This window comes from Sarcophilus harrisii, chromosome 2 (genome assembly GCF_902635505.1).
Source record: "Sarcophilus harrisii chromosome 2, mSarHar1.11, whole genome shotgun sequence".
Taxonomy (NCBI): domain Eukaryota; kingdom Metazoa; phylum Chordata; class Mammalia; order Dasyuromorphia; family Dasyuridae; genus Sarcophilus; species Sarcophilus harrisii.
The window spans coordinates 551,605,391-551,727,286 of NC_045427.1; the positions used below are offsets into that span (position 1 = coordinate 551,605,391).

General features: G+C 35.3%; 1 protein-coding gene and 2 long non-coding RNA genes across 4 annotated transcripts in view; 2 read left to right on the forward strand and 1 right to left on the reverse strand.

Moving 5' to 3' along the window:
• Nucleotides 1–5,820, forward strand: part of LOC116421872 — a 7,561-nt gene extending 1,741 nt beyond the window's left edge. Inside the window, exons 2-4 of the long non-coding RNA XR_004232456.1 lie at nt 2,486–2,551; nt 3,804–3,905; nt 4,939–5,820. This is a non-coding gene — a long non-coding RNA (uncharacterized LOC116421872). The remainder of the gene's footprint in view (nt 1–2,485; nt 2,552–3,803; nt 3,906–4,938) is intronic.
• A 65,479-nt stretch (nt 5,821–71,299) lies between these two features.
• LOC111719178 lies at nt 71,300–86,044 on the reverse strand. The gene is made up of 3 exons (XR_002769432.2): nt 85,733–86,044; nt 79,197–79,260; nt 71,300–71,564 (listed from the first exon to the last, which is right to left on the reverse strand). It is a non-coding gene; the product is annotated as an uncharacterized LOC111719178 (long non-coding RNA).
• CFAP161 (cilia and flagella associated protein 161) lies at nt 85,610–106,297 on the forward strand. 2 transcript variants are annotated; one of them, XM_023496752.2, is made up of 7 exons: nt 85,612–85,778; nt 86,496–86,585; nt 91,394–91,626; nt 97,552–97,636; nt 98,587–98,745; nt 104,532–104,605; nt 105,777–106,287. In XM_023496752.2, exons 1-7 carry the CDS (start codon nt 85,710–85,712, stop codon nt 106,039–106,041), a joined length of 975 nt encoding a protein of 324 aa, XP_023352520.2. In that variant the 5' UTR covers nt 85,612–85,709; the 3' UTR covers nt 106,042–106,287. The 2 variants fall into 2 exon arrangements, with proteins under 2 accessions (XP_031811510.1, XP_023352520.2); XM_031955650.1 differs by lacking the exon at nt 98,587–98,745 and having other exon boundaries at nt 85,610–85,778; nt 105,777–106,297.
• Nucleotides 106,298–121,896: the final 15,599 nt, after the last annotated feature.

Consider the following 121,896-nt stretch of genomic DNA (forward strand, 5'->3'; position numbering starts at 1 on the left):
CCAAGAAAACCCTCAATGGATTCATGAAGAGTTCTACAACACTGAAACGACTAAACAACAGTCATGACTTCCCTGATTTAAAGTAAACTGAAGAGGGATAGGGACTAGACCTGTGATTTCATTGATAAAAATAATTCTCAGATGAGGAGACTTCCTCTATCTGTAGAGGTTGACACCTTCTCTGCACTTTAGTCTTTGGAGTTGTCTAGAGCACTGAGTGTGGCTTGCCCAGGGTCAGTCAGAAAATATGTGTTAGAGGTGGAATTTCCTGGCTCTAAGGCCTACTCTCTCTCTAGGGAGGAGGATTTCTTCATTATCATAGAAATAACACAGAAAAAGAAAAACTACAACATCTATGACTACATGATTCTAATGTCTGTCTTAAAGTCAAATAATATTATGAGAAATATAACTACAACAAAAGTCTGTAACAAGATACGTAACTATAACAGATAGAAATTCTCATTTTAGTAAAATTTCAGTGCTACACTTGATTAAATTGCAAAATCTATGAGGATAAGAATGTGTTGTCTTTATATATCACTCAGTGGTTGGTAAATTTTATTGAATTGAATTTGAATATTCCATTAGAATTCATTACAATGAGATTTTCAAGGTGCTAATTTTTCAAAAGTTCTATATATCACCCAAAATGCTATTGTATTTTTAGTATAGTAGAAAGACCACTATAAATTTTAAGGAATTAGAAGACTTGGATTCAGTTTAACTTCATGTTGAGCTAAATTCTTGGAATTCAAACCTGAAAGATTATGCAGATCCTATCCTCAAGGAGTTTAGATTATAATGTGTATGTGGAGGTGTGTAGAGATTGAGAAATGTATGTAAATCCAAGTTAGAATATGGTTAAGTACATAAGAGAGAGCAAATGGAATGTGAAATAGTAGAGAGACTTAAATTTTTGCTCTAACCATAAGTTAGATATAAAATTCAAAAGTCTCTTCTGCCATGTAAATGTCATAGAAGATTTTCTGGAGAAGATGCCTTTTGACCTATGCTTGAAGGATTTTAACAGGTAAAAATACTGGATCAGGGAATAGAGTAATCATAGAGATTTGAATGGACATTATTCAGTCTAATCTAACAGGAATTCCTTTTATAACATCTCACTGGTCCCATGACTACTAATAGTCATCTATACTTTGCTTGGATACTTCTAGTGGTGGAGAACTCATTATCTTCAGGTAGTTTCTTCCATTTTTGGACAGATGGTTAACATAATCCTTATATTGAACTAAAATATATTTATTTATGACTCTTTCTTTCCCTTATTGCTTATTATTTTTCCATCTATAGCCAATTTGAATACTCCCATTTCAATAGGATATCTTTCTAGAAGTTTGGTAATGAAAAAGAGTGGAAAAGATTGAGCAGATACTTAAGATATAGCAATGTCAAGGGAAGGTTTGTTTTATTTGGTATAGGGGAGACCTAAGATTGTTTATGAATGGAGGGGAAAGAGCTAGTAGAAACAGAGAGCCTGAAAATAAGAAGAGAGAGTAAAATTCTAAAAGGACATTATAGGATTGAGGGAATTGAGGAAAGTTGACTTTGGAAAGGAAGAGGGCCATCTTATTTATAAAACAGAAAAGAAAAAGGAGACAGAGAGAGTTCTAATCCCAGCTTCATCACTACTTACAATGTGATCTTACATAAATCTCTTAAATCATTTTGAGCTTGAGTTTCTCCATCAGTAAATTAAGAATCAGCAGTTAGGTGGTGCAATGACCTAGAAAGAGGAAGACCCATCTTCATTTAAATATGGTGTCATTCACTAGCTGTATGACCCTCAGTAGGAAACTGTTCCCTTCAGTTTCCTAATTTGTAAAATGAGTTAGGAGAAGCAAATGTTAAACTGTCCTGGTATCTTTGCCAAGAAAACCCTAAACAGAATAATGGAGAGTCAAAAATAATTGAAATAACTGAACAACAACAAAATTAAGGATACAGATTGTTGTGAATATTAAATGAGATGGTATATGAAAGTGATTTATAATGTTCAAAGGCATGAATAAATGTAAAATGCTATTATTAAAAGTACTTCTTAATGTAGGTCTCTTTGCTTTAATACCATCTCTTTTTTGGCATTTTCCAAAGCATCCTCTCTGACTCAGCATTTACACCTACTCCTTCCTAAGTTAGAACGAAATCTGTTTCTGCAATGGCCTGTAACAGAATTAATTTTAAACATTTATTTTGGCAGAAAATGCAAGAACTAGTATTCACAACACCAGGTAAATACCTTAGTTTAAGCTAGCTTCCCAAAAGACCCTGGAGTTTGTCATTGTCTTATCTATGGAAGAGAAAAATGGGAAACCAGCACCCCAAATGTGCAACTCAGCAGTTAATGTTGGAAGTTGGCAGTTACTGCTGAATACCACTTTTTAAAAAAAGGATATAGTTCTCCAAAAGGCCACCAATATCAGAAAAAGAGGAGAAAGATTTTTAACTTGTGCCTTTCCTTTAGTTTCAGATGGCTCTCAGGAATAAAGAAAGCTGTAAAGAAAAATTTAGTTATATTTTTCTTCTGAATGTGAGTATGAAGTATGGTGATATTTTCTTTTCTAGATATATATCAATAGTGGTTAAAGGCCAACGACATCACACACTAAAGTATTTGAAAATTCTATACTTGTATATTGTCACAACAGCCAGAGAAGTAATTAATCAATCAACAAGTATTTATTAAGTAGAGCAAACATATTACTAAATATAATTTTGGGTAGAAAGAGAAATTTGAATGTAATTTGTTTTATAGTATATATACTATACTATATCCTCATAGTATGATCCAGAGCTTATTTTTATAGAACCTTCATTTTCTGAATGTATCCTTCTTATTTGCCAGGCTATAGGCTAGATAGAAGGGATGCATATATTTAAAAAAAAGAAATGAGAGAGACCTTGCCTTCTAAGTGTTAACATTTTACTAAAGGAGAGAACACGTTCACACAAGCACAAATATAATATATATAGAAAGTTAATATAGAGGAATACTTTAAGGGTTGGTCATTAGTACCTAGGGATAACAGGAACGACCTCATAGAGGAGTTGGCTCATTCTATCTAATTGGTGAGCCAAATTGGCTTTCTCTTGGTTTCTTACATGCAATGAACACTCCACTCTCCATCCTTAACTCTGTTCCTTTGCATTGCTTATGCCCCACCCCTGGAATGCAGTTCCTCTACACCTCTCCTCAAACTCTTTTTTCCTTCAAGTTAAAATTAAAAAGCACCATTTATATAAGTTTTTTCTGATCCCTACCTCAACTGCCTTTCCTGCTTTGTATTTATTCTATACAAACCTTATCTATCTATCTATCTATTTATCATCTCTGCTGATAGAATACAAGCTCCTTGAGAATAGATATTGTTGACTTTTTTCCTGGTATTTGTATTGTCAGAGCCTGCTGCACAGTAGATGTTTAATAAATAATAATAAGTAAAATACTTGATGATTACTATGTTAGGATAATGCCTGAAAAAGGTCCATGAATCATCTGTCACAGTTGGCTAGTATTATACTGAAATCAAAATGGTGAATTAAAGTGAGTTTTTTTTTCAAAATATTTATGGGATTTGAAAACAAGGTTTTATAAGGGTGAATGATGAAAACAATCTAAGCATATGTATTGGGAAAAAAAAGCTTTAATAAAAAACAAATAAAAATAAAGATGATAAAATTGAAAAAAACCCAAGGAGATAAATTCTTGCTGTACTGAATAATTGGGATTACAGTGATATATTTAGGATTAACCAATCAAACATTTATTCACTATGTCCCAGGTACTGTGCTAAGTGGTAGGGACACAGATAAGAAAATGATATTCTCTGCTCTCAGGCTGATTGTTTGAGTTGGAGTGAGGTGGAGCAAAAGCATGTATTCAGGTAAGTGTTATTTAAGGTAGATGGTAGTAGCATAGGAGAAGTGAAGAAAAGTACTCTGAAAATATTTGAGGAGGGAGAGAACATGTTTTAATTGGGAGATCAAAGCAGACTTTGAAGAGTAGAATGAGTCTTGAAGGAAATAGATTATGAAAGGCAGGAATAAAGAAAGAGGGGATTTCTGTTGCGGGAGTGGGGAAGGGAGTTGGTTTGTGAGAATTCGTGGAATTGGGAGTGTATATATCAAGAGTGGGGAGTAGCTAATAGTAGAGTTTGTATGGAAGGACTAATGGAAAATAAAACTAGAAAACTGAGGTAGATCCAGACTATATTGGGCTTTAAATGGATAAATAAATGAATTCTAAAGCATTTATTAATCACTCATATGGTGCTAAGCACTATGCAGATTTCTAGGGATACAAACTCATGTAATAATTGTTTTTGTTTAGCTATGTCTGACTTTTGGGTGCCTCTTGGACCATAGCATGCCAGTAGTGGTCATGGGGTTTTCTTAGCAAAGATAATGGAGTGGTTTCCAATTTCCTTCTCCAATTAGTCTGAGGCTAACTAACTTGTTCAGAGTTACACAGCTAGTGAATATCTAAGGACAATTTAAACTCAGATCTTCCTCACTCTAGGTCCAGTGCTCGATAGAGCACTGAGTGGCACTGAGCCACTCATGTGCCTCATGTCTGTCTATGGCTTTAATTTTCAAAGTCCTTTTTACATTCCTTGTCCATCCTTAAGACAATCCTAGGAGGCAGGACAGGATGAGTGTTATTTCACTCATTTTCTGGATAACAAAGTTGAAAGTTAAAGTCCTTGGCCAAGATCATGTGGCTGATTTGTGGTAGAGCCAGGCCTAGAAGTCAGGTATTCTGCCTTCTGATACTTTCCTGAAGCCCTGCTTGCTTTGCTTCCTTGTATGGGTTACAAAATGATTTGATGAGATGGACAGGACAGCTCTGGGTGTTTCTTTCAGAACAGCTGTCAAAAAGCTCTGGGGTAATAACAAGTGCTTTTCTTAATTTCCAAGGTGGAAATGTTTTCATTTCCTGGCCACACCAAATGAACAAATTCCAACTCTTTAAAAGAAGAAAATAAAAGTTATCTTGCCAGGTGATCTCACTCTGGGAAAAGTGAGACCTGGGTCACATGGGGCTGCAAGATGCATCTTCTGGCCAATGCTGTATGTTTCTAAATTGGACTAAAATGATTCCAGGTAAGCCCATGTGGTTTCCTACCTAAAATTCTTAATTGCAGTAAATTCCAGGTCTATTTGTTCTTTGACTTCTCCAGGGAGTTTTTTTTTTTCCTTTAGTGGAATCTGCTTACTTTCTCCCTTTGACCTACCCACATTCTAGGCTAGGACTTAGGACCCAAACTAACTATTAAGTAGGACAGAGGGAGTGTCAGAAGGGGAATAGAAGCCTGGTATTCATTTAAACTGTTGCCTTACTTATTATACAGCTGGTTGGTCAGGGAAATAGATTTTAAACAAGAGTCTCTCTAGCTCCATTTTATAGTAGCAACTTCCACTGAAATTTGGTATTGGGACACTTAATATTTCTTAGATAGTAGCCAGCTGCCTCAAATATTAATTTACAGCTACCGTGACTTCATACAGATGAAAACTGATTTCAAAGGCTCCCCCTTCTATTTCCAGAAACTATCAATGAACTCCAAGAGTCACCTGCTTCTTTATAGTGGCTGAAGCCTCTCACTTTTAAGCCTCATCAATCCACAGCCACTTATGATTGGGACTTGAACTGTTTTTAATTTGTTCAGGAATTCAGCAAGTTTTTTGAATGTCTACCATATACATAGAAGGTTGGGTAAGCCAAAGTTAGTCAGTCAATAAACATTTATTAGGCACTGATTATGTGACAAAAACCTTTGACTTGGAGCCAAAGAACAATAAGGCAATTTACATCAGGGACTCATATTTTTATGTGTCATGAACTCCTTTAATAGATTGGTGAAGGCTATGGACCCCTTCTCAGAATCATATTTTTTTAATTATTGAAGAAAATGCTAAATTCCAATTAAAGGTTAGATAAAATAAAGATGTAAATGGTTTCCTCTCAAAATTCACAAAATCCCCTGAAAGCTATCCATGGATGTCTTATGGATTTATGGATCCTAAATTAAATGAACAGATTAGATATATTTTATGAAAGTTAAATAACAAAATCATACAACTCTATATGTGATATTTTATGCTATCACTTTAGGTTTTCTTAAAACCAATTTTCCATGTTAAATCTTAATATTATCTCTTAAATTCATCTTCTCCCCACTGCTGAAGCTTTAGACAGTCATAACCACCTATCTGGATTATTAAAATAACCTAATAGGAATTTCTACCTCTATTCTTCCTTTTTCAATCCTTCCTTAATTTCACTGGGTGATAGCTCTTTATTGTCTGTCAGGGAAAATATGAACTCTTTTGCCCATTCAAAGCTTTCTCCAGTCTGATAGTACCCTAATTTTCCAAACTTATTCCATACATTTCTTTCTATGAACTCTACATCCTGGCGAAAGTACTCTTCTCCACACTGGCCAAAGTACTCTTCAAATGTATCTTGAACATCTATTTCTGTGCCTTTGCTTGTGTTGCTTGCTGTTCCTTGAATGTTTTCCATCTCTCTCTTTGCCTGTTGTATTTTAAACCATCCTTTAAAACCCAGATCAGAAGTTACTTCCATCAAATAGCCTTTGCTGCTTTTTCTCTTAATAACCTTTTCCTTTGCCTCAGATTTCATATAACTCTTTATTTGCACCTTTCCTTCGCTTACTCAATTACATATTATTTTGCATTATAGTCATGTGTATATATGTCATATCTCACATTTAAGTTTGGGAGGGCTGGGGTTCTGTCCTAACTGAATTTCAGAACTCCCCCAGTGCTTAGTGTCTGGTATACTTTAGATGTTTAATAAATACTTATTGATTTAAAATTATCTTTTACTAAGTGTGTTTTGTAAACTTTACAGTCTTTCATTGTTTTCAGGATTCTATGACTAGAAGAGAGAAAGACAAAGACATATGGAGAGAGAGAAACAGAGGTGACAATATGATACTGATTGCTGCTAGAAAGGATTTCATAAAGGGATTTGAACTGGGTTTCAAAAGATAGAACTTATGTTTTGGAGGGGGACTAATTCCAAGGGTTAAAAAGAACTGTGCTTCTGACAATCACTGACACCCTGATACAACTAGCATCTTAGTGAGTGCAATTGAAACTGGATTTTTATTGCTTATAAATAAATTGTTCTGCTTTTAATGTAAAAATAAAGTAAGTGAAGTAAAAGTCTTGTCTCATGATAGATTTTGAAGATTTGAGCTCACTAATTGGCCAAAGTACTAAATTCAAAGACAATGTTTTCTGAACTCAAGAAATTAACTTGAGGTACTTTCAAAATCCTTGGTGGCCCCAGAAACAAATGGCTATTCCGTAGGAGGAGGCCTATAACTGGGCAGTTTCTCATAATTAGTACATATCCAGTAACCTTGGAATGAGGTTAAGAGTAGATAATTTGCCCAGATTAGTTACTAAAAATTATTTTGGAATAACTTTGTAAGAAGCCATTGTTTAGAGTTGTGAGTGGGGGAAGCCCATCCAGCTTCTTGCAAAAGTTGCAAAAAAGAACATTTAGTATGCAAACTATGATATTATAAGTTACTATGCTTCAAAAAGTATTAATCCTTAAAAATTTCAAAAAAGGATTATAAAAATGTTTCTTTTACTTGAGAAGGAAGTCTCTTAAAATGATGATTGAATTTGGAATTTATTTACACCCTAACAATATTTCAGGGAATCAGTCAATCATTTAGACTTGTAGAATTTTATTAGTTAGGAGCATCTTGACCCTTGAGATAGACTGTTACAGTCAAAACCAAGTCATTGGTTAGATGAAAAGGCCACCTGGGATAGATGGGTGAAATCTGGGTAGTTATAGTAGGGGAGAACATTTAAGATGGTGACTCAGAATGGGGAAAGGTTCAGAGGCAAGAGTAAGGAAGCTAGTTAGGGGAAAATTGATAGATTGGAGTAGAGGGATTTTATTGGAGGAGAAGGAGAGAAGATTGGAAAAGTAGGTTGGAGTAAGAGTATTGAAGGCCTTGAATGCTAATGTCAGGAAAGCCTGGCTTCATCCTTTCTAGAGCATTGAATTTGGATTTAGGAAGACCTGATTTCAAATTCCACTTCAAGCACTTAGTATATATGTGACCCTGGGCATATCACTTAAATTCTATTTACCTGTTTTCTCAGTTGTAAAATGGTGATGATAACACCACTTACCTCAAAAGGTTGTAATGAAAATTAAATGAAATAATATTTATCAAGCTTTTAGCATGGGATCTGGCACATACTAGGCATTATATCAATGTTTATTCTTTTTTCTTCTCCTTTTTTGCAATATTTCCTACTCTTCTCTACCTATAGAATAAGTTGCACCTATTTTCCAAGACCATTTCTGGCCCCGTGCAAGAAATACATAAATAACCTAAGAAGGGGCTGGTTTGTAATTCTTCCAGTTTCTTTCTTAGACACTTTCCTAGATCCTGATGTCTTATTGTTCAGACTCTTGTCTGGGTTTTGTGTTCTTTGCTCTAATTAACCCATTTAGATCTAATTCCATTACATTTAATAAATTCGTACAACATGAGGACCCATACATTAGGTGATGATGAGAGAAATCTAATCTAGATTCCTCATCTTTGACTTAACTGATCTTAGATTTTACTTCTTGTTTGATCTGACCTGTGATAATAGCTTATTTCTTTTTACTTGAGCAGAACCAAGAGAATGTTGTACAAAGTGAAAGCAATATTGTTGAACAACTTTGAATATCTTTTTGAATTACATAGTATGTTAACTATCATAAATTTGCAAGTCAACTATAAAGGATCTATGATGGAAACTATTCTTTATATCTACAGAAGTATGTATAGTATGGTTTCACATACACACATTTGTATATAATAGCCTTCTATATGATTAGGGAAGGAAGAAGGGAAGGAGGGAAGATAGAAATTGATTTTAAAACAATTGTTTGACATATATAACTTTACCATTTATTAAAGATGAAAGAAAATTTGCATACTAATGAGATGGATGTGCTTGCTTATTTTTGCATAAAGAGTTATGTTAAATCTTGATGGAATATTCAATGCTGCAGGATATAGAGCATTCAGAAATTTTTTACTATTGTCATATTTTCATGACTCCCCACATTCAGTTACATGATCCCATAATGGGTTGTGATCTATAGTTTAAGAAGCTTTGATCTAGTTAACCCTTTCATTTTAAAGAAGAAGAAATGAGGCCTAAATTCCAATAGACTTGGGATGGAAGGAGCCATCTGCATCCAGAGAGAACTATGGAGACTGAATGTTGATCAAAGCATAGTGTTTTCATCTTTTTTGTTGTCATTGTTGTTTGTTTTCTTGTTTTTTCTCATTTTTTTCCTTTTTGATCTGATTTTTCTCATCCAGCATGACATGTATGGAAATGTGTTTAGAAGAACTGCATATGTTTAAACTATATTGTATTGCTTGCTATCTTGGGGAGGGGTGGGGGAGCGGGAGAAAAATTTGGGAAACAAGGTTTTACAAAGGTGAATGTTGAAATCTATTTTTGCATGTATTTAGAAAAATAAAATACGATTGAGATAAAAAAGGCTTAAAGAGATGTTATAACTTGCCCCCAAAGAGTCAGAATTTGAACCCAGACCCTTAAGCATCTACTCTTTGCTAGGCACTTTGTTTCCCTCTGGAATACAAGGACAAGAACAAACAATTCCTGTCTTAAATCACTGCTTTCTCTGAACTATGTTTATAATGCCATCTTACATGTATAGAGTATGTTATCATTTTCAAAGTTTGATGCTTTCAATATCCATCATTTCATTTGATTATCGTGTAGCCCTATATGGTGGAGAGGTCAAAGGGAACTAAGGAATTACTTAAGCAAAGTCTTTCATTTTATAGACCAAAAACCCCCTAATATTTAGTCAGACAAATAAATGACTTGCCTAAGATCACTATGATGGTAAACATAAAAACTAAGATTTGACTCTGGGTCTCTTGATGCCTCCACAAATTTTTTTTTCTGATATGGTAAAATAATTATAATTGCAGAACAAAGAAAGTGAATAAGCAATCTCCAATTTTTCTTTTTCGTTTTGGAGTTTATTTTGGAGTTTATTTTTGCTACATTTTTCTTTCTTTTAGTGACAAAGTGAGCCAAAAAACAGCATAAAGAAAACACTTGTAACATAAAATAATTAAAGAACTCTGATGAATATTATCTCTGTGACTTTGGGCAAATCAATTAAATTACCTGTTTTCTCATTTGTTAAATTTGTTAAACTTTATATCTGAACTTTTGTTCAGATTATATAGGTTGAGAGTTCCTTTTAAACTTGGATCTTGATCGAGTATCTTAGGGCCTTAACCCTTACTCAACAGCCAGCATTGGGCTTATTTAAGTTCCAGCTTGTACTAGTTTTTAGCTGAGTGACTCTGAATATGTCAAAATTTCTTTGACCCTTTCTGATCTGTAAAATGGGAATAATACTCTGAGCTTCAAAAAGTTATTGTGAGGAAAATGATTGTAATGTGAAGTAAAAGTGAATTGCAACAAATACCTACCAAGTAGCTATGGTGTAGCTCATTTTCAATCCATCCTCAACTCAGTTGCCAAAGGGATTTTTCTAAAGGGCAGGTCTGACTATGTCATTGACTGCTCCTTTCCTCAAAAAAAAAAAAAAACTCCACCTTTTCTATTCTTCCAAAATCAAACTTAAAATCCTCTGACTTTAAAAATCCTTGTTACCTGGCCCTTTTCACCTTCCTGTTTTTTTTAAATTTGTTTTTCTTTCCACATTCTCTAGACGCAGTGGTTCTCAAAGTATGGTCTAGAGAATCCTGGGGATCTCTGAAATCCTTTTAGAGGGTCTACAAATTCAAAAATAGTTTTTATTTCCAACATGGTAAATGTCTATAAATATAATCCAGATAAACAAAAACGCTTTAGAGAGATTCTCAATAATTTTTAATAGGATAAAGATACTGAAAACAAAAGTTTGAGAACCACTGCAGGAATCCTGGACTTGTCCTTCAAATAAAACACTGCCTCTCCAAACTGTGTTTATTCCCTAGCTGCCTTCTACTCTCTCTGTCTCTGTCTCTTTGTCTTTGTCTCTCTGTCTCTATTTTTCTGTCTGTTTCTGTCTCTGTCTCTCTCACTGTCTGTCTCTCTGTATCTCTGTGGCTCTCAATTTCTCTTTCTCTACGCCATCTCAGCCTCTTGACTTCCTTCAAGAATCATCTCAAACCCATCTTCTATAAGACTCCTTTCCCAGTATCTTCATCCATCTGCTTTCTTCCTTCCCAGTGCCTTTCCCCTCTGAGATCGCTTTCTACTCATGCTGTATATAACTTGTACCTGCATTTTTTGGCATATTGTTTCTTCCTGTTAAAATGTGAACCTTTTGAGAATAGACACTATGTTTTTGCCTTTTTAAAAAAATCCCTAGCACTTAGCACTTCTGTATTCTGAACCATGAACGATCATCTTGACCTTTGTCTTGCCATTGGACTCTGATGACTGGAAAGGGAAGAAAAAGGCTGGGGACTTTGCACAGTTCTGCCTCACTCATATCCAATTTATGTGCAAGTCAATACATCAGGCTTGTGATGTTATTGGTCCATTTTGAGAACAAAAGATCATCATCATCATCATCACCACCACTACCATCATCATCATCATCAACAACAACAACAACAACAGCAATAACGTTTAGCATAGTTCCTGGCACATAATAAGCTCATCCTAAACGTTTACAAGGCTGCTAGGTGGTGCAATGATTAGAGCACTGAGCCTGAAGTCAGGAAGGCCTGAATTCAAAACTATCCTCAAGACATTGTGTAAATCACTTAATCTCTGTTTGTGTCTGTTTTTCTATCTGTAAAAAAAAAAAAAAAAAAAAAAAAAAAAGGAATCATGATAGCACTTATCCCCTTTAGATCAAATGAGATAATAATTGTAAAGTGCTTAGCACAGTGCCTGGCACCTAGTTAGCAGTATATAAATGTTGTTTATTATTGCTGTTGACTGATAGTCAGAGCCCTGTGGGAATATAAGAAGAATAGAAAAATCCCTTTCCTTAATATGATTCTCTCACTGCTTTCCTTTTACACTTACTTTGTAGGGTTGTTAAGAAAATAAAATGAGATAATATTTGTAAAATGCTTAGTACAGTGCCTGGTACATAGTAGGTTCTTTAAAAATGCTTGCTCTTTCCCCCCTATAGCTGAAGTAATTGTGGCAATTTTCATTTCTAGTTTTCTGGTACATTTTTGTCTCTATTGGAAATGCTTGGATTTTGAGTTGCATAGGGGTTTTCAGTGCCTTCTCATCAATGATGGCTATCTTTTCTTTGAAGTCTGTCTTTTCCTAACTACATGGTACAGATGCTGTACATTCTGAAAAGGAGTTCAATCAGTTGGCTTTGGGAAGAAGAATCTTCCTTTAATAGCAAAGCAAATTCCCTGACAATTAGCTCTTTTGTCTCAGTTTTGTAGCCAAATATCAGAGTCTTGGCTGTTCTTGAAGGGCAAATTCCTGTTCTCACAGAAAATGTCCTTGCCTGTCTCTTGAAATATACAGAGTCCAGGAATCTGAGGCTTTTAAGAGATTCCCTTGCTGCAGGGCTTCTTAACTTTACCTCACTTGGTTAAAAAATATAGTAATCTACTGGGGACCAAATATGGCTCCAAAGAACTCAGCTGATAGCTGCAATTTTATTCATCTTCCCAAGATATTAAGCAAAGAAATTTAGGGTCTATGCCAATTACCCTTCACAACAGTGCCTTGAAAGGAATAGGTTCTTTCTAATGATAGAAAAAAAATATTGGATGAACATACTTTCTTTTCCAATTCTAATTATCTTCGAGAGTTGCCTAGAGTACTAAGAAGTCACTTGCTCAGAATCACAAAGCTGGTAATAATCAGAAGCCAGATTTGATTTAATATTTTATTTTTACTCATGTTTTACATGTAAAACAATTTTTTTACATTAAAAAAAGAACTTTGAGGTCTAGATTTTCTCCCTTCCTTCCCCCCTTCCCCATCATTGGAAAGGCACGTGTGAAGTTATACAGAACATTTCCATAAAAGTCATGTTGCTAAAGAAAACATAGATACCCCCTCTCTCCCCCCCGCAAAAAAAAAAAAAAACTCAAACCAATTATCCTGAGGTAAGATTTGAACTCAGGAGGATGAGACTTCCTAACCCTAGGATCAGAAGTCTGTCCACTGTACCATTTAGCTTACCCAATTTAAATCTTAAGAATGGATTTTTTTTTAGACTTTGTGTATGATGTGAGACCCTTAAGTACTATGAGAATTCAAAAAACTTAACACAATACTACAAATTGTACAAATGACTCAGAAATCAGTAGTAGCTATAAAAGTATGTTTAATGTTTATTGTTTGTCGAATTATCACAGTGGATATAACATTGGATCTGGGGGAAGGAAGACTGATAAATTCAAAGAATTAATTCAAATTTAGCCTCAAATTCTTACTATGTGACCTTAGGAAAATCACTTACATTCTGAATTCCTCTGTATCCTCATCTGTAAAATGGGAATAACAACTCCTATCTTACATGATTTTTATGATTATTTGATGAAAATTTTGCAAACTTTATGACTTTATATAAATGTTATCACTATCATTATCATTTTTATAGTCCTTTCAAATAGGATTATGTTAATTGATTATAGGATTATAGTGCTTAAACTGGTTGGGACCTCTTGACTGAAACATTTTCATATTAATTTGAAATTAACAGATAGAGTTCTGATAACCTAAATCTTAGATATGGATTTTTAGGCTTTGGGTATAGTACGTGAGACCATAAAGTAATGAAATACATTTAATTTTTTTTCAAACATAACACCTGATTTTTTTTTACAAGTGACACAGAAACCAAAGATAAAATATATGTATATGTATATGTATAAAATACATGTACATATATATGCACATATATATATAAGCAGTTCATCTTTTATTGAATCACCAGTAATGAGTTGCATAGAAGGATGAGCTTAAAAAATATCAAAGTCATATCTGACTAGAGGTTGGTCAGTTCATATATCAAGTAGATCACCCTTAGATAGCCTGAGTGCTTTGTTAACATTCAGAGAAGATTATAAGAGCACTTCTGGTAATTCCTCTAAGAATTTATGAAAAAAATGCAGACAAGAGTTGTACAGAATAGATGTACACAGATTATGATCTACACTATTAGAGAGAGTATCCAAATAATTGAGATCATGAATCTAATCAGGTAGCAAAACAAATGACTACTTTTTGGTTACATTATAGAGGAGATTTATGTCCTTGGCTAAGTAAGATACTTGAACTCAGAAGTCCTCTCTAAGATCAGCACTTAGCACAGTCCCTGGAATGTAGTACATGCTTAATAGAAGTCTATTCATTGATTCTAAGACATTATGTGATTTTGGGACTAGATGCCCTCTAAGGTCCCATAGACTTAGTAGTAGACACTTAATTTGTCGATACAACGATTGATTTTCATATTTTCCTTTTTGTTCACTTACTTTTAAATAGAAGATATCATGAAAGCACTCTTCAAGTCTTTACTTTCTTCCCAAAATATTACAACCCCTAGAGAGGAATTCTAATTTTCTTCTTGTGGTTTCTTAACCTCAACATGAATTATCAGGAATTGATAATCATAGTCAGAATTGACAAGTTTAAGGGGGGCTAGTTACCATGCTCTTGATCAGCGGTTCTCAATCTGGATATCAAACCTTTTTTTTTTAAAGATTACTTTAATAATTATATTTCAATTTATTTGGTTACCTTTGTAATCTTATATATTTTATTTTATGCATTTAAAAACATTATTCTAAGAGGAGTCCAAGGCTTTCACTAAACTTCCAAGAAGGGCCCATGATTTAAAAAAAAAAAAAAAAGTTAAGAATTTTTGTTTTAAATGTATTCCACAGGAAGACAGCCTATCTTCTGATAGTTTAGGGCAGGATGACCTTTCTTCTTTACTGGTAGTTGCCAAACACAACAATTCATCTTGCCTCCCCTTTACCATTACTGGTTGTCTTGTCTCCTGTCCTTACTTATGTATGTCTGTGATTATTCCATAGAATATAGAAAGCTGCCTCCTTTTCCTCTTCCTTTTTCTGTTTCTCCTTGTCTTCTTCCCATTCCTCTTCTTCCTCCTCCTTCTCCTTTTTTCCCCCTCCTCAGAAAATCCAGTTCTTTATTTATAGGAAAATCCCTGAACTTATTGTCTGGCTTCAGTGATTCATGGGTTCCTCTTCCCTTCCTTATCTCTAGGACATTTGGATTTGTCTCTGACTTCTTAGATTCTTTTTCTTCTTTCTCTTCCTCTTGAAGCAGTTCTTTAATTCTTTCAAGGATAACCTTCTTCTCTCTGATAAACTAATGGAGGGCTTATCTGGAGCCCTTTCACTTTGTTCTCTGGCAGTGAAACAAACAAGCATTTTATATATATTAATTGGATTTGAAAGAATTTTTAATACCACACTGTATTCTCAGGACACTGGACTCTTCCCCTTCCTCACTATATCTATGAAACTGAGCTCCTCAATTCTCTTTGGGGATTTCTGTTAACTCTCATTGCTAAGAATCAGAGGCCCATTTTTAAAAACAATAGCTCTTCCTAAGTAGAGTTTTTTAGAACACTGGTCCTGCCTTTCTTGAGTTTACCCAGGTGCATCTCACTTGTAATTAGTAGATTCATACAGAGGTTCTTAATATTTTTTAAATGACACATACCCCTTTGACAGTCTGGTGAATCCCAGAGACCCCTTCTTAGAATAATATTTTAAATAATTGAAGGGCATGCTAAATTTCCTATCGTTGTTGTTGAGTTGTTTTAGTCATGACCAACTCATCATGACCCTATTTGAGGTTTCTTGGCAAAGAAACTGGGATAGTTGCAATTTCCATCTTTAGTTCATTTTACAGCTGAGGAAACTGAGGCAAACAGGGTTAAATGACTGGCCCAGGGTCACCTACTTGTTCAGATAGTAAGTGTCTGAGGCCAATTTGAACTCATGAAGATGAATCTTCCTGACTCGAGTCCCTGCCCTCTATTTATCATACCATCTAGCTGTCCTAAATTTTATAAAGTGGTTAGTAAAAATAAAGACATAGGTTTTTCTCAAAGTTCATGGATTTCCTGAAATGGAACTCTTAGGAATAGGGATAAGGTCTGTGAATATCAGGTTAAGAAATCTGTCCTTGGTGGCTCTTTTCAACAATGAGATGATTCAGGCCAATTCCAATGATTTTGTGATGATGAGAACCATCTATACCCAGAGAGAGGATTGTGGGAACTGAGTGTGGATCACCATATAACATTTTTACTTCTGTTGTTATTTGTTTGAATTTTATTTTCTTTCTCATTTTTCTTCCTTTTTGATCAAATTTTTCTTGTGCAGCAAGATAATTATATAAATATGTATGTCTATATTTGATTTATATATTTTTTACCATGTTTAACATATATTAGATTACTTGCCATCTAGGGGAGAGGGTGCAGGAGAAGAGGAAAAAATTGCAACATAAGGTTTTTCAAGGGTCACTGTTGAAAAATTATCCTTGCATATGCTTTGAAAATAAAAAGCTTCAAGAAAAAAAAATCTGTGCTCATGCAAACAGGATCTATGTTCATCTTTAACTTTCAAAATCATTTAAAGAAATTAAATTTCTACTCATTTTTAACTTCTTAACTGTTTTCATCTCTTGTCTCCTCCATCTTACCTTCTGCCAATACTATTATCTTCTACCTATATGTGAAAAATGTGAATTGAGGGAATAAGTAGTGAATCAATAGTCAGTTAGTCAGCAAGCATTTATTAAACACCTGCGATGTGCCAACACTGTGCTAAGTGCTGGAGAGATAAAATAAATGGGGAAAAACAACTAAACAAACCCCCCAAAATCAGTTCTCTCAAAGACTTTGAAGTTTAATCAAGGGGACAACATACAAAAAGCTAAGTACAAACAAGTTGCATACAGGATAGATTGGAGATAATTAACAGATGGGATTTTAGTTGGGACTTAGAAGAATTCATGGAGGGAATGAGGTAAAAATTCATGGATTCTTGCATCTTTTTTGTTTTAACAAAACTTATAGAATTGATAGGTGGTGCAATGGATAAAGAGCTAAGCCTGGAATCAGGAAATCCTGTCTTTAAATCTGGCCTCAGACACTTACTAGCTGTGTGACCTTGAACAAGTCACTTTATCCTGTTTCCCTCAGTTTTCTCATCTATATAATGAGATGGAGAAAGAAATGGTAAATTACTCCAATATTTTTGCTGAGAAAACCCCAAATAGGGCCATGAAAAGTCAATCTGTATTAAAAAAAATTGGACAACAACAAATAAGTTATATTTAAATAATTTTTGTGACTGTATCTTTTCTTTTACATCTAGAATTTGAAAATCAAAGATTTGGAACTGAAAGGGACTTCAAAAGCCATGTAGGCTAGGGATTTCTTACCCTTTTTTTGTGTGTGACTTTGTCTAAAATCTGGTGAAGCCTATAATCCTTTTCTCAAAGTCATTTTGTTTAAAGGCATAAAATAAAATACATCAGATTACAAAGAAAGCCAATACTATTATCAAAATATTTTTAAAAATATATTCACAGAAGGGCAACTAGATGGCACAGTGGATAGAGCACCAGGTATGGAATCAGGAGGATTTGAGTTCCAATCTGCCTTCATACACTAGCTGTGTGGACCTGGGCAAGTCACTTAATCCTAATAGTCTCACAAAAACAAACAAAAATATTCACAGATTTTAGGTTAAGAATTTCTGTTCTAGTTCAATCTCTTTATCTTGCAGAGAAGGAAACTGAAGTTCAGAGAGGTAAGTAGCTCAAGAATGCACATATGAGGATGAACATAGAATTCAAAGCCAGTTCTGCTAATTCTTAATCCATTTTAATGCTACTACTTATTCATCCATATTGTTTATTAAGGTTGACAGTATGGTTTCTATATATTCTCTTTCTTGATTCTCACAACTACCCTATTAGGAAAGTACTTTCCATTTATGATGAGAAAACTAGTCAAAAAGGCTGAGTTGTACAGTCACAAGTTAGCAAGTATCTGAGACAGGGTTTAAACTCATGTTTTCTTGGCTCTAAGAGCATTGCTCTACTATATCATACTATCAGGATTTAAATTCAGAACTGCACTAATTTGTAAACCCATTTTTTTCTTGTTAACTTTGGCCTTAGGAATAACCATTTATTTTCTAATTTGGCCATTTTAGTGAATCCCACATTTACATGGCTTCTTCATTATTTCCTTTTCTAACTTAGCTCAGTTTGGTCCTGTGAAATATTAAAAAAACAAACAAACAAACAGACCTAATGAGACCTCATTTGGATTTAGATAAATAATGAAGTTTTATCTCCTTGAAAGAGTAACAAATATTATTTTGAGTGGCATGCTGTGGCAATAGGCTTTGAATCTCAGCTTTTTTGAACCAAATTATACTCTAGGAGTGAATTATTTGGCTAGCATAAAGCCATGTGTCTTCTCAGAAGTTACCCATATGACAAATGCACTATGGCTCAATTACCTCATACAAGAGAAATAAATTGGTAGTGATAATTATGATACATGCTAATTCATGATTATAAAGTTCATAGTTCAACTCTTTAGCTAAATAATAAGAATTGCTTCAAATATTTTAATATTTTAAAATACTCAAGCTTTTATTGGTTATATGTCCTGAACCCTTTATTTTTCTTACTCTAACCCTTGAAAAGCTATTGATATGAATTTATTTATTATCTTTATAATATGACCCATAAATCTATATATCTAGCCTTAAGTTCTCTTATTAACTCTAGTCTTAACATTTCCAACTTCTTGCTGGACAACTCTTCTTGGAAGTACTATTGGCAACCAAAGCTCAAAATGTTTCCAAAAACTTGTCATCTTCACTAATAAACCATAATGTCCTCCAAACTTCTCTGTTCTTGTTGATGACAACACCACTCTTCCAAATATCCAACTGTGAAATTTCAACATCATCCTCAACACTTCCTTCTCCCCTTAGATCCTTAAAAATCTAAGTAGTTGTCAAGACCTCAGTCAATTTGACCTCTATTATCTTTCATATTCTGCCCCTCATCTCTAGATTATTAGTCTTTTGACCTCAAATTTCTCCTCTGAATAATTCATCTTTTACAAAGCTATCCAAATAATATTACTAAATTGCAAGGCTGACTAGGTTACTTTACTGCTTAAAAGTCTTCATGCCTCCTTATTGCCTTTAGAATAAAAGTCATATTTCTTATCCTGGTATTTAAACCCTCCATCATCAAGCTTCTGTCTTTCAGTCTAATTTCATAATACTTCTCTTCTCAAAGTTTATGCCCCACTCAAATTCAACATTTGAGCATTTGTTTGACATTTTCAGAGCAGATCATGCCCTGAACCTCGTGCTGCTCTCTGATCTAGTAGCCAATGTAATTATGACAATAGTTGAGGCTTACATAGGACTTTGTTCTTTTAAAGGACTTTCACATGGATTATTTCATTTGTGCCTTAAATTAATCCTGTGTAGATGTTCCAAACATTTCTCTATGTCAGTGAAAGCTGAGATGTAAAAACATGAAGTGACGTTTCCAGTTAGAAAATATCAGAATAAGGGTTAAAACCCAGGTCACTTGACTTTTATTGTTATTGTTGAGTCATTTAAAACTCTTTGTGACTCTTTTGGGGTTTTCTTGGCTGTAATGGGCTGAGGTTTGAGCTGATGCACTGAGGTCCCAAGTACATGAGGCTAGATAGTAATTGGGCTATACTCTATTAATATACATGATTGGATAAAGAATGGTCCCTGCCACTCTCTGTGCAAGTCCTGATGTGTTGTATAGGAAATGACGATTTTGGTGGGTGGAGGAAGAGAGAGAGGAAGGAAGAGAAGCGGGGGGAGATTGGGCTGGGTTCGAGACTCCGGGCTGCTGGTTGTGTGGCTGCTGGTCGAGCTAGCTTCTTGACTCAGCTGCACACATTGCTATCGCTGATTCTCTTCCACCTCCGATCCTTCTTCACTGAGAATAAAGACTGACGATTTTCCCCTAACCTGAATTCCTGTCTCATGCTGATCTTAAAATACACGATCTTCACATTTGGCCCAACGGTGGGAACCAAGGACTGAAGAAGTCTCCGGTGACCAGGAACTTGGGTGAGTATTGTTAATAGACAAATAAGGAACTTATTTTCTTAAAAACTAAACCAGTAATCTTTTTTTTTTTTGAGCAGTACAATTATCTGGGACAAGACCTGATAAGATATACACCTTTTATACCAATATACAAATTAATGTGTGTTGTGAGACCATCCCAGAGTGGCAAATTTTATTAGCCATGGCTCCAAATTTTTTACATGGGTCTCCATTAAAGATAACTAGACTATTACATAATTGGCGATGGACTCTTGAAGAAAAAGTTTCTAAAGTTCCTCTTCAAGGACCAACAATCTTCACGGATGCATCCAAACATAATATTTGTGCTGTGTACTCTCATGATCTAACTATAAAGAGAGTAGTCAGAACTCCTTTTCAGTCCACTCAGCAGAATGAATTGTACGCGATCATTCTAGCTCTTACTTATTATCCAGAAGACATAAATATAATATCTGATTCGGCCTATTCAGTAGGTGTGGTACAAAGAATTGCCACAGCCCAAATAAAATTTGCAGCCTCTAATATATATCAGCTCTTTAAGAAACTTCAAGAGCAAGTGAGAAAGCCTCCAGGTAAGATCTATATATTACATGTCCATTCTCATAGTGGACTTCCAGGTCCCATATTTGATGGCAATTCAAAGGCAGATAGCCTTCTAACTATGTTGGTCAATACCCCTTTGTTCCAAGAAGCCCAGGCATCTCATTCTAAATATCATCAGGCTGCTCGAGCTTTACGTTTATAATTTGGAATAACAAAAGAGGAAGCTAGGAGCATAGTAAAAGCCTGTATGGCTTGCCTTCCTTTCCACGCTCCCACACTGCCTCCAGGGAAGAACCCTCGTGGTTTGAGACCCAATGAAATCTGGCAAATGGATGTGACCCATTATAAATCTTTTGGTCGTCTGTCTTTCATCCATGTTGTGGTAGACACCTTTTCAGGATTCACTTTTGCAATGCCAGCAGCAAAAGAGACAGCCAGTGGTCACTGAATTCCTCATACAAGCATTTGCCATTATGGTGTGCCACAAGCAATAAAACAGACAATGGTCCTGCTTATACTTCAAAACATTTTGCACACTTTTGTGTACAGTATAAGATTTTACACACCACGGGCATACCTTTTAATCCTCAAGGACAGGCAATAGTGGAGAGGAGAAACAGAGATATTAAGACACTACTCCAAAAACAAAAGAAAGGGGAGCCACAGGTAACCCTAGAGAACTTCTAAATCTAGCTCTTTATACTATTAACTTCTTGATTTTTGACAAAGATGCACTGGCTCCGGCTGACAGGTTTTATAACCCACCGGAAGGTCAGTGTCCAGTGCGAGCAGCTCCACTATCTTTAGATAATCTCCAGGTGATGTGGAGAGACCCAGAAAGTGGTGAATGGAAAGGACCAGATAGACTAACTGCTTTGGGGAGAGGGTTTGCTTGTATCTCTGCAGGTGGAGAAGGAATCAGATGGGTGCCAACGAGCCATATTCGCTTGTCCATCACAGAGAGAGACAGACCTTTGAAACAAAGGAGAAGACCAAGAAATATCGGGTGGTGCTGTTGCTGATTGTGCTCACCATTGAAAGAGCGTGGCAGTTATGGCGTTTGACTCATGGACATCAAAGATTGTTGGACTTCAAAACCCTCAGGAATCATTGGATTCTCTGAGCCATAGGACTTGAAAACCCTCAGGAATCATTGAATTCTCTGAGACATAGGACTTGAAAACTCTCAGGAATCATTGGATTCTCTGAGAAATGATAAGACTGTTACAACACTTCAAAATCTGCTGGAATCATTGGATTCTCTAACACATAAAAAGACTTTTTCAGGACTTCAAAAACTCAGGGGGATCATTGGATTCCCTGACATGTGAAGCAATGGACAATAGATTGGTTTTGGACTATCTCTTGGCTGCTGAAGAAGGTGTATGTGTGACTGTTGTTTACATACCCACCTTCTAAGGACTTCTGGTGATCTTTTCCAACACCATGTTGATTTATATTGTTTGCTATTCTGCTACTTGCGTGTACAATTCATGTTTGTTACACCACATCGAGCCTGCACTGACTGAGGGAAGGGTCATCCCTAATAGCCTCTGCATTATTGCTATGTGCTTGTGTAATACCTCCCATGCTGATGGGTTTGTGCATAATGAGACCCTTCAGCCCAGAAACCCGCTAGCAACCCCATTTCCCTTTGGTGCTTTTCATCTCCTTCCTGAGATGTCAGGTAGGGGCGTGATCATCTCCTTTTAGTGCTTTCACCGCCTTTTCTGAGAAGTCAGGAGGCTGTGATCACCTCCTTTTCGGTGCTTTCACCTCCTTCCTGAGAAGTTAGGGAGGCTGTGATCCTCCCTTGGAGGCTCTGACTCCCTGAGGAGTCAGGGATGGCATGACCACGTGTTCTAAAATAAAAGAAAGCGGGAAATGTAATGGGCTGAGGTTTGAGCTGATGCACTGAGGTCCCAAGTACATGAGGCTAGATAGTAATTGGGCTATACTCTATTAATATACATGATTGGATAAAGAATGGTCCCTGCCCACTCTCTGTGCAAGTCCTGATGTGTTGTATAGGAAATGACGATTTTGGTGGGTGGAGGCAGAGATAGAGGGAGGAAGAGAAGCTGGGGGGGGGGGGAGATTGGGCTGGGTTCGAGACTCCGGGCTGCTGGTTGTGTGGCTGCTGGTTGTGTGGCTGCTGGTCGAGCTAGCTTCTTGACTCAGCTGCACACATTGCTATCGCCGATTCTCTTCCACCTCCGATCCTTCTTCACTGAGAATAAAGACTGACGATTTTCCCTAACCTGAATTCCTGACTCGTGCTGATCTTAAAATACACGATCTTCACACTTGGCAATGAGACTGGAGTGGTTTGCCATTACTTCTCCAGCTCATTTTACAGATGAGGAAACTGAAGTAAACAGGGTTAAGTGAATTGGTCAGGGTCACACAACTAAAAAGTTGTCTGAGGCGAGGTTTGAACTCACAAAGAAGTCTTCTTGACTACAGGTCCAGCCCTCTATCCACTGTTACCTATTTGCTTTCTGCATAGTACTTTTCTCTATGTCTGATGGCCTCTTAGAAGGCTGGAAAGAATCTAACAAGAACCTGTCATCAAACCAAAAATGCTATCTTTATCAACTATACTTTGCAAATAATAGATACATAATCATTTCTTGCTGTATAGAACCCAAATAGCCAAAAGTGTTAAAAGTGAAAATGTCACTGACTCCATTCTATTTTGTTTCACTATTTTTTTTAGTTAAAAAACAAAACAAAACAACCCAACATGAAATGCTAAGGGAAAATAAGTGGTTTTTTTAAACATAATTTGAAAATGGGAAAAATAATCCGTTCCATTTATAGAATATGCTATAGTTTCCAGAATATTTTCATATCCATTTTTAGAAACACAAAGGAAAAATATTTCATGAGTATGTATACACATATATATTACACTTTCTCCTTCATGATGTTTCCCAAGGGATCAAGAAATGTTTCCTGCTTCATAAGCAGGAAAAGGCTATAAATGTGAAATATCATATATGAGCATTAGGCAAACTTCCAAATGAGGGGTTTTTTTGGGTGGGAAAATATTGGTACTGATTTCATCATAACCAAATTTCTCTGAAGATGCCGACATGTTGATATATACGTTTTATTTTATAGATGCTAATTTTCATTACTCGGTCACAAACATTTCTTGATTTGGGGAAGGCACCATATTTGGGGCTTTGCTCTACCCTTTCTCTAGAATATCTTTATCATTTTTATCGCTTTAACTATCATGTCATTTGCAAAGAATTCCTCAAATTATATCTCCAGTCCTCACCTCTCACTTAGTTGTCTGATTCATGTCTGAATGTTTCTCTATGGATGACCATCTATCACTTTAGCACAAAATTAGCTCCTTGTGGACTTCTATAAGACAATTCCATGTGCAACACAATTCTTTGGTAACATAATTCCTCTGTCCCCCCAAAAATCACGTGTGAAATCTTACTCATCTTTGACTTTTCCTTCTCTTCCATGTCTAGTCAGTTACATCTAGCTTGTCTTTCCTTCTCAGTCTTTATGATATTTGTCTCTTTGCTTTCATTCTCATTCCTATTACTACTCCCTCTTGTAGGGGAGAGTGGATGGCATGGGGAATTATTTTAAGTCAGGAGATTAACACTGGAAAGAACACTGACTTTGAAATCAGAGGGCCTGGATTCAAATCCTACTTCGGATGTTTCTTCCTACCTGTGTAATTTTGAGCAACTCACTGAATCTCCCTAGGGCTCAATTTCTTAAGATGGAAAATAAAAAGTTGGATTAAATGGCTTTTGAAGTTCCTTCCAACTTTTAAAAATATAAGTGGACTCAGTCTCATTCTTTGCTTCCCGATTCAGCTTCTTCCTCTACAATGTCAATATATTTCCATTAACTGCCTGTCCTTAAAGATTTTGAACATCCACCTAGATGTTCTTTTCTAAAGTAGTTTCAGCTTTGGAGTCAAAGGTGGAGCAAATGCTTCATGTTTTGTTTTTTTTTTCATCCTGACATTAGCTAATGCTACCCAGAGTACTTCTGATCTGATAAGCTAACATAGCCCAGCAGGACAACTGTGGCACAGTATACATTCTCACTCTTTGATGTCATTCCCATTGCTGATGAGAAAGGAAATTTTTCTTATGACTTGCTTTTTTCTAAAACATAAAAAATACACACTCAAAGGAAAGGAACCCTATGGAAGCTGTGAATTTTAGCAATATTTTGTTGCAACAGTTGTTGCAGGGAAAACTTTTTTTTTTTTACATTCCCCACCCCCTATAACTCATTCTTTGTTAACAATTCCAGATGAAAGTAGAACTAAATGAAAGGTATCACAAATATTTGGAATTATTACAGCATTTGTGAATAGAGGCAAATGGTCTGTGGAGAGAGAAAATTGTCTTTGGAATCAGGGATATTTGGGTTCAAGTCTTGTCTTAGATACATACTACTCACATAACTGTAGGCGGCTCACTTAACATGGTCCAGGTCATGCTTTTAGGTAGTCTGTTGTGCATCTGTAAAAGGAATTTTCATGCAAGGAGTTCCTTGCACTGATAAAATCACATAAATGAACAGGCACAAAAATAAATTAACAAGCAAAAAAATAAATAAAGTGTTTGGTGGGGCAATAATCCTAGCCTTGGAGTCTGAAGGTCTAAATTTGTGTCCCAGCTCTGATTCATTATGTGTCCTTGAGTAAGGAATTGAATCTGTCTAAACCTTAATTTCCTCACTTTTAATTTGGGAATAATTGTTAGCTGTCCCGTAGCCATGGTGGAAAAAAATGCATCATAACTTGCAAATTGATCTGTCACTTTGTTGTTTTTACCATTTCATTTTCTTTTAAAATATAGTTTTATGACTAGAAAATTATTTAGAGATTATCCAGTATCCATCATTTTACAGAGGCTGACATTGATGCCCAGTAAATTTAGACAATCCTAATTTATTAAGGCCCAAAGAAATCTCAGAGATCATTTAGTCCAGGACTCTTAAACTTTTTCTACCTTTGATCCTTTTTGCCCAAGAAATTTCTATGTGAACGCAGGTATATAGATATGTAAAATAGGTTTACAAATCAAATATTTACTGATAATAAATCATAATTTCATGACCCCCACATTCAGTTATGAGATTCCATAAGGGGTAGAGAACCACAGTTTAAGAAGCTAGGAAGGCCGATCCTCTCATTTTCAAATTGGGCTATAGAGACTTTCAGTGTGGCAACAATATATAGAATGCTGAGCCTAGAGACATGGGTTCAAATATAGTGTCAGGTACTCTTTATGTAAGCCTTAATTTTGGGAACACTTCCTCCCAGGGTTGTTGTGAGAATCAAATGAGATAATAATTACAAAATGTTTAGCACAGTGTCTGGTACCAAAATATGCTATATGAATATTGGTTTATTATTTTTATTTAAAGGACTCGCCCAAAATAAAACAGCAAATTTATGGCAGATGAAGTTTTAGAATATAGGCCTTTTCATTCCCAGGACAGCTCTCTTTACATGATTCTTGCTGCTTTGCAATTAAAGCTAAAGGTTGCTCTGCTACTATCCGGAGAATGACCTTGAGTGACCTTCAGCAAATTCTTCAGTCCCCCTGCTCACCTATAAAATGGTGAGGGAGGTTACTCCTTTCCATGTCTTAAATTCAGTGTTCTCTGAATGCCTCTTATATACTTATGCAGTATTTCCCCCATGTCTCAGAGAAGAGCAGCTCAGTTCTGCTTTCTGACTGTTGGATGGGGAGAATCCTAAGGGAGGTACATCATGTAATTAAAGTGAAATCCCAAGAAATGTTCAAATGTCATCTTTGCCTTTGCTCTCAGATGGGTGGAAAGTACAAGAGTAAGTTATTCTTTCATAAGGAATTTGAGCTTTGGGTCAGCTGGAGTCATCTTGTCAAAGAAATGAGTGTTTTTCATTATGGTTTTTGAGTTCCAAAGCAAATCCACAAGGTTGGGGCTCTGCTGGTGGAAAAGAATCACACTCTTGTACCACATATGGGGATGTTGTAATCCACCAGCAGCCTTGACAGCAAGTTGCTGGAGAGAGTTCAGATGAGGACAAGGAGACCAGGAGAGGAGACTTTCTTTTCAGGAAACCCAGAAGTGCTATCAGAACATTTATGAGCCCAAGTTCAAGGATGCTAGAGGATAACTCGAGGAAGGCAGTTAAAGATATTTAGATAGAATTCTGATAGGTTTAATATCAGTGTGTTCTGTTGGATAGGATTTTGAAATTATCTTATAAAGGTTAAAGAAAATATGAAACTAATTCCATTAGAAATTTTGTATTAGGAGACATGGGTTAGTCATAGAATTTTGGAATTAGGAATGAGAGATCATTTAATCCAACCAATAACTGAGAAAGAATCCTCATTACATCATTCATTACTATGCTGGTAAATGTCTAATAACTGGATCTCTGAAAAAATATATCATGTCAGTTCCAATGGTCCAATGGAAAGAGAGTCATCTACACCCAGAGAGATGACTGTGGGAACTGAATGTGGACCACAACATAGCATTTTCACTTTTTTTGTTGTTGTTTACTTGCATTTTGTTTTCTTTCTCAGTTTTTTTCCTTTCTTGATCCGATTTTTCTTGTGCAGAAAGATAACTGTATATTGGCTTTAACATATATTTTAACATATTTAACACGTATTGGATTACCTGCATCTAGGAGAAAGAGTAAGGGAAAGGAGGGGAAAATTTGGAACACAAGGTTTTGAAAGGGTCAGTGTTGAAAAATTACCCATGCATATGTTTTGTAAATAAAAAGCTTTAATAAAAATTACAAAATTAAAAAATATATATCATGAAAATCAATCAACACTGATTAAATGCCTACCATGTACCAGGCACTATATTATGCTTTGGGGATAAAAAGAGGGGCAAAAAAAGAGTCCCTATACTGAAGGAACTGACAATAATTGAAGGAGAAAATATGCAAATAAAGTATTTATATAGGATAAATGGGAAATAATTAATGGAGGCAAGACAATCAATAAATATTTATTAGGTGTCTACTATGTGTCAGACACTGTGCTAAGCACTGGGGATACAAAAAGAGGCAAAAAAGTCCCCTTCCCTGAAGATGTTTAATGGTTTAAGCGGGGAGACAATATACAAACAAATATATGCAAAACAAATTATATATGAGATAAATAGAAAATAAAGAAAACATTGAAAGTAAGAGGGATTAGGGAAGACTTCCTGTAGAACAAAACTTCTTAAACTTTGAATCAAGACTGCAACTGAATATAAGAATTGTAAAAAATTTGGCAGCAGTGAAAGGTATCAAATATTCTGCTAAAATTTAATAATTTATGTAAAAAACCCAAGCACATTTATCCTATCAATATACAAATTTGCTTTCATCTTTAATAAATGGTAAAATTATATGTATATCAAAATTGTTTTTAGAATATCTTTATGATTTATTATTAGCAAATGTCTTATTTGTATACCTATTTTATGTATCTATGTACTCTAAGTCACATAAAAATTTCTTGGGTCAAAAGGGGGTTGGGAATGGAAAACATTTAAGAAGCCTTGCTGGGGCAATTGGATGATACAGGGGATAGAGTATCGGCCCTAAAACCAGCAAAACCTGAGTTCAAATGGAGCCTCAGATACTTAACGCTTACTAACTGTGTTTTTCGTCGTCACTGAGTCCCAATTGCTTCACCCTCTCTCTCCTCCCCCCCAATAAAATAAATAAAAAAATAAACTACTTAAGAAGTCCTGCTGTGGAATGGCAGGATTTTAGTGGGGACTTAAAAGAAGCAAGACTTAAATTTAATTTTCACTATTAATATTTTCTCCATCACTTTCTTAAATCTAAAAAACCCCAAATAAACTAAGCTTTGATTTGTATTGCTTGCTAATTTCTGAGGTAGGACCTCCATGTTCCTCCTTCTCTGTGATTATTCTTTCCTTTTCTAATCTTACTAACCATCTCTTTTTAAAAGTTTTTTTTTTAATCCAATATGTGTAAATATATTTATACAATTACACACAAGAAAAATCAGATCAAAAAGGAAAGAAAATGAGTAAGAAAACAAAGTGTAAGTGAATAACAAAAAGAATGAGAATGTTATGTTGTGATCCACACTCAGTTCCCACAGTCCTCTCTCTTGGTGTAAATAACTCTCTTCATTATTGGACAATTGGAACTGGTTTGAATCATTTCATTGTTGGAAAGAGCCACATCTATCAGAACTTATCATCGTACAATCTTGTTGTTGCCTTGTACAATGATGTCCTGGTTTTGCTCACTTCACTCAGCATCAGTTCATGTAAGTCTCTCCAAGCCTCTCTGTATTCATCCTGCTGGTCATTTCTTCAAAACAATAATATTCCATAACATTCATATACTAATTTATTCAGCCATTCTCCAACTGATGGGCATCCACTCAGTTTCCAGTTTCTTGACACTACAAAAAGGGCTGCCATAAACATTTTTGCACATGAGTCTCTTTCCTTCTTTAACATCTTTTTGGTAGATAAGCCCAGTAGAGACACTGCTGGATCAAAGGGTATGCACAGTGTGATAACCTTTTGAGCATAGTTCCAAACTGCTCTCCAGAATGGTTGGATCCATTCACAATTCCACCAACAATGTATTAGTGTCCCAGTTTTCCCACATCCCCTCCTTCATTCATCATTATCTTTTCCTGTCATCTTAGCCAATCTGAGAGGTATGTAGTGGTATCTCAGAGCTGTTTTAACTTGAATTTCTTTGATTAATAGTGATTTAGAGTACTTTTTCATATGATTAGAAGTATTAAACATCTCTTTAACAATATGTCCTTAGAATTTTGCTAGAAATTGAAATCTAGATCACTAGACTGTAATTTATAGACATTTCCCTCCTTTTTTTGTGGAAACTCAGGATATTTATGCTTCTGTAATCTTATGGTATTTCTTCAATCTTTTTGATTGTAAATAAGTGACTCCTCAAATCTGTCAGTTCTTTGAGCGTCTGAGGATTTAGTTAATTTTGTTCTAGTAATTAGAACTCAAGGGTATCTAAATACTTCTCTATTTGACTTTTTTGTTAGCATCTGTGATTTTATTAGTTTATTAGAAAACTTCCAGTGTGGTAACTTGGCTATTTACTACCTATGGAAGCTTGGATCAATAATTTTGCCTGCCTGATCTAATTTCTTCATAAGCAAAACCAGAGGGAAAGGTTCCTTCCAGAACTAAATTCTATGGTTTTAGAATAAAATGTTATTTTATTCTATAGTAGCACCAAACAACAGTTGATTAATCAGAGAGAAAATATCTTTGTATCATGCAGTGTAGTGTCCTTCTGGAGGTTTCTGTTTGGGCACCAAAATGTAGTCTGGACTAGTTCTCTAGAGGATCTCGGGACCAGCCTTGATCTTGGTGGAGGAGTGAAGGAGTTAGGAAAGCCACCAGGATGGTCAGAGAGAAGAACCAACAGCGTTTGAGAGCTTTTTGCAAGTAGTTTGCAGAGTTCCTTTGGTAACCCACAAGGAAGGAAAGGGAGAAGAGACCCAGTAAGACTTTTTTAGTAAGGGTAATTAAATGGGGCCAACACATCAAAGGACCAAGCCAGGAGACTAATGAGAGATTTAAATGTCTATTCTGACTATAGTCCTCTTCACTGTTTGAAAGTTTGCCTCCATAACATCTCACAAGATCAACACCTGCTATAGTATTCCATCCTACAACCATTCAGAGGTGATAGTGCTGCGTGCATTCCTCAATGTGCAGACCATGCTATGGGGGGAAATAACAGCAAAAAACAAAAAAATAGGAAATTGTTAAGGGACAGGTCAATTCTCTGAGAGCCTCCACAACTCTGGATCATAGCATCTGGAGGAGTTGCAGGGCAGCCTTTGCTGGCACAGGTGTTGGTTGTGGACTAGGAATGAGATAAATTGGAGGCAGAGGGAAGAGGAGAGAGGTCAGACAATGCAATGGCCTCTCAATCAGAGAGGTCAGAGAACAGCAACTGCCTCTCATCTCCTTGTATCATCATCATCCTCTCACATGAAGAGATCCATTCTACAGGTCTGAGTTAGACCTCCAGCAGCCACGGCAGGTGGCTCCTGTATCACAACAATGCAGGTCTAGGTGAACCTTTGCCTGAGATAAACAAAAGCATAAAATAATTAAATTTTATATAATTTTATGTATTCTTTATATAACTGCAAAGAGCAGGTAACATGAGGCAGAGCACAGCCAAACATGTTGAAAAGCTGAATACTAACAGGACAAGCTGAAGAAGAATCTGGGACATTCAGTGGAAGCAAGAGCTAGCATCAGTAAATGTAATAGATGAAATGTGGTCTCCAAAGTCCTTGTCCCGTGCTTCTTTGTGGTACAGAGGTGATGCCAGATTTTAAAAGTCTATGACAGAGCACAAACTCTGGCCTATCATGCCAAACTGTAAAATCTTCCAAGTGGCGGCATTAATGATGGATAATATATTCTCTTCTTGTGTAGATGATTCATTTGTTGAAAGAAGTATAAAAAGGACACCCATCTGAGCAGTCTGAGAAAGTTTGGAGGACCTGAAAGAAATATAGCCCCTCAGATGAAGTTCCCTTAGGGAAATTGTTTGAAAGCAGTTCAGAAGCAAGACTACTTACTCATGGAAATATGACTTCAGTGCACTGTTTCCCAGAAGCTAATTTGAATATGACTGCTTTCAGGACTTTGGAATTTATTGCTATGACACTTCATCAAAGAAATATTTTGGGATTATGGGACTATTGCATAACAACTATGTATGTTCCATCTGATACAAATATGGATTTAGGGTTTCTCATCATATGGTAGAGGTGAGTGACTTCACACCAGGAGAAATGACTTTGGAGTTGAGATTGCCAGAGAATATATGCTGAAAGAAAAACTGATTGAACACTTTGATCTTGTAGTCCCCCTGTTAAATTGGGAGTGGGGGAGAAGATAGATTTTGCTGCTAAAAGCTGATTAGAGGAAAGCTGGAAGGATGTTAAGGATTGATTGAAGGAAAGGAGAATCCTTTTTTGTGTGGGAGAAGCATGCATTCATTAGCTAGTTAGCACTATCACCAATTTGAAAGAGAAGAAAATAGTAGGCAAGCTGAGGCACTGACAGAAACTCAATTGTGTTTATCTTGGCATTGCCATTATAAATAAAATTAGAAAGCAAAAAAGAATTTGAAACTAAATGGAAGTTTAGCTCACAGATTTATCTAGCCACAAGCCCAAGTATGTAATTCCCTACTTTGCATCCCTAAAGGTGGCAATGATTGATAGGAAGGAGAGCTTCCTACATTATGTATTTTATCTACTGTTAGGAGAGAAACCACTGGAAGTAAGATCAGTTGTAATTGCTTGTTTGGATAATACCCAGTCCAGAGGTAAAATATAAACTGGTTTATTGGCAGAATCCCAAATTGTATTATGCCTTGATAAGATTTAATTAACAATTTCCAGAAGGTTGAAATAGCAGTTATTAGTAACTTGTTAATTTCTATTCCAATCATCCTATAGTGCGGATCATAATTCTTTTATTTTTAGCAGACTTTTTATTTTTTGGTGTGGAAATAAATGGCCTATTCCATTCCTGATTCATGTATGAATACCTTTTGTACTTCTCTCTTTCTTGAAAAGCTCTTAGATTTTGATCCCTAGCCTTTACTATAATTGGCAATTTTACCGAGAGGCACTGATAAGCCCATGTATATAAGAATTAGGAACTTACTTTCCTTATAGAGAAGATAGGTTTCTCCAGAACTGAACTGAGGCAAATTTCACTGCTTAAAGTTTAGGGACTGCTGGTATGGATCATCAGCCCTGAGGCTCAGCTAAGCTGTTGCCTATAAGCTACTATAGAAGATAATTTCTTTATTTCATTATTCTTGGTAACAAAATGTTAGTGCATAAGCTGAATTTATTTTTATGATATTTTTGCAAATGCCTATCATAAACATTACACTATGAGATGACCAAATGCTGATGAAATGATTTTTTGTTCCCTTTGAATGCATAATAAAATCATTGCTTCCAACCTTTTTATTTGCCTCTTCAAAGAGAATTGGAAACCATTTTTCCATTTAATTGCAAATTCATTTTGCCTTCTGGTCTTATTTATAATGAGAATGTCAAACTAATACATTTCTGTTTCTTCAGTAGAATGTCCACTTGTTGGTCACTAGATAAGGATCTCCCAAATAGAACATTTACAGTTAAGTCTCTGCTTACAGATGGTAAAAATCTAATTTAAAAAATGGTGTGATTCTTCGTGAACTGCCCTTAGTACTCTTCCCTGTGTTCTATTTTGCCACCATTACCATAAAAGCATTAGTAGGCTACATGGAATGAAGGTCATTTTCTATTTTTCCTTGTTTCATGGATTACATCCACACACTGAAATCACAGATTCTTGACCTATTGAAGTAAAGTTCAGAATGCTGGTGATTGATTAATTTCTGTTTGGTTGCTTAAAAATAAATTGCTATTTTTTAAAAGAAAGGATAGTTAAAAGTATTATTCAAAATATCCCAGAATTTCCAACATATTCAATTTAACTCAACAAACACTTGCTTATTGTTTAATATTTGCAAGGCTCAATTTGTCTCTGGATTTGACCACTAAGCCTTCGTTTCTAATATCAGGCACTGACACTCATTATGGGGCAGAGGCCTGAGTTAATGAGGAAAGAACAATGAATCTATGTACACACAGAGAATGACTGAACCTCTTTAAAACTAGTTCACACCATCACAAGGGAAAGCAAGAAGGGGATGGACGACTATGAATGGTGCTCAAACAAATTCTTAGGATATGGTATATATGGGTGACCTTCATTGTCAGCAAGACAGCTAAAACTAGCTCAAATTGCTCACCAAAGTATAGAAATGCTCTTATTGGGAAAGTGACGGAATAAGAGAATGGTGAAACTGCAGGTACCTAAAAATAGATGGTTCAGTAGAGAAATGGACTAAATAGAAAACCTGAATCCTGCTCTTTCCCTCTTGACCTTAGTTTTCTCATCTTTAGGATAGAAGGGGACACATGACTGGAAGAGATGATGTCTGAGTTCATATCCATTTCTAAAATGCTCTTAGCACTTTCTCATATTCTTAGCTATGCTCTACCTATATTAGAAAGATAGAGGATTTACCAATATTTTAGAATATTATAACATTTAAAACATATTATTTGAAGTGAGTTTTCTGGAATCATTGAGGTTGTGATTTATCCAGTGTCACAGTATCCTATGCATGCAAATTTGCATACACATCTATGTATACACATACATTTACATATATGTGACTATATGTACACGTGCATATATAGACATATTTGTGTTTGTATATGTACATATATATATATATACATATATATGGAGCACTTTGTTCTACTCAAAAATAGTATAAAATAATAGTAATAATAATTGACCATTCAGTAATATTGCTATTTCTTAATTAAGTAGCTGTAAAGTTAGACACTGTTCCTGCACAGGGAGTTACAAAATGAAATATATGATTTGCTTTGGCAATAACAATATCCCTGATAAGATGTTTTCTGCTTTCATTGTAGGCCATCACGTCATAGGGTGTTATGGGCCAGAACTCTGAACTTGAAACAAAGGATTCTTGCAAGGTACTAAGTCAGTGGAATAGAAAGAGACAATAGTTATCTAATTTAGCATGGTTCAGTATGATCGATTTAATCCTACAAGGAGATGTTATGGGCCAGAACTTGAAACAAGGTACTAAGTGGAATTGAGGAGACAATGGTGAAATCTAATTTAGCATTGATTTAATCCTAAAACAAATAATGGTTTCCTAGTGATATGATGATTGGTTTGTACTCAGTGTGGAGCTTATAAGCTAGAAGCCTCAGCCAAGAAGATTCAGAGACATTTGGAGAGACAGGAGGCTGAAGGCTGGAGCACAATTGGACTCAGACAGATTCATCCCATCTCACACCAGCTTGGTGGCAGGCTCTCCTCCTTTGTTTCTCCACTGAAACCAAGACTCCACAAGGCTTTCAGAAAACTAGTCGAGCCCCAAGTGAAAGAGATAAGACTTTGAAGGAGACAATAAAAGATTTGGACTTTAACCTCTGGCTACTTGTGTGGTGATTACTGAACTGAAATGAAGGCTGCTCCAGAGACCCCCAAGAAAACCTCAACAGAGAATATTACATTTTAGAGAGAACATTACAATAGGGAATAGAGTTCTAGATTTGGAAAGTGGAAGACCTTAGTTCATAATCTTGCCTCAGACATTTACAAATTGTGATCCTGGGCAAATGATTTAATTTCTTAGATTCCAAATTTCTCATCTGGCTCAAATGGGAATAATAACACTGATTTTTGTAGGATTTTTGTAGGTATTAAATAAAATAACATCTCTAAATAGCCAAATAAATGTGAGCTATTTTTGAAGAGCTGCTCAAGAGGAAATGAAATGAAATTTCAACAAAAGACTTCCTTTATATGTGGGAAGGTATTCCCCAGAAATAATGCTTAAGTTACCTAGTAAATTTCCTTTACATAGCTAAGAATAAAATAAACAATTGTTTCTTTTGAATGACAATTCATTTTCATAGGAGTATAAATTTTGAAAATGACCTCAGAGGTGATGTTGTTCTATCCTTTCATTTTATAGATGAGGAAATTAAGGCCCTGATTTGCCAAAGGTTACACAGATAGTAACTTAATTCAATTAAATTCAACAAGAATTTAAATATTTATTTTGTGCCAAGAACCATGCCAGGTGCTAGGGTTATAGTACAAAGACCAAAAGAAGAATAGTTCTTGCCTTCATAAAGCATATACTTTATGGGAATGGGGAGGGGGGTAATATTTACATAGAAAGCCCATATAAAGTGTTTTCAAAGTTAATTTAAAATAATTTTAGGAATTTAGTGAACATTAACAACTTAAACACACTAACAGTATGAGAGAGACAGACAGACAGAGAGGGAGAGACAGAGACAGAGATAGAGACAGAGACAGAGAGAAGAAGAGAAGAGAAAAGGGAGGGCAGGAAAGAAAAGACAAAGTCAGACAAACAAAGAGAAAGACAGACAGAAAGCAAGAAAGAGGGACAGAGGGGAAGAAAAGAGAGAGCAGAAGAGAGAAAGAGAGGGAGAGGGAGGGAGAGAGAGAGACAGAGACATAAAGGTGGAGACAAATAGAGACAGAGAGAGGCAGAGAGAGAGACAGAGAGAAGAAGAGAAGAGAAGAGAAAAAGGAGGGCAGGGAAGAAAAGGCAAAGACAGAGATAGAAACAGAGAGGGGGAGAGAGACAAAGACACACACAGAGAGACAATGACAGAGACAGAGAGAAATAAAGAGGAAGAGAGAGGAGAGAGAAAAGAAGATAAGAGAAGAGAAAAAGGAAGACAAAAGAAAAGACAGACAAACAAAGAGAGAAAGAGAGAAAAAAGAGAAATAGAGAGAGAAAGAGGAGAGAGAGACAGAAAGAGATTGAGAGACAGAGAGAGACACATACAACACAGAGACAGAATGAGACACACAGAGAGAAGAGAGAGAGAAAGAGAAAGTTCAAGAGAGAGAAAGAGAAAGTGCGAGAGAGGAGAGAGAGAAAGAGAGAGAGAGAGAGAGAGAGAGAGAGAGAGAGAGAGAGAGAGAGAGAGAGAGAGAGAGAGTGATTGTTTAGGGGACGGGAAGTGAGGATTCAGGAAAGAACTTCTGTAGGAGATGACATTGACCTGAGACTTGAAAGGAATTGGAGATATGTCCATTAAAGTCTTCTTGAGGGTTAGCTTGTACAAAGCCATAGAAGGGTCAGTTGAAATCTTTAATATAGCCAATTCTTACTTTAAGTGGGCCATTCTATAGACCTCCCCTTTCCTTCACCAGGCTCCACATCTGGAATTCTGGAGCCCCCTAAGTCAGAATGGCTTCAGTGTCTGGAGCTGACAATCCCTGACCTGGGTGGAAAAAAGGGGTGCAGCAGCCTTCCTGTCTCCCCTGCCTCTGCCTGCCAGGATTGAAGCAGGAGTTCATGTTGGCCAACCAGGTAGCCAAATTTATATAATATTATCATATAAAGCACGAACTATTTAAACTTCCTTATGTTATCCTCTTTTCCTGCTCTGTATCCAACCCTCCTCATTTTCTTCCTATATTTTTCAGCCCAATATTTTCTAGTCCTATCTATATCTCTGATAATTTCTTTTATACTCTTCATGTTTATGACTTAATATTCACTAGACTATACTTTATTTACTTCTCCCCATACATCTTTCCATATTAGTCCTTGATTAGGTATAACAATGAAAACAGAATCCTAAAGTACTTTTCAAGGCTTACTTTGCATCTTTCTTGCTATTATGTAGACCTGTTATGTCAGCCTTGTGAGATGCAATGACTATTAATTACCCTTGAATCAGAAAACTTAATCTTACCTGTCTTGATTCTTTGTGACCCCATTGGGGTTTTTGTGGCAGAGATATTGGAGTGGCTTGCCATTTTCTACCGTGCTTCATTTTGCAGATGAGGAAACTGAGGCAAATAGATTAAGTGACTTGCCCAGAGTGATACATTATCTGAGCTCTAGTAAGTAAGTTCTAACTCTAGTAAGCCCTTAATTAATAGCTTTGACTTTGGCTGAAATAAACATTCTTGGTCTCTGAGCCCGAGTTTGTTCTTCTGTAAAACAGGAAAAATGCTTCGTCTTCTCCCCCTCACAGTTAGAAAAGCTTTGCAAACTGTAAGGTACCACCTAAAACTTGTCCTCAGCTAGAGGAAATAGAGAGTATTATAGGGAGTAATTCAAATGTAGGGCTCAAGATTGACATCATTTAAGGACAACTGAGACTCCTAGTTATCCTTTAATTTCTGCATCTGAAAGCACATGACTAAATTGCTGCAAGAATCAGTCATCTCTCCTCTGTCAGGATGAGTGTTGCTAAAGGGTATCAATGGGTATTAATGTATCAAATAAAAATAGTTTCTCAACAAAGCCGTGTGGGAGGAGGAGGCGGAGGAGGAGGAGGATTCAGTTTCAGTTTTGGGCTCCGGCCAACCAGCACTGCACAGAGTAGCAGCTAATTGTGCAAAGCTCTGCCCAGCAGCCTGTTTACCAAGGGTGTTTGGCCTGCGTTTGCAGAGGTGGGGCTCACTTCCTTAACAGACACTGAACTGAACCGCATTCAGCTCCAGTATCCTGCCTCCACTGAGCATGCTCCCATCCCAAGAAATTACAAACAGATAGAGTAACGCTCTGGCTGCTTTGCATCCTCCTGAGAGTTGGGATGGAGCTGACTTTGAGGAATGATCTTCCTTTAGAGATGTGTTACTTGAAAGGATCACAGATGCAGAACTAAAGGGACTCACACACAGACCAAATAGGCCAGTGCTTTTTTATTTTTTTAATAATTATAGCTTTTTATTTTCAAAATAGATAATTTTTGACATTCACCCCTACAAAACCCTGTGTTCTAATTTTTTCCTTCCCTTCGCCCACCCCTCTCCCAGTTGGCAAGTGATCCAATATATGTTAAACATGTGCAGTTCTTCTATACATATTTCCACAATTATCATGCTACACAAGAAAAATCAGATCCAAAAGGGAAAAAAATTGAGAAAGAAAACAAAATGCATGCAAACAAACAACAAAAAAGTGAAAATATTATGTTGTGGTCCACATTCAGTTTCTACTGTCTTCTCTCTGGGTATAGATGGCTTTCTTCATCACAAGGCCATTGGAACTGGTCTGAATCACCTCATTGTTGACAAGATCCATGTCCATCAGAAGTGATCATTGTATAATCTTACTGTTGCCATATATTATGATTTCCTGGCTCTGCTCGTTTCACTTAGCATCAGTTCATGTAAGTCTCTCCAGACCTCTCTGAAAACATCCTGCTTATCATTTCTTATAGAAAATAATATTCCAAAATATTCATATACCATAACTTGCTCAGCAATTCTCCAATTGATGGGCATCCACTCAGTTTCCAGTTTCTTGCCACTACAAAAAGGGCTTAGGCCAGTACTTCTTAATCCAGAGTTTGTGAACCTATTTCCAGGCTCCCCCCAATATTTTGATAACTGCATTTTAATATGGTTGATATCCTTTATAGTTATATATTTATTTAATACATTTAAAAACACTCATAGACTTCAGCAAAGATGTTATTGCACAAAAAAGATTAAGAATCCCTGGATTTAGCCGATCATTCTGATTTTATCAAGGAAGAAACTGAGTTCCAGGGACAAAAAGTGGCTTGTCCAAGATTATGCAAATAATAAGTAGTATTTGAGACAAGGATTCCCAATTCTAAAACTGACACTTTTCACAGTGCTATGGTACAATGTTTTCCACTTACCAGCTGACTTCAGCTGACTTCTATGTGGGATGGTCAATTAAAAAAGTTGAATTGCAACAAGACAGACAAGTATTGAATGAGAGTAGGCATCTCTTCTTTATATCTCAATAGCTTAGCTGTAGAAGCAATTTCTAGGGTCATTTTGAGGTTCATTGCAAACTTTCACTCTGTTGGGATTAATTTTAATCTTAATTTACAAATAGTTGAAGAATAAGAGTTGAATATGTAAATTGAATATATAATAGCTCTATTAAAGAAGTATGTCCTCTCTTGATGACCTCATCAGCTCATAGGGATTTAATTATTTTTCTATCCTAATGACTCCCAGTTCTATAGATACATTTCTTGTCTCTTTTCTGAACCTCACTCCTTCATCGTGAACTTTGTATTGGACATTCTAAGCTCAACGTCCTATAAGTATCTCAAACTCAAAATTTCCTCATTTTTTTCCCTTCTAACCCACCTCTTTTGGAATTTCCATTTCTGTTGAGGCTACTACTATCTTTTAGTCATTAATATTTTCAATGTTGGTGTTGTCTTCAATTTGTCATTCTCATTCAGCTTTTATGTTCAGTAAGTTGCCATATTTTATCATTTTTCACTCTACAGCATCTCTTGTATGTCTTCTCTTCTCTTCATTCACATAACTGCTACCTTGGTACAGGTTTGCATCCCTTTTTGCCTGAATTATTATGGAAATTTCCTATTTGATCTCCCTGTCCTTTTCTTTCTTGATTCTAAACCATCATCTACACATCTGCCAAAGTGATTTTCCTAAAGTACATGCCTGACTATCTCACTTTCCAGCTCAATAAGCTGCAATGAATCCTTTGTTCTTCTAATATCAATTATAACTGCTTCTTTGGCCACTTATAGTCCAGCTAATTTGCTTTCCTATTGTTCGTCATATATAACACTTCATCTCCCATCTTGGTGTCTATGTATTGGCTGTTCCCTTATTAGAATGTACTCTCTCTTAATTTATACCCCTCTTTACCCCAGTGCTCCACACCTTTCCATTTATCTTGTATGTATTATCTATCTATCTATCTATAATATGTACATATATATTCTGTCTCTATTGATTGTACTGTAGGATATTGAAAAGCACGGACTCTTTCACCTTTTTTCTTTGTATTCTTGGGATCTGATACAGAGTAGGTACTTAGAAACTATTGATTGACTGATATCAGAACCAGGCAATCCTGATCCATGGTCATCAGGTGGCTAATTATTATTTCATGGATAATGGGGAACAGAGATTCTTTCATCCCCATTATGGTCTTGGAAACCTTTTAATCTGCTGTTTTCCAATCTGGTTTTGATTAATTCTGAGTTTGCAGTTCTGGAAAGGATAACCCTAGCAAGGACCTACAGTCTAGGAGGATTGATTGCTATAGGAAACAAGTCACTGGAAGCTGGATTCTAGGGAGGAACCCCTGGGGGTATGATGAGGTGACTCTAAAGTTAAAAACTGCTGAAGCTTATATGGGGGAACTGATTATGAAGGCAATGATGAAGATAAAAAACATAGGGTCATTATGTTCTCCTATGACTTGGAGAACATAATTCTGAGGAAACTATAGATTTCATCAGACTACTTTGGCATAAAAAAAGGTTAAGAATCAAACCTAAGGAGCTCTTAATGCCCTCATTTCACAGAAAACTGAGGTGTATCCCTCTACAAATGACTTTTAATCCCTTCCTATCAGTTAATGTGGGTCAAAAAGCACTGGCATGGGAACAGGAATACTGTATTTGCTCAGTTGTCTAATTTCTTTGGCAAAGTATTTCTTTTCATCCTTTATCACTAAAGTTTATCTACTAGTTTATCTGCAAAATGATGCTGCCCTACATGTCCAACTACCATGAAGAATAACTTCAAAACAAGTAGAATATGAAGTGTTTCAAAGACATGTGAATGATATTCAAACAGTGTTGTATATGATTTAAAAAAAAAACAAGCTCTGGAATTCAGGTTTGCTGCTTTTTGTCATTCAGTTATTTCAATCCTTCAAGACCCCATTTAGTATTTTTTTTTTTTTTTGGCAAAATGACTATTTCCCATCGCAGCTCATTTTATAAATGAGGAAAAGGAAGCAAATAGGTTAAGTGACTTGCCCCAGTCATATAGCTAATAAATGTCTGAGGCCATATTTGAACTCAGGAAGATGAATCTTCCTGACTAGAGGCCCAGCAATGCTGTCTACTGTACCAACTAGCTGCTCCCCCCCTGCTCTCATGATTTCTATGTTTGAATTATTCCATTTTCCTGTTGTGAGACTTTGGCCAACTTTACCTCTATGGGTCTCAGTTTCCTAATCTGCAGAATGAAGGGGATTTGTTAGATAATTTTGATTACTAATATGGCCAATGAAAAATGAATGAAAAGGCACTCAGTATATGCCAGTACTGGGGATACAAATAAAATAGCAAGATCTTACATTTTATTAGATGAGAGAAAACATATAGAAGAGTAGGGACCAGGGAAGGGAGTTTTGTTCTAGGGGATCAGGGGGATGGTGAATTGATCCGGTTAGTTTTTGTGTTTTTTTCATAACCAATAATACTATAATAAAGCGGGCAGAGCAAAGGGTAGAATATGTGTTAAGTGCTATGTTATGGGGCAGGGCAGATTAAATATGGCTAGCTGGATGTGAAACGTGGTTTGGTCTGGGGACAGTTAGATATAGAAAGCCAGAAAAGTTAGCCTTCATTCAGTCACTGGTCAGTGGCAAATAGAAGGTGTAGTGGATAAAATAGTATATTTGGAGTCAGGAAGACTTCACTTTAAAACCTGCTTCTGAGATTTACCAGTTGTGGGACCCTGGCCAAACTACTTGACCTCTTTCAATTTCAGTTTCTTCATCTGTAATATCAGGATATTAGCCCCTTGCTTGCTGGGTTATTGTGATGATCAGATGATATAATGTCAGATCATAAAAGATGTAAAACTGTTAGATATTTTTCTGGAGGTCTCGTGGGAAGAGTGCTGGTCCAGATGGAAACCTGTGGGAATGAGTCTTGCTCACATGCCATCTCTAGATTAGGTTTTGGCCATCTCTTGAGTTCTCCAGGTCTAAATATGGTCTAGGTCTTGCTTCAGCAAAGTTTAGTGTATAGTATGCATATAAAGTATATGACTGGGTTCCTGGGGCGAGGCAGCTTAGAGTAGTAACTCTTAGCTTTTACTGCCTTCTTATGCTTATGAATTAAATGTAGACTTTTAGGGGATGTAGCCTGTCAGTATGGAGAACACTGAGCAGATGTGGAAGTGCCCTGTGACTTAACTTCACAAAGAAACCTTTCTCTTTAATCTCAGCATGTCCATTTTTTGCTTTTTAATGGGTATAGGGCATAGCATTTGCTTTAATGAAGGGGGAGGGGAGAAGAAAGCTTTGTTTAATTATGGAGTCAAATCAGATATATATATATATACATACATATATATATGTATATATATATATATATATCTGATTTGACTCCATAATTAAACAAAGCTTTCTTCTCCCCTCCCCCTTCATTAAAGCAAATGCTATGCCCTATACCCATTAAAAAGCAAAAAATAACCAGAAAAAGCTAAATATAAAAGTAAGAAATATATATTTAGAATTTTAGTCTAAAAATTGAATGTGGAAGCAGCATTTATTCAGGGTGAATTTTTTTTTTACATTTTTGGTTTAATTGTTTATGATGGCTTGGAAGGAACTCAGGATTGAGATGCAAAAATTCTGAGTTTGAATTCACAATTTGCCATTCACTTGTTGTGTGATCTTGATCTCGAGTTAAAGTATGTCCCATCTTTTGGCTTCTGAGAGCCTGTACTAATTAATCTCCAAGGGGATTTACAGATCCAATAGTCTATACTTATAGATACAGCTTATTTTTTTTTAACCATGCAACTAAGAAGCTGCAAAAATGAATAGTATTACAAACATAAGATCATATGATTTTAGAACCAGAAGTACTTTAAAAGTCTTTGACCCCAGTTCTTTCCAAACCAAATTAAAACTGCAGTCTGATAAGATACTGAAATTCTTCATAAGGAAGACTACCATACCCTTTGAAACCCTCATATGATGGTTATCAGCAGGACTGAGAAATAAAAAGGAGACAGCAGGGGTAGAAGGAGCAAGATGGAGGAAGAAGGAAGAGGAAAAAGGAGCCAAATGTTAAATTTTACAGCCCTTAAAAAATAAGGACTTTTTGTAGTAAAAATATTGCTTATGAGTACAATTTTGCAGTGGACTGGTGCTATCATTTAAGAAGCCCTGATTTTATCCTGTCAGAGAATGAACTGAAAGGCTGTTGGGAGCTGATTTAGTCTAATCCTTTCCTTTAGCTTCAGAAACTGAGATCCTGAGAAGTAAAGTCTGAATGAATAATCAACTCTTTCAAATACTCTTCATCCTTTTAACAATTCATCGAACTTTTATTAAATGTTTCACTTAATTATATTGAGAAAAAATGCACAAAAATGAAAAATGATAGTCCCTCCCTTTAAGGAGTCTATAAGGAGTGGGTGAAATAAATAAACAAATAAATAAATGTGTGTGTGTGTGTGTGTGTGTGTGTGTGTGTTAAGTATAATAGAATACTGGTTATAATAAAGGGAAAAGAAAGCATCAGAAAAGTGTTCTAATCAGAGTTGGGGAGGGAGCTTTTTTATATTTTATATATATTTTTTTTTATCTTAAGGGTCCAACATGACTTCATGAATAATATGATACATGAAAGGAGCTTTTAAGGAAGAGATAGATCTTATCTGGTTGAGGTAGAAATAGAGTGCTTTCTCAGCTTGGAGAATGATTTACAAGAATGCTCTGAAGAAAGAAAGTACTGATGAAAGCTGTAGTCCAGTTTAGCTACTGAAGTATGAAGAAAAGTAACATGAAACATCTAGAAAGATAGGTTGAAGTCAAATTTTGGAGGACATGATGGCAGTTTAAGAAGTATGCATTTTATCTTTAAGCATAAAGGAGCAGTTGATTTTTGAGTAAGAAGGTGACATGGTCAGGACTGTGGAAGATTATTCTGGCAGAGATGTGAAGCAATGAATTGTACTGAATGTTTAAGAAACATGGTAGGCAAGTAGTTTCTAAAACTCAATGTTTTCCATTAGAGTTAACCACTAGTCAAGATACCTTAGTCATTTTTTCTCAATTTATTCATTAAAGGGGATTAGTAGGAATATATAGGAGTAAATATATAGATTTTTTTTTTTTTTTTGGTGAGGCAATTGGGGTTAAGTGACTTGCCTAGGGTCACACAGCTAGGACACGTTAAGTCTGAGGCCAGATTTGAATTCAGGTCCTCCTGACTTCAGGGCTGGTGCTCTATGCACTGTGACATTTGGATTTTTTTTTTAAAAAAAAAAAGCTTTTGCTCAATTATCAAATAATTATTGAATGCCTGCTATATATAACCCAAATCATTAAGTTAACAAGCAGACTCTAGCATCAAATATAAAACCTTCTGTTTGTCATTCAAAATCCTTCTTATCCTAGCCATCTTCTACTTTTTACACTATACTTCTCACTAAGTAGTTATCAATTCTTCATTTTGGGGCATTTTCTCTGACTGTCCCTATGTCATAACTGACTCTTTGGGACACCATTTGGAATTTTCTTGGCAAAGATACTGAAGAGGTTTGCCATTTCTTTCTTCAGCTCATTTTACAGATGAGAAAACTGAGGCAAATGGGTAAGTGACTTGTCCAGGAGCACATAGCTAGCTAATGTCTGAGGCTAGCTTTGATGACTACCCTTAATTCCCTTCTTAATCTACTGGTTTCCTTTAATTCCCAACTAAAGTCCCATCTTCTACAGGAAAGACTTTTCCCACTTTTCTTTCCAACTTCTCCAACTCTTCTTAACTGTAGTGGCTTCCTTCTCTTATTTATTTCTTATTTATCTTGAATATATCTTTTCTATACATATTTATTTGCTTTTGTCTCCCATTAGACCATGAGTTTCTCAAGGAGACTATTTTTTGCCTCTTGTTATATTACTAGTAATTAATATAGTGCCTGGAACATAATAGACATTTAATAAATATTTATGGACTGACCGACATGAATGGAAAGTAGGAGAACTAGCGATCAAATCCAGATCCACAGACTTCTAAAAGTTACTTCTTTTCCCATATTTCACTATAACTGCCTTAATGAAACTCATAACCAAAAGGTTAGACAAATTCTCTCTTTGGAGAGAGTGGTATCCAGTTCCAGTAGTATAGTGCTAGGGATTAATTAATTACCTTCTCTCTTTTTCTGTTGATCCATTAGGATGTTATAGAGGAGTCCTCATCTCAATGGGCATCATAAAGAAAAAACAACCTCTTTTAATTTCCCAGAAATCTACAGTTTGACCTTTCCCTAGTGAAATGGGGGTTCCTGTACACCCCATGATTCTACTGAGACCCTAACACAAATAAGATTTCTTACTCAAGCTCCTCATCAGCTAAAATCATGAGAGTTTCTACTTCCTAAAAAGAGATTTTGAAAGATTTAGGGAAAAAAATCCATGATTGATAGCTCCTCAATAAAGGAAAATATATGTTTATTTGGGGCACATCCCTAAGCTTCTGAGGTTGACATCATGGATAAGTCATGATTTCTCTCGGTGCCACTGGCAGAGACAGAATCCTGGGCTAGATAAACCATGGGTGTGACTCCGTTTGGCAATTCTTATGCCTTTAATTTTTCCCACATGTCTGATATCAGCCCAGTGAAGCAAGGAGGAGAGCACCAGCAATCGGATACCTCCAGGAAGTGAAATGCTCTGTTGGTGCTAAAATTAGAACCAGGCTGAAGCCGTACATCAGGGACATTCCTTTCCCAGCCCCCAAATGCTCTTAACTCTACAACCACCCCGGGACAATGCAAATGTGAGTCCTGGCAAGAGATTTGGTTATAGTATCTGTCATATGAGTGCCAAATGACCCTGACATTCTGAGAAATAAAGCAGAAATGTAACTAATATTTCACTCTGAGACCAAAGCTTTAAAGAAAAGAAAAAAAAAGAAGCAAAAAAGGGAAAAGATTTTTTAAAAAAGGAAAAAAGTTCAAGACAAAGAAGGAAACTAGCAGATAAATCATTTTGTAGTTTTTAAAACACTTTGCATATATTATTTTATTTGATGGCTGTGACCCAGGTAGTGAGCATTATCTTTCCCATTTTATGGAAGGAAAAACTGAGCACCAGGTCTAAAGCAATATAGTTAGCAAATAGTCAATTATACAGCTGGAAAGTAGCTGTCTTATCCTTTCCAATCCAGGATTAATTTCCCTTTCTAGAAAGCAATGCATAAACTAAGACTTCATCTCTTTACTTCTGGACAAGACAGAACTTAAGACTATTCTTCAAAATATCTTCCCCCTCTCCCCCCCCTCCCCCCCTCGCCCAAGATGTCAGGAAAATGAGATCCCATAGCTCCCTTGGGTAAAGAAGCTCAGTGCCTCATGAGTACATATGGTGTTCCTGATGCTCATAGACTAGTTAAAAATACTTGCAGAGAGATTTTCCATTGCAGATAAAACCTATTCTTTTGCTTTAGTAGATCACATGTCTCCTGGAGTCCTCACGTAGTTGGTGAGATTTAAAGGTCATGATTTTTTTTTCCTTTCCCTGATTTCTCAATATTCTGCTGCTGAAGTCAGAACTGAAGTTGGACCTGGTTTACAGCTTTGCTTCCTGTTTGGAGGTAGTGAAAACCCAAATTGTAACAAGACAATGTTTTCAACCGCTCTGCCTTCGCATTTCATGGGGGCAGGAGAAGGGAGCTCTCTTGGAGAAGAGCCCTTTCAGCAGCAGAGTCAGAGAGAGAGAGAGAGAGAGAGAGAGAGAGAGAGAGAGAGAGAGAGAGAGAGAGAGAGAGAGAGAGAGAGAGAGGAAGAGAAAGATACAGAAGAGAGATAGAAAGAGACAGAGACAGAGTGACAGAGACAGAGTGACAGAGACAGAGAGAGACACAAAGAGAGACACGGAGAGACGGAAAGAGAGAGAGACAGAGACAGAGAGACCAGCGGGGTCTGGCTCTCATTAGGAGGCCGTCAATGGCCCAGATGCCAGCTGTCTTCTAGCAGGCCAGCTCAGCAGCGAGCTCTTTGATCTCACCACATTGAGATCTATGCAGCAAAGGTCAAAACCCGTGTTCAGCTGAGGGAGTAGCCATGATGAAGAGGCAGCAGAAACACTGAAGGGGAGGAGGGGCACAGAAAATAAAATAACCCAATTTACATGGACAAATAAATAGCGAATTTCCGCCTTGCTTTTTTCAACTGTGAGGTATCAGCCTTCCTTGTTCCTTTTCAGCACACTGTGGGTGACCTTTCATTTCCCCGCAGCAAAGCCAGATGCGGACAATGGGCAGAATTGTTCCGTGCTGAACTCCCATCTTGGGTTTCACCTGAAGTGACCAAGAGCCCGGTATTTCTGACTCCTGTGTCCCCGAAGTCACTGCCAGGAGTCTTCTAGTTCACAGTTCCCCATTTGAGAGAGAAAGAAACTGAGGGAGGACCAAGGGAATCATCCTCCATTAGAAGGAAGGTTTTTGAAGTTCTAGTCTTTTTTTTTAAGCCATGTTACCTTGTGTGTGTGTGTGTGTGTGTGTGTGTGTGAGAGAGAGAGAGAGAGAGAGACAGAGAGACAGAGAGAGACAGAGACAGAAAAAGAGAGAGACAGAGAGACAGAGAGTCAGAGAGAGAGAGAGACCGAGAGACCGAAAAAGACAGAGAAATAGGAAGAGACACAGAGAGAGACAGAGAGAAAGAGAGAGACAGAGAGACAGAGACAGAGAGAGACAGAGAGAAAGAGAGAGAGAGAGAGACAGACAGACAGAGAGAGAGACAGAGGCAGAGAAGAGGGAGAAGAAGAAAGAGGGAGGGAGGGACAGAGGAAGGGAAGGAGAGAGAAAGAGGGAGGGAGGAAAGGAGAGAGAAAGATGGGAGGAGGAAGGGAGGGAAGGAGAGACAAATAGAGAAAGGAATAGAGAGACAGACACACAAACACATAGAAACACACATAGAGAGAGAAGCAAAGACAGAGAAACACACAGAAAGAGAAGAAGAAAGAGAAAGATAATCAGAGGCAGAAAGAAATGGAAACAGAGACAGAAACAAAGAGAGAGACAGAATGAAAGATACAGAGACAGAGACAGAGAAAGCGATTAACACATGTATGGAGACCATTTATTAACACTTATAATTTAATTACCACATGTCAGGCACTATACCAAACATTGGAAATACCAATATAATGAAGCCAGGCAGTCCTTCTTCTCAAGGAGTTTACATTTCACTGCAGGAAAACCACTAAAAAAAGAGCAAGGGGAAGCAGGGAGCATATTCCAGAAAACTGGACTATCCAGAAGGTAGAGGAAGTCTGGAGATTCTGAAACAAGCATTGCTGGAACTCCTGAAACAGTACTCAGTGCAGCAGGCAGGCAGGAGAATGCCGTCTTCCTAGAGCCACTGGGAAAAACCAGCCCGGTTTGACTCCAGCAATATATTTATTTAGCAGCAAGAGGCTGTAAATTACTAGAGAAAGAGCTATCCTGTAAGTGTTGATGCTATAGAAGGAGTCACCTGAACTGGGTGAGTGTGAGAGCCTCTAGGGAAAGAATAAGTTTTTAAATCGAGAAGGTACGTTGGGAAAGAACTATCTGGGAACCAAGAAGTATTAAATTTAAAAATCAAAAACAAGTACTTTGGAAGCTGACACTTCTTGGGTCAGTACTACTCCTTGGCTTGGAAACTGCATTATGCAGCTTTCTTCTATTCCCCTTAGAATCATAGAGTAGTCCAGGAACACTGGGGTTCAACAGCCCATTGTGTAATCAAGGAGTTACCTTCACTAAAGACCGTAAAAGTGATTACAGTAAAAAACACCTAAATGACACCCAAGTTTCAGTTGGCAAATCCAAGTAACTATCGTGGATCTTTGGAATCCAGTCTATTTTTGATAGCAGTATTGATTTTCTGCAAGTCATTTAATCTCTGGATCTCAGCATTCTAGAGTTAAAACTGTGATTTTATTTTATTTCTTTTAGGGGGAAAAATCTTAGGTTTTAAAACTCTGGATGAGCTTTCATTTTTGTATTCTCTGAGCTTATTTTGGCTCTTAGGCTTCTTCAAGGGGAATGGTATGTGAATTGTTTGGACCACACTGTCTTTTTCAGTTTTGGATCCAAGGTTAGCTTGTTCAGACTCATCTCACTATGAAGTACAAGATGAGTTCAATTTTCTTTGTAGTAAGACTTTTCTCTCAGAAACACAAAACTGCAGAATTAGAAGGAAGTACAGGGGCCATCTAGGTGAATTTGTACCTGAACAGGAATCTTTTACAGGAATCCAGACAAGTGACTGTCCAATCTCTGCTTAGATTTTCAGTGAGGAGCAAGTCTCTGCCCTTCAAGACAGTTCTATAAACTTTTGGATGATTCTAAGTATTAGAAGGGGCAGCTAAGCAGCACAGTGGATAGAAATTCATCTTCCTGAGTTCAAATCTGGCCTCAGATAGTTACTAGCTGTTTGATACTAGACAAGTCACTTTTGCTTTAGCTCCTCCTCATCTGTAAAATGAGCTGGAGAAAGAAATAGCAAACTTCCAGTATCTTTAACTCCAAAGGACATTAAGGAAGAGTGGGGCATGACTGAACCACAAAAGTTTCTCCTTACATTAAATCTAAATCTGTTTTTCTACTGGACCTTCCGTCTTATGCTCTGGTTTTAAACCATATAAGTCTAAAAGTTTCTTCCATATGCCATATTCCAGCTTTCACTTTATAACCATACGATTGAACACAGCAAGAAGGGCTTTGAATCTGGGCAGGATAGGAAGAAGTGAATTAGAAAGAAAGGAGGGTTGAATATTGAACTCAAGATCAAAAGGAGAGGGCATAACAACCAGATGCCATGGGGGCAGGCTTCTCCTCACCAGGGTATGCCATTAAGTCTAACCTGCTTTGAGATGGGCTAGCACTGGCCAGACAATATGGAAACTCCTGCCAAACTGAGACAGGCCACGATTGGGAAGATTGCTTGCTCCTGAGAGTTTTAGTCTCTTTTCAATTTCTTCTGGATTTATCTTCCATGGTACACCTATCCTTCCTTCAGAGTTTTGTTATCTTTATCTAAAGCAACCTTTTAAAATTTTAATATCCCCTTTAGTGGTCTGGTAAAAGCCTATTGACTCTTAGGATATTTTTAAATGCATAAAATAAAATACTAAGATTACAGAGGAAACCAATTATATTGAAATAATTATCAAAATATTTTTAAAAGTGCATGGGTTAAAAACACCGTTGGGGAAGAGAACAAAAAATTATTGAGCACCTGTTCTATCCCAGGAACTGTGCTAAATGCTTTACAGATATTATCTCATTTGATCGTCACAAAATCCCCATGAAATAGGTGCTATTATTATTTCTGTTTGATGTTTGGAGGAAACTGGGGTAGATGCCCAGGATCTTGTATTTAGTAAGGGCATTTGACCAGGCCCAATACTCTAACCATTGTATTACCTAACTGCCTTTTGACTTGCCCTGATGGATGTGTAAATTGAATAGTATAGAGGCACTTCTCCAGCTCACAGAGCATGGGGATAAGCAAACTCATACTGCCTATAACTTCTGTGCTGAAGTAATTTTTGTAGCATCTGGGAGACTTCCAGGGTTTGGGAGAGCAGCTGGTTCTCAGTGTTGCTTGGAAGATGTTTGATTGTTTTATAATGTCTTGTGTACTTGTTATCATATACTGTTTATTTGTTTATCCTTTTTATGTCAAGAGTAAACACAGCATACAGATTCTAAGCATGACTGCTGCTTCTGGGGAGAGCCAGCTGTATTTTGTGGAGGTCTTATGATGAGGGCTTAGTGAAATAGAGCAGAAACAAAAAAGGTAGAGGCAGAGTTTGCCAGTAGGTGGGGGCTTAGAGCTACCTTCTGGATGGATAAATTTACAAATCCATATACTCCATGGTAGTAAATTGGGATGGCCTCAGAGGAAAAAAAAAATAGTTTGAGCTGAGGGATAGCAGGTTGCTGATTCTCTGAGAACCACAAAGAGTTTGGCAAGTTTTCAACACTTCCACCCATAAGGGCATGTGAAAAGGTAACCATGGGGCCTCTCAGCTTCTCAAACATCCTGTTGAATAACATTAGAACAATAGCTACCAATATCACATGATGGTTAAAATAGATTTAGAGTTGAAGGGATCTTAGAATTCACCTAGTCTAATTCTCCCATTTTACAGATAGGAAATATGACCATCATAGCTCCCATCTTTGTCTTTTCCAGACTCAACATGTCCAGTATCTCTTTCATTAATCTGAATATGTCATGATCTTTAGACCCCTTCCCTTAACCCTTCTCCTTCCCCTTTCCCTTCCTTCCTTTTTCTTCCATTCCTTTCCCTTCCTTTCTTTTTCTTTCCCTTCCCTTCCCTTTCCTTTTTTTCCTCTTCCCCCTGCTCTTCCCTTTCCCCTTTCCCCCTTCCCTTTTTTTCCTTTCCTTTCCCTTCCATTTCCTTCCCTTCCCTGTTTTGTCTATTGTGTACAATTAAGGAAGTAATAAAGAAAATCTTAATAACATAAACTAATTCTAAAAGTGTGCTGCTCAAACATTTTTTCATGTTCTGGAGAGTTATTTTTTAAAAATAATAGTAGCTTTTCATTTTTCAAAATGCACGCAAAGAAAGTTTTCAACATTCACCCCTGCAAAATCTTGTGTTCCAAATTTTCTCCCTCCCTCTTCCTCTTCACCTCACCCCCTCCCCTAGACAGCAAGTAATCTAATATAGGTTAAACATGTGCAATTCTTCTAAATTTATTTCTGCATTTACCATGCTGCATAAGAAACATCAGAAAGAAAAAAATCAGACTTTTCAAAAAAAAATGAGAGAAAAAACCTCAGTAAGCAAACAACAACACAAAAGGTGAAAATGCTATGTTGTGCTCTACATTCAGTCCCCACAATTTTCTCTTTGGGTGCAGTTGGCTCTTAATATCACAAGTCTATTGGAATTGGCCCGAATCACCTCAATGTTGAGAGCTGCATCCATCAGAACTGATCATCATATAATCCTTGTTATTGCCATGTACCATGAACTCCTGGTTTTACTCACTTCACTTTGCATCAGTTCATATAAGTTTCTCCAGGCTTCTCTGAAATCATCCTGCTGATCGTTTCTTATAGAACAATAATATTCAATAACATTCATATACCATAACTTATTCAGCTATTCCTCAATTGCTGAGCATCCATTCAGTTTCCAGTTTTTTGACACTGCTACAAACATTTTTGCACATGTGCATCTTTTCCCCTTTTTTATGATATCTTTGGGATACAGACCCAGTAGAAACTCTGTTGGATCAAAGGGTATACACAGTTTTATAGCCCTTTGGGAATAATTCAAATTGCTGAGGAATTGATTGTTAAACTTTTATCAATACTTTGCTGCTTATATGACTGTCCCTCCATTACACTTGCAATGGGTGATTTTTCTTCAAAATCCTTCCACCTTCTCTTGCTTGATACCTCTGCCCTGCCTTTTTTTTCTGGAAATTTTTTATTTTAGGAAAGCATTTATTTTTACTAAACTGAGGGAAAGGGAACAAAAGTGAAAGGAGAAATCAGGTTTTTTTTTTTTTTGGAATGTTTTATTTCTCACCCAGCTATACTTTGGGCTTCTTTGAGCTCTCCATCAAGCCTCCTCTTTTGAATACTGTTTTCTCCCATTAGACTATATGCTCTTTGAAAGCAGAGAATGTCTTTTTAAAATGTACTCCTATGAATATAAACTGCTTGCATTGTTGTTTTTCTTCCCGGGTTATTTTTACCTTTGAAATCCAATTCTTCCTGTGCAACAAGAGAACTGTTCGGTTCTGCACACATATATTGTATCTAGGATATACTGTGACATATTTAACATGTATAGGACTGCTTGCCATCTTGGGGAGGGGATGGAGGGAGGGAGGGGAAAAGTCGGAACAGAAGTGAGTGCAAGGGATAATGTTGTAAAAAATTACCCTGGCATGGGTTCTGTCAATAAAAAGTTATAATTATTTAAAAAAAATTAAAAAAATAAAATGTGTTCCTAAGGCTTTGTACAGTGCCTGGTATAGTATGTGCTTAATGAATATTTACTGAAAATAAATTGTTGACCTATGTCTTACAGCTCTACATATAAACATCATATAAGCATCATTTGTTTCTTTACTCATACTAAAACTGAGTTCTTAAGTTTTACTAGGTACTTACCCAAAAAGACTGAAAAAATTAAAGAAACATATAATACAGTTTGGAAAGTGCCCATGAAGGCTTGATAGAACAAGTAGAAGATTGTTTTAACACCAGGCTTCCCAAGTGATTCGCCATTTCAGTTTTTCCCAAGAGGGTTACATATATGGGTGATTAGGAAGGTGTGCAGCCCCCTAGTTTTCTGCTTCTAGACTAGTTGTCTAGTAGTTGTAGGAGAGGAATGGAAATTTTATGCCAGTATCTTAGGCTATTTTCAGGATCTTCACAGACTTGGATATTTTGAAAATATATTTCATATACAGCTGGGACCTGGTCTCCTTCCTGTAGTCCTGCCAGATGTGCATCTGAATTAGGAAATGCCTTAGAGATGAAATACCCAGCTGGGAGGCCTTTCCCCCACAGATGTTAAATCCCACATGGGCTCCCACAGCCCTCTTCAATGTGATTATTTGGGGCAGGATCCGGATCAGTTCATTGTTATATTCCACATGACATACCCTCTCATGAAGAAGAATACAAGTTATTCTTATAGGCTGGCAGGAAGACCAATGAACAGTCAACATAAGGAATCTAGCCTTCTGTTTCTAAAAGGGATTCCTGGGCTGAGGCTCCAGTGCCAACATCACCTTTGAGCTTTAAGCAGATGGGTTAGTGACTGTGTACTTTGTTTTGAAATTTTATATTGTTATGTTTTATGATATCATTATTTATTTCATTAAATGTTTCCAAATTATATTTAATCTGGTTCAGGGTAGGGCTGCATGCAGCATGTTTGATACTTCCAATGTAGACCCACAGCTCTCTTTTAGAAATAGGTCCATGTCATCATACTGGAGTTTGCAAAATGCCCTTTTGTGAAAGAGATAGGACTTTATATGTCTCCCCAGCTGATCAGGAGGAGTGATTATATTGCAAAAGCTTAGTCTGAGTTGAAGATCAGCTTCTTTGAATGATTTTTTTTCAGTTATTTTCCTATTCCTTTTCTAATTATACCTTATATAGCACACTCATATGTTATATTATACTAACATTATATTTTATATGCTATATATAAAAGTATGTATTACATACTATGCATGTGCATACTATATATTATGTATATATGCATATACCTATGCTACGTATGTATTATGTGTGTATATATATATATATGTATGTATGTGTGTGTATATATATATGTACATAAATATATATATATATACACACACATACATACATGCACACATAATTTATATGGCTTACTATATGCCAGGCTCTTGCTAAGTACTTCACACTTATTATCTCATTTGAGCTTCTGACAATTTGGGAAAGCATATGCTATTATTATCTTCATTTTATAGATGGGAGAACTGAGGTAGAGGTGAAATGACTTGCTTAGTAAGATCATATATCATAAGTATTTAAGATCAAATCTGAACTGTGATCTTTCTGAATCCAGGTCTTTCTTTATTCACTGAACTACTTAGCTGCCTCAAGCCCCCCAAACTGATTGCATATAAGGTCTTACAGATGCTTTGGTTGTGTTCTCCTCTTCCCCTTTTCCAACATGTTCCAACCCCACAGGGTCATAGATGTTCCTTTATATGAAGTGAAATATATCAGATAAAGCTCTAAAATCTTGATCTAATCTTCATGTAACATTCCCTGACTGATCTATCTCTTTTGGAAGACCACTTTTAAGTCCTAAAGCTTATGAAGCTACTCCCACAGCCTGGGACAGGTATCATATCACAGAGTGGACTTATATTGCCTCAGATATTTTCCTGGATCAAATTGTCTAGCCAACTGTTGGCTCTAGTCTTGAACTTGTGAAGTTGATCTTTAGAACTAGATACCCAAGGATATGTAGGTTATAAAGCCAGTGATAGACCTACAACTAACATCCAGATTACTAGACTCTGGTTAAGTCTAGTGATCCTTCCATTATGTCATCCTTTAATAGAAAGATGATTTTTCATAGATTTTTCATAAATCATCACAGATGATTTTCCTCTTCTTTCTAATCCTCTGGTCCTCTTAATCCTGCTCCAAATTTTGGCTACTCAACCTTCATGCTGTCAATTAATGAACAGTATTTTTGCTTAGCCCTTGCATACATATTTTGTCTTATTCCTCATAGGCAGAATCACATATGCCTCATTCCAGTTTAAAATGAACATTTGGTTTGGTAATTTCCTCAGTCAAATTTGGCTCTATTTGAGTGACATCCCAGGCACTGCTGCTTGACATTTATTATCCCCTCACAAAGAATTGAATATTTCTGTGAGTCAAGGAAACAACAGAGGTCTTTAGAGACTAGAATTTACTGTCAGATTTGTTGCTTACTTCTAGAGTAGCCTGAGAAAGATTCTTTACTAATATATTGACTTAATTTCCTGATCTGTAGAACATGAGGGTAAAAAAAAAAGATTTTCTTTCCTACTTTCTACTTCATAACTTCTTTTTTAAGTCATGAAGATAGTCCCCATAAGAAAAATGAAATAGGCATAGTAGGCAGAGAGAAAAAAGAAGAGTGAAAATAGAAGAAGAAAGAATGGGGGGGGGGAAAGAAAGGAAAAAGGAAGGATGAGAGCAGGAAGGCAAATGTAAACCAAGCTCTAGAGCAAAGATATCAAACATATTGCTGCAAGACTCCTGAGTGAGGTGGAAATCAGATTAAAATGTAACAGGGAAATATTTAACAAAATAAAAATATGATTGTTGTTCTTTGTTTTTGAAGAAGATCAAAATGACATTACTATGTTGGGTGGGGTCAAGGTACAATGTGTCCGACTGTGGGTGATCAGATCCATAAGAGATAGGAAGGATCAAATAGTCCACAAATATAGTAAAACATAATTAATAGAACATTTAAAAACTAAAGTCAGTATGTGGCCTGGCAGGGATACTTATGTATAGATTAGCGGCAGTTCTGTTTGAATTTGATAGCACTATTCTAGAGGGGCTTAACTGCTCAGAAGTAGGGAAATAGCAACTACCAAAGCAATATCAGGACTGAGTCCCTTCAACTTTATAATTTTGCCACACTCCTACTCCTTTAATCACTGCTTTACACATACATTTTTGTACAACTATTTTCAAACATAAAATTTCCACTACAGATTTAACAGTAACATATTCATAATTTTTTTTTGCTCAAAAGGAGTAGTAATGAATATTTCCTAGAGAAAAACAAAGAATGCAGAATGATTTGAGAGACTTTATATGGGGGGTGGTGTTAAAAGAACTGGAACTATTTGACTTGAAGAGTAGGTTGAAGGTCAATGTGAGGGGCAAATTCATAACTGCATTACAAGTATATTTCATTTTTTCCTCTTTCTTCCCATAGCCACCTCCATACTTCATGCCTTGATTATTGTAACAATCTATTAGTTGGCTTCCCGAGTCTTAGGTTCTTTCCACTCAAATCCACTCTGAATTCTGCTGCTGATTAAATCTTCCTAAATCACAAATTTTATAAAAATTGATATGAATTTCATTTGTATAACTTCCCTGTTCAGAAGTGTTTTAGTGACTTTTTATTTTGGGGCCCTCCACAAAACATCTGGCTTCACCCTACCTATCCAACCTTTTATTGATCTTGCTCCTCCCCAGCAAGTTTGCTTTATGTTGGTGAGGTTTGTCTCTTTATTTTCTCATTACTGTAGCATGCTTATTTATTCCTCATCTTGATGTTTTTATTATGTTGTTTCTCTCTTCTGTCTAAATCCTACTTATTATTTGTCAAAGCCCAGTTCAAGACAACTTCCTGCATGGACCCTTCCCTGATGATTCTATTCCTCATCAGCCCAATTTCCATCTTTTGAATACCATCACACAATCCAGTACATCCTTATGCTCATCATAGCATTATTCATTATTGTTTTATGTTTTACCCTTTTCTTCCTAGAGATTTGGGAGGTAGAAACTGTTTTCTATTTCTTTATTATACATAGCAAGCCACTTTCTTTTCTTTTTATTAAAGCTGTTCATTTTCAAAACATATGCATAGATAATTTTCAACATTCACCTTTGCAAAACCTTGTGTTCCATTTTTTTCCCTTTCCTTTCTCCTACCCCCTCCTCTAGATGGCAAGTAATCTGTTAATCATGTGTAATTCTTTTATACATATTTTCATAATTTTCATGCTGCACAAGAAAAATAAGAACAAAAAGGAAAAAAATGAAAGAAAACAAAATACAAGCAAACAACAACAAAAAAGTGAAAATACAATGTTGTGATACACAGTCAATCCCTACAGTTCTCTCTCTGGGTGTAGATGGCTTTCTCCATCACAAGACTATTGGAACTGGCCTCAATCATTTTGCTGTTGAAAAGAGGCATGTCCATCAGAATTGATTATTGTATAATTTTGCTGTTGCTGTGTACAATGTTCTCCCAGCTCTATTCACTTCACTTAGCATCAGTTCAAGTAAGTCTCTCCAAGTCTCTCTGAAATTATCATTATGATTGTTTCTTATAGAATAATACTATTCCTTCACATTCATATACCATAACTTATTCAGTAATTCTCCAACTGATGGGCAGCCACTCAGTTTCCAGTTTCTTGCCAACAAGCCACTTTCTAAGCATATAATCCGTAACTTGCTGCTGGATTGCTTTTGTCAAAAGTAGTGATTAGTTCCCAAATCCACTGAATACAGAATAGCAGATAAAGCATTTCAATGGCAGGAGAACCAGATTTTAGTGAACTATAAAGAAATACTTCTTGAGAGGGTCAAAGACCCAATTATTTTACTGTGATGAGTGATACAATATCCTCCCCTACATAGGATACCTATCTATTGTTAGGTATACTCTTCATAGCTCTTTGCATGATTTTTCTTTTGTATTATATTCCATCTGGCAGCAGAACTATTTATATACCTGTCTTCTACTCTGTTAAACTAGAAACATCCTGAGGGCATGCTTTCTGTCTTATTTTATCTTTTTATGCCCACATCCTGACAACTGCCTTGCATGTTAGAGATAATCAGCACATGTTTGTGGAACTTGAGCATAACTGAATACAATATCTAGATCAGGCTTTTTAAACTTTTTCCACTCCCTGGATATAGGTATGCAAATTAAACATTTACTGATAATAAATCATAATTTTGTGACCCTTACCTTTAGTTATACAAGCCCATGTAGGATTACAACCCACAGTTTAAGAAGCTTTGATCTAGATTAGGTAACTTCCAGTGCTTCAACAGTTAAAGTTCTCTGAGCCTGTGTCCTGAAAAGAAAATTAAAAAGAACAAAATTCATTATACAATAGTTGGAAAGTCTTTATCTTGTAGACCTGCAAGGTTTTCACTTTTAATTAGGTCTCTCATGTCTCAGCAGGGCACAGCTATTTCTAGACTACAGAAGTATGCCTTAGTGAGGTTCCAGTGTATTGTGATGAAAAAGGCTAAGGGCCACTTCTACACTGAAGACTCTTGGGATTGTTTTCATTGCTGGTGTCCCCAAGGGGATAGATTTGACTTTTCTCTAGCTCCTCTTCACTACAACATTCTCATGAAGAAGTAAAAAATAAAAACATCCCTTACCCTCTGCATCAATTTCATACTGACACAAACAGAGGAGGGACTTCTTTCCTTGCTCCCAGAGTGAGAAATAATGGATGGAGATTGCAAAGAAGGAAGTGTAGGTTTGATATAAGGAAAAACTTTAAAATTGGAGGTACTAAGCAAGGAAAGGAAACGTCTTAGGAGGTGATCTGTTCATCCTGTCCCTCTCCAACCTCTCCTTGTCTTTCTGAGCACAAACAAAACCTTAGCAACAACTTCTTGTATACTGTTGAAGAGAGTCTTATTCTCGGACTAGATGGCCCTTAAAGTTCTTTTGTACTGCAAGTGATCTGTTGACATTCTCACTATCCTCAATGATGATCCATGGGATACCACTACATATTCCATGACCATTTATCCACTCAGCTTTTAGAGTTCTTTCAATGTACATTTCATCCATTCTCACCAAACTTCACATGCTAAGTAACACACTAGCCTTCATCCTCTTAATACCTCCACTTTGCAGCCTTGCTACTTTCCTGTGTAATGTCAATGCAATCAAATATTCCTCATTATAGTTGCATATCAGGGGGAACTGATAGAAGGAACTCTTCCTTTTGTTGGTTATGGCAATACTTCTATTCATGCTCTCCAAACTACTGACAGTATTTCTGGATAATCAAGATTAAAAATAAGGAGCCTTCTGCTAGGCAGAGTGGGCTGGAAAGCTATACTCACTCCAAAGCCATTAAGGGATCTTCGCTCTGGATCCTGGTGAGCAGGGATTGTGTAATTCCTTTTTTTTGCTCTTTAAAAATTTTTTTATAAACATACGCACAGATAATTTGACATTGACTTTGCGTAGCCTTGTGTTTCAGATTTTCTCCTCCTTCCCCCCACTCCCTCTTCTAGATGGCAAGCAATTAAATTATGTTAAACATGTTAAAATATATGTTAAATCCAATATGTATAAACATATTTATACAATTCTCTTGCTACACAAGAGAAATCAGATCAAAAAAAGAAAGTAGATGATTAAGAAAACAAAATGCAAGCGAACAATAACAAAAAGAGTGAGGATGTTATGTTGTGATCCACATTCAATTTCCCCAGTCCTGTCTCTGGGTGTAGATGGTTCCCTTTATCACAAGATCATTGGAACTGGTTTGAATCATCTCATTGTTGGAGAGAGTCATGTGTATCAGAATTGATCATTGTATAATCTTGTTGCCATTTATAATGATCTCCTGGTTCTGTTCTTTTCACTTAGCATCAGTTCGTGTAAGTCTCTCCAGGCTTCTCTAAAATCATTCTGCTGATTATTTCTTACAGAACAATAATATTCCATAACATTCATATACCATAAAGTTATTCGGCCATTCTCCAATTGATGGTCATCCACTCACTTTCCAGTTTCTTATCACTACAAAGAGGGCTACCACAAACATTTTTGCACATAAGGGTTCCTTTTTCTCCTTTAATATCAATTTGGGATATAAGCCTAGTAGTAACACTGCTGTATCAAAAGGTATGCACAGTTTGACAACTTTTTGAGCATAGTTCCAAATTGCCCTCCAGAATGGTTGGATCTGTTCACAGTGCCACCACCAATGTATCAGTGTCCCAGTTTTCCCATATCTCCTCTTACATTCGTCATTATTTTTTCCTGTCATCTTAGCCAATTTGACAGGTGTGTAGTGGTATCTCAGAGTTGTCTTAATTTGCATTTCTTTGATCAGTAGCGATTTAGAGCACCTTCTCATAGGATCAGAATAGTTTTAATTTCTTCATCTGAAAATTGTCTGTTCATATCCTTTGACCATTTATCAATTGGAGAATGGTTTGTATTCTTATAAATTTGAGTCAATTCTCTCTATATTTTAGAAGCCTTTATCAGAACTCTTAAATGTAAAAATGATTTCCCAATTTATTGCTTCCCTTCTGATCTTGTCTACATTAGTTTTGTTTGGGGATTGTATAATTCTTGAGAGGAACTTCTTCACAGCTTTTTAGCCTTTCTAGGTTCTTCCACAGTAAAGTGAGAGAATTAGCCTATATGAGTTTGAAGGACTCTTTCAGATCTAAAATTTCATTATTCTAACTTGCTTCCATTCATATAAGCTGGTAGCTAGTTTAGTCTATCAGATAATGAAAATGAGCAAAAACCTTTACACAAAAATATAACATAAACTGGGGCTGGAAGGTGGTGCAGTGGATAGAAAGCCGTTCCTAGAGTCAGAAGGACTTTTCTTTATGATTTCAAGCCTAGCCTCAGATACTTATTAGTTATGTGATCCTGGTTAAATCACTTAACCCTGTTTGTCTCAGTTTCCTCATCTATAAAATGAACTGGAGAAGGAAATAGCAAACCACTCCAGTATCTTTGCCAAAAAATGGGGTCATGAGGAGATGGATATAACAAAAAAATGACTGAATATATAATATAATTATATAGGCAATTATTTATACATAGACACTTGTATGTATATATGTATATAACTTTTTTCAGTCAGAATAAATTAAGAAAACTAAGTAATTAACAGAAACAAAATAGCAGCCACTCTTCCCGGACAAACAAAAGTAAATCTGAAAGTTCAGTAGTTGAATGATACGTATCCTAGTCTGTACCTAAAAAGTATCCTCTCTTCTTTATTATAGCGACAGTAAGTATTTATTTGAACTCTTTTAAAAACTTCTGCAAAAAGGAAGTCACTTCATCATTTTGGGTCAGCTCTAATTGTTTGGAAGTTTTTTCCTCCAAATTAAGCCAGATTTTGACTTGTTTTAATTTGTACCTGTGTCCTAGATATGAGAGGCTTTTTCTAAGAATTCAAGAAATGATAGCTTCCTCCTGCCCATTTCTCACTGTTTGGAAGCAAATGCTCTCTAAATGGATAGTCCTGTTGTTAATGTAATAGCTGAGCCACTAAAAAGTAACAGCAAAATTCACTTTACAACTCATGGATATCCCATTTGGATTTACTGATAAATATGGTACAGCCATCTGGATCTTTAATGGATAAAGATGAAAGGGAATGAGAATGCTTCCAGAATTCATCTGCAAGTGCCTCCAGTTGAGGACTGGATTCTTCTTGCTCTATGGAGAAAAACACTTAATTTCTTAATAGCATTTGTAAATAAAGTTTAGCTTCACGATCTAGTTTTAAAGATTGCGAAGCACTGACTTCACATGTCACACATGTGACTGTGACACATGATTGAGACACATGGATAAGACAGTGAACTTTTTTTTTCAATCATAATTGATTTTTGGACAACTTGATCTTGGTATGTATTGATGCCCAAAGTGTTCTGGGTCAAACACAAGTGATTGTTATCTGCTGTAAGGACATGTAATAGACTTTTTTTTTCACAATTAGCTTAAGGTTGATATGCATTTAATAACATTTAAAGGTGGCTACTATCTCAAGATGGGCAGAGTGAGAAGTGCAAGAACTAATTACTATCTTATAAAGACTTTTAACAAAGCTACCATCATACCATGCATAGTCTTGTTGTTGCTGTGTATAATGATCTCCTAGTTCTACTCATTTCACTTAGCATCAGTTCAATTAAGTCTCTCCAGGCCTCTCTGAAATCATTCTGCTGGTTGTTTCTTACAGAACAGTAATGTTCCATAGCATTCATATACCATAATTTATTCAGCCATTTTCCAACTAATGGGCATCCATTCACTTTCCAGTTTCTAGCCACTACAAAAAGGGCTACCACAAATATTTTTGCACATGTGGGTCCCTTTCCCTCCTTTAAGATCTCTTTGAGATATAGGCCCAGTAGAAACACTGATGAGTCAAAGGGTATGCAAAATTTGACAACTTTTTGAGCATAGTTCCAAATTGCTCTCCAGAATGGTTGGATCTGTTCACAACTCCAACAACAATGCATCACTGTCCCAGTTTTCCCATATCCCCTCCAACATTCATCATTATCTTTTCCTGTCATCTTAGCCAATCTAACAGGTGTATAGTGGTATCTCAGAGTTGTCTTAATTTGTATTTCTCTGATCAATAGTGATTTTGAGCATCTTTTCATATGACGAGAAATAGTTTCAATTTCTTTATCTGCAAATTTTCTGTTCATATCCTTTGACTATTTATCAATTGGAGAATGACTTGAATTCTTATAAATTTGAGTCAATTCTCTATATATTTTAGAAATGAGGCCTTTCTCAGAACTTTTGAATGTAAAAATGTTTTCCCAGTTCATTGCTTTCCTTCTAATCTTGTCTGCATTAGATTTGTTTGTACAAAAACTTTTAATTTAATATAATCAAAATTATCTATTTTGTGATCAAATAATGATCTCTAGTTCTTCTTTGGTCAATAAATTCCTTCTTCTTCCACAGATATGAGAAGTAAACTATCCTATGTTCTTCTAATTTGTTTATAATATCATTCTTTATGTCTAGATCATGAATCCATTTCGACCTTATCTTGGCATACAGTATTAGGTGTGGATCAATGCCTAGTTTCTGCCATACTAGTTTCCAATTTTCCCAGCAGTTTTTGTCAAATAGTGAGTTCTTATTCCAAAAGTTGGGGTCTTTGGGTTTGTCAAATACTAGTTACTACAGTCACTGACTGTTTTGTCCTGTGAACCTAACCTATTCCACTGATCAACTACTCTGTTTCTTAGCCAGTACCAAATGGTTTTGATGACCTCTGTTTTATAACATAGTTTTAGATCTGTTACAGCTAGGCCACCTTCATTTGCTTTTTTAAAATCAATTCCCTTTAAATTCTTGACTTTTTGTTCTTCCAGATGAATTTTGTTATTTTTTCTAAGTCAGTACAATAGTTTCTTGGGAGTTTGATTGGTATAGCACTAAATAATTCGTTTAGGTAATTGTCATCTTTATTATATTCGCTCGACCTCTCCAAGAGCACTTGATATTTTTCCAATTGTTTAGATCTGACTTTTTTGTGTGGAAAGTGTTTTGTAGTTTTGCTCATATAGTTCCTGACTTTCCCTTGGCAGATAGATTCTCAAATATTTTATACTATCACCAGTTATTTTAAATGGAATTTCTCTTTGTATCTCTTGCTGTTGGATTTTGTTGGTGATGTATAAAAATGCTGATGATTTATGTGGATTTATTTTGTATCCTGCAACTTTGCTAAAGTTGTGGATTACTTCTAATAGTTTTTTAGTTGATTCTCTAGGATTCTCTAAGTATACCATCATATCATCTGCAAAGAGTGATAATTTGGTTTCCTCATTACCTATTTTAATTCCTTTAATCTCTTTTTCTTCTCTTATTGCCAAAGCTAGCATTTCTAATACAATATTGAATAGTAATGGTGATAGTGAGCAACATTGTTTCACCCTGATCTTATTGGTTCCAATCAACTGAATTTTATACACTTTTCTTCTACCTAGGAAATGTCTTTTAAGATGAGAAATTTGTTTTTAGTTTCAGTATACAATTTGTGACAATGAATACAATGCTACATAAAAGCTTACTGCTTTCTTAGCCTTACTACTACAGGAAGAAATCCATACTTTAAAATACTCAGATATTCAAAATATCTCAAATTTTGAAGCGTTCTAGGTTGTTCAGAAATTCAGTCATAACTGACTCTTTTTGATCTCATGGATCATATCACATCAATACTGTCCAGGGGTCCTTTTGGCAAAGATAATGGAATGGTTTGCTATTTCTTTCTCCAATGGATTAAGGCAAACAGAAATTAAGTGACTTGACTGGTATCACATAGCTAGGAAGTGTCTGAGACTGATTTTTAATTCAGGTTTTCTTCACTCCAAGCCCAGTTCTCTATCCATTGAATCACCTAGCTGTCTCTAGACAGTTTGTAGCATTCGGTAAAAATGCCACTCATGACAATCCATTATTCCTAGGCCTACCCTTTGGGGCAAAGCAGAAGACCAAATCTCTTTCCACTTGATGATACTTCAACTGCTTGAAAAATAGCCATAGATTTTTCTTCTCTAGCTTAAACATCTTTATTTCTGAAACTTGATTTTTCAAGGGTTGGTTTTCCAGTTTCTGTACCATCCTGGATCGCTTTTTCTGGTCATTCTGGTTTTGGCAATATTTTTTCCTAAAATTACCACATGAGCAAAGAGCTTACACTATAGTCTGACAAGGGCAGAATTCAGGTAGACAACTATGCCTTTTGTATCATAGACCCAATTTCCCCCAAGGCAGATTGATATATCATTATCTTTTTTGGTTGCTGTGGCCACATTGTTTATTTATATTGGGCTTGTAATCTATGAAATTCTACAGAAGTTTTTAAAAAATATGTGGCATAGTCATGTCTCCTTCATCAGGCTCTTTGTTGGATTGTTGATTTTTTTTTTTTACATCCAAGTGTAAGACTTTACATTTGTCCCTAATTTTATCTAGTTGACTGGAGCCATTATTTAGATAGTTTTGGATTAGATCTATTATCTTCAAACAATAGAACTCTTAAATTCTAAGTATCACTCCAAGTTTTAAATCATCTACATATTTGATAAGCATGCCATCATCCAAGTAACTTTAAAAAATATTGAACAAAGCAACACAAAGGACATGTCTTGGAATATTTTATTAAAAATCTCCTACTATATACAGCATATTTATTTTATTTTGCTTCCTCTTACTTAACTATTTCCAAATCCACCTACTAGATCTCTCAATCTTATCCTATAGAATATTAGGAAAGACTTTGTCAAATGGTTTACTAAAATCCAATTATACTCTTTGTATTTACAGAGATCCTTAATTTTTTGATCTATCAATGACTATCTCAAAGAAGGAAATTAGGTTAATTGCGGATGTGCTATTTTTTCTGAACTCATGCTAGATCACTGAAGGGATAAATAGATAGGGTAAATAGGAAATTTATTAGCAAGTAAATTTCCAGTGAGGGTCAGAAAGATCTATTCATTTTAGATTATGCAATTGTGAAAACCAAGGACAATGTTTCAGCAATTTAAAGGGTTCAAATGACATATCTTTCCGCTCAAGGTAGAAATTGATTGATGGAGTTCCAATGATATAAGTTGATCTTACTTGAAAATGAATCAGAAGGAATTAGGGAATATAGATAGTTTGACTTTCTAGAGACCTTGAATGATTAGCTAAAGAAATAATTTATAAAGAAAACTAAGTATGAAAAATGCTAATACTAGGGGTGCAGTCAGGGAAGGGATTCAGTATCAGGGACAAAAAGTACATGGGTAGAAAATGTGATTTCAGGGAAGATAAGAGACTGAAGTCTTGTAGTAAAATAAGAAATATAACACTTCCTAGAGAAGATAAGTTCAGATCTTTTGGAGAAAAAAGTATCCTATGCAGAGTATAATATAGAGAATATAATAATGCTACTGGCTGGGAGAAAACATGCTTTTAGCCCCAATGAAAAGAGACATTAAAATGGTGGTTGAGGATATTCTGCTTAGTAGTTCTGCTTAGATAAGCTAGTTCAGCCTTCTCAGTCTACAATCTCAGAGAATACAGAGTAGAAAAATAAGTGCCAAAGAGATTAAGTGATTTATCACAAATCACATATTTAATATCAGAGTCAAAATTATATAACCCAAATCTCTTAATGCCTCATCTAGTTTTTCTGCTATCAACTATGGTCTCTCATTCCTCAACTGATTTCTATTAGATATCTTTTTTCTGTAGAAGCAAAGAGATTATTTTTATTTAAGAAGAAACTGGGATAAAAGTCAAAGATAGGTAGTGTTTCTCAAACAGATAAATTGAAATCTCAAAATTTCTTGATGCACAAGTGTTAACTTTTCAAGAGTAGGATCTTGGGACCAGACTGAACTGAGACAGAGCTTACATTGCCAACCTGTAGGAAAGCTAGATAGTCAGGCCTGGGTGAAATATCTTTGTTCCTTTCTATAATTTTTCTCTTTTATCCTCTCCACATTCCTCTCTTTCAAATATCTAGTATCTTCTCAGCTACCCAGGTACCCATCCAGATATAGTCCTTCTCTATGCCTGTTTTATTCTTTCTATTATTCTTAGATAATAAGAAATTGTCTATCCAGGGTTGTTATTCCTGAATTCCAAGACACTTACTGAAATACAAGGGCATAACAGGTACTATGGGGGATGCTTTGGCTAGAATTATTGGCTCTCATATCCTATAATTCTCTTATGACTTTTAGAATGAAGTTTTAGTTTTAAATTTTTAAATTGATATCTTGGTCCTTATTTTACCTTCATCTCTGAATGTCTCTTTCACCTTACTCCATCAGTTCATCAAAACTAACATATCTACTGAATCTGATAGCATATATTACACACCTATAAATCCTCCCCCTCTGAAATAAAGGAAAAGAAATATATTTTTCATCAAGTTTGATCATTATATTTATATACTATGGAACATGCATATGACTGAATGTAAGCTCTTTAAAAGTAAAAAACTTTTTTGGGGGAGGAGTTTCACATTAGCAAAGCCAACCTTGTATAAACTAAGTTTTTAGTATTTTATTGGAATGAATTTGATGTGGTGATGGGGGAAGTGAATGGAATTCCAGCTGCAAGTTGATGAATTTCCACTAAGTTTAGTTCCTTATCACTTCTCAGAGGGGAGAAAAGGAGGATCCTTGGGGAAGTGGGAGTAGAGGATAGTTCCATTGTGTTGCAGTGATATTTATCTTCCCAACTTTGAACTTTCTAAATACTTGAATCCTTGAGGTTTGGGGAAGGGTGGGTGTGTCATTTCCCACCACAGCAACAGGGTGGGAGACTTAGAAATTCCCATAGGGGGATTTCCTCCCAAATAGGAAATTCAGAGCCAGAATAGGAGGTTTGCAGAAATTCGTCAAACACTTATCTTTTAGGCCAGACAACAAAAAAGTGTCTTTGGCACAAAATAGAACTCACTCTTACCACTAGGAGGATAAAAACCCATGCAGAGGCCTGTGATAAAAACCAACAACAGTATCTTTTATTTATAGAGCAACTTTTCTCCTGTAGAACCTCAAAATACTGAAATATTCCTTGGATTTTGGCTAAAGGCATCCCTTTATTCCCTATTGAAACACAGCCCCCTACTGGGGGAAACATGGCAACAGCTGTATGGGAGGAAGCAAGGTTCAGGTCAGTTCTGTGAATGAAAGGGAAAGGGAACTTGTGTCCTCTTCCCTCTTTGGAATGAACCCAGTATACTCCCTGGTACCAGTACCCCTGCTCTTAGCAAAAACAAACAAACAACAGCAATAGAAACACAAGTAAAAAAAATTATTCTAGGGCTTTTGGATAAGCACAAATGACCTTGAACTGGATTTTAGCTCATCCAAAGCCCAGAATCTCTGAGCAGTTTAATTTAACCTAGAATAGCAGCCTTGTAATCGTCCCTGCTATACTTGGGAGGATCCCTAGGGGACGGGTGTCTTGTCACAAGGGGAAAGCAGGCTCAGTTGCTTTCATCATTCAGTTCTTCCTCACGCAATGGGAATATTTCCATCTGAGTTCACCCATCAAAGGGAAGAGAACTGTTCTGGCTATAGGGACTGGGTGAGAAATGATACATTTACTTAAAGTCAGGTATAATTAATGGAGTAGAATTGGTAATATCAATCATTTTTCTACTATACACAGAATCATTTTTTTACTTTTATAGATTAAAAACAGCAAAGCTTTAAGGAACCAGGGTAAGTGTAAAATATGCCCTGACTATAGTGGAATGTAGAAGGAGGAAGGCTGGGCCTAATTTGCTAGGGTTTGGTTGCTGAGAGAAAGGAGTGAATCCATCTAGTAGACTCCTATTTTAACTATTCTTGTTAATTTGGTCCAACCCCAATTATTTCTATGCTGCTGCAGGGTTGTGAGTGTGACCTGTCCCTTCTAAACTATGGGTTTAGTCCGTCTTACCCTAGTTCTCAGTAAACATTGTCACTTATCTGAAAGGCTGTAGAGTAAATATCTTTTTCAGGAGTAGGGTTGGACTCTGAGACTTCCATGGTTTTTGCCAGTTTTCCCATCCATAAAATGGGAGTTTTATTTTATGTAGAGGAAGACATTTAATTACAGATTGCCTTGATGATTAGAATATTCTGTAATAAAAAGAGAACTGAAATAATCCTAAAGACTTGGTTTTAATCTTAATTCTGCTGCCTTTAGCTTGGCCTCAACCTGTTAAATAAATATAGTAAAATGAGTGCTACCTTTCTGAAAGGATTGTAAAGGTTAAGTGAAGTAATCTATGTCAAGGGCTTTGTATTCTTAAAGTGCTATGTAACTTTACTTTATTAACACATTTAAGTCAATTATCTTAGGATTTTATTATTTTTTTTTGTTTTGAAAAGAATGTTTAGGATTTTGTTGTTGTTGTTGAGGCGATTAAGGTTAAGTGACTTGTCCAGGCTCACACAGATAGGAAGTATTAAATGTCTGAGATTGTGTAGGATTTATTACAAAGGTTTTTACAAAATGGAAAATTATTGTTTTATACTGAATCCTCTTATGTTCTGCCATGTACATGGAAATGTTCTTTTTTTTCTTTTTTAAAAGCTTTTTATTTTCAAAATATATGCTTTTAACATTCACCCTTACAAAACCTTGTGTTCCAAATTTTTTTCTCCTTCCTTTCCCTCCACCCAATCTCTTAGAAGGCAGGTAATCCAATATATGTTAAACATATGAAATTATTCTATACATATTTCTACAATTATTATGCTGCACAAAAAATCAGATTAAAAAGGAAAAAAAATGAAAAAGAAAACAAAAAGCAAGCAAACAACAACAAAAAATGAAAATACTGTGTTGTGATCCACACTCAGTCCTTCCCCATAGCCCTCTCTCTGGATTTAGATGGCTCTCTTCATCCCAAGACTATTGGTACAGATTTGAGTTTTTAAAAACAAGCTAATTTGAACTAAATCCAAATACATTGCTTTTACATAGTGGCCTTACATTCAAAGCAGTCTGAAACTAAATATCTTCCTCTACATGGAATAAAAATTCCATTTTATGGATAGGAAAACTGAACACCAGAGAGTTATAGTGGCTTGTCCCAATTTTCTTAACTATTTAATGATGGATCCAGGTCCAGAATAGGGCAGCTAGGTGGCTCAATGGATAAAGAACTGAACCTGATTTCTACTGGGCTCTCCCAAAGAGATCTTAAAGGAAAAAAAGAGATCTTAAAGGAAAAGACCCATATGTGCAAAAACGTTTGTGGCAGCTTTTTTGTAGTGGCTAGAAACTGAAAACTGAATGGATGCCTATCAGTTAGAGAATGGCTGAATAAATTATGATAAATAAATTATGGTATATGTTATAGAATATTATTGTTGTATAAGAAATGACCAGCCTGATGATTTTAGAGAGGTCTGGAGAGACATACATGAATTGATGCTAAGTGAAATGAGCAGAACCAGGATATTATATATGGCAACAACAAGACTATGTCAATGAGATGATTCAAGCCAGTTCCACTTGTTCAGTGATGAAGAGAGCCATCTACACCCAGAGAGAAAATCATGGGAACTGAGTATGGACCACAACATAGCATTCTCACTCTCTCTGTTGTTTTTTGTTCACACTTTGTTTTCTTTCACTGTTTTTTTCTTCCTTCTCAATCTGATTTTTCTTGTGCAGCAAGATAACTGTATAAATATGTATACATATATTGGATTTAACATATATTTTAACATATTTAATGTATTGGACTACCTACCACTTAGGGGAAGGGATGGGGAGAAGGAGGGCAAAATTTTGAACAGAAGGTTTTGCAAGGGTCAGTGTTGAAAAATTATCCATGCATATGTTTTGTAAATAAAAAGCTTTAATTAAAAAAAAAAAAAAAAAAAAAAACGAACCTGGAGTCAGCAGGACCTGAGTTTATATGTGACCTCAGACACCTACTGTGTTTTTCTCAATTTCCTTAGCTGTTAAATGAGCTGCAGAAGGAGATGGCAAATTGCTCTAGTATCTTTGCCAAGAAAACACCAAATAGTGTTACAAAGAATGGGACATAATTGAACAACAACTACCTAATCTAGAACTCAGGATGCCTGATTTGGAGGCAAGGGTTTTTTTTTTTTTTTGTTTGTTTGTTTGTTTGTTTGTTTGTTTTTTTTACTGCACTGTCTCTGAAAGCATAAGATATCATATAAATGATTTCCATTTTTGTTGTTTAGGTGCTAAATGTCCAACCACAAAGAAAACAATTAAAACCTAGAGCTAGTAATAAGGATTTTTCTGATGGTTTCACCTAATTCCTATTTTTACTCTTTATTATTTCCTCTTTATTCTGTATATAGTTTGCATTGTATATACTGTTTATATGTTGTCTATTTCATTAGACTGTAAGCTCCTTGAAGGCAGGGACTTCTGCTTCTTTTTGTATCTCCAATGTTTAGAAATGTACCTTAATAGATGTTTATTGAATTGAAATGAATTATATTTATTGAATCCTGGGAGTTAAGGTCACTTAATTCAGCTCTAGCCCCAAATCTAGGACCAATACTAGCACTAAGGTGGGAGTGTAAAAGGAACCTTTGTCAGCTAAATAAGAAAGCTTAATCTTGAATTAGTGTAGTTACTGGATATATTTAAATCTCATCTTCCAACTTATTATCTTGAGGAAGAAAAGGAGAAAAAAGTGGTAGTAACGTGGGAGAGGAAGAGCAAGGAATTGATAATAGGAGCTTTCTGCTTGACCTTGAAAAGATCAAACTGCTGATGCTGGAAGCTTGTTTCAGTACTCATTAGGGAATCTGCAATAAGACAGAGAGAAATAAACAAAAATCAACTAATAGTATTTTAAAAATTTGAGGTACAGAACTGAAAGATTGTCATACAATTGCATAAAAAAATACTGTCGGGATCCCCATACTAAGACCACCCATCTCCTTTTGTACTATTCGGAGACACCCTTATTTCTAGAGCTAAGACCCAGCATATAAACTGTGTCCTGAAGTTGGTGTAACAATGAACCTTTGTCCTTACTCTCTGAATCGATTCTGCTGCAGTTAAATAACAGAATTGGCTCAGATAAACATTGGTTTGATAAAAAACCTCAGAAATCAAGTTCGGGTCAGGAAGACCTACTATATATAAACTTTTTTTTCATTAGGCAAACTTTCCTCATTGTTGCTGTTATCCCTCATTGCCCAGCTCTTTGTCTAGTCCCAATAATATGTAACAAGGCTCAGCCTCACTGCCATAGGTCTAGAAGAAGATCCTGGGTCTAGTTTCTTTCCTCCAACAGAAAAAGACTTTTTAATCTATAACTCTGTGAGTAATTTGCTTTTATTTTACCTTAACAGTTAGATAGACTTAACCGTTGGTATTATAATCTCTGTGGCTCTTTGGTCATTTATTTTCAGTTTAATAATACAAAAGACCAGAATATGGAGTAAACCTTGCTCAGTAAGATTTCTGGCTCTAAGAAAAGATGCAGACTATACAGAAAGAAAACTGTGAAGAATGAATGTAAATTAACACATGCTATGTTCACTTTTTCCCCCTTTTCCTTCAGTTTTGTTTTCCTCTTGTGGTTTTTCTCTTTTGTTCTGCTTTTTCTCTCCCCATGTGATTCATAAAGAAACGTATATTTAAAATTTATGCACATGTATAACCAGAAAAATAAAGAAAACAATAAAAAAGTAACAAAGAAAAGATGTAGACTCAATTTGGATTTAGAAATATTTTAGGAAGAACATTAATAAACTTGAGAGTGTCCAGAGGAGGGCAAACCTGATGGTAGGGACCTTGAGACCATACTCTGCCATGATTAGTTGAAGGAATTGAAAATGTTTAGAGAAGAGAAGCCACTAGAGGACATAATAGTTGTCTATAAGTATTTGAAAGTACGTTTTTAGAAAGAGTCAGATTTATTCTTCTTAGTACCAGGTGGCAAAACTAAGAACAATGGAACAAAGTTGCAAAGAAGTGATTTTAGTTTGACATGAGGAATAACTTTCTAATATTGAGAGTTGCAAAAGAATAGCTACTTGCCTCTGAAAGTGGTGGGCCCTCAAGCAGATGTTAGCCAAACATGTATTGGGGAAACTGTGGGAGAAATTTTCCTTAATGAATAATCAACACCTAATCATATTTACATTAAAGCATTTTCAAATAAAGATACATTTTTATAGAATTTTATAGAATTATTGACTAGATTCTTTCTAGGATTACTATACAGGATTGTAGAATTTAAAACTAGAAAGAAATTCAGATTGAATAGGCCATTTCTCTTCTTTTACAGATGAGAAAACTGAGACCCAGGAAGAGTCTTGTCCAAAGACTTTCAGTTATGCATGCCTAAAGAATGGGGCTGATATTTATCTCCTATGGATATTGAATATCCACCTGGAGGCAGCTGATGAAATTATTGTCATAATGATAAATAATGAGCCTTTGGAGAAAAGGCCTTGAAAATTCAATCCTCTAAACTGATAGCTACTAATTATCCCCAAGGATTTGTAGTTATATTTTATTATAGCTTCTCTCTTGCTCACACCTGGATTACTGCAATAGCCCATTGATCTCTCAGCCTCATGTCTTCCCCCACTCCAAATCAACCTTCACTTAGCTGTGAAGTTAATCTTCTTATAATGCTGGTTTGACCATATGCTCCTCCTCATCCAATAAACTCCAGTGGTTCCCTATTACTTCCAGGAAGTACTATAAAATCTGCAGACTTTCAAATCTCTTTATAACTTAGCCCCATTCTTATTTTCCAGTCCTTTTAGACCCTAGTCAGAAACCTTGAAATTCTAGTCATGTCATTTGTGGTTCTGTTTTATCATATTCTTAAAACTGAAATAATAAAAATCACTATTGAAATAGCCTTTTATATCACTTTTATGAACTCTCCTAGATCAGCTGGCCACTGATGTCATTTGGTGATTTATACAATGTCAAGATCTTGTCCAAGAAAGGTTAAGCACGAGGCTTAGGAAAAGAGCATAGTTGAACAGTGTGGGTTAGTTGCAGTAAATCTAGTAAAGGAGCAGGACATCAGTAAAGAAGCATAAGCTCCCTGAAGATCTGAAGCAGTGTCCAAGAAGTCTACAGGACAGTTTCAGGAGCTATCATAAGAAAATTCCTTAAAGCCCACGATAAGAATAAGAGCCAGTAACAGAGGCTGAATACAACAGAGTAGAGTGATTCTGCAAGAATAATTTTAGCAGCACTCAAGATCAGAACAAGCTTGCTATGAACAACCTAAATATGTTTTTAAGTTGTACTGGAAGCAAGAAAGAGATCAAAGAAGAAAGAAGATTGCTATTTCAGGTAGATAGGATTACTGTAATGGATGACAGTGAGAAGATGACTGATCAATTTTTGTTTTGCTTTTTTTTTTTGGTAAGGATAGTGATCTTTGAATTGGAAAAGAAAAAATTTCAACACAATCATGTCAAATGGGGAAGGGGTACATTTTCCATAAAGCTTCAGCTCCGAAAGATGGGGCTGAATGAAACTATAAGGATCTCAAATGCTGTGAACATGCATGTCTACAGTGATTGCATAGGGTAGATGAGACAGATGATGATTTTTGAAAGGGGAAAACAGTTATGGTGGTACCTGGCCTAGGACAGTGAATAACACCTGCAAAGCGTTGCTGAGGGTATGTGAAAAAAAGCTGAGATGGAAAGAGTATTTTTTTGATGTTAGTTGCATAGTAGTGAGTGGCAGAGCTTCTGAAAAAATATCCTGTGTGAGTGGCTCTGCCCAACTTTTAGTCTGATTACACTAAAGGCTATATCTTCTCTCCCTCCAAACATAAGGAATCAGAAAAGATAACTTTCCGTATTATTCATTTTTGCTATGAAACCCTAAAATCTGAATTGTGTACTTTTCTTATTGTTTTACTAAATGTTTTAAAGCCAAATAAATGTTTTTCTTTAATAATATTCCTTCCTTGTTTGGCCTGTCAGTATGATGCTACTATAAGTTCAGATAAATTTAACATGATGAAGGCTAAACCAAGGGTATGATGATAAATGTTTAATAACTGACTGAAAAATCCTCCCAATTTTAAGTTCATTATTTATATTTTCTCTGTCCCTCTTTTAAGTCTAAGTAATCAATACATCAATAAACCAATAAATCAAATCTCAATTTGAGTATTTATGTTGTGTGAATACTAATACTGAAAATTTAATAATTAGTTCTTGAGAGTCAGGTAGAGCTGGCTCTAGCATATCTTTGGGCTGAGTAAAGTATTCTTATTAATCATATTTATTCAAGAGAGTACTATATGTGAATACAAAACTAAACATTTGAGTCATAAATTTTTTGTTTAATATTTTGTTATTATTCTGAACTTGAAAATACCACACAAAATGAGCTTTTCCATAAAATATTAAAGACACTCTACCTCTCAATGCTGGGCATTTTCACTTGGCTCTCCTTTCTCATCTCTGCCTCCTAGTTTTCTGACTTCCTTTAAGCTACTGCTAAAAGTCTATCTTCTGCAGGAAGCCTTTCCTAATTCCTTCTCTTAATCCTAGTGCTTTCCCTCTATTAATTATTTTTACTTATCTTGTAGCTTGTTTATATAAATTTGTTTGCTAGTTGCATCCTCCAATAGATCATGAGCTCCTTCAGAGCAGGGACTGTATTGTGTCATTCTGTGTATTCCCAGAGCTTAGCACAGTACCTGGCGCACAGTAGGCACTTAATGCTTATTAAATAAATGATAACTACAGGTGAGGCCTGTAAATGAAAGTGGGAATCTTTGTTTCATAGAGACTGATTTTCTTTTCAAGTTACAATATATTCTGCATGCTACTTTTAAAACTATTCTGTTAATTGGTGATTTCTTCTGTGATTTTTATTTTCTTATCAATTTTTGCATTGCTATTACAATATTATTGTAATGTTACAATTGTATTATTTGTAATATTATAATAATTGTAATAACATAATATTACTACAATGAGGAATCTCAACTCCTACCCTTGTAACAAATATTCCAATTAAGAAAATTTCCACAATGACCATTTCCAAAAATGTGTGACTCATTCTACATGTCGAGTCCATCATCTCTCTGTCAGGGAGTGGGTAACAAACTTCATCAGTTCTCTGGAATTGTGGTCATTACATTGATCTGAGTTCTTAGATCTTTTAAAGTTGTTTTTCTTTATATTACATTTATTGTGTATGTTGTTCTCCTGCTTCTGTTCACTTTATTCTGCATCAATTCATATAAATCTTGCTATTTATAGTTATTGTTCAGTAGCTTTTCAGTTGTGCTTGATTCTTCATGATAACTTTTTGGCAGGTTTGCCATTTCCTTCTCTAGCTCATTTTACAGAAGAGAAAACTGAGGCAAACCAGATTAAGTGAGTTGGCCAGGTCATAGCTAGTAAGGGTCTAGCCAGATTTAAACTCAGGTTTTCCTGACTCCAGGTCCAGTATTCTATCTACTGTGCCATCTAGCTGTAGCAAATCTTCCTAAAATCTTCTGATATCTCTTTTGTCAGTTTTTTTTTTTTTTTTTCTGTGCAACTTGGGGGCTTGGTCCCAAATTGCTTTCTAGAATATTTGAATCAATATGGATTAAGGTCTGCTATCAACAGTGCTTTGAATGTGCTGGTTTTACCACTATCCATTCAGCATTTGTCATCTTATTTTTTTTTTTTATCTTTGCTGATATGCTAGGTGTGAGGAGAAACCTCAATGTTGCTTTCATTTGCATTTTTCTTATTAATAGTGATTTGTATCATTTTTCTCTTATATTGATATTGATAGCTTAGATTTCGTCTTTTGAAAACTATCTGTTCATATTCTTTCATTACTTATTAATTGGAGGATAGATTTTATTTTTAAAAATTTGAATCAATTTCTTATATAGCTGAGAAATCAGACCTTTACCAGAGAAACTTTCTGCAAGGATTTTCTGTTTTCACTTCTCTCTCCACCCTCCTCCACTGCCCAATAACTATTTCCTTTCTAATTTTAGTTCATAGATTTTATGCAAAAAATTTATGTAAAATTTATATTAAACTGTTCATTTTACTATCTATAATTCTCTATCCCTTGGTTCATTTTTCCTCTAATTTGTTTTATTTGTTTATTATTTGTTTAAAAGGTCAGAGACCTTTTATATCTAGGTCACATATCCATTTGAAGTTAATTTTGGTATAAAGTATGAAGGATTAGTCTAAACCTAATTTCTACCATACTTTTGTCCAGTTTTTTTTTAATCACATAGTATGTCTTTAGTAGCTAGCATCTTTGGATTTATTGAACATGGAACTACTAGGTTAATTTGCTTCCATATGTTCTAAACTTAATCTTTTCTACAAGCAATCTCTATTTTTTTTAAAAATGAGTACCAACTTGTTTTCAGAATTACTGCTTTGTGCTATAATTTGAGATGTGAAACTGCTAGGCCCCTTCTTTCCCCATTTTTCCATTATTTCTTTTGAGATTCATGATCTTTTTTTTTCTTCTCCAGATGAATTTTGTTACTATTTTTTTCTAATTCTATATAGTTATATTTTGTTTGGTACCATCAACTGGGGAATGACTTAGCAAATAATGGTAGATTAATATATTACAATACTACTGTGTTATATTTTATGGACCTTATAAGGCAAAGTGAGCAGAACCAAAAGAGCAATTTAAATCATAACATTAATATTGTAAAATGAAAAAGTCTAAAATATTTAAGAATTATGAACAACTAAATGTCCAACATTATTCTAGAGGATTGAAGAAGAACATTTGCTCATCTCATGGAAGAAAGAAGATGAATTAATATGCATAATAATTATACACATTTTGGTCAATGTGGGAATTTGTCTTTCTTTCCTCCTTTTTTTTCCTCCTTTCCCTTCTCCTTTCCTTATCTATTCTTCCCTTTCTCCTTTCTTTTTTCCTTCCTTCCCTCCCTCTCTTCCTTCTCTTTTCCCTTCTTTCCTTTCTCTTTTCCTTTCCTTTCTCCTTCCCTCCTTCTTGGTTGGACAGAGGGAGATAAAATAAACATTTTTAAACATTTTTAAATTTTTTTAACATTTTTAACATTTTTAAAAAGAAAGTATTTTACAACTTTCAAAGTGCTATAAGAATGTAAACTATGGAAGGAAAAAGAAGAAATAAAGAAGGCCTCAACTAGTGTGGTAGTCCTTTATGTAGAATTCTGAACTTTTATGAAAAAATAATATGCAAATAATTAGTAAATCCAAAATAAATACAGTGATTTTTAGGAGGGGAAAGGAGAACAACAAACAACTAATGGGGAAAACCTTTAAAGTTCAGAATTCAGCCTCTGTTTCCTCCTCTATTAAAAGGGGGAAGGATAAGAATTTTTGTAGCACTTACCTCACAGGATTTTTGTGATGATTAAACATGATAATGAAAGTAAATATATTTTGCAAACTCACCAAATAAATGTCATTTATTATGATTATTAATCATTATTAATTATTTTGTTTTACATTTAAAAAGAATTCCAGTCTGTTACATTTAGAGGACTTTAAACAATGATTTAAGCTAAGAACATTTTTGGCTCTGGCCTCAGAGTCCTTTATTTGATTGTAAATTAGATAACATTTCTTCACTTGGAGCTCTGGGCCCTTGTTCTAAGACAAGAAAACAAATATCAGAAGCCATGCTGGCTTGGGATATTTTATTTTCCATAAATGACAACTTTCATTTTTAGTGCTGCTAGTTAAAGATAGTCTTCTGCAAACTAACACATTCTTAGCAAATGATCCTAAAAGTTATTATGAAATTTTCTAATAAACTCTTTAATCATCTGCCAGGTATTTGGTATTCTGGCCCTAGCTTCACCACTAACTAGCTGTGTGACCTTGAGCAACATCCTTTAGCTCTCTGGGTTTCATGTTCTTAATATATAAAGGGAAGGAGTAAATTCATACCAGGATTTCCCAATCTAAACCATACTGCTTCTAGAGAGAAAATCTGAAATCTGTATTTTCCATTGCACTACCCTCGACATCATCATTTGGGGATGGATTTGAGAAATAAAGAGAAGGAAGGATCTGAGAATGAGAAGAACAGGGATATGGAAGAGAAAGAAGGAAAAAAGTTTTTGTTTTCTTTTAATAGGTGTTTATTGTTCTCTTCTATTTTAACATTACTTAGATTTCCCCTTATAGCTTGTCCTCTCTTCACACACCCAGAAAATCTTCTTTTATGACAAAGATTAAAAAAAGGTGAAAAAAATTAAGTAAAACTGATTAATATATAAAAAATTCTGACAAAATACATAATGTTCTATACCCATAGCACTCTGCCCCACCCTTTCTATACATTAGAAACATCTCCTCATAGCTTTTCTTTGGGGTCCACCTTGTTCTTTATAATTTTGCAACATTTTTTGCATTTTGTTTAGAAGCTGTTGATTCCCTTTAAATTGTAGTACTCACTGTGGTTTTCTTGTCTCTGCTTATTTCATTGTGCATCTGTTTATGTAAATCTCTTCATGCTTTTCTATAGGAACAATTTTAAAAGTTAAAGATTTTAGGAAGTAAGGGCCTATGGTTTAAATGAATAAATAAAAATGTATTTATTAAGCACCCATCATAATATTGTATTATATGATGTGCCAGGTCCTTGGGGATACAGATACAAAAGTATTCATCCCTGTTCTCAAGGAACTTACATTCTTAAAAAAGAAGATAACATAGGGGAAGGGTGGACAGGGAATTATTATATGGATAGTCATAAAGATGATGAAGGAGACACAGAGGGCTCTTCCTTTGTACAAGAAGCAAAAATAGTATTAACTTGATTATTGTCTTTCAGTGTAAGGGATGGAAAGGGTATTTGAAGGTGTCATGTATGTTCAGAAACAGGGTTAATGGAAAGATGATACAAGATGTCTAGAGAAAATAGATGTGAAGCGTTGTTTGAAGGCTACTAGATATCATATATCAGTCAATTTGTACTAGTTCACTGCCATTAACTCCAGGGACAGAGTTATAAAGTTTAGAGGGTTAACTCACTCAGAAAAGGGGATATGGTGAACTAGATGAGTAGGGGCTGGCATCAGAACATGGTTAGAAAGATATCACAAGAAGTCTAAGGTGGTTAGATATGTGTAGAGTATGTGGCAGTAAAAGACTATAAAAATTTACAGTGGTTTGAGAGTTGTGGTCTATATATTTTTGTAGCTCTTTTCTAGCTCAAGAATTCTATGAGTCTTCTTCCTTCTTCCATTAATCCCCTCTTTCCTTTAAATTTTTTTCTTTTTTCTTTAAGTCTTTCCAATTAAGGATTTAATAAAACTGCTTTAAGGTTTTATAGATATATTTTTGTTGCCTCTATTTAAATTTCTTTCCTGCTGATCAAGCTTAGGGATAGATTGATCCCTAAAGCTAGATTGTTTATTCTAATTGGCTACATTACAGCCATCTACTTCGAATCCATAGTATTGTTTATTGTCCTATTATTTCTGCATAACTGTTTCATTTTTTTTCTTTTTTGACCTGCTGATCAAGGCTTCCACAATGTAGGCCCCCAACTCAGTGTTTCTTAAGAATCTCTTACAATTTTCCCATATCAATTTTGTTTTTGTTTTTGTTTTTTACTATACCTTGTTCATGCCATTCTCTCCACTTAGAATGATCTTTCTATTCCCTTAATCTTCATATATTTAAATTCTGCTCATCAAGCTTCAGTTCAAATTAACTTTCACCATGAAGCTTTCATTGTTCTTCTTAACTGGAAATGATCCCTCCATTTTGGAACTCTTGTAATACTTTCTCAGCAGAGTGTAAATTCTTGGAGTGCAAGGGACAAATTTATTGCCTCTAACTAATGTCATAAACATAGTTGGTACTCAATAAATAATTATTGGACGCATGAAGAAATGAATAGATAAGCTGCTTATCTGAGAATCATATAATCTTTTCTAAAAGCATGAATCAGACACGTGGGAAACTGTATTCCAAATCAGATAAAGTCTGGAATTAGAATGATACATTTTGTTTTTTAATTCTCCCTATATTTTTTTAACTTTTTTGCAGCAATATAAGTAGAGTTTCCTCCATTGCTTCATATTAACTAGGTAATATATTCATCAGGGAACAGTATATCTGGCACACAAGTTCCAGTCTGTACAGATAACATGTATGTAAAATGCTTAAAAATATATCTTTGACTAAGATATGATTCAATGTTTAAAGCCTGAAGGAATATGAATGGGTTCTTACAAAGAATCTGTTTTGATTAAAAACTAACTACTAGATCACGTATGGGAGTGCAGCAGTTTTTTGAGTTTGCCAACTTCTGTGTTATTAATAATCTTCATATTAAAAAAAAAACTAAACATAATCCTACTTAAAAAAAGTGTTTATTTTCTATTGATTCCAATTGCCCAAATACCTTTTACTTAATCCAAGATAATTTTAAACTCTGTCTCTAGTTCGATTTGTCCTGGTTTCTTTGATTATTTTATTTTCAATGCAGAGGTCTGATACAACCATTGATTTCCAGCCTAGTTCTTTTCTAGAACCATTCAAATGATTAATTTAAATCCTCTTCCATATGACAGCTCTTAAAAAAATTTATTCAGTCAGATATAATTCTTGACCCAAATTTAAAAGACATTTGTATCTACTCTTTGAATGAATGATTTTTGTTTTATTTTGTTTTTAAAATTGGGTCTCTCTAGTCTGGAATCAGAGCAAGTCATTTATGAGTTCATTCTCACTACTGATCCAAAAGAAAGCTTCAATCTGCTTTGCTTCTAGTCTGGGCCAAATCTCCCCTCCTTAGGGCAACCTGCTGTCCCTCCCAATTCTGAGGGCTCACTACATTGGGATCAGACTTAGTGCAGATACCTGATCAGATTAGCCCACTGTAACTCAGAACTTCTAAATTCAATTAATAAGTGAATCCACATTGAGAATTTACAGAGCCCAGATTAAAAGATTCAATTTAGCAATTCTTTCTTGTAGAGGTGAGAGTTTATGCTATGGGAATAGAAGACTGGCATCACTAAGTAAAAGGGAATAGAAAGAAGAAAAGAGATGTAGCCAGGGCCTTGGGAAATACCTATATTTAGTAAGCAGGAAAAGGTCAACAACAAAAAAAAGTTATAAATATGGAGGAGATTTTGGAGTAATCAGAGAGATATAACTAGGAAAGAAAAGAGGAGTAGAAGCCAAGAGAAGAAATAGAATAAAAAAGAAGGAAAAGAAGGTTTTCCATAGCGTCCAATGCTACAGAAATATTAAGAAGGATAAAGTACAAAAGAAATCCATTAGCTATGGCATTTATGGGGTCATTGGAGACTCTGGAGAGGTCATTTTTATTAGACTAGTGCAGACAGATGTAAGATTTGTTTAGAGTGGGTGGAGATGAGGATGTTGATTATGTGACAGTTAAATATAGATAATTTTCTAGAAATGTGACAGTAAAGAGTTAAAAAGTTAAAATATGATGATATATTTTTTTTAATGAATGTTTATAAAAACACATAGGCAGTTACTATGGTTAAAAAACAGTATTTAAAGAGACATGTGCTGTTATTATTCTACTCGGAATTTCCAGGAGGGAAATTGATGTTATCTGTATTTCCCAGATGGAGATATTGAAGCACTAGGAAGTGAGGTGACTTATTCCAGATAACACAAGAGGATAATGAAACCAAAATCTGAAATAAAAAAAATCTTGAGTAGTTACCTAATATAATTTTTTCCTAATACAATTTTTAAAACAAAGGATCACTTTATATTTTATTTTGCTGGCTATTAAGAATGTGGCTGAGCTCACAGAAGCAACTCAACAACAACCCCATCAACATTTATTAAATACCTACTGTATACAACAAGAAGCAGTGTAACATAGTGGATAGAGTTCTGGCTTTGAAATCAGTTTTAAAAGTTGCTAAGTTATGTAGATTTTGTCTTTACATTTCTGGTATCCTTGTTAAGATCATTTTTTACTTAAGGTTACTGCATTAGTCAACAACTTTTGTTTACTTGATTCAAACATCTCTTTTTTAATCTGTCTTTCACCCGGCTGTCAAAGTAATATTCCTAAAGCATTGATCTGATGGTGTCATAGCACTTTTTGATCAGCTCTGGTGGCTCCTTATTACTTTGAGAAACAAATATAAAATCTCTTGATGAGCATTTGAGACCCTTCACAATGGGGCTCCAATCTACTCTTCCAAGATTATTATTATTATATGTTTTTCTTTTCTTTTTTTTTTTTTTTTTTTTTTGGCTTGAGGCAATTAGGGTTAAGTGACTTGCCCAGGGTCACACAGTTAGGAAGTGTTAAGTGTCTAAGGTCAGACTTGAATTCAGGTCCTCCTGACTTCAGGACTGGTGCTCTATCCACTGTGCCACCCCGCTGTCCCTTATGTTATTCTTCTTTATGCACTGTATAGTTCAACCATACTGACTTATTACTCACACATGACTCCATCGCCAGGCTTTTGCAGTAGTGGACCCCAATGCCTGGGATGTCTTTCTTCCTCACTTTTGCCTTTTAGAATCCCTAGATTCCATCGAAATCCAGCTCAAGAACTACCTTAAATTCACTTAATTTAGTAAGATATTTTACCTTATAAGTTTTACCCATAATTTAGGTAAGGCACTTCTTGATTCCTCCACTTGCCAATATTGGAAAAGCTCAGGGAACTGGGATTCCAAGCTCTGATAGATAGGTAAGTCTTTGCCTTATTTTTTTCCCAGAAGTAGGCCTCCATATCACTTGGGGCTACCATTTCTAAGCCTGCATTTGAAACATCATTCTTGTCTCATTTCATTTTTGTCTCTGTACTCAGTACCTCATATTTATTGATTAGTTGTTTCAAATCTCACCTCTAAAACTCCCTAGCATTGTGCTATGGGCAAGTCATATATAGCTTATCTGAGTTGCAGGAAGCCTTTTATGACTATAAGCTATAGACATTTTGGGATCTGCATTGGTGGTGGGGAATCCCCACATAATAGTAGCTTTTTGATATACTGATATTGTTAAAATGTTCTGTGCTAGTCACTGGAGACATACAAAGCCCACAATAATTGATTTCTAAGAACTTAAAATATATTTACTTCCTCTACCCATAACCAACTAAACATATAATTATTATTTCTGTTTTATTTTTGTTCAGTAGTCAACATAGTGGAATAAATTCTAGATGAGTAGGCATGGGCGCACTTATATGGGAAAATTTCTCAAAAAGAGTAAATGTAGTGGAAATACATACAAATTAAGAATCAGAATTTTTGATTTGAATTCTGATATCAATCATGTGTCTTTGGTCAAGTCATTCAATCTCTGAGCCTCAGTTTTCTTATTCATAGAATAAGAACAGTAGAACCTATCCTACTTAGTTCCCAAAGTTGCCACAAGGGCCAAATAAATTTTTATAGAAATAAATAAATTTCAAAGCTCTATACAAAAGGAAAGAATTAATAAAGTTTCTATTTTAATTTTCCTTACTTCTTTAAAAGTAAGGAAGCTACTAAAAGTAGAAAGGTGGCAAAACTTACAAAGTAATCATTATTATAAAGAGAGAAACAACCATTCAAAATCAAGAAGAAATGAGGCAGTAGCAATCAAGTTTCAGGTCTGGAACTAAAATTAGACATTAAAACTGAAATGGCTATGAATATTTGACCAGGAAATACTGGGTTATATATCCATAACTGAGTTATAACCTAGTATAACTACTAGGGCTGTACCTCAAAGAAATCAAAGGAAAAAAAATGGACCCATGCAGCTCTTTTTTGTAGTGGCAAAAATTGAAATAAAGAGTATACACACTTGTTGGAGAATGGCTGAATAAATTATGGTACACTAATGTAATGGGATACTCTTGTTCTATAAGAAATGATAAAATGGGCAGTTTCAAAGAAACTCTGGAAGACTTACTTGTACAAACTCATGAAAAATAAAGTGGGCAAAACCAAGAGACTATTTTATACATTTATTAACACATTCATATATACAATATATTTAGTAAATATGAAGTATTAGAAACCAGAACACAGTGTACCTACAGGAAAATTTATGTCTACTTTTAAATAGTAAAGATAGTAAATAAAATATATATTAGATACTGTCATATTAAATGTCCTATGCAAATTCTTCAAAACACATATCCCTCCTTTGGTTTCAAGACAGAAATTTTCAGGGAAGAAACTGAATGTTATAAAGAGTGCTATGGTTCTAATATAAAAACAGTTCAGTGCTTTAAATTAAAACAAAACAAAACCCAACAGATTATTTTCCTAACTCCTCCACAAAGTGGAGCTGTATGTTCACTTTTTTTCTCTGAAGATCAGAGTACACTTTAGAAGCAAACCCAAACAACAACAAAAAAAATAAGCAAAATAAACAAACAAATCAACCACTCCCAACCCAAACCCAAAAAACACCTATATCCCAAATCAATATATACCCCAAACCTAAGAAAAACTTTCCTACTTTGGTCTTTAAGACAACTCAGTTTTGTTAAGTTTAAAGGTGTAGCCTCTAGTAGGATTTCAATTATTACTATCTATCCTAATCTTTCTTTTTAATTTCCTAAATTTGCTTATATTGTTGCAATACAAATGAAAAATATGCAATCCTGCAATTAAACGAGCTTCTGTTCTCGGCGAAAGGTCTCTGCTGGACAGTTTTTTTTCTTCTTCAAAACGCAGTCCAAGAAGGTGGGGAAATTAATTTTTTTAAGCCACTAAACTTCAGCTTCCTCCCTACATCCCCCTCCCCCCCTTCCCCAAGACTGGCCCCGCTTATCCTTATCTGGTCCCACTGGATAACAAGGAGGACATGAGAAATGGCCTCCTCTTTTATCCATTGGTCAGCATTGCCGCTGATACTGACCAATCTCATGGATTCTAGTTCTCCATGGCGACGGGAAACGCTAACAGAGCTGCTAGTGTATCAATTGTAGGAACAGTTGGAGAGTAGAGATGGCGAGAAAGAATTACCGAACCTGCGTGAGGATGGGCAACTGGAACGAAGATATCTTCCTAGAGGAGGTACCTGCTGAGGGGATGTTGCTGACTTCCCACCGCAGCGTGTTCGAACTGATCTGCTACTGAGAGTTCCTCTTTCCCCTTCGCCATCCGCTTCCTCGTTCAACTCCTCAGTTCTTATAAACTGATCTCCTACAACCGCTATATAGACCCCCGCCCTCCCTAAAAATCTATCTTCCAGTCTTCCCTCCCTCAGCCTCTTGACAATGATTTCTCTTTTCCCTGTTAGTTTATTGGTCCCCCCTACTCGTTCCCTCCACCACCCTCAGTCTTTCTTTCACTGATGCTCATTATTCCTTCTTCAGACGCTCCACACTACTTTCCTTCAGAATCTACTCAGTTTCTCAAAAGTGGTCTTCCACTGACCGTTCCCCCCATCATAATTAATATTAACCTTAGTAAAGTGCACAGTAAAGAGCGACTGGGAAATAGCTCAAGAAATTTAATTTTAAAATTAATTTAAATAAAGTTTTTGAATGAAGAGTCTAAAATGATGCCTGATATTGTTCAATCAAACCATTGATTAGTCAGCCAATCAATCAACTGACAAGTATTAAGAACCTACTATGTTTAGGTTACTATTCAATGAAAATCACTGACATTTTATTTAGAATCACTATACCAAGTTAAAAAAAATTAAAAACAGTCACACTTGTACATCCTGCTAAGTTGTTTAAATTGAATTTTCTCCCTTCCTTTTTTCCTTTTCCATTTAACCAGGAAATGATGAAAGATTTTTTGGAAAAAAGAGATAAGGGGCAGCTTCTTATACAAAGAAATAGAATACTTATTGCAAATCTCTTAAGAAAGGTAATTTAAAATTTTATTTTATCTTTTTATGGTTGGAAGAAAGCAAAAGTTATTATTTTATGTTATTGATGTTGCATGACTTCACACATTTTAATTTGTATTACAATGATATTCAGATGGTGCTATAATTGTTCAGATGGAATTACAAATAATGAGTCCAGAGTTGGAGGATGTAAGCTTTCAGCAAGATGAACACTGATGCATCTGAATGATTGAAAGCGAATTAATATGAAAAGAGGTGACCAAACAGATTGTACCATATTTTCTATCAATCAATCAATCAATCTGTCAGCACACATTTAAGTGGCTCCAATGTGCTAGGCAAAGCACTTGGCCAGCTTTTGAGGATGCAAAGACAAAAACGAAACAATCTCTGTTCTTGAGAAGTTTGCATTCTTTTAGGAAATATTTTGATTCAAGGTCTTTGTGCTTATTTATTCTTTTTTTCAATCTTTGTATTCCTCTGGGATTAAAGCTTTAACAGTATTGAATTTGAGTTCCTTCTTTTAATTGCTTTATTTACCTTGTAGTCCCTGACTCCCTTTTTTTCTTGTGTCTTCTTTTTAGAAGTATCAGTTCCTGGGGAAAGAACGAAAGTTGCAATCAACTCCTTGGTAGAAATTGACCTGTATTCCAAATCCTGTGGTACAATTCTATCCCTTGTCCCTTCCTCAGTCATATGATTTTCTTTCTCACTTGCTATGCAATTTCCTCTCCGATGTGCTCCCATATCCTTCTAAATACTGGATGCCATCAGATGCTCTGATTTTCTTTCTCCTTAGGCAGGATGCTGTCCACAGAGAAACAATAATCTCTCAGTGGAATCGGTCTTCTTATATACAAACTCTCTGAAATTAGATCCATGTTGAGGTCTTCATCTCCCAATACAAAATATAGCCTTCTCCTGGGAGTATTCTTTACTGAGATGCTTTTTTATCATTTACTTTATATCTCAGTTTCTTAAATTATGAGTTGGGACCCCATCTGGGATTTTATAACTGAATGTGGGAGGCATGAAGTTATGATTTATTATCAGTAAATAAATAAAAAAATAATTTTTAATTTAAAAATAATATTTTATTAATAAAAAATAAAATTTCAGTAAATGTTTGATTTGTATACCTATTTTATATACCTAGGGTAACAGAAAAATTTCTCACATGAAAACTCAAGTAAATTGCAAGTGGAAAAAGTTTAAGAAGCTCTGGTCTAGTTCACCCCAATCTGATAGAAGTGAGGTGGTACCTTAAAGCTATTTCTGCATTTATTCAATTATAGTGATTTAGAGTATTTTTCCATATGGCTATTGATTACTTGTATTTCTTGCTCTGAAAATTGCCTGTTCTTCATAAAGTTTGATCATTTATTAATTGAGGAATGGCTTTTATTCTTATAAATTTGAATCAGTTCCATAGATAGGTATATGTATGTGCTAATCTATGATTTTTTTCAAAGATTAATCATAAAGGAGAAGATACAGGGAGGGTAGAATGCAAGGATACATAGAAGAGAGATACAAGATCATAATAGAGGGAATGATAGAATCTTTATACTGTTTTTCAGTTTTTAGTCCGAGTTCTCCCTACTTCAGTGTCCATACACAATGTGAACCATATAAAGTTGAACTATTATTGAAGAACTGCTCAAGAAGAAATGGAATTAAATTACAACAAATGATTTCCTTTATATGTGGGAAGGTATTTCCTAGCAATAATGCTTAAGCATTATTAAGCTACCTACTAAATTTCTTTTGCATAGCTAAGAATAAAATAAACAATTGTTTCATTTAAATGACAATTCAATCTTAATTTCCCAGCAGCTGCTTGGAAGTATTGTGTCCCAGGTCTGGAAGTACTGTTAGAGAGTAAAGGGAGGCTATGGAAATTGGGCATAGGACATGCTAAAAGTATATTATATATTTTTTAATGAGAAATGTTTTTGCTAGTGGAAGTTTGGAGTATTTTTCCTGCTTTTTAAAAGATGTTACAAATAATGCTTTCTGTTGAGGAAGATGGATTTACTCAAAAAGGAGATAAAGGTTTTTTTAAGGAAGATTAAAAACTTGGAAATGTCTGTAGGCAACAAGGAAGAAACCAATAGAGAGGGAAAGAAAAATGGATAGATCATAGATGTTAAAAACATATGTAGAGGGTTGGCTCTCTTTTTGAGAGAGCAGAGAAAATAGAAATAATGTCAGAGAGATTTAAGATGAGGTGAGTATGAGATTGGGAAGGTCTTGGTGAATGGTCTTAATTTTATCTATAAAATATAAGGTGAGGTTCTTAGCTAAGCAGATAAATGAGTTTGGTTTTGGTGGGTCTTGAGATAAGAAAGTGTGAAACAGTTGCTATGATAATCAATTGGAAGAAAACAGAATTGCCTTGGTGTAAATGAGTATCCAGTTTATAAAGATAACTTTATAAATAATGTGGTCCCCTGATTTTAGAAGGGCTTCTGTTAAATCAGTAATCCTAAATCTTCTGGCTTTGGAGTCTGCCTCAGGAAACTCCCAAGCCCAATCAGTCTGATTCTGAATAGACTACTTCTTAATTTGAAAGCTTCTGGCCTTAGAATAGTTCCACAGATCAAATTTCTGAGACAATAGTGAATAGACCATTTCTCAGTTTATTGCTGACTATCACATAGATAATCTATTGGTCAGTGATAACCAAATTCCAGAGACCACTTCTCTAGGCCATAGGAGTAGCACATCAATGATAGAAAGCTGCATAAAGAGATCTCCTCTCTCTTAGGATTTTGCTAATTTCTTTTGAAATTTAGCCTACTTGTAACTGCATCACAATTACAATAAACTTTTCCTCTTGACTAGGAAATGAGTCCAAGCCTGCAAATTCTTTTGAGACACCTAGGACACTGGTCTATGACCCCAAACTTTTGGGGTTCCTTTCCCAACCTCAACACATCTAATCATTAGAGTTGTTTGCTCTAACTCTGTTCATTAGCAACACTGAACGAGATGAGGTGAGATCTTTCAAGACAGCTGTGAAAATCGAGTAAGGCTTCATCTATTTCAAAGTTTGAGTAGGCCTGAAGGACTTTAAGCATTAAGTTAAGGGCATATTAAGCCTCCTCCCTGCTATCCTCCTGAGGGCATACTTAAGCCCCCTCCCTGCTATCCTCCTGAGGGCATACTTAAGCCCCCTCCCTGCTATCCTCCTGAGGGCATACTTAAGCCCCCTCCCTGCTATTCTCCTGAGGGCATACTTAAGTCCCCTTGTTATCCTCCTATGACATCAGTGTCTTTCTGTTTAGGTCAAATATAGGCAACTATGTACTTATTGGTCAAGTTCAATTTCTTGGGTAGTTCCCGAGTTTAGAATATAAGATCCTCAGCCAATAAGGATGAGGGTCAGTGGTGGGAGGGGGTATTTGTGTTAGGGATAAAAAGTGTTGATCCTGCCCCCGAAGATGCCTCCTCCCTTTGATTGTCTGCTCGATGGGTGGGATACCCTGATTCTCATGAGAACATATAATAAACTTTGCTTTGCTTCTAGATATCTCTCTAGCTTTTTTTTATTAAATGCTGTCAGAACCACACAACACGAATAGTAATAAAAAAGACAGATGTTGGGACTAAGGGTATGATTGATGATAAGAGAACAAAGGATTTAAGAATTGAGGATATTGTAAAGTTGAACTGGCTCACTGAATCATTTGTAGATGGAGAAAAGAATATGAATATGAATAGGCTGAGGAACTAGGAAGTTTGGGGAAATTGAGGGAATTTCAACATATATGTTGAAAACTCCTATTATGAAGGCAAGGATTAGGGGAGGAAGAGAAACTGTGAGCTAAGTATTGAGCTCATTATAAAAGGAAGGAAAATGTCCTGCGAAGTCAGTAGATTGCAGCCACTAAGTTCTGGACTGAGTCATAAATTTGGAAAGAATGATTCCTCCAAGGAAGAGAGTTGTTGAGTTATGGCAGTGAAAAGAAATTCTGTAAGTAGTAATGGGGAGCAAGTTTTCTGACTTCCTAATTAGATACAATGAGTTGGGATTGGAGTATGATAAAAGATACAATCAATACTAGAAAAAAAGGCCAGGAATAGACAATGGGAGGATCATGAAAGGAAGGAGTTTAAATTAAAAGGAAGTTTATTAGAGTACAATGGAAAAGATGGGCAGATTTAGAATGGGACATCTTTAGTAAAAAGAAGAGGGAGGATTACAATCAAGTCAAATCATATTAGGAAGTGTTGATTAAGGACTGTACTAAGCTTTGGGGGGATACAAAGTTAAAAAAACAACATACCAAAACCAAAACCAAAAATAGTCCTTGTTCTCTAAAAGTTCATAGTCTTGAGGGGAGTGGAGAGGAGAGTAAGATATCATGTAACCATCTATGTATAACAAGATACATACAAGAGAAAAGGCACTAAGATTAAGAGGGACCAGGAAAAGTGAATGAGAATGAAATAATAGGGGACATTGAAGTAAATTTTTTCTTTGGCTGTCAGATTTTCAGTATCATTGAGATGAAAAGAGTAGAAAGAAGCAAGAGTGTGGTAACCACTGACTGAAGAATAATCCCTGGCAGAGTATCAGTATTTGAGGGGAGCTCTGCTAATGCAGACAGGTGATTAGAAATTTCAAGGTCTTGTTATGACTCTTAATCTCCCGGCAGCATCTGGGAGGTATCCCAGGTCTGGCAATATTGTTGGAGAGAAGAGAGACTATGGAAATTGGGCATAGAATATGCTAGAAGTATATTTTTTTGATATGAAATGTTTTTAAAAGCAGCGCTTTGGAATATTATTTTTCTTGCTTTTTTTTTTAATATTACAGACAACACTTTCTGTTATTGAAGATGGACTTATTCATTATGGAGATAAAGTATTAATTATGAATCCTGACTATACAGATCCTTCAGGTGGTCAAGTTGTATTTGGCAGATTAGCATTGGCAGTGACTCCAGAAGAAATGAAAGCACACATGAGTAATGAGATAGAGGTGCCCTGTGAAGTGACTGCTATGCCTGATGTGAAGCCAATTGGCAGAAACACATTTATCATTTTAAGGTAGCAATACTTTGTTACTTTATTTTGGAATAAATATCAATTTAAAGTTATATTTTAAAGCTGTTCTAAAAGGTGGAAGTGGCTTGATTAAAAATGATGGGAAACAACATGTAAAATAATTCATTTTTATTATTGAATATCATTGGGATTCTATGTTATCTTCTATCAGTTATCTTCATTTTTCAAAGATAGAACTGACTGGCAAGCACTCTGTCCAAAATGTCAGAGTTCATTAGTCAAGATGATGAAAATAGATAGTATGTGAGTGGAACAGATTCTGGGACCTTTATTCTTAGAAAGATATAGCTCTAGTGGCCCATTTTAATTATCTGTCACAACAACAAATGAATTTTGGGTAAATGAAAACAGGATTAGAACTGAGAGCTACTCAAGAATTGGGTGAAGAAGGTCTAGAAAAAATGAGGCAATAGAAAAATAAGTGCTTTAAAAAATAGCATGGCAACAAATGGCAATTGAGGCAATGTAAGTGTATGTGGGCAAATCCAAGTAGCCCCTATAACCATTTACAAATGACTTTTTACTTCATTTACATTTAATTTGCATATATTGGCCAAACTAGACTTAATTCTCATGCTTTTCCAATAGTTCTTTAACTGAAGTCCATGATTTTTTAAAATGCTTTGATAATTCTATTTCAACATAGCTGATTTATTTCCTTCAAAATTTATACATATTTTATTTTATGCATTAAAAAGCCCCCAGTGTTTTGAGAGGGGGTCTGTAGACTTCAATAGATTAACAAAGGCATCCATGACACAAAAAAGGTTAAGAAACCCTGCTTTGGACTTGTCAATTTCCATTCTTGCTCTATATGTAGGAGAGTTGGCTCTCTTGAGAATATAAAAATATTACTTATTTGTCTCTGTGATCTCATTTTTAGAATAAGTTTACCAGTAAGTAGAAGGAACAGGAGACATGAAACAGCTCCTCTTCTTTTGATGAGATTTCTTTCAAAGTGTTAAACTATTTCTTTTTGCACATGATATGATGTAACACTTGGAAAATGCTAAAGATTCAACTAAAAAACTAGTTGAAATGATAAACAATTTTAACAAAGTAACAGGATGTAAAATAAATCCAAATAAATCATTAGCATTTCTATATATCACCAACAAAACCCTGCAAGAAAAAATAATACCAGATATCCCATTTAAAATAAATGTAGACAGTATAAAATAACTGGGTATATACTTGCCAAAAAAAACATAGGAACAATATGAAAACAATTATAAAACATTTTATGCATATAAAGTCAGATTTAAATAATTGAAGAAATATTCATTGTTCATGCATAGGCAGAGCCAATATAATAAAAACTACAATTCTAACTAAGTTAATCTATTTATCCAATGTCATCCCAATAAAATTGCCAAAAATTCATTTTCTTGTTAGGGAAAAAAATAATAAAATTTATTTGGAAGAATAAAAAGTCAAGTGTAAAGAAAGTTAATTTAGCAATATCAGATCTTTAACTAAGGTCTCATTCTCAAAGTTATCTGGTATTGGCTAAGAAATAAAAAAGTAGATCAGTGGAACAAATTATATATATATATATATATATATATATATATATATATATATATACACACACACACACACACATATACACATGCAATACACAGTAGAAAATGAATATGGTAACTTTGCATTTAACAAATATGTTTTTCATTTTGCATCTACATTGCATTAATTTGATAATAAAGCATGAATGATCTGCTAAGGGAAGATCCTCAGGATTTCTGGTCAAGGCAGGAACAACTGCTATTTACATTCAAAATGAATCAATCAAAATCCAAACAGTGACCAAATGGAGTTTGGCCTAGACCCTATTGGTGACCAATTAGAATCTGATTGGTTTTGGTTTAAGGCCTGGTCCTTAAGAAAGAAATCAAGCCAGTAAACTCCAAGATACCTCCTTGCAAAGTGCAAAAGAGAAAAAGAATGCTTTTAAGAACATCTGTAGCTGAGGGTATGATAACCTACGTGGACAAAGGGAGGAAAGAAGGGCAGGTGGGAAGGATGGAAGGAAGGGAAAGCAAGGAAGGAAGGAAAGAAGGAAGGAAGGAAGAAATGAGAAAGGAAAGAGAGAGGGAAGAAGTGAGGAAGTTCAAAATGTAAATCATTATCATTTCTACTTTGTCCAGAAACTCGAAGTGTCTTCCTCTCCCAGAATCATTCATTCATTTACTTATTTATTTAGATTTTTTTGAACTGGATGAAAGAGAAGATTCTTTGCCTCAATTGCTGCTAGCCTTAATTACTAAATGAGTGCAGCCTCAGTCAAAGTGAGACCTGGTGAACACTTTATCTGCTAAAGGCCAAGGTCTCTCATTTCATCCAGGGTCATCTCCAGTTATCTTGATCTATATCTTTTCATTGGACCCAAATGGCTCTAGAGGGGAAAGTAAGGAGGGTAACCTTGCACAGCCTCCCTCACTTAAATCCAACTCATTTGCTTGGCATGGCATCACCTTCCTGATGTCATGGTCCTTTTCGAGAATGAAGGACAAACAACAATAATAAAGTATCAAGGACTTAGCATTTTCCATTATCTTCCAGGAAGATCAAAGGGCAAAATATAACCTAGTGATTTTGCAATCAATCACAAAAGCTGAAATTTCTTTGGTGCCTATCTACTTTTTCATTTCATCCTCTACTTTGCTACTCATGCCTTGACTTCCCCACAAACACTATTTCCTTAGCTTCTTTCATGAGGATTACTTAAACAGTAATGTTTTTTGTGTACCTGATTGCAGAACAATATGCACAGACAACAAAACTATTATTCCTTTTCTCAAAGAGCCTACAATTTAGGCATAAATGCATATATATATCCCTCAAATGAAAATTAATATAGCATAGTGATACATAAAATATCTAAAGGCACAGAGGGATCCAAAATAACCAAAAGGACCCAGACACTGCCATGTCTGTTCCTTCTATTATAACTTTTCAAGACTGGCATAGTATGATGGAATAAGCACTGATTTGGGCTTCAAGGCTCTGGATTTGAATTTATGCCCTGATATTTACCATACCCTAATAATTTCACTTAGTAACTCTGTGTCCTAGGTGACTGTCTAGGACCATACATTATGGAAAACTGTGTATCTGCATAAATTGAAAAAGTTTTGTCATCTAGAGCTATCCACACTGATGAAATCACAGGTCTGGACCAAAAGAGAAAAAAGGAAAAGTGAAGGTTTAAGGCCAAAGCTGTTAGTCCCATGCTGTAAACAAACTTTAGCATTCCAGCTCAGCCAGACTGGAAATCTACGCATTTCCTAATGTATCATTCTCATTCTTGCCTCTAACTATGTGTTAATAACTATAGAAAATGGCTAGGTATACCTGACCAAGATAGGCTTAATTCTTCTTTGACTTTTGTGTTAAGTACACTAACCTAACTATATTATCCTAAAATATATATAACTTAAATATATAATCCACTAACTAAATGCAGGATCCCACTACTATAACAATTACTTAATTTCTCCATGGTAGAATGGATTCCCCACGTTGAACTCTGATAGTAATACTTTATCATAGAAGAATGTAGTATATGATACATTAAAAAGTATTGAATTTTGAATGAGAGAACTTGAATTTGAATTCCTTCTTTGTTCACCGTGTTAACCTGGGAAGTCACTTAACTTTTAATGGCCAGAGTTTCCTTGTGTCTAAGATGGACTAGATCAGTGATGTTAAACTCAAATAGAAATGGATCTTTGTGTACCATGTATTGACTTAGAAAACCATAAATAAGCATTCTTTCATATTTTTATTTATTATGTTAAATATTTCCCTATTAATTTTTACCTGTTTGGTCACATTTGGGAATGTTTCAGGCCACATATTGCCCACTGGCCACAAGTTAGCCACTTCTTGATCAAATGATCTTTAAGATCCTGTTCAATTCTAAATTTATTTACTATTCTATAATATTAAAAAAATTATCTTGGGTAAAAATGTAGACAATTTTCAAATGTAGAAAATTATGCTTCAAATTAGGTATTTTGTGAACAGAAGAGCACAGTTTCCTATCTTCTCCGTTCAGAGCTTCCTAATTTTTTTCTACTACTATTAAAGAAAATGAATTTTTGAAAGATGGGGAGGAAATGGTTTTTCTTCCTCTATCCCTTATAGGATTTTTAGCGGGAAAGGACCTTTGAGGATATGAGTCCCACCCATCCCATTTCCAGATTAAGAGAAAATTAAGACCAAGGGATGTGAAATCATCCAGCCAGAGTCAGAATGTCAATCATTATGCAACACTGTCTCTCAATCACTCACAAATTAAATATGTATTTAACCTATATATTTTATGTAAGAAGAATTGAGGTGTAGACTCTACTATCCCCCAAATCTTAATTTTGCTGATCAGTAATGGTAATAGCTACATTAAAACTTTTAGGACGTCCAATATAAATAAATAAATAAATAAGGTGCTATAATTAATTTCTTTTATATTCTTCTTAAAATATTTTGATTTTTAAAAACTATACTTTTTTTCCTGCATTCCAAATTATATTTTTTGAGGTATGGCATAAGATCACCTTTAAAATAATTTAACTTTCTTTTCATGGGATGAATTAGTTATCCATTAGAAAACAAATTTAGATAAAACTTTGACAGGATGAATAAAATGATTTTTGGTTTTTTATTTTCGGTGGAAAATATAGCTATAGTTATAAAAAAAACTATTTTTGTAGTCTGTTTACTAAATTATAAGTTGTTTATAGTAACATTTATAGTTCATTTTAAATTAAGTAGATTTGGTCATTTTAGTGAGATTATAAGTTTTACATAAGTATTTTAAAATATTTTTTCTATCATGGGAAGTATGGTCATCATTGAAGTGAAACCTAATGATGACAGAGCTGAAATCAATTTAAATTTTCTGTCTCCTACTTCTAACTTTTTTTTTTTTTTTTTTTTTTTTGGTAGGAGAGAGAAGATTGTACTAATAAAATTTTGGTGGCAAACTTTCAGCTAAAGATTTCAAATGTACTTTCCTAGAATGCGTTGGTACAAATAAATGTTGCTTAAAGAACAAAATACTAAAGATAGCTTTTCATATCTAGTTATCATTCAAGTAAGATAAATTCCTTTGTGACCATGAGTTAGATACATTGTATCAGACTGAATATAGATTACAACAGTTTTTCACTTCAGCATATGTAAAAATTTGAGCATAGCATACAATCACACGCTTATTGAGAGAACAATCATGAACACTATGACTATAAAGAGAACAGTGGTAGTAAAAAGGGAATAAAATAGGGTTATATGAATAGAAAGAAAATTCTAAAATACATTATAAGGATTTCAATAAAAAAGTCATTGATATTTTTATTTTAGCACATCATATAATATTCTAGCATACTCCCAACTGAATACCCTTTAATGAATGTAATGAGATCATAGGATAATAGAGTCAGAGTTAGAAGAAACTCCAGAAGTCATTTAATCCAATCCCTTCATTTTACAGCTGACAAAATTGAGGTCTAGAGGAATTAATATGGTTCTAATTAATAATATTAATGATACTAAATATTTTTCAGTATAAATTTTATTTCAATTGTTTTTTAGTCGTGTCTGACTTTTCAAGACCATATTTGGGGTTATCTTGGCAATGAGAAGAGAATGGCTTGTCATTTCTTTCTCCAGCTCATTTTACAGATGGGAAAACAAAGGCAAGCAGGGTGACTTGCTCAAGAACACAGTATATTTTTGCAGTTCAAAGGGAGCTTATTTTAAGGGCAGTCATATATTCAGGATTATCCTATGTTACAATTAAGTATGGTATATTAAGGATAAGTAAAGATGGGTACAGACATATAGATTTATGGAGATGTAAAATCTAATACAAAAGCTAATACTTTGTTCCTTCTTTTTTGATAGCTTAGATGAAAATGCACTGGGTAAAACTGTCAGATATGGGCAGAATTTTGGTCTTGCAACAACAGCTGGCTTTGATCATAAGATGGTATGTAATCAGAATATACTTAGGTGTGACTCCAATATCATTTTATCTTCTTCAATCATTGGTAGTATTCATGCTATGGACATACCCAAGGTATGCTACCTTCCATGCTGAAACATTACATCAGTATAATCAGTGAATCATACTTAAAATTAAGGGAAACATAAACTCACCAGGAATGAGCTATTTGGTGAAAGTAATACATGACTTGTTGACTAATTAAGTAAATAAATAGAACTAGATTGATGGTCATTATGATGTATTTGAATAATGGGGCAGCTAGATGGTGCAGTGGATAGAGTACCAAACCTGAAATCAGGAGGACCTGAGTTCAAATCTGCTTCAGACATTAAACATTTACTAGTTTTGGGATGCTGGCAAGTTAACTTAACCCTATTTGCTTTACCAAAAAGAAGATGATGATTTTGGATGTATTGGAGAGTAGTGGTGGAAAGGAATAATATCCATTTACTAGTAAGATGAACTGCAAATACAAAAGATACACATTTCTTTAAAGATACTTTGAAGGTAGTGTGATATATTAGAAAGAGCACAGGTCTAGAATTGGAGGGACTGGGTTTAAATATGACTTCTGATGATTCTCATCTTCATGATTTTGGGCAAGTCCCTTCCCTAAACTTCAATTTTCTCATCTGTAATATGAATGATTTGACCTAGATGGGCCTCTGAGGTCCTTTCCAGCACTAGAACAATGGTATCATGAAGGATAGCTTCAAACACAGCACAGTCACTTGTTCAGAAAAGCTGGAGGCAGATAAGTTGACTAGAGATATGTAGTTCATTTGTTCAGTAACAATTTTTGGAAGCCTAATATGTTTGTAACACCACAAGGAATAAGTGAAGAGAGGTAACATAGTCTTTGCCCTCAAAGAACTTAATCTAGAATCATTATACTTTGGCTCTCACTCTACTTTCTCCCTGATATTTTTCAGTTTTATTTAGGAAGTAGCCTTAAGACACCAGTAAACTCAACAAAGAAATCTGCACTTCAGGAGGTCCATCTAACAGACGAGTTCAGCTTTTTTACTTGCTGGCAAGCTGCTTATTTTGATCCTCGGCTGCGCATTGAATATGACGACTTTCCAGTTCCTGTAAGGATGATTGTTTTTCCCCAGGAGAGTGGTGATAGTGGAACTGTGATTTCCCAGGATCAAAGAATTTATTAGTTAGGATTAGAGAATTAGAAAGAATCTTTGCAGTCATCTAATGTAGCTTATACACAAATGGAATCCCTACCATAATGTACCTGACAAGTGGTTGTCCCATCTTCACTTGAAGACTTCCAATCGGAGCAAAACTATCATCTCCTGAGATATCACATTCCACTTTGGGCACCTCTATTAGGAAGATTTCTTTCCCTCACATTAAGCCTAAATTTGCCTCTTAATTTCTACCTATGGTTCCTGATTCTATCTTTAAGGTCAAAAAGACTATCTCATCTATCCTACATATGTCAACTTTTCAAATACTTAAGAGAACTATTACACACTTGCAGAGTTTTTCCTTCTTTCAACTATATACACCCAGTACTTTCAAATGAACTTTTTATGGCATGGGCTCAAGGTCCTTCACTACTCTGCTTGTCCCTTTCTGTACATTCTCTAGCCTATATTCTTTTCAAACTGTTGTTTCCCAAAACTGACTGAACACAACGCTCCAGATAAGGGTAGAAAACAGGATCTTCACCTCCTTATTTCTTTATTCCTCCATAGCTCAGGCTTACAGTAGCTTTTGGCCATCTTCTCCCATAGTTCACCCATACTGAGTTTTCAGCCCACTAAAACTGCCAGATCTTATACAGAACAATTGCTGCCTAACCATACTTTCCTCAAATTGTATCTCAGAAGAGATCTTTTATATCCATATTCAAAGCTTTATATTTACCCCTATTAAAATTCATCTTAGCTGATTCATTCTGAACCTTCTAATCAAGTATTTATCACTCAGATGTCTTCTACCACTATTGCCTTCTTTATTTCTGTCTCATGTGAAGAAATGGTTTTTTTCTTGGACAAATCAAAAACTTCTAATTGCACAAGCTTTCTCTTCTGTTCTGTCCCACTCTTCTTGCAGATTGCTCCTTCTGTCATGCTAACTCTCACAAATATCTATAATCTCTTTCTACTGACTTTTTCTCTACTGCCTGCAAACTTGTCCATATGTCATCCATTCTCCAAAACCTCACTTGATCTTTCTTTTCTTGATATCACCTCATATCACCCCTGTTCTTTGTGGCTATGAAGTTGTCTTCACTTCTTCATCTCATATTCTCTTCTTAATTCTCTATAATCTGGCTTCCAACCTTATTCATCCCAAATTGCTCTCTTTATAGTAATCAATGACTTTTTATAAAGTCTTCTGTTTTTTACATCATCATAGCTATTCCAAATATACCACCCTTCCTCTTTCTCAAAGATCCATTCCCTTTAACAAATATTATTTTTAGAAAGGAAAAAAAAACATTACTTATAGATAAAGTGAAAAAGTGTTGTGTCCTGCTTTCTAGAGCCCCCAAGTTGGGGTGACAAAATGTACCATGCTTTCTAGAGCCCCTGCGCCAGGGTGATTAAAATAAACAGTCTTAGTGGAGAAATGATGAGGTGGGACTTCTGAGGATAGTGGAGATATGGAGGCCATTTATTCCCAGTTCTTTCCTTTTTTTATACCCTAATACCCTTATGTAACCAAAACAACTCTGGGCATGAGCTAAATATATATATATATATATATATACTGCCTATGTGGGACTATAAACAACTTGCTATTGTATGTAGATTGCCACCTGGTTTGACTCTTTGCCACCTGATATTACTCTGTTTTAATTACAACCCGGGTTGTCATTGCCACCTGACTTCTCAGGAAGGCCAAGAACCCTTAGGGGAGATGGGGAGCCAAACTAGACATTGTTAGCAGATTCCCTCTGGGATGAAGGGCCTTATACCTCACCTAGAGTTCCCCCATTACAAAACCCCTCTACAAAAAAGGGTTAAAATACATGTAATATGTGACACCTGTTGACTTCCCATCTTTCTAAATAATAGAAAGGCATTTCCCTTGGCTGGGTCACTGACCAATTGCTTTTGGGGAAGGGGAATACAAGGAATCTCTTTTTTTGGTTGTTGTTTAATTAATTCATTATTTTTAATATTTTTTAATTTGAAGAAACATAATATGAAAAAAAGAAAAAACAAAAGCAACACAAAACAAAATAAAACAAAAGAGAATATTTTCATGTGATATGATAATATGGGCACATGATATCATGGGCACATGATAATATGTGCCTAGCAAAACATCAGGGAGGATTCAAAATATCTAACAACAAATACCAATTTAAGAAAGCATATAAATTAGTAGAAGAAATTATATTCATAAGTGTCCATCTTTTCTTTATTTCCTTCTAAATTGTTCTTTTGTTCTCTGCTGCACACTTTTTTATTTTATTTTCCCCCCTTTCATTTTCCCTCTATCCCAAAGCAGATTATAGTAAATATAGTATATACATATACATATATACACATATCTTCCTTTCAGCTCCCCAGCACCCCCAAACAAGATACCACTAAGAAAAGATATATTTATGTATACATATGTAGATATAAACCTATATACACACATTCACACACACACATACCCCTAACATACACACATGGAAGACAGAGAATCTCAATAAAAAAAGATATACTCTGTGCTTAGGAGTTTGGTTCCCACCCATAATGTATTTCTTGGTTCATTAGCCTTTTTTTGGCCCACTCTCCTACTCTACTTACTCTACTCCCACTCTACTTACCTTTCACTTTAAGGGGGTAGTTTGGCAATATCCTTTCATATTTCTTCATTTGAATTCTGCTTGGTCTTTTAAATTTTGTTATATTCATTTTTGATTTTTGGTGGGGGGTTTTTTGGGTAGTTTTTCCCATTTATATTGTACTTACTGTATGTGTTATTTCTTTGGCTCCATTTATTTCACTTTGTGTCAATTCCTATAGATCTTTCTTTTTATTCATCATATGAAAAAATTCTTGCAATAAATTATATTCCATTATGTTCTTATATCACAATTTGTCTAGCTATTCACTGATTGAGAGACAATGATTTGTTTTCAATTCTTTGCTGTCACAAAAAGCATTTTTTTGGTATGTATGGGAACTTCCTTCTTAGAGATAGAGATATAAACCTAGTAATAAAAGTATTTAATTCAAAGGGTATGAACATTTTTGTCAATTTATTTGCATAATTCTAAATTGCTTCCCAAAATGGTTGTACCATTTTATAGCACTACCTCCATTGTATTAGTGTGTCTATCCTTGCACGTTCCTATGGAAAGTTCTATGACTTTGTGACTAAAAGATGATATGGCAAAAAGCTAAGTGAGTCAAAATCTTGAACAAGGAAAATAGTAACATGTTAGAATAAAGTTTTGGTTAACATTCCAGAACATTTCAGTTCCTTCCAAGACTGTATCTACAAGGACTGAAGAGAAGGACCTCCTCCCTACATTCAGTATCACAATTCTTTCTAAATAACCAAAAGACACTTCCCTTGGTTGGGTCACTGACTAAATGCTTTTGGGGTAAGGGAAGACAGGGAATCTTAATAAAATAAGAGATGCTCTGAATTTAGGAGTTTGGTTCCCACCCATAATATATTTCTTGGGACTTTAGTCTTTTTTTGACTCACTCATCTAAAAGGAAGAATCTGAAAAGGGTTTTAGGTAGGAGACAGTGGAGACTACTTCTTAATATTATCAGTTGAGCTAAAAAGAAAGTTTTCATTTAATATGTTTCCACAATAGGTAAGCCTTAGGGAGTGGCCTAAAGTTCAGAGACATTATTATGTCTTATGATATCTGTGGTCAGACAGTGAATGAGTGTCAGAGTAGAAATTTAAATTCAGGTTTTCCTTACTCTAAATCCATCACTCTATCAAGTCAAGTCAAATCAACAAGCATTTATTAAATGCCTACTATTTGCCAGGTACTGTGATAAGCTTCTGGAAATGTAAAAGTAAAAAACAATCCTTAATTTCAAGGCGTTGGGTCTAGTGGGAGACACAAGATGCAAATAATTACATTTAAATAAATTATAGAAGGAAGAATTTAGAGATAATCTTAGAGGGCAGGCATGATCACTTATTAAAGGAGATTAGGAAAAGCTTTTGGTAGAAGATGAGAATTTATCTGGGACCTGAAAGAAGTTAGGGTAGTTAGGGTAGCTGGGATCCAGGAAGGAGAGAATTCCAGGGATGGGGTCAGACATTGAAAATACACAGGGGTTTGAGTATTATGTAAGGAGCAGTAAGAAATTCAGTGTCCCTGGATCACAGAATATATGGGAAGGTAGATGGGACTAAGACTAATTGTAGGAGAGAGCCAGGTTATGAAAGATTTTAAAAGATAGAGAATTTTGTATTTGATACTAGAAATGATAGGAAAGCATTGCAATGTATTAAATGGGGAGATGACAAGGTCAGACTTCTACTTTAGAAAGATCACTTTACCAATCGGGAGGACAAACTGGAGTGAGGAGGTACTTGAAAACCAACCAGTTGTCTACTGAAATAGTCCAGGCATTGAGATGTTAAGGGTCTGCACCAAGGTGGTGTCAGTGTCAGAGGAGAGAAGGAGATGTATGTGAGATGTTGCAAAGGGAATTTATAGGACTAATAAGAAAAGATAGGGGAGGGTAATGAGAGAGAGACAGAGACAGAGACAGAGAGACAGAGATAGAGACACAGATTCACAGAGAGACAAAGACAGAGAGAGTGAAAAGGAAAAGCCAATAGCAAGGTTGTTATTCTGAGTGACTGGGGGGATGGTGATGTCTTCATTAGTAATGGGTAAGTTAGGAAGAGAGGAGGCTTTGTTGGAAAGATAAGGGATTCAGTTTTGAACATGCTGATTTTAAGTTTAAATGTCTGAAGGACATTTGGTTTGTGAAGTTCAATAATTATATTTGGACCTGAAAATCATCTGAATAGAGATGATTAAATCCAAGGCAGTTGATGAGATTGCCAAGTGAAATAGCATATCTGCTATTGACATCCACCAGTTCACAGTTAGTGGACTTGACCTAAATCCAGCAAGGGATAATGAGAAAAAGCCTTCAAGTGGAAGGAGAATCAAGAGAGAACAGTGAACCAAAAACCAGGAGAGAAGAGAGAATTGAGGAGAAGAGGGTAATAGTGTCAGAGGCTCCAAAGAGGTCAAGAAGAATAAGAACTGAGAAAAGTTCATTGGATTTGGCACTTCATAGAACTTTGATAACTTGGATGGAGCAGTTTCTGTTGAATGATGGAAATGAACTTCTGGCCTGAAAGCTAAACTTCAGAGGGTTTGGGAGAGAGTGAGGGGAGAAGTGGAGGTACCAACTGTGCCTTCTCAAGATATTTAGCCAAAAGATAAAAAAGTGGAAATGGGAGAATCAAGTGAGGGTTTTTTGAATATGGTGAAGAGATAGGTATATTTGTATATATCTATACAGTAGGCATATACTATAGGCATTAGGGAAGCAGCCAGGAAAAAGAAATAAATTGAAAATTATTGAAAGAATAGGGATAAGAAGAGAGGGTAATATGCTGGAGAAGATGGAATGGAATTAGATCTCTTATGAATGTAGATGTCATGCTGCTTTCTTTTCTTTTCCCTAGAATTACCTGAAAGTAAAAAAAAAAAAAATGCTGATTCTTAAAATATCATAATAACATGCTACATATAGAAATGTTGATGTGGTACTTGCAACCTGACACAATTAACATTGTTTGGATTATTATGGTCTCATTTACATGGTTAAATTAATAGCTATAAATGCAACAATACCAAGGTTTTTTAAATTAGCACTAAAATAACACTTTATTTTATTTCTCTTTATTTCTCTAGGCAAATGCCAAAATTGTTATCAAGCACTGCCATACAAATCAAGCATTAGCAGCTAACAGGAAATATTCTCTAAGGTACTCCTGATGTTGAAAAAAGTTCCTTAAGGCCAGCAACTATTTACTTCTATATTTGTGGCTCTAGTATGCCTAGCATTGTGTCTGGCTCATAGCAAGTGATTAATAAATATTTATTGAATTGGTTTAATTAAATACATGTATACCCCCACAACACCATTAATTAATTCAATGAAAACTTAGTCTTAAGAGGAAATGACTTAATGAAGGAGCAATTAGTATCCCAGAGATTTTTTTTTTTTTAAATCAAGTTGGCCAAATGATGATCAAGCAGGTTTTGACAATTTTATGGGCGATTTGAATATGATATCCTAATGATACTATGTTGATCCGAGTCAATTATGAATGTGCTCATAGTATATTAATATGATATAATAAAAAGTCAATTAATGATGGTATATCATTGAACAAGCCTTTAATGAAATGAGAAAATTTTGCCACTCATAGGCTATTTCCTGAGATCTGGCACAATCCCATACAATTTATTTCTTGCTATCTGAACAGTTATTTAAAACCTACCTGAGAATCTAGGACCTCATAAACATTTTACTAAAAGGTTTCCATAATATTTTGTAGAAATATATGTATATATATGTAGATGCATATATCTATTTCACATATAAGTGAATTCAGAGTTGAATTTATTTTGAGTTAGTAACTCAAATTTCTATTATCTTTTCTTTTGATTCGGATCTGTGATTTCATCAAAATCATGATTTTATTGTGAGTTGTAACCTTTGAAAGTACTAAGAGATTAAGTCATTTATCCATAGTTTCACAGCTAGTATATAGGACTTCCAACTTCCAAGGCTAGCCCTCTAAGTATTAGGCTACATTATCTTTTAAATTTATAATAGAAATCCATATTTATGTAGTGCTTTACTGCTTCCAAATTATTTTACATGTTTTCTCATTTGATCTTCACAATTGTCCTATAGTTATGAGGTAGATAATGTAAGTAATAATGCTCCCATTTTAAAGATGAGAAAGTGGAGGTTCAAATAAGAAAAATGATTGTCCCAAGATGGTAAGTGGCAGAGTGGGCACTCACTAGTCCAACTCCATCCATGGCATTTTACTGTTATATCTAAACATTCCTTTTGATTCACCATTAAATGCTCTAATGGATTCCTCTTTTGATTAGATAGTTCTCTTGCTTTTCTTTCCTCAGAACATATTTTGGAAAAGAATGTGAAGTTGCTTGTCACACACACATTGATTGTTACAAAACTGAAAAACCCTTAAACCACTGGGTCTTATGTACTGGGGATCCAAATGACCATTCATCTATTGTATTGGATAGAGGCAACCCTCTAGAAAAGAAGATGGTTCCAGAACAGCCAGTGGTGAACACAGATGCACCTATTATTAATATTACTGGACAAAATCCCTTTCCTTTGCCCTATGCTAGTAAAGAGGAAAATTGTAATTTTTAATAAAATTAATCACTCTTCTTGCCTAATAAACATTTTTTTAAAATGAACTATAAAAACTCTCTGAAGGCTATGTGGAATGATATGTGTTTTACTCCCTTTATAAAGTCAGATTTGTTGGTAAGGATTGGTGACATTCTTTTTAGACTGTAAGCTCTTAGCTAAGAACCTTGACCTTTTAAGTTAACTGTGAATTCTGCTCTATATATCTGCATAGTTAATAAATATTATTTGAATATGACTAATTGATTACTCGTGAATAATAATGGAAATCAGAAATGCTACAGAAATCTCAAGATTTAATTTTGCCTGATAAGATCATATTTGATGACTTCTTTCAAAATATCTCTGCCAATACTCTTTAAGGATATGTCATCACAATAGAATCTGTTGCAGTTGGACTGAAGTCAGAAGCATTCCAAGGACACCCTCAAGGCCTCCACGAAGAACTTTAGAATCAATTGTGAGACATGAAAGACACCAGCCCAGGACTGTCCAACATGATAAAAATATTAAAAAGTCCCTGCCCTCAAGAAACTTAAATTTTATGGGGGGGGGCATCATGCAAATGACTAAATATTTACAAGATATATACAGAGTAGATGAAAAGCCTTAATGGAGGATAAGGGATGAGTGGGAAGAGCATCCTGCAGAAGATTGCATTTCATCTACCTAGAAGAGAGAGGGGAGAACTAAGAGGTAGGGGGTAGAGCATTCTGGGAATAGAGGACAGCTAAAGCAAAGAAATGGTAACCAGGAGGAAGTTCATTTTGGGGTATCTTCAACTGAATACTCCAAGGGCATCTCAAACTCAACATGTCAAAAATGGAACCCAATTATTTTTCCATTGGGGGAAAACCTCTCTCTCTCCTCCATACTTCCTTGTTTCTGTTGAGGATACCACTTTCTTTATATTCATTTGGTATGATGGGACCAGGGTTTCCCATTTCCTCAAATAGGAATGAATTTTCACTAAAAATCAACAAAACTCTCTCTGGAATTTGATTGGATCTTGTCTCTCAATTAAACTTGATTGCCATCTTTCTTTAAACCTTGATGGAGATAGAACAGGACCTTGAACCCAAGACTCTTAGAAATGGTAGTGTTCCCCTACTTATGCTTACTGGATCCACCACTGAAAGAAGAAATCATTGTGGAGAGGGGGCCTATATTAATCAACTATCAACAGGCAAATAGATCCAAGAAATCTGTGCTTGTCTGCATGTGGCAACACTTCCTAGACCACTGCTCCTTTCAGCTTAGTCCTCACAGTTATGGAGAGAGGTGGCTTTTAGGGGGTTATTCTCAAGCAGCTGTCACTTATAGGGAAGCCATAAGAGACTGCTGGAGAGAAAAAAGGCAAGTCAAACCACCATCACTTTTGCCATCATCTCCCCTCAAATTTAAGATGTCTCCTTGATGAAAACCCTGAACTCAAAAGCCTTTTAAATAGCAAAGTTCCCAGTCCAGGGCATCATCCTGGTGTAAGCAATGTCTGTGAAGATACATACAGCCTGGCAACTGCTCCTTGCAAATACTACAACTACATCTTTTTTTTCCCCCTGAGGCAATTGGGGTTAAGTGACTTGCTCAGGGTCACACAGCCAGGAAGTGTTAAGAGTTTGAGGTCAAATTTGAACTCAGGTCCTCCTGACTTCACTACACCTTCTGGCTACCCCTATAACTACACCTTTTGAAGACTCCCAAAAGAAAGTTCTTGTCATCAAAGTCCTTAACATTGTCAAGTAATGTAATGTAGAAACATTAGAAACTGATATGATTGTATAAATGGAAATTGTATTAAATAAAACACTGCTATCTACTTTGTTGCTATACTTTAGGGACCACAACTCCTTTTCATCTGACCTGTAGCCAAAACATTCCATATATTGTCTCCCTCCATTGTTAAGTTAGCTCTTTGGCAAGAAAAAGCTTTTACAATGGAGGGGAAGAGAGAAGAGAGGAGGAGTGAGTGAACCTTATTCTCATCAGAATTGGCCCAAAGAGGAAATAACATACATATTCAATGGAGTATAGAAATCTATCTTATCCTTCAGGAAAATAGGACAGGAATGGGATATGGAAAGGGTGGGGAAGATGATAAAAGAGAGGGAGTGGTTAGTAGCAAAACACTTTTGAGGAGGGACTGGGTGGAAGAGAGAATAAATGGGGAGAAATACAATTAACAATAATTATAAAAATTTTTTTGAAGTAAGTTTCTCTGATGGAATATTATTATTTTCTGGAAAATGACAAGCAGGATATTCTCAGGGGGGAAAAACCTGGAAAGTCCTCCATGAACAAAATGAAATATAGTACATACAAAGTGATAGTAATGCTCTGGGATGACCAGCTGAAAATAACTTTATTATTCTCCGTGGTACAATCATCCATAAGTCCTATTCTGAAGGACATATGAGAAAAAATCCTATCTATACCTAGAGAAGGAACTGATTGAGACTGAATTTAGATCAAAGCATTCTCTATTACTCTATTTTTAACTTTTTTTTTTTTTAATTTCATTAGGGTGGGAAATTTATGTTTTCTTTCACAACTTGATTGCTATGGAAATGTTTTGCGTAACTTCTCATGTGGTTTCTTAATTGTGGGTCAGGATAAGGGAGATAATCTAGAAATCAAAAATCTTAAAAACAAATGTGAAAAAATTGTTTTGAATGTAACTTAGGAAAATATTAAATAAATTTAAAAAATTAAAAATAACTGCTCAGTGATTTGTGAGTGCATTATTTTAGTACAATATGAAAGCTGCTTAGTTTATCATTTAAATCCTTCACAGCCTGACTGCAGCTATCTTTTCCAGCATATTTCACTATTCCCCTTATAATCTCAGTTTCAGTGAAACTGGTGTCTTTGTTATCCCTGTAAGCCATATCCTACCTCCAGACCCTATATCAGTTTTGAAGGAACCAAGTCCAGTTTTTTGCTTCTCTGACTTTCTGTCTCTATTCAGATAAATTTTCTATCTTTCTAACAGTATCTAACCTGTTACCACCAACACCTCTTATGAGTACCTAGCTCACAAAGCTCAAAGGATAAAAATGTTTGTTTGAAAGTCAGGGAAAACAAAATGAACCATCCTAGTTCCCTAAAATAATATCTGTCAGTGAACACATTCTACATCAGAGGCCAGTACAACCTTAGCACTAACTTGGTAGATTTCCCAATGCAAATGTCCTGTGTGACTTTCTCAGCCTGGTATTAGAGATCCATTTTGTCTTTTTTCAGAACCCCAGTGGAAGTTTTTTGATGATCTCCACAACTGTCATTCTTGTATAGTCACTCTTACAGGCAATGTTCCCTCTAAAAAGTGTAGGATGGAGAGGTGGGGAAAATCTTACCAGAATTCCTGCACATATGCCATGAATAAGGAGCATTTCTCATACTTGTTCTGACTAGTTCTGATGCAATGTCCAAAAGGACTCATCCATTAAGGTTCTCCTATGTACGACATACAATTCAACTGGTTAATGGTGGTGCTGGAACTGCTGCTGCTGCTGCTAGTGTATATATGAGAGACTGTATTTGGAGGTTGAATATTAGCTTCAGGTACTGTGGCTTTTCTCCTTGCATTGCCTTGCTCTATTGTGTGACTCCCTCTTGGTCCTTTGCTCTCATCCTCTTTTGAATTCACACATGAGAGCAATAGAGAAGAGATAGAAAGCATGAAGGAGGGAGGGAGGACAAAACTAATATAATTCTCCCTTTTACCCAAATTCCAAAATCTTTCTGAGTTTTAAAGTTACCTTAAAAAACCTTGAAATTTCCCTAATTTGATCATGTAGTTCTCTAAAACAACCACAAGATGTCAATATTTAAAATTTTAAATATCCTTATCCTAAAAATGAATTTGATTAGAATCAGACCTTTAGAATACAAAAGAACTTTTTTAAAGCCCTAATACAATTGTTTCATTTTATAAATGAGTAAACTGAGACTAAAGGAAATAGGTAATAGGATTTGGTACAAATCACAGATGAACTAGCACTAGAACTAGCACTAGAACTCAGATCCTTTTAAATATCTACTCACCTTGATTTTTTTTCATCAAGTTCAGAGTCAAAAATTTGGGGACCTGACTTCTTGGAGAGAAGTCCAGATTTTTAGAAGGATTTTTAAAGAGATCAATTGCAGGGTCTTTTTTTTTTTTTTTTTTTTTTTTTTTTTTTTAAACTTATGGCAAGGACCTGTGAAGGTTTTCTGGAAGCAGCCTTAGTCTCAGATGAAATAAATAATTACTCCAAAATCGCAGCCAGCTGGTAAAAATGCAAACGTTTATTTCTTCTTCCAAATTAGCCTGGTTAGTTGAGTCCTATCTCTCTTCCTGGCTCCAAGAGATCTTGCAGCTTTGTCCTTGGCTTCTGCCTCTGCTTTCTTCAGCCTCCAGCCAGCACCAAGTTGGAAGATGCAATGAATCTCTCTGTACCTCCAGTAAGTCCCCAAGCTCCACGAGCTCCCTCTGTTTATGTGATCTCCCAAAGGTTAACTCCGCCTTCTGGAGGGAGAGGGATTCTGGGTTATCTCTCAGAGTGCTCTCTGGTCCTAAGAACTTCAAGGGAGGTGTGAATTCAGACTAAGCCATACTAAGCCCTGCATTCTCCCAAACGTGTGCACTCCATTGAGTACTTAGATACTTAGGTGTGAACACAAGCATTGTTCAATCAGTTCCACTTAGTACCTTGTTTCAAGTTCTGGCCCAAAATAACTCTTTCTAAGATTAAATCAACTCCAATGGCTTAACAGTTTGTAAAAGACTCCAACAAGGACCCAAAAAACTGATTTAAAAGACTCTAAAGCTAAGGTTCTTAATTTAAGGTTCATGAACTTAAAATAAAATCTTGATAATTGTATTTGATTTGTTTTCTTTGTAATCCTAAATATTTTATTTTATTCATTTTAAAACAATTCTAGAAAGGGATTAGGATTCACTACAAAAGGGGGTCTATGACAAAATTGTTACAAATTAGGTCCTTCATCAAAATATTTCTAGCAGGTCCCATAAAAAAAGAAATAATATACTTGTTTTAATATCCATTAAAGTTTTTCTCTGATATCCTACTCTGACATTATGACTTTGGATGCTTAAAAATTGAAATTCTGATAAGATCTAATAATAAACAGGAAGAGCTTTGAGTATTGTAAAAGGCTAGCAAAATTACTTGAGGACCTATCTAGAGAAACAAGGAGAGACTATTTTCTAGAAAGTGATGAATTTCTTCGATTATAGCAGATCAGAATTAGTGAAGGGAGTACCCCAAAAGAATGAAATTTTGAAGTAAATCATATTCACGTTCAATAATTTGGTAACTTAGGGCATTTTATTTTTATAGGTAAGCATTAATTTTTTTTTTGTTGCCATGAAACTGTATAATAAGTTCTAATAATTCTTTTTATTTATTTCATATTTTTTATTTTGCCTTGATCGTTTCTTGTTTTGTTAATTTTGTTTTCCACCCTCTTCTTTTTTAAATAGTTTGACAATATAAACAACTTCTTATATTAGTCTTTTAAAAGAATCAGTTTTTAGGTTTTTTTATCAGTAATTTAACATCTTTTTTGGTTCAGAATTTACCTGTTTTTCTAATTTTCAAGATTTTTTCTTTGTGCTAATTTTGTGGTCTTAAAGATTTTTTAAAATTTATGGAAAGGATGCTTATTTATTTCATTAATTCTTTTTTTTATTTTGTTAATGTTATGATTTTAGATACATCTCAGAAATTTTATTTTGCTATTTATTATTATTGTCTTCCATAGAGTTATTAATTGTTTCTGTGGCTTTTGTTTGATTCATTCATTATTAGTATTTCATTAACATCTCTATTTAGAACTATGTCTTTTGGTTCTCCTCCCTGAATTGATCATAATTGTTTTTATTTAATTATGAAAGACAAGTTTTTGTTTTAAAATATTTATTTACATTTTTTCCTTGATCTTGATTCCATGATCTAATTTTATAATAGTACTATAAAATGCTATGGTATGTGGTTCCATTTAGTGTTTCCATTCAGAAGTAAACTTTTAGCTCTAAAATCTTTGACAATTTGTTGCATATTTTACCTTTTGTTTCTTTTACTCTTAAATTAGTATAGATCTTGAAAAATATAAAGTCTCCTATTTTTATGTTACTATGTCTTTTTGTAATTGATTTGATCTTTTTATGAATTTAGATACCATGCCATTTGGTGCAGTATGTTAAATATATATATATATATATATATATATATATATATATACACATACATATATACACACACACACACACACATATATAGATTTGTTGTGTATTATTCCTTTAAGCATAATATAATTTCCTTGGTTATCTGTTAATATTATGCAATTCCTGACTTTTAGGGAACACCTGAATAATAAATTCTGTTTCAGTCTATGATTTTGATTTTCTATCTGTATTAGTATTTTGGATTTATTTCTTATTAACAGTAGTTTGTGCGGTTTTTGCTTTCTTTTACATTCTTCCTTTCTTTCATTTTATTAGATTATTTAGTGCATTCACATTCACCTTTATGAGTTAATTTTATTTTTCTCTTTTTGAATCTTTAGTATCACTTTTAAATTTTCACCTTCCCTTTTAAGTCAGTAAATGTTGTCCCTGTGCTTAATTTTGCTTAGCCTCTTTTCCTCTCTTCCATTCTCTCCTCTTCCCCCATCCCCATTTGTCAACCCTTTTCCTAATATGGAGAGGTTTTACTTTAGATTTCTTTCCTCCCCTTTCTTCCTCTATTTACTTTTCTCCTTAACTTTCCTCTCCTCAAGTGGTCAATTAAAAACCTCTCCTTTCCTGTTCCAACTTCTTTTGTTTAAGTCTGTGTCTAAGAGTAGCAGTAAGAAAAATGACTGAAATATTCACCCTGTCTCAGGAGACGGGTTATTGAAGTCAAGATAATACTGGGGAAAGTTTTAGAGAGGGCTTATGAGGCTAGAAAATACCTGTTTCCCAGAGTACTGGCAAAGTCTAATCATGGAAACAAAGATGTGCTGAGAAAGAAGACAGACTATTTTCTCCATTTCCTCTGTCCAGTTCCTCATCTACTATTCTCTCCTCAAGGTTTATTTTGTTAAGGATATGTATCCCTGAAGACTTATTATCTTCTTGATTTTCCATTTACTAGCTGAGACATTTGGGCAAGTCACTTCCCTTTTCTCAACCTTAGCTTCCTAATCTTTTGAATAGGAGTTGGTCCTGTTGACTTCTAATGTTCTATGCTTCTGTGAGGAACTTATGGAATTGGTATGAAACATAAATGCGTTTTAATTGTTAGAATACCTCATTCTGAATATTTTGGTTATTTCAAGTCTTTTTGATCTGAGTTTTTATGCCATGTTGAAAGGAGCTATCTAAGGAGGTAGAGAGCTTTCTGGATGTTGGAGCCTCCCTGCTTCTGGAAAACAATTCTTTTCTTTTCAGACTTTATTTTTTGGACAGAGATCTCCTTTCTCGGAAGGAAAAGAACAAGAGTTGGCACATAACAATACTGCAGAGAGAACGATTTGGCAGTGGATCAATAAACAAAGCAAGAAAATAAAATCGATGTGAGTGTGAGACCTACAAAATACCAGGGACAGATATTTCTCTTGGGGTTGGCCAAACTTATTGGGTTGCATGCTGACAGGTGAAAATAACTATTAACCAAAATTTAATCTGATCCATATGGTATTTATTTTGATTTGCTTCAAGCCAATTTAATATATATTTATTGAGCATATGCTCAATGGAAGGTTCTCTGATAGCTACAAAATGAAGAAGACCCAGTCCTTTCCCTCTCTGAGATATAGACTGGTGCCCTCTCTGAGACTGGACTGGTCCCAGGATTCTGAGATATGGATTGGAAATCTTCAGGGGTAGATAAAATATGCATAAACTATAATGTCAAATCAATAAGTTTTTACTGTGTTCCAGACACTAGAACATAATGGTGGTACAATACAATACAAATACAAACAAAAAGAAATAATCCCTGTCCTCAAGCAGCTTTCGTTCTAGTGAGGGAAGAGAATATGTAAAAGTATGTTGAAAAGGGACTGAAAAAGAGTGCTAAAAAAGGGACTAGAGAAAAGTTACCTAGGGAAGGGGGTAGAGGTATGGTAGAGAAAGTTCAGATTGAAAACTAGAGTCCAGAGAGTAATGAACACATCTGGCCTGGGTGGTTTTTTTTTGTTTGTTTTTTTTTGTTTTTTTTAATTTTAGCGAAGTCTTTTAGAAAAACCATCCTTTTAAGAGTAAGGAATTGCAGGGGCAGAGTGTACTTCCCTCATGAAAAGTCCAGGAGTAGGATGAACTTTCTGGATAAAGAAGCTATTTTGATTGGTAAAACAAATTCAGAGCCAAGGAGTGGAGTGTGGATAGGTACATTGAATGATACCTGCATATAAGAGGAAGAAAAGGGGGTAAGATATATTTTTCCAGAATATAGCTCACTAGACCAATTCATCCTTCCCCCATTTTTCTTCTTTTGTAATATTTATATTCTATTAAGATGAATGGAAATAATGCCATCATCCACAATCTTTAATAGGGCATGTTTTAGAAGATACTCATTTTTGCATTTTTTTCTTCATACATGTATCCACCTGCTATATCTATGAGGCATATCCTTGAGACTAATTCTGTAGAATATTAAAAAATCCTTAGAATCTGACCTAATTTTCCACTCAATCTAAGAAGTCCTTTTCCAACATTCCTGATGTATGGGTGGTTATCTAGCTTCTACTTGCAGAGCCTTAGTAATTAATGGTTATTCACTACTTTCTTAGAGAGCTGAATTAAATAATGACAGCCATCATTTTTAGACTTGTAAGATAGGTAGATGAGCTTAAGAATATATGATACACACAAGAAGGAACGTGAACCTTTAATATCAGAATCTCTGTGTTCTAACTAACCACATATAATTCCCTTTTCTCCTATTGCAAAAGTAACCAGAGCTAAACCAGAGTTGGCTCTTCTACTCTCCCTTTGGGAAGGTCTCAGCCACCTCCCCAGCCAACTTGCAAAAGTTTCCTTCCCTCTCCATCTCTGAGCTATGTTATTGTTGGCTGACTGGAAAGAAGACCAAGCATCTGCCAAACATCTGCTAATGTCTCCTGAAACGTGTTCCCAAATGGACAGGAAATAGTTCCACCCTGGGCACTGTCCTGCCAAGGTTCTCAAGCAGCTGCTTGGTTAAGCTTGTATTGATCCAATGGAATTTCAAAAGTTCTTCAGAGAAGAGCCTTCTGTCTTCTACCCCATTCATCCCTCTTCCCCCAGTTAAAAATTAAGATAACCCTGGTTGAGATTACATAGCTTTGGAAAGATTTCAGAATATGGAAAGATTTTGGCATTCCCCCCTCCCAACTCTGCTACATGGTAGTAAAGCATAGACCACCATCATCGAAGAAGAAAATTGTATGTGACACAAAGGGTAATAGAAAGGCACATGGTGGGTAGAGGAAGATCATAATATATTTCCAAAGATGACCTGCATATGGGAAATAACCTAACAAGCATTATCAAAGATATATACTATTAGAAAAAAGCAATGGGATGGATCTATAATGGTCATGATGGACAAAGAGATAGGCCTGCAGAGATAGATTGCTGCAAAAGTGACCCTCAAATATGAGAGTAATTGATTTGGATAGATTATCCTAGAAAGATAAAGATAAGAATCCCATGGGCTGAGAACAGGATCTAAGGATGGAAGGGGTAATGTGATCAAGCTTGTACTGGAACCAACTCTAACCAGCTTATCATAACCAACTGTTAAATTTTCAGTATGAGCATTTTTGGGCATTGGTAGCATAGTGGCTATAGTGCAGGGTCCGAAGCCAGAAGATTTATCTGAGTTCAAATTTGACCTCAGACACTTCCTGGCTGTGTAACCCTGGGCATGTCACTCAATTTTGTTTGCCTCAATTTCCTCATCTGTAAAATGAGCTGGAGTAAGAAATGGCAAACTTTCTTTTGTATTTTTGCCAAAACCCCAAATGGAGTTAAGAAGAGTTAAATATAAGTGAAAATGACTGGACAAACAATGAATGTTTTCACTTGAGAAATCAAGACTTGATTTATTGTTTTGTCAAAAATGATGGAGAAAATGTTAATGGTGCAGATTAAACTTAAAAGTGTATTATATACACATTTTTTGACAATCAGTTTTAATTATTTACTTGCACATTTCTGCATCTAATTCAATTGCTAAATCTTAACAGATGAGATAACTAAGGCCTAATTAGCTCAAGATCACACAGGCATTAAAGAGCAGAACTAGAGTTTGGATCCAGGTCCTATGACTACAAACACACACATATCCAAAAAAATAACTATTTTTTCCCAAAACATATTCAAAAAGAATTCTTCTGTTTATCTCTTCTCTTTGTTCAAACAAATATCACTCTAATTTGTGTCTGCTTTATTTCTCATCATATTGCAATAGTCTTTTAATTGGTCTCACTCAATTCTGTCTTTATTCTAATCCATTCACTGAAATAATCTTCCTAAAGCATCTATCTGGCACTTATTTCCCTACTCAGTAAATTCCAGTGGGCACCTAATACCTCTATGATCAAACTCCTCAGCCTGATATTTAAAACCTTTCATAATGTGTTACACTAGCCTAATTTTCCAGATTTATTATAATTCCCCTTCATGCGCAGTCAAATAATGATACTAATAACAGCAAGCACATATAGCTCTGATAAGTACTTTACAGTTATTATCTGATCCTTACAACAACCTTGGGAATAGACATTAATTGAGTTGTTCAAGATCACACAGCTAGTATTTGAAGGCAGATATGAACTCAGAACTTCTAGACACCAAACTCTATGACTATACAAACTAGGACTGCTGTTTCTTACAAAGCATATCCTAAGCTCCTCTGTGTGCTTTAGTACTGACTGTCTCCTGGGACTGGAATATCTTTCTTATCTTCAACTCTTCAAATAATCACCATTAAGACTTATCTCTAGTACCACCTTTTACATGAAGTCTTTTGTGTTTTGATTGCCTCAAAATCAAATGACATTTCCTCAAAAAGTACCTTAAATCTATTTTGTCATTACTTATAGGCATTCCTCTGCTTCCTTTTTTATCCAATTGTATTGCCAAAAGATTACAGGTTTTTTAATCTGCCCCAGACAGAACCTAGTTTGTAGGAGGAGCTCTAGCAGTGCCAAGTGGTAAGTTGTTTACAATCGGCTCTGTCTTCCACTGTGGAACTACAGCCATTGATGACAGCTACTGATGGTTTCTACGCGTACCAAGTGAGGATGTTGAAAGCAGTTTTTCATGTTATTCAGGATACATGACTTTTTTGCTTTTATTATTTGTATATTCAAATTAAGATATTCTGAGGACAGAATTATCTCACGAATTGGATCAATTCCTTACTTAACTTGGCACATGGAATTGGTCTTATCTATTACACGTCTTTGCTTCAATCAATTTTGTGACTTTTGCTTTTCAGAAACATGAAATTTTCTGCCATCAGTCTCTTCTGGCACTGTAGACATGGCTGGCTTCATTTTTTCCATCAAGTCTTCATGTTTCTATTTTATAACTATCCCAAGGCAGGTCAATTTCAAAAAAAAAAAAAAAAAAAAAAAAAAAAAACCATTTTCTAAAGGTGTGGTGTAAATAAAAATGATTGAATGTGACCATGAGCACCATGTCTTTGATGCACTATCTTGCCAGGTTTTATAGGATTGTAGACTCAGAAAGAGACAAACGTCCATCAATTTTTTTGTTGTAAGGTAGTTTTCTTCACTTTCTGTATTTTCTGTTTTCTAATCTACAAAAGTTTTATTAGAGGCAGTCTGACATATTGAATAGATTTTCAGACATGGAATCAGAAAGGCCAGATTTGAATCCCTCAGCCACTTGCTTTTGTGTGAGTAAATCCTCAATTATATTTCCTCCACTTATCTCCCAGGGTGGTCATGAAGAAAGGACTTTGTAAAATATTGCATAAATGAGAATTGTGAATATTTTTCTTTTTAAAATTTATATTATTAATTTTGGGTTTTATGTAATTTTTCATTTACAAATATATTTCTGTTTCCTCCCTTCTCCAGTGAACATATTTTGTAGTAAAAGAAAGATGAAATGGCAGTTCAGTTAAATCAATCAAAATATAACATTTGTGTCAGCACATACAATAATATAAACCCAGAGTTCCTCACTTCTACAAAGAAGGAAGGAAGTGCATTTCCCTAGTGAGCTATTACTATTAACATCTAGTTAAGTTTGAGTAGAAACCTAAAGCACTTAACAGAGAATCAGGCATTTTGATCTGGAAAGGGGAGGGAAAGGGGGAAAATGTAAATTAATTGAAATAATTGAGCTAATAGTTCAAATAGTGAATGAGTAAGAAGAATAATAGCAATATGGCATTTCCATGCTATTTTCATGTTAATAATAGCTAGTATTTATTTAGTATCTATTATGTGCCAGGCACTTTATACATATATCATCTCATTTGATCCTCATGACAACCTTGGATAGTAGGAATTATTATTCCTTATTTTATAGATGAGGTAACTAAAAATAAGTGTGACTCACCCAAAATCATATACTTAGTTATTAACTGAGGCTAGATTTGAATCCAGGTCTTCCTGAGCCATATTTATAGCACCACCTAATTGTGACAGTCTGTTACAGTAGGTAGGGTCTTTGTCCAGAAAAGGAGAGTAGATAGGCAAGCAGAAACAATTACAGTGACTAAAAGAATTTTGCTCCTCTTTATTATACATCCTAATTTAGCTATCTTGTGACTACTGTGTTCAAAAATATCTATGATCTGCTTATCTTAAACTGGTGGTTTTGTTAAGAGCTCCAGCTCCCCATTGTTCTCCTGCTAGAACAATTGTTTGAGACCTAATGTTTAATTCTTATGACTAGAGTCAGTCTCCACTTCTGGCAGAAGTGAGAAGCTCCTGGATGGACCTCACCTGAGTTCTGACTCATCTCAGAAGCAGATAAAGGAGACCCAGGTGTCTATGTCAAATAATGTCCCAGGACCTTGCAGTATTTCTTTTAATATCAGTAAGTGGGTGTGTTCTCTGCTAGAGGCTAAATTAGCTGACTTTTTACTCCTCATACTCTATAAAACCCATTTCTCTTCTCCATGATTTTGTACAGAATAGTCCTAGGTTTAGAATGCTTCGGGATTTCTAGCTCCCTCCAGACTCAGCTCAAGAACCACCTTTAACAAGAGACTTTTATTAAGTGTTAAGTGTTCTACCCAACCCAAATTAATTTGTATTATCCTAGTATATATTGTATATATTTATGGTCTTCTTCCCTCTGTAGATTGTAAGTTCCCTGAGGGAGGCAGAATATAAAATCATTCTCTTGTATACTCAGCAATTAGTACAGTATCTTGATCATAGGGACTTAATGACCACCTGGTAAACTGAATTGAGCAAACTTGTGGCTTTCTTCCTTAAAACCAAATGGATTATCATAGAAGTGCTTTACTTACATTATCCCTTTAAAATTCACAAGATAGAATCTACAATCATGACCAATGGTTTGTTGACCACCATCTTCACTAAAATAGCCATAATTTACAGTGGTTTAAAAACAACTTTGCTCATTTGATAAAACAACCCTGTAAGGTATGCAATGCAAATATCATCTCCCTCTTTCAGATGGATGAACTGGGATTGATCCAGAGTCGCATAGTTAATAAGTTTCAAAACTGAGATCTGACTTCAAATCTAGTCCTCTTCCTTTTTTCTCCTACTTCTCTTGCATTCTACAGCATTTTATAGCATCATGATTATACAATCTATATTGTAGAACAGGGCTTCTTAAACTTTTTCTACTTGCAATGCCTTTTCACCTCAGCAATTTTCACATGATCCTTGTTATATAGGTATATGAAATAGGTACACAAATTAAACATTTACTTATAATAAATCATAAAGAAATTTATTTTAAAACATTTCTTTGGTATACATGTAATTTTACTTTTTATTGAAGGCAAAAGCAAATTTGCATATTAACGATGTACTTTATTTTTACATGAAGAATTAAGTCTAGGCAAAATATTTGATACCTTTTACTACTGGCAAAATTTTCACAACCTCCATGTTCAGTTCCACAGTTCCATATGGGGCTAATGGTTTAAGAAGCCTTGTTATAAACTACCACCAAATTGATGGAGAATTGGTAGCCATGCTTGCTTCCATTTTCCACACTTAACCTGTGCAGGACCTGTTGATTAAATCCGGTGAGGAATGGAGACTGCCAAGATTTAACTCTACATCCTTTTGGCAACTCAGGACTTCCAGCTGTTAAGAAGAAGATTTCAGAAGGACATTTGGACATCAAGCAGCTATTGTAGAACTGTGTTTTGATGAGTTAAGTGTAAATGAATAAGAAACATGTGGATTACATTTCCTTTCAGATACACTGGGATTTAAAATGATGGGAAAGTGTGCTGGACAAAATGTGTTTTGGATTTTATTAATACTTTGGACAAAAAGACCTAGAAACACTTAAAAGAACTTTGATTCAAGCATATCTATCTGTCCTTCCTCTGGAAAGGCAATTGGTTGGTCCAAGGAAACACTCAAAGCAAATTTTTCTTAAGCAAAAGCTGGGATACTGAACTAGTTTGCCAAAAAAGTCTTGGAGGCAAAATTGCAAACCAAAATCCAGAGAATACACAACAGCATGAGAATGGAATATGAAATTTCTGGTTACTAAGTGTAATTTTAATATGCTGGAACAGAAGATCAACAGGGGAGTATAGTGGAATGATAATATGAGGATAGTACATTATTCAGGGTCATAGACTTTTACTTTTTTGGAAATTTTCCATTATTGGAGTGGTATAATGAAAAACATACTAAATAAAAAAAAAATCAGAAAAATCTGGGGCCTATTCTTGGGGCTCTGATTAACATGTGGTGTTGAGAAAGTTACTTAACTTCACCATAGCTTAGTTTCCCTTCCATATCTGTTAAATGGGTATAATATTATATCTGACATTTCTGTCTCATAGGATTGTTCTGAGATCAATAGAATGGTAAGAGAATTGGACCTGGAGTCAGGGGGCATGGAATCAAATTCTGCCTCTGATGCTCATGGAACTTCCACAAGCTTCCAATTCTTCATTTGCAAAATGCAAGGAGAACAAATTTCTTCTACTCAGTTCTATGATTCTATAGCTTCATATGATGGCTATTAGTAATAATGTAACATGGTCTCTATTCAGAAAAAATTGAATCATTAAGGAGGTGCTGCAGAAACTCAGACAGGCTAGGGGATGGAGGAGGTGATGGATGGTGACCGCTTGGTTCAGAAGCAGGCTTTGCAGAGCACAGGGCTTCAAGAGCATCACTTTGTACCTGTGGGAGTCTGGAGTGTACAGACCTGAACTTTTTACCCCTCATTAGGGCCAGAAGCATGGTAAGTGTCTGCTCCTGGCAGCAAATGAGAAAATGGAAGAAGAATGACAAGAAGAAGCTGGAGAGCTGGAAGAAGATTGTGAAGGGGAGGCACACACACCCCAAAAGGGGGAGGAAGAAAAGGGAGAAGGAAAGAAGGAAGATGATGCAGCTGTCAGTTTTTGTCTTCTGGGTTACATTGGGAGAGAACAGAAGGAGAACCAGAGATTAACCCATGCAGCCTTGGGGGGGGGGAAGGAAAAATATTTATTCCTTCACATAAATATTCATTGTGAGGACCCACATCACAGGAGATGAGGGAAGCTGTTCAGCAAAGGATCAGGGGATTTAAAGCTGAAAGAAACCTTGCAATCATATAGTCCAGCCTCCTAATTTTTCAGAGAAATGGCCAGAGACCCAGATCGGTGAGGCAATTAGGCTAAA

Excerpts from the sequence above, each read along its gene's own strand:
- CFAP161 (XM_023496752.2), top strand. The coding sequence starts at position 85,710 with ATGGCGAGAAAGAATTACCGAACCTGCGTGAGGATGGGCAACTGGAAC. Across the intron at positions 97,637-98,586 it reads CTGGCTTTGATCATAAGATG|TTTTATTTAGGAAGTAGCCT; the intron begins GTATGTAATCAG and ends GATATTTTTCAG. Across the intron at positions 98,746-104,531 it reads ATGACGACTTTCCAGTTCCT|GCAAATGCCAAAATTGTTAT; the intron begins GTAAGGATGATT and ends TTATTTCTCTAG.